At 45.2% G+C, this 122,117-nt stretch overlaps 4 protein-coding genes across 15 annotated transcripts; 3 read left to right on the plus strand and 1 right to left on the minus strand.

Annotated features, from left to right (window-relative positions):
* Nucleotides 1-50,157: 50,157 nt before the first annotated feature.
* On the minus strand, nt 50,158-59,355 carry SKA1 (spindle and kinetochore associated complex subunit 1). Its single transcript, XM_084888912.1, has 7 exons — nt 59,170-59,355; nt 58,458-58,556; nt 56,245-56,369; nt 54,883-54,980; nt 53,411-53,548; nt 51,335-51,504; nt 50,158-50,506 (listed from the first exon to the last, which is right to left on the minus strand). The coding sequence occupies exons 2-7, from the start codon at nt 58,543-58,545 to the stop codon at nt 50,358-50,360; spliced, it is 768 nt and encodes a 255-aa protein (XP_084745038.1). The 5' UTR covers nt 58,546-58,556; nt 59,170-59,355; the 3' UTR covers nt 50,158-50,357.
* An 11,343-nt stretch (nt 59,356-70,698) lies between these two features.
* CXXC1 (CXXC finger protein 1) lies at nt 70,699-77,602 on the plus strand. 2 transcript variants are annotated; one of them, XM_084888926.1, is made up of 15 exons: nt 70,699-70,941; nt 71,713-71,831; nt 71,931-72,031; nt 72,275-72,510; nt 72,602-72,778; nt 73,183-73,209; nt 73,287-73,532; nt 73,699-73,806; nt 73,933-74,117; nt 74,374-74,581; nt 74,660-74,770; nt 74,912-74,961; nt 75,108-75,204; nt 76,965-77,117; nt 77,199-77,602. In XM_084888926.1, the coding sequence occupies exons 1-15, from the start codon at nt 70,714-70,716 to the stop codon at nt 77,343-77,345; spliced, it is 2,193 nt and encodes a 730-aa protein (XP_084745052.1). In that variant the 5' UTR covers nt 70,699-70,713; the 3' UTR covers nt 77,346-77,602. The 2 variants fall into 2 exon arrangements, with proteins under 2 accessions (XP_084745052.1, XP_084745053.1); XM_084888927.1 differs by lacking the exon at nt 73,183-73,209.
* Nucleotides 77,603-78,810: 1,208 nt separating this feature from the next.
* LOC311625039 (methyl-CpG-binding domain protein 1-like) lies at nt 78,811-94,598 on the plus strand. 10 transcript variants are annotated; one of them, XM_084888918.1, is made up of 17 exons: nt 78,812-79,168; nt 81,173-81,307; nt 85,260-85,374; nt 85,469-85,635; nt 85,723-85,805; nt 85,973-86,013; nt 86,356-86,502; nt 86,597-86,725; nt 86,899-86,973; nt 87,113-87,229; nt 87,312-87,380; nt 87,957-88,124; nt 88,472-88,771; nt 88,910-89,002; nt 89,329-89,460; nt 89,547-89,608; nt 94,342-94,455. In XM_084888918.1, the coding sequence occupies exons 2-17, from the start codon at nt 81,198-81,200 to the stop codon at nt 94,412-94,414; spliced, it is 1,881 nt and encodes a 626-aa protein (XP_084745044.1). In that variant the 5' UTR covers nt 78,812-79,168; nt 81,173-81,197; the 3' UTR covers nt 94,415-94,455. The 10 variants fall into 10 exon arrangements, with proteins under 10 accessions (XP_084745043.1, XP_084745044.1, XP_084745050.1 ...); XM_084888920.1 differs by lacking the exon at nt 94,342-94,455 and adding an exon at nt 90,688-93,594 and having other exon boundaries at nt 78,814-79,168; XM_084888916.1 differs by lacking the exon at nt 94,342-94,455 and adding an exon at nt 92,684-93,594 and having other exon boundaries at nt 78,814-79,168.
* Nucleotides 94,491-118,939, plus strand: CFAP53 (cilia and flagella associated protein 53; the record flags this gene model as incomplete). 2 transcript variants are annotated; one of them, XM_084888937.1, is made up of 8 exons in its annotated part: nt 94,491-94,592; nt 98,579-98,808; nt 99,542-99,715; nt 103,127-103,430; nt 104,832-105,050; nt 108,456-108,672; nt 114,102-114,204; nt 118,612-118,939. In XM_084888937.1, the coding sequence occupies 8 exons, from the start codon at nt 94,491-94,493 to the stop codon at nt 118,838-118,840; spliced, it is 1,578 nt and encodes a 525-aa protein (XP_084745063.1). In that variant the 3' UTR covers nt 118,841-118,939. The 2 variants fall into 2 exon arrangements, with proteins under 2 accessions (XP_084745063.1, XP_084745064.1); XM_084888938.1 differs by lacking the exon at nt 94,491-94,592 and adding an exon at nt 95,576-95,947.
* Between the last annotated feature and the right edge of the window lie 3,178 nt (nt 118,940-122,117).

Below are 122,117 nucleotides of genomic sequence, written 5' to 3' on the forward strand. Positions count from 1 at the left end.
TATCAGAGCTTACCTTGAGTTTTTCTCCTCATCAGGGCTTATACTTTTAAAAGTGACCTAAGGTTAGATGAGTAGCTCACACCCATAAGTATGGTCAGAACTGAGGGAAGTCTGCACCAAGATAAACCACAGTAGCCTATTGATCATTTTCAATTAAATCCACTTTAGTGGAAGAAATAGAAGCATGAATATAGACAGTTCTTTTGAGAAGTTTTGCCTGTGTGTGAATCAAAAGCTTTCAAGTATTGCTCAGCTTTGACCTAGATTTTTCACTTCTGGAGATCTACCCAAAGGAAATAGTAATTAGAGATACTGACAAAGATTTAAGCACAGAATGATAACTGCAACTTTATCTCTAATAGAGAAATGTTGCCAACAATATAAGTACCAAATAATAGGGAAATTATTACATAAGTGATGGTATGTCTTCATGATGGGATATTGTTCCAGCCAATAAACATGATATTTTGAAAGATTTTTTTCATGGCATGGAATAATATTCATAATGAACCAAGTTAAAAATAACAGGCTATAAAAAATATGATTTATAATTTTGTTATAAGCACCCTAGCTGGTTTTGCTCAGTGGATAGAGTGTCGGCCTGTGGACTGAAGGGTCCCAGGTTTGATTCTCGTCAAAGGCTCATGCCCAGGTTGCATGCTCAGTCCCTATGGACAGTATAAGACTAGACCTTACAAATCCTAAAGAAGTTCCCGTAAATCCTAATGCTGGTCCTATTACAGCAACATATGTCCACCTCCCCTGCATGAATTCCTAACAATGTCATCTCAACGGCAAAATTACGCATTTCCTATGAGCACAGATGTAGTGTGCTCTTTCTTCCGACTCCTAACCAGTGCCCAGCATGGAATTCTTAACCATTAGAATTTATTAAGGTAGGCCGGGACCGGTTTGGCTCAGTGGATAGAGCGTCTGCCTGCAGACTGAAAGGTTCAATTCCCGGCAAAGGCAAGTACCTTGGTTGCGGGCACATCCCCAGTAGGGGGTGTGCAAGAGGCAGCTGATCGATGATTCTCTCTCATCAATGTTTCTAACTCTCTATCCCTCTCTCTTCCTCTCTGTGAAAAATCAATAAAATATATCTTTTTTAAAAAGAATTTATTAAGGTAGATGGTGTAAGGGAGAAGTAAAGGGCAATATTCAATCAAAGTGGGATCTTCCTATGTTCACCGTCTTCATCCCACCCATGGTGTCTGTACTCAGTGGATCTACTCTCCTGTCCTCGTCATACCACATGGACGTTGCTCGTCTAGAAGAAGCTACTGACAAACCTTAGCTTCTCTGTTTCTGTGTTTCTCGTCAAACATCACAGATTCAGCCAACACTCAACGCCTGTAATTCTTTTAGGCACAGATACACTGTTCAGAGGCCTGTGAGATGGCAGAGTAGGTAACTCCAAGAGACCATCCCTTCTACAAAAACAGGGAGTAAACTGGCAAAAATTGGCAAAATCTATGTTACTGAAACTCTGGAAACTGGTCAAAGGTTTATAGCAACCAGATGAATGCTGAATCAAGAAAACAATGCTGCATCTCTGTAGGAAACCTTTGTGGCATTTTAGCTTATCCTATCCCCGCCCCCCCAACACACACACACACACACACACACACACACAAACACACTACTCAACAGCAGCCTTAAAGATGGAATCTGTGTTGCTGGAGTGGGTTCTCGGTGCTAGAGGAAATGAGCAGACTTTGCTCTCAAAGAATTGTGGTTGTGCCCTACCCAACTTGGCTCAGTGGATAGAGCATTGGCCTGCGGACTAAAGGGTCTCAGGTTTGATTCCAGTCAAGGGCATGTATCTGGTTTGTGGGTTCCAGTGGGGAGTGTGCAGCCAATCAATGATTCTCTCCCATCATTGATGTTTCTATCTTTCTCTCCCTCTCTGAAATCAATAGAAATATATTAAAAAAAAAAAAAAAAAAAAAAAAAAAAAAAGAATTGTGGTTGTTTGATTTGACCTGTCTGGTGGCTCTCCGAACTGTCACAAAGAACTTGCTTCTACTTAGCTTAGTTTGGAAGTCTCCCAGAGTGGACAGACAGCTATTCTGGGCCAGGAAGTGGGGTGGTGAAGAGTATTTTTTACAAACCTTTAAATGCAAACAGGTTAGCCCACTGGTGTCAGGACAAGGGATAACAGGTAGGCACACATTGCACAAACAAAAGGCTAGGGAGGGCCCTAGCTGGTTTGGCTCAGTGGATAGAGCGTTGGCCTGTGGACTGAAGGGTCCCGGGTTCGATTCTGGTCAAGGGCACATGCCTGGGTTGTGGGCTTGATCCCCAGTAGGGGCCATGCAGGAGGCAGCCGATCAATGATTCTCTCTCATCATTGATATTTCTATCTCTCCTTTCCTCTATGAAATGAGTAAAAATATTTTTTTAAAGAAAGGCTTGGGAGGAAGGATGGGGAGTGAGGTGGTTTAGGAATAAGGGTTTTGAGAAGTTCCCGCATATTTCTGGGACTCTAAAGGACCACCCACATGCCCGGGGCAGGGTATCTGCTCAGAAAAGACCAGAGAGGCGCTAAGCTTTCACCTCCTGCTGACCTTCAGGCCGAAAAAGCGGGGCTCGAAGGTTAATGCAGAGTTATAAACTGCTCATCTGCAAAGACTTGAGTATTTTTATGGTTTGGGTTCCAGGCATTTCAGGAAATTTTTGTTAAATCATTAGCTGACTATTAAGTTAATAAAGTAGACACTTCAGTGGGCATGCGTGACGAAGAATGCACCTTTTAAAAAATAGTTCCAAACAAACAAACGGAACCACCAGCATCAACAGCAAATCCTGAGGAGGGAGGAGGGCCTGATTTCCAGAGTTGACGCTTTATGACATTCAAAATGTCAGGTTTCCAGTGACAACAAAAAAATAGGAAGCGTGAACCTTAACACGGGGAAGAGGAAATCGGGAGTGACTGCTTGGTGGGTACTGGATTCCTTTTAGGGGTGATAGAATGTTCTGGAATTAGATAGTGGTGATGGCTGCCCAACATTGTGGACATAGAGGAAACCTCTCTATGCTACATGGTTAAAATTTTATCTTATGTGAATCTTACCTAAAAAAATACAAAAAAAAAAAAAAAAAAAAAAAAAAAAAAAAAAAACCTACAAAATGGATGTTTAAGCCGCATGCTGGGACTTTGCTTCAATACAGTTTTAAAAAGTCATTTTGCAACTTTCCTCTTTTGCCTTCAGACACACACCTCAGTAATTCCAGATGGCCGCGCCCATTAATTATATGAGCTGCTTTGTCGTTGGAAGCCTGTTTCTGGGTGGCCTTTGCCGTGGGTCCGTTGGCAGGCTCAGATTGTCACATGACGCAAACTTTTTGTTCCAGTTCCCCCCAGACACAACATTTCCCAAGCACGACCCTGCTTCCTCCCTTGCTGTCTCCCTCCCCGCACTTGCATTAGCAAAGGGCATGCCCCATCCATTCTGGACAGCTCCCTTACGCTATATCTAATGAACCCCCACGTCTGGATATTTAACCTCCGAAACAGCTTTCGCCTCTATTCACTTTTTTTTTTTAAAATATGTTTATCTTTAATGATCCAAGAGTTTGCAAGACACACATATACCCAGAACTGGGTAGAAATACAACATTTTAGCAGTGCTGCTGCCATATTCACTTCTTAGTAGTCACTGCCCCCACCTCCGTTCAATGTGCCACCACTGCTGATCGGTACTGTTGCCAGACTCACAGCTGGTCTCACTCACCTCCTGCTCCTGACCCTTTTCAGTCTATTTTCCACATTCAGTCCATTTGCATTTTTAAAATGCAAATCTAATTCTTTCACTCCCCCATGTAAAGCCTTTAATTGGCTTCCCATTAATCTCAGAACAAAATCCTCAAGAGTTGAAGTGGTCTGCAAGGCCCCATGACCTGGCTCCTCTCCTCAGCCTCTTTGCTGACTTAGGACACTCTTATCATGGAAGCTTTTCTGTTTCCCTCTACCTTAGAGCAGTCCTATACCTGCTCATCTCTTTCTAGAACATTCTCTGTCCTCTCCTCTATGCTTACCCAGTCCCACTCATTTTTGGAGCTTAGGTGGAATGTCACTTACTGAAGGCAGTCTTCCTGGTCCTTCCAGGCTCACATACATTTCCCTGTCTGGGCTCAGTGCCCAGGGCTTAGATATATATATATATATATATAGTAATTTATTTCAGAGAGGAAGGAAGAGGGAGAGAGAGATAGAAACATCCATGATGAGAGAGATCATGGATTGGCTGCCTCCAGCAAGTCCCCCCCTGGGGATTAAGCCCACAACCCAGGCATGTACCCTTGACTGAAATCAAACCTGGGACCTTTTCGTTTGCAGGTCAATGCTCTATCCACTAAGCAAACCAGCTAAGGCCTCAGGGCTCTCTTTTATGTGCCTCTTCCTCTTAAAATCTCTGCAATCCATTGCTCAGTGTTTGACTCCCCAAATAAAATGAGACCCCTGAGGCAGGTCTGTCTGGTGTGGTGCTCTAGCCTCAGTACCAATCACAGTGCCATGGGCACGGCAGGCAGGTGGTTACTGCATGTTTGTGGACTTAATATTATGGAATGCAATCAGGTCTCCCAGACAGCACCTTGCTAATCACTTGGCACCTCAGTAATAACACGTTGACAGCCTGTCCGAGAAAGAATGCACCCAATGTGCTCTGAGCTCCATGCTCCTTATCACAGCAAGCAGGGTGGGGCCACGGGAGTGGGATGGTGCAGCCATCGCCAATGAGCCCTGTTCTGAGCCAGCCAAGTATATTCAGGATCCCAAAGAACTATGGGTGAGCAGGCCTTCATACACAGCAGTCCCAGGACAGTGAATGCAGGGAGTGAATTACTCATTCTGGTTCAGCTTGACCTTCCAGACTGTTCAATCAATTCAAGGTCTTTTTTCTAGACTGTCAGGTGCCCCAGGTGGCCACCCGCAGGACAGGTCCTGGAATCTTCCCTGTTTTTTTCTTACCTCCTTTCCCACAACCTCCGAGTCCTTTTAATTGCTTTGTTCCTTCCATAGTCCCCACCCACCCCCGTCCACCTCAGAGCCCCATATCTTCTTGTGGTAGGTTGCCAGTTGCCAGTTGTCAATCATGCTGCTTTGTCCAAGTTCAGCGTTCAGTGAGGTCTAGCAGTGGTAAGGGAGAGGGGCAGACCCTCACTGTGATCTGATCTCAGGGCAAGAGATGGGTAAACAATTAGATTTTTCATCCTGCCAATGTTAACCCCCTGCCAACTTGTTTTCTGGACATTATAAAGAAAACATCTGTTTTCTGCTCTGCCTCTAGTCCTACTACCAAAGACCTCCTCTGTTATTTTAGCTTCAGGGTGTGCCAGGCAGGATCCCCAAAGGGGAGATAGAAAACCCATGGAGACTGGGTACCAGCAGGAGCGGCAGCCGTGGGGCAAAGTGGAAGCTGTTATAGGAGATGGGGGGAGGCTCAAGACAACTTTTATTAACCTCACAGGCTTCCTGAGAATTTGACATCTTTCTGTTATTTCTTGAAGAAGAAAAAAAAAAAAAGTATCAGAGAGCCGAAACCAGTTTGGCTCAGTGGATAGAGCATCGACCTGTGGACTGAAAGGTCTCGGGTTCGATTCCGGTCAAGGGCATGTACCTTGGTTGCGGGCACATCCCCGGTAGGGGGTGTGCAAGAGGCAGCTGATCGATGATTCTCTCTCATCGATGTTTCTAACTCTCTTTCCCTCTCTCTTCCTCTCTGTAAAAAAAAAAGTATCAGAGAGAGATACTGCAAAATTTTTTCCAAAATTATTTCTGAAACTAAGAATGATGTGCTGGCAATGACAGTGAAAAATAGACTCCTAACTCCTTCCTCATGTGCTTCAGCTTTCTCCATCAGACTGCCAAGGGCCAAAAAAACCTGGGTCAGGCCACGTGGTCAGCAATGAGTGAAGAGCATGTCTTAAATGAGTTGGTCTGAGTGCCTGAGCCTCCCACCTACGTAGGCTGCATCCTGGGGGAATGAGAAGACCCGTGAATGAGATGCATCAATCCATACCTTCAGAGGACCTCGGAGAAGGGAAGAGGTGCCAGGCGACCAGAAGCAGGCTGACTTTGATATCTGTTAGGATGAGTAAGGTCATAGTTTGAGGGCATTGAATGTAAAGGAAAAGATGATCATGGGACCTGCAAGGAAACCCTAACCCCATTTCCTTCTGGGATGCTTGGATGGGAAAATGAATTGTACAGCAGGTAGTACAACTGGGTTTCTGCAAAGTATCAGACACTATGAACACCTAAGAGCATCCAAGTAAGAACATCTGCACCAGCACCTCCTGGACATGGAGATCCAGGGACATCCCTCCAGGCTCTCGCTTCAGCCTGCTCCTGTCCCCACACTGTCATCATTAAATCTGGTTGTCCGTGTACTGAGCCCATATTTTTTTAAATTTTCCAAAGGGAACATTAGTAAAATTACATAGTGATAAGTATAAGGTCCTGTACTTTGGTCTGAAAGTCGAAAGCTGCACATCGATGACAATAAAGGCATGGTTCAGCTAGCGTGGCACTCTGCATCGCTTCAGAGTTAATAATGATTTGCCTCATTCGGAAAGGATCTTTGTAGCCAGGGCCTGTTTGATGGCTATCTCCACGCCGCACCACCTCTGCTCCCCCTTTGATACGAGTCTATTAATTTAATCATTGGCTATCAAGGGATCTGCGCGCCCATCTCAGTTCTGGTACAGACTGTTCCCATGGAGCCTCAAAGTGAGTTGATTTCCTTTCCCAAGGCCAGGACAGGAGCACCTCTGTCTTGTGCATTTGTCATCCAATGACTGAGTCCAAGGGAGACAGCCAAGAATTCACACCACAGGGAACAATGGACAGAAGCCACATCTAAAGAAGCCCCTTGTGCTCCTGGCATTCCTAGGAGTTTAAAGGCACATTTCATCCCTCTCACTCGATCCTGTTCTGCACAATCCTCTGAGACAAGCCGGGCAGGTGTCTCCAGCGGACTGATGGGGAATCAAATAGCCCGACATTCTTCCCTTTGCCTACTTTCCTGCCAAGGCTCCCGGGCTTCTCAGTGTCAGAGCTGAGCCCCGAAGCCAAGTTGCAACTTCAAGTTCAGCTCACACTGCACATGAAACCACGGGGCATGCACGTGTGCACAAAATAAATGGTTAAAACCCAGATAGTCTTATGAAAAGGAGTGCCCCGTGTATCTGTTCAATTCAACAACTATTCGCTATGAATAGTTAATAACCGTTAACGGTGTAAGAGAGCTTATTACGTGTCAATCACTGCTCCCATGTGGGAGTGGGGCCCTCTGGTCCTCTCTCTGTCTGAGTTAGTTTGGGGTTTGAGTTTCTTGACCCCTTCCTCCCCTAGCACTGTCCTAGTTTGCGACCTTTCCTTATTCCCCTCCCTGGCCAATCCTAACTGTGGTCTTTCTGAGAACACCGATGTGCCAAGTTTGCAAAATAAACCTTCAAACTCTTCCTCCCCGCTGTTTTAGATCAGTGCTCCTCAGAATGTGGCCACCAGACCAGCGGCATTCTGGCTGTCGGGGAATGACCTATGAAGGCACATTCCCAAGCACCAGCCTAGATCTGCTAAATCAGAAAGTCTGCGGTGGGAGCCCAGAAACCTGTTGAAGTGGAGCAGGGTTTGCCCGTCCAAACTGCCTTTTGGGGGTGTTGATTACGTTACGCTGGTTATTTTTCAGAAACAAAAGGCTCGGGAAAAACCTTTAACCTTCCCCCTAAGAGAATTTAGATAGAGAAGCTCCTCTAGAGAGGGCAGTATCCTCACAGGTAACCACAGTGTAATAAGAAGGCGTGTGGGACAGGCAGCAAGGAAGTCTGGAGAAAGAGAGCCTGCCTCGCATTACGCTGCTGTAACCCTGCACGCCAATGCCGCTCCTCTCGAGCCTTCTGTGTTGGGAGTGCGTTACAATTCTCTATTCCTGACCTCCAGCGGCTCCCTGCAGGGAGTCACAGGCATGGTATTTGAGAGGCAGGGAGGAAACCAGAACTTCGTATTAAATTGCCTACCATGCTGATACCCCCAGAGGAGTTCATTCTAATTTCCATTTCCCTAACGTCCAGCTAAAAATTGAAATCTGCTTTTACTGCACTTTCCGCAGAGGTGAGGTGCTATTCTTGTTACCTGGGAGTCCACGGGGCGGCACTGACATTAGGGAACCATTTTCCTTTGTGTTTAGTGCCTTCCCTCCTGGGGCCACCTGCCTCTGCCCTCAGAGCATGGGCTCCTGGGGCTCCGTGACTGCGGGCAGGGCCACCCTAGCTGGCAGCGCTCTTCCTCCTTTGCTCTTTATTTATCGCCATGGATATTTTCCAATTAAGCTTCATCCATGGAATTACACTGTGGCCTCCCAAGTTTCCCAGAAAAAAAAAAACACACACACACACACACAAAAACAAAAAAAAAACCTGGCTCTTTCTTGGGAACGTATCTATTAGACCCCTCCATTGGAAGGTGTAATGTAATTTTTTATAGCATTTTCTGGTGGTTTTAGAATTAAGCCATGCCATTAGGTGCAAGGTCAAATAGCCATTGCATACATGCATTGATGGCTGCATGCGGAGCACGAAGGAAACAGCGACCATGGACCAGACCTTGCAGCCTAAATATATGTTTATATCCAAATTAGAAGCCCGGCGCTACAGTGGGGCAGGTTGAAGGAGGACAAGGATGAGAAGGGGAGATGGGAAAACTTGAGTTTGGTGGTTTTCGTTAGCAGCCCAGAGAGGTGTGAGAGTATGTTCATCGTTCAGGGACAGGATAGGAGGCCGCAGTGATGGGCGAGGAGGGAGAATGGGGAGCCAGAGGTTACGTTGAAGCCTCCAGCTTTCACAAGTGGAAATAGGGCACCCAGTTCCCACAAAAGGGATCAAACAAAGGCCTTCAACCTTTGCATCTTGCCCTTAATAACCTCAATAAAATGTCTCATTCGGCTGCAATTAGCCACATAATTGGGTGGCTAAGTTGGGAGTGGAGGAGGGTGGAATGGAATAAAAGGTATGAAATAGTCACAGGACATTCTGACCGCGGTGTATTTTCAAATTGTTCACATGGCTCCCCATTTCTGAAGCTAATTATTGTTCCTTATTTCCTCTTTTTCCTCCTAGCTAAATGTGTCTCATAATCATGCAATTCATTGCTGTAGTCCAGACTTTGCTCAACAAACTTATTTAGACTAATTTTGCCCAAAAAATAAAATGATGTCTTTCATAGCACAGAGGATAAGATTTTCTATAACTGACATGCAATACTACCCAACACAAGGATTTCTCTTTCTTGTTTCATCAAGGAACGCATGCAGAATAGGCCTGACTGCACCCACCAAGTGTGTGGTTCTCCAGTGTGGTTTTTGGACCAGCAGTGTCAGTATCACCACGGAACCTGGTGGGAATGCAAAGTCTGGAGCCCACCCAGTTGCCAGCATTAGGAGCTCTGGGGGTGGGACCCCGCAATCTGTGACACACTCCCAGTGATTCTGACGCACGCTGAAGTCCTAGACTCTGTTTTCAAGTATCTTCCAAGTATGCTCTGTTGCCCTAAGTTGTTTTGGCAACACGGAAAGCCCTCACTGTGATGCGGTAGCCGAGAACGGTGGGGAGGGGCAGTGACTGGATATGACACCCTCTCCTGAGAATTTCCTTCTTTGAAGATTCACAGATTGGATGTTGTGTATGTGTGTGTTTTTGTGTGTGTGTGTGTGGTGTTTTTTGTTTTTTTGTGTGTGGTTTTTTTTTTTTTTTTGTGTGTGTGTGTGTGTGTGTGTGTGTGTGTGTTTTAATGTCACATAATGTGAAGTGTTAGAAGGGGCTCTGAGAGTCATCCACTCTGAAGTCTAGTCTCAACTTGGTGACCCAACAGCACTGGAACATAGAGCAAGTCACAGCTTCCCTCTGCTTCTCAGTTTTCTCCTCTGTAAACATCAGGAAATAGAAATGGACCATCCTTTCTTATCCTAACACCCTTTCACTCTTATCTCTTTTGAATGTAGAGTTGCGAGGTTTAGCAAATAAAAATACTCCCAGTGTTTAAAAGTATACGCCCTGTGAAATTTGAACATTAGCAAAACAATTTTTAGTGTATATATATATATACTAAATATATGTTTATATGCTAATTAGAAGCCCGGTGCATGAAAATTCAAGCACTGGAAGGGGAGGGTCCCCTCATCCCAGCCTGCCCCTCTCACAGTCCAGGAGCCCTCAGGGGCAGGAGGGAGACCCTGCAGTCAGGGAGAGGTGATGCCCCCATCACACCTCTGCTGCTACTGCTGCCGGCAGCACAAGCCGTGGCCAGCCCTGGTTACCTGAGCCTCGGGTGGCCCTGGGCAACTGGGCAGCTGACATCCGAGGCTTGCCTTTACTCAGGCCGGCCCTGGGTGGCTGGGGGTCTGAGGGGACTAGTCACTGCCATCTTGTGGCTGTGGATGCCGCCATCTTTGAGGGCGCGGCAGTCAATTAGTATATTCCCTTCTTATTGTCTGTGGGCACCGCCATCTTTGCGATGGCAAGAGGGTCAATTAGCATATTCCCTCTTTATTAGATAGGATATATATGTTATCAACATATAGACAAATACATTTTAGCACTTATGTGTATGCACACACATATGCATAGAACATACTTATACTAAAACATTTTTGTTGTTTATCTGATATTCAAATATTACTGAGCATCCTGTGTTTGTATTGGCTAAACTGAGCAGCTCTGTTTGAGTGCCAATTGAGTAATCAGAGTTTACCTCAATTGAGAGAATCTAATCTAAATCTCTCCCAGGAAGGAAAGGACCCTGCAGCCTGGGATAAGGGGTGGAGGTAGCTGGGGAGGGGGTAGCAGAAGTCCTGGGTTGCAGGGATTAAAAGATACAAAATTTTGGCCCTGACCCATCTCGAATAAGTCACTTCCCTTTGCTGGGGCACAGTGTTATTCTCCACAATGAGAGACATGGACTAAATTACAGCTAAAGTCCTGTCCAGCTCCAAATGTTTGTGAGTATTCTTTCTGGCTTTTTCTTTGGATTTGTGAAAGCATTTCACTGTCTTTTTGCTGATGTTTTAATTGTGGGAAAAGTGGATTAATCATGTGAAATTTAGAAAAATAAGTATTCTGGTGAATACTTATGAGATGAGCTCTTTGAAAATGGCTTTGACGTCAGAAAATGGCTTCACGGGGGTGATGGACTCTAACTTAATATGTTAAAAGCCTTTACCAAATCTACTTTAAAAGCTTCATAATTTAGTTGTCAGAATTTATTTAACCCTTAGCACCCGGATTACTTTAAATATCATGAGTAATGCTGTAATGACCAGCCTTTAGAGCTAAAGCTATTCACACACCCCTGGTTCCTGATTATTTCCTTAGATTAGATAGACAGTCTGGAGAGGGGTCTTAGGGTCAAAGGTGAAGGTCTCTGGGGGAAGGATAACTCTCCCCTTATCTCCCCACCCCACCCTCCACTCTCCATACCCCATCCCATACTCCCTCATCCCACCCAAGAAGTTCAAGGGGGATCTGCAGCCATCAGATTTCAAGTCACTGAGGGGCCTTGTTTTCTGAGCCAGCACAAGTAGCTGGGGTGGGGGTGGGGAGAGGGTGGGAAGGGTGGTGCCCACCCAGTTCTCGCTTTCTTGAAACTGCTCTCTCCACCTGCAACTGGGCCCAAGGCTACTGCCCACCAAAAATGGCTAGCAGGAGGGTTAGGGGGCCCCGTTCTCCTCATCTTCTCCTCTGACTCCAAATAGGGACAGCAGTCAGTTCCTTGGCTCAGGATAGGGTTGAGGCCGCAGCTGCAGCAGCTGAGAGCCTGCTTTGGTTCAAGGCCATTCAAGCACAATTGATTTCAGCAAAGAAGGAGTGCTCCATGTGACCCAGCACAACATGGGAGTTCCAATGTTGGACTTGGATGCAAAGCCCTTCACATAGTAAGGAGTCACCTTTCCTTGCCGGGATTCCTTTGTGCATTTTCCTCCTGTGGGAGGTGAAAAGGAAGGTGTCTGGGCCAGGGCACATTCATCCACATCTGGGTCCTGGCCAAACGCACCATCAGACATCTCCAACAAAAATGGCTTCAAGGCTATTCCTATATTTCACCAAGTTCTATCTTGAACATTTATTATTTTATAAACAGGAAATGTCAATATCTTTAAAAGACTTGTGATTACTGTTCCTTTTCCCAGCTATACATTTTTGGGGTAACCAGAATGCAACCCATTACTCCTGGATTGGCTTGCTTTGTGTAACAGATGGAGTATCCTATATAATAAAAGGCTAATACACAAATTGTCCCCTCAACTGGGAGTTTGACCAGGGGGAGGGGCCAGCCAGCCAACCTCCCACAGCCCCTCCCCCCATCTAGCCCCTCCTCTAATTGGCCCAATCAGGGTGGGCCAATTGGAGATGGACCCCACCTGTGCACAAATTCATACACCAGTCCTCTAGTAAGATTAATAATTAGACTGAATGTATTCAGATTAAAAAATGTATAAAGAGGGCATAGCTGGTCTTAGGACCGGAACTAAGAGGAGAAAAGAGGCAAGCCTGAGGAGAGGACACATGCAGAACAGAATAGAGGAGGAACAAAGAGTAGACTCTGTCTCAGGGAGTGCATGGTCACAGCTGTGGCACAATCACTGCTGGATGTTCCAGAATAAAAGGCCGGGAATCCAGATGCATTTGGAGAATCCAAGATGGCTGCTCGGGTAGGCAACTAGCCGCAGCCGCACACAACAATTTTAATAAAATACAACTAAAATATAAAATGGACATTACCCAGAACTACAGGAAAGTCGACTGACTGGAAATCCTACAACAAGAAGCAAGGAGAAAACCAGAAGGAAGCACGGAGGAGCTGTAAAAGCCTAAGGTACGGAGACACGCAGCGCACGCGGAGAGGACGGAGCCGGAGAGGAGGGAGGCCGAGTGCCTGGCGGGCGTTCCCTAGCGGAAAGGAGATAAAACTCCGACTGTGCTGGGCCCCCAACTGCTCTGAACCCCAGTTCTGGGCCAGACCCCGGGGACTCAGGCTCAGCCATAGGGAGCTGGGCTGTAAGTCGGAACCCCGGGGTAGCGGAGAAAGGAGGTCCCGGAGGCGCGCACACTGCCCCCAGAGAAGGGACGGTCGGCTGTGCCGCGGGATTGCCCTGACGGGAAGGAGACTGGGGCTCCAGACTGCTGTGAACGCCACCTCCAACTCCACTTCCAACTGAACTGAACCCCAATACCGGGCTCATTGTGGGAGAGCATAGACTGTTTGGCAGCAGGCGAAAATCGAGGGCACCTTTCTCTCAGAGGCGCCGGCAGCGAGCACTGAAGGACCCGCATAGGGCGGGGCTGACGGAAGCCAAAGCTGCAGGCTCCACCCTGAAACCCCGTCCCATCTGTAACTGCGAAATGCGACAACAAAATAGATCACAAACGAAAGAAATGGAGGACAAAAAGCGCCTGGATATAGAGTTCAAATCTACGCTTATAAGGTTTTTCAAGAATTTCCTAGAAAAGATGGATAAGGCCTATGAGGATATGAAAAGAGATCAACTAGAATTAATAAGAAGTCAACAAGAAATGATAAGGGATCAACAAGAAATAAAGAATACATTGTCTGAAATAAAAAATATTCTACAGAGTCCTAAAAACAGAAGGGAAGATCGCAAGAATCAAGTCAAAGACTTGGAACATAAAGAGCCAGAAGACACTCCTCCACAGAAGCTAGAAGGCAAGAGAATCCAGAAAATTGAAGATAATGTAAGAAACCTCTGGGACAACTTCAAGCGAACCAACATCAGAATTATGGGGGTTCCAGAAGATGAGAGAGAGCAAGATATCGAAAACATACTGAAAGAAATAGTGACAGAAAACTTCCCCCACCTGGTGAAAGAATTAGACTTACAAGTCCAGGAAGCACACAGAACTCCAAACAAAAGGAATCCAAAGAGGACCACACCGAGACACATCATTATTAAAATTCCAAGAGCAAAAGATAAAGAGAGAATATTAAAAGAAGCAAGAGCAAAGAAGGTAGTAACTTATAAAGGAGCACCTATACGATTGTCAGCTGACTTCTCAACAGAAACCATGCAGGCCAGAAGGGAATGGCAAGAAATATTCAAGGTGATGAATAGCAAGAACCTACAGCCAAAAATAAGCTACCCAGCAAAGCTATCATTCAGAATCGAAGGCCAGATAAAGAGCTTCACTAATAAAAAAAAGCTAAAGGAGTTCATCACCACCAAACCAGAATTATATGAATTGCTGAAGGGGGTTCTTTCAGAAGAGAAAGTAAACAAAGATAAAAATTATGAACAACAAATACGTAATTATCAACAAGTGAATCTAAAAACCAAGGAAATTAAAAAAAATCTGATGAACAATATTAACTGTTGAATATAATAGAATCAGAGGTATGGAAGGGGAGTGAACTGACGATTCTTGGGGAAAAGGGGAGAGGGGGGCGTGGGAAGAGACTGAACATAAACTGTGCACCTATGGATGAGGACAATGGGGAGAGGGGAAAGGGCAGAGGGTGGGGTGGGAACCTGGTGGAGGAGAGCAATGGTGGGGGGGGGGGGAAAGGAACATTTGTAATAATATGAAAAATAAAAACTTATTAAAAAAAATAAATAAATAAAATAAAATAAAATAAAATGCAAAAAAAAAAAAAAAAAAAAAAAAAAAAAAAAAAAAAGGCCGGGAATCCAAAGTGGAGCCAAGAGCCAGCATGTGGCCCCCACACTCGGCCATTCCTCGGAACCAGGTAGTGCCTTAGAAAGTGGGTAAGAAGCTTGCTCTGAAATTACTTTGCATTTTTTGTATGGCATACCAAGGACTATAATTAAAGGCTAAAATTGGGAAAACATGTATACATACTATCTTTAAGAGTGTATTTGTTTAGATTATTGTAGTTTTGTTGGTTTTTTTGGTAAAGACCTTTAAAAGAGCAGTTTTAGGTTCACAGCAAAATTGAGAGGAAGGTACAGAGATTTCCCATATACCTCTTCCCTCCACACATGCACAGCCTCCCCCAATATTACCATCCCTCACCAGAGTGGACATTTGTTACAGCTGATGAGCCTACATGGACACATCATAATCCCCCAAAACCCAGATGTTACCTTAAGGTTCCCCATTGTATGGATTTGGACAAAGGTCTGGTGATATGAATCTTCATGATAGCATCATTCAGAGTATTTTCCCTGCTCTAATCACTTTACATTTTTACTGTGCCATAATAGAGTGACTTCCTCCACTCCAGTGTAAAAAGATCTGCCCTAGTCACCTCAGTCTAAAACACATGTGCATGGTTGAGGCCTGGAGGAAAATTCAACCAGAGTGCTGACAGCAGAAAGAGGTAACTGAAGGGTGTGAACCAGCAGGAGGGCTGGAAGATACTGGGGTAACCGCAGCCCTGCAGCCCTGGGGCTATTTAACTGAGATTAGCCCTCTCCAGAGTGCGATCCTTGGCTCACAGAGGAAGTCCTGTTAAATCAAGAGCCTCAGGGTAGTAACTATTGAAGTAAGTTTGGCTGAAAGTCTCGGTGCAGAGTTTGTTCATAGGATAGAAACTGGAAGTTCATGGGTTTGGGCCCCTTTGGATGCTTGAAGGAAAATTAACAACTAGGAATGTTTAAAGGGATTCCCAATGTTGTGTTTGTTTAGACATTGCCAGACCATCCATTGATAAAGGACATTCAGGGTTCAGTGATTCTTTTCTCAAGTACATTGCTAAATCAAATAAATGAAAATATTTATTCATTAACCAAATAAATATATTTCTTTATCTCTATTGTCTAAATATCATCACCCCAGTTATTGGCACTTGTTTGCATAATGCAGTACTCTGAATAAGACCATGGATATAAATTGTTTCTTTTAATCTTCTCAAAGGTCTTGAGGTGAGGTGAGAAAATACTAGTACTAAAGGGTTGTCATCCTCTTTGCACACAAGGAAGCTGAAGGTTCAAGGTTACACTGCAAGTTTAGTGGCTGAGACCCAAACGTGGAACCTCACACTCCTGGTCTGCAGTCCTCTGCATTGCTGAGATGACCTAATCCAGGGCACACTCAACTCTTATAGTGGTTAAAAGCACTGAAATTGAATAATATTTGTTTTAAACACAGCCTTACACAAGAAGTGTCATAACAGAAATGAATTAGAGAAGTTCAACTGAAATGCTTGTGGAGACTGAGCCACTTTCATACCAAGATAGACCGAAACGATTAGAACTACTTAGGCTCAAAGCGGACGGATTGAAAAGGACTAATGAAGGGAACTTGGCTTTCATTTCAACATTAGAAACTAGAAATGACCTCCTTGAAGTCTGGGCAATGTTGTTTTAGGACTAGCACAAATAGCAGGTTCATGTGATTCATAACTGGCCCAGGTAGCCCTGACTTTTAACAGCTACAGAAGGTTTTTCAAATGCTCACTCTACTCTGCACTGCATAGAAAGTCTAAGTTCTTACCCCAAATTTTTGCCTAAGGCTTGTGTCTTGATGTCTACCTCTGGCTCTCATTTCATGGATTGCTTGAATTTATGAACTTCACACTATTCCATGCTGGGTCCATCTTTGATTTCCTTCACCCTCCTCCTACCCAGAAAACAACAAGAAACAAACATAGTCTGAGTATAAAGGCCTTTATAGAGAAATTTCTGCAGAAACCAAAGACATTTTCATTGCAGTAACACAAACAAGTCTAAATGGTATATTAGAACCTCCCTCTTCCTAACGAACATTTTGACCACTGTGTCACCAGATTTTTCACTGACTGGGCTCCCTACACACAAGCCTTTGTGCCAGTTAGCTGGCTCCCTCTTTCCCCTTCAGTCTCTCTTTCTTACACCACCTCTCCAATACTGTTCCCAGGAAGTAAAAATTCTTGTTATTTACTGACTGGCACTTCAATTCTCTTCAGCTCCTATTGCCAGAACCAGGCCCACATCAAAACCCATCACGATGCTCAGTTGAAAAATAGGGCTCATTAGCATATTAGCCCAGTAGACAGGCAAAGACTCTGCTATGTCTGACTTCAAGGCATCTACATTCCTTGGCAGCAGTTGTGATTTTTGAAAAGCATTTCCCTCCTTTCTTACAATATTGTTTTCCCAAAATATTAAGGGGTACCAAAGGTCTCAGATGTAAAAAGTTGGGAGTTAATGATTACCGTGAGTACCTCTAAGGTTTGCAAGTCCACATATGGTCCTCAGGACATGGCCTACTAAAGCTATTTCCAGAGGCTGCATCTGAGATCCGTGGACCATAGGATTCTCTCAACATGGCTTCTTTATCCTGACCTTGTCATAGGACCTACATGTGAGGAGGAACAATACGGGGTGGTTTCTTTTTGTCTTGTTTGGCAAATGGTCCTCAAAATATAACGAACCCTCCCCACCTATTAGTGACTAGTCAGAAGTTAGTTGTACATTGAAAGAATAGGTGTGAAAGGAGCCCAAAATGTGTGTGTGTGGAGGAGGGGGTGGGGTGGGGATTAGACCTCATATCCATTTATCACACAAGACCCTTTGCTTTTTTTTTTTTTTTAATAAATCTTTATTATTCATATTATTACAAATGTTCCTCATTTCCCCCCCTCCATTGCTCCCCTCCACCAGGTTCCCACCCCACCCTCTGCCCTTTCCCCACACCCCATTATCCTCATCCATATGTGCACAGTTTATGTTCAGTCTCTTCCCACATCCCCACTCCCCTTTTCCCCAAGAATCGTCAGTCCACTCCCCTTCCATACCTCAGATTCTATTATATTCAACAGTTAATACTGTTCATCAGATTTTTTTTTAATTCCTTTGGTTTTTAGATTCACTTGTTGATAGTTACATATTTGTTGTTCATAATTTTTATCTTTATTTTCTTTCTCTTCTGAAAGAACCCCCTTCAGCAATTCATATAATTCTGGTTTGGCGGTGATGAATTCCTTTAGCTTCTTTTTATTAGTGAAGCTCTTTATCTGGCCTTCAATTCTGAGTATAACTTTGCTGGGTAGAGTATTTTTGGCTGTAGGTTCTTGCTATTCATCACCTTGAATATTTCTTGCCATTCCCATCTGGCCTGCATGGTTTCTGTTGAGAAATCAGCTGACAATCATATGAGTGCTCCTTTATAGGTAACTACCTGCTTTTCTCTTGCTGCTTTTAATATTCTCTCTTTGTCTTTTGCTCTTGGAATTTTAATTATGATGTGTCTTGGTGCGGTCCTCTTTGGGTTCCTTTTGTTTGGGGTTCTGTGCGCTTCCTGGACTTGTAAGTCTAATTCTTTCACCAGGTGGGGGAAGTTTTCTGTCACTATTTCTTTTAGTATGTTTTTGGTATCTTGCTCTCTCTCTTCTTTTGGGACCCCCATAATTCTGATGTTGATTCGCCTCTAGGACTTCCTTTTGCCGCTCCCCTGGGTTTCTGCCTTACAGCCCAGGCTCCCTCTGTATGAGCCTGGGTCCCCAGGGTCTGGCCTAGAACTGGTGTTCAGTGCTGTCGGATCTGAGGTTCAGCACAGTCTGGAGCTTTTATCTCCTTCCCGCTAGGGAACGCCAGCCAGGCACTCAGCCTCCCCCTCCTCTCTGGCTCCGTCCTCTCCACGTGCGCAATGTGTCTCCGTACCTTAGGCTTTTACAACTCCTCTGATTTTCCTTCTGGTTTTCTCTTTCCTTCTCGTTGTAGAATTTCCAGTCAGTTGACTTTCCTATAGTTCTGGGTAATGTCCATTTTGTATTTTAGTTGTATTTTATTGAAATTGTTGTGTGAGGCTGCAGTTAGGTGGTTACCTATGTTGCCATCTTGGATTCTCCTCCCCTTTGCTTTTTATTTCATGATAGTACTTGAAAAGAAAATCCCTGTTATTTCATTTTCTTTCTTTTCTTTTTTTTTGCTGAGTTTTAAAAGTGTTAGAATATTAATGAGAAAATGGAAGAATTTATTTAAGCAGGAAATGCCTGGAATAAACTGTCATCTAGAAATATTAAACCAAGGAAACTTAAACTGCTAATTTGAACATTTTATTTTTTAAGTTTCTTAGTCACAGTCCAGGAACTTATTTACATGCAATATTTGAGACATTAAGTAAACACGTTAAGTTGGGAGTCAGGGCCTTATTTAATCCAGTCTGTTTCTCCTAGTTAAGCTACACACTAGCAGAAATCATATCAATATTATCAACTTCAATGTATTTATTGACTTTGTCAGTAAAAATTAGTAGAATCTTTTTCTAATGTTCTGTGCTTCTGATTATTGTGATTATAGCTGACTGGTTTGAGTGCTTCCTAGGAGAAGAGGTGGATACTTTACATAGGCTGCTTTGTTTTTTAACTTTTCATTGCGGAAATTTTCAAACTCACACAAATATAGACCACCCCTTGTACAAAAACATCAAATTTCTGTTATTATTTTTTCATGCATTCCCCTTAACATTTGTAATGAATTATTTTAAAGTAGATCCCAGCCCTGACCAAATGACTCAGTTGGTTTAACCCAAAAGGTTGTGGGTTAAATTCCCAGTCAGAGACATATATCTCTCTCTTTCTCTCTCTCTCTCTCTCTCTCTCTCTCTCTCTCTCTCTTTCTCTTCCTTCCTCCCTCTCTCCCTCTCTTTCTCTCTCTTCCTTCCCCATACCCTCTCTCTAAAAATCAATAAAAACTTATCCTTGGGTGAGGATTGTTTTTCTGTATGCAATGATACCTTTATTTTTTTATTTACTTTATTGATTAAGGTATCACATATTTGTCATCATCCCCCCCATTCCCATCCCAAACCCCTCCTCACGCATGTCCCACCCCCCTGTTGTCCATGACCGCTGGTTTGGCTCATATGCATGCACAGAAGTCCTTTGGTTGATCTCTCTCCCTTATTCCCACCCTCCCCTATCCTTCCTCTGAGGTCTGACAGTCTGATCAATGCTGTTCTTGTTCATCAGTCTATGTTGTTCATCATTTCCCCTAGATGAGTGAGGGGTGAGGATTTATAAATAAATAAATAAATAAATAAATAAATAAATAAATAAATAAATAAATAAAGTATCCCAGACATTATATCATTTTATCTATAAACTAGAGGCCCAGTGCACAGATTCATGCACTGGTGGGGTCCCTTGGCATGGTCTGCGGGAACTGGGCTAAAATGGGCATCCAACATCCCTGAGGAATATAGTAGTACAGAAGGGGCAGGCAGCTGGGAAGGAGCCGCCTTGCTTGTTCTAGCCTGGTCACCTGAGTGGCTGCCAGGGGCAGTTCCTGCATTGACCGTTTGCCCCGTGGTAGTCAGTGTGCATCATAGCAACCAGTTGGATGGTTGTTTAAGCTTTTATATATGTAAATATTTCACTGTGCATCGGTGAGGTAATAACTTTTGAAAAAGCCACAAAACCATGTTACAACCAATGAAATTCATAATAATTTCTCAATACCATCTAATTCTCAGTCCATATTTCTGATTGTGGCAAAAATGTCTTTCACAAAGTTAGTGTGTTCAATACAGGATTCAAATTAAGCCCCCACATTACATTTTGCTATTATATCTTACATCTCTTTTTATCCACACTGGTTTCCTCCCTTTTGCGTGTGAGTGCCAATTAATTTTTAACAAAGTGGGAAATTTGGAGTAGAATTTAGAATTTCCCACTTTTGACCTTGATTGATTGTCCTTGCAGTGTTGCTGAACAGGTACCACTATCTCCAGTATTTCTCTGGCTGATCAACAACTAGACTGGAATCAGGCTCAGTTTGGAAGGAAGTGCTCTGTATTTCCTCTTATACCAAATTAGGAGACTCCTAATGACTGAATGCCCCCCTTTTAGTAATGCTAAGATTGGTGAGTGGGTTCAGGGGAAGCCAACCTGATTTCATCCTTTTGCACACTTAAATCTGGAACCCATCTGAAGATTATTTCACTGTAAAGAGTGAGGTAGGGATCTGGTTTTGAACCATCATTGGCTAAGTAATCCGTGTGATGTCTGAAGTGAAAGGCGATGGTAGCAATGAGGGTAAAGGACAAGCACAGAGGAGTTTTCTCTCTATCCTCCACCATCCAGGCCCACAAATAGAACACTGCCAGTTCCCAGAAGCCCCCGCATGCTCCTTCCTAATGAAAAGAACCAATAGAAAGAATTCAAAACATATCAGCAACTCCCCAAAATGTGAATGAGCTAAACTCGTTTATTAAATATATATATAATTTGAGGGAGACGTGACATCTTTCTAAGGCCGAGGCCTCCTGGGTAAGAGTTAGGTATTATTTCCCTTTCATCAAGTCTTCCCTGTGATCTCCAGCAGAGCTTGAAAGTTTCCTTCCTTCTCTCATGTCATTCTCATGGGATTCCTCATCCTGTATTGATTTCTGTTTGTTTGGTGTTTTTAAAAAATGTCTCAGTGGAATAGTTGGCATTTATTGCTGTTAAATTTCAGGCTCTTAATTTCATTCCAGTCTGTGCTTACTTCACATCCATCTCTTTCTTCACACCAATCACTGATATGAAAGTGGCAGCCGGGACAGAGCTTCAGCTCTGTGCACAATGCCAGAGATACCCTTCATGAGTGATATGACCTGTTCATCAGACATATTTAAGAATAGTTGTATATGCCCTGGCTGGTGTGGCTCAGTTGTTGAGCACTGATTGGAGGTCCTGGGTTCCATGCCTGGATTACAGGCTCGATCCCCAGTAGGGGGCATGCAAGAGGCAGCTAATCAGTGATTCTCTCTCATCCTTCATATTTCTATCTCTCTCCCTCCCCTTCCTCTCTGAAATTAACAAAAAAATTTTTTTAAAAAAAGAATAGTTGTATGAACATCTGTTGCTTTATCTAACCACACTCTCATGTGATCTGTATTTCTCCATTTTTGTCTTCAAGAATATCATGGGGAAAAATTAGTGTCATTCCAAAATCCAAAGAAAGTACAACTGCCATATCCCCCTGATTTAGTTCTAAAGTAAATCTAAGGGAGAAAAAAAAATCTAAAATTAGATTGATTTATTCTTAATGAAGTTGGACTGGCTCCTTATGGCCATCATTTTTTTCCCTACGTTCCCACGAACCATTCATTAAATAATCTCTTCTGGAATTTACTGGTGATCAACTCCCCTACATTTTCCATGATCAACTCTCTGTGGTAGGTTCGATTATTGTTACTAGTTCTCCACTTACCTGTATGAGAATAATATATCCTTTTCCTTTCTGTGTGATGGTGTAGGATTCCCACTGGAGCTGCCAGGTTCTGTTTCCCTGCAGCCCTGACATTGCACGAGGCCACATGGCTGCTCTGGCCAATGGGAAAAAGGCAGGAGGGAGAGAATGTGGTAGGTGCAAGCCCAATGCTTAAAGGGCATTTTATGTCCACTCACTCCACTGTACTGCCATTCACCATGAAAACCATCCATCCCAGGGATTGCTGGTCCAATAGAATGAGAGGCACATGGAGCCGCCTGAGCCCGGTCCACACAGCCTGAAGCAGAGCTGCCCCAGATGGCCTGCACATCTGGCAGAGAGAAAAATACAAGTTTGTTGTAAGCCACTGGGATTTTGAGGTTGTTTGCTATGCAGCAAAAATGAATACACTCTCTTTTTAGAAAACTGGACCTAACTAGTCCATCTACAGCCTTTCAGCATTTCCAGCGTTCTTCATGAATTCTTAAAGATTACAAATAGTATATGCATACAATGGAATATTACTCATCCTTAAAATGGAAGCAATTTCTTATTTATCATAGCCATCCTTATAGGTGTAAGGTGGTATCTCATTGTGATTTTGATTTGCATTGATTATTAGGGATGTTGAGCATCTTTTTATATACCTCTCATCATTTAAACATGATGGACTTTTTGAAGTGATGAAAATGTTCTATACCTTGATTTATGGTGGCAGTTCACAGCTGTGTTTATGGGTCAAAACTTCAAGTGGGTGAATGTTACTATATGCAAATGTACCTCAATTCATCTGAATTTTGTTTAAAAGGAATGCAATTCTGATACCTACCATGAATCTTAAAGATATATGGTGAGTGAAATAAGCCAGTCACACAAAAATATATATATTGTATGATCCCACTTACATGAGGTACTGGAATAGTCAAAGTCATAGAGACACTATGCAGAATGGTGATTGCCACGAGCTAGAAGGAGGAGGGTATGGGGAATTGCTTCCTGGGTAGAGAGTTTCAGTTTGAAAAGATAAAACATTCCGGAGATTGGTGGTGGTGATGTTTGCACAATTTGAATGTACCTAATACTACTGAATTATACACTTAAAGTGGTTAAAATAGTCAATGTTATATTGTGTATTTTTAAATCACATATTAATACATAATGAAGCCATTTGTTTGGGTTCTCAGAAAAGCAGATTTTTTGAGACAAGGACTTAGATTTAGGTCATTTATTTGGGAGGTGAAGCCAGTAGGAGTGTGGAAATGGGGAAAGTGAGTCAAGGAAAGCAAACCAGCAATGTGCGGGAGCGTTCCTGAGTGGCTCAATAGTGCGCAGCTGCTATCTGATCCTGAGCAACTGCGTGACCATGATCCCAGCATCACCCTGGAGGGCGGAAAGGTTGCCGCATCTATCACTGACTCCTGTTCTACAGTGGGGGAGACTTGCCTCTGGGAGCATGAATCCCCCTCCCACTTTCTGAGTTATTCCTGACATTCGTCAAGTGATGTCCAGCGGTGACAGAGAAAGCCATTACACAGAACAGATGAAGGGGTGGGTGCTTGAGGTGGGAGTTAGCTGCAGACTCAGATGGGTTCCTGGGATAAGAGTCAAGGCATCAACAACATCCTAAAATGGAATGGTGATCTTAGCTGCCTGGGCGTAATTCCCCTGGACAACTGGTAGCTCTAACTTCTCCTCATCTATCTTGGGCTTTCGGCACCAAGGCACTATTTATTCCATTTGTTCTCATTTGATCTTTCCTTCTCCTTGATGAGAATGGTGAAAAGGGGAAAGGGTTATGAATTATTCCCATCCTTTGTTCATGTGATGTCATCTACCTCGAGCAACTGGATCCTCTTCTCCCATTAACTTAGACTGAGAAGTTCAAAATGCTTCATGTTTTTGTGGTTTTTCTTTTTCCTCCCAGTTTCATCACCCCATCACTGCCACTCATCTCCATAAGCAAACGGGACCATTTAGAAAGTTCAAGTTGCTAATTCCAGTCTGTTTTGACAACAATGGTCAAAGCCTTGTGTGTGTGTGTGCACGCGCCAGAAAATACTAAAAGTTTCTGAGAATCCTCAGAGTCTGCCATTAGATAGACTTGGCTTCATGGAATTTCCAAGTTTTGAACTTGGGTTCGCTGATATTGTAGGTGAAGGGAAGGTGCTCACTCAGGAAGACTGTCCCTAGGTTGTACTCTCTTGTGGGGGTTCACTTAGCAGGTTGGTCACTAATGGGAAGGGGGTGGGACAAACATTTTTTAATGAACCTTCCACAAGAACAACTTGTTCTTTAAATTCAGAAGCCAAGAAACTTTGAATAGAATCAGTTTAGAGGAACTGGGTTGTTGTTTTTTTTAAATTCAAGTGGAGCAATTCTTATTCAGTCAGAACCAAAATCCTGTCTAACTTTATTTGCATCACACTTGTTGGCACAAATCGCCTGGTGATGAAAATAAAAGAGCCTGTGTAAAGATCTGGGAATAAAAACAACAGACAAAGGAGACAAGGAAAAAGAAGAGTGAAAGGAAACAGCCAGGGGAAAGAGAGGGCGAGAGGGGGAAACAGGAGGGGGTGGGGAGAGAGTACCCTCAGAGAATATGTGCATGGAAGTTGCCTTAAAGAAGAACTAATTTTAAGCCTTTATTTTAGTGGTGAGATCATTGGGACACAGAGAACCTATCTTGTATCATGTCACCTAATTAATGACAAAGCCTATATCCATGATCTCTCAACTGTTGTTCAGGCTGGGATTTTTTTTATACCCCCCACCCCACCCCATCCCCATGTAGGCTCATTCATTATTTTAACATCATTAATTTCTATTAATTGGGTTAACTCAGGAGAATACTGCCACTTAGAAAAGTCCAAGGGAAAGATTTGGATGCATTTAGAAGACAAGGAGGTGTGGGGGAGAGACAGGAAATTCTCAGTCAAGCATCTTACTGACATTGACTTATCCAAACATAGTTATTTGCCTACCTGAAAACTGAACTCTGAGTTTGCTTCCGGTTGGAAGCTGTTCTCCCAACATAGCCAATGTATCTAGCACAGAGACGCCTTCAGGGCAGATTCCAAAGCTCCACGCAGTTGCTCCGGAAACTGGTTACTGTCCTTAGCCATCTGCCATGATCCATCCCCAGCCTAAGCCCCGAGGTGAGGTGTACTGGGATTTTCAGAAGGGAAAGGAGTGAAGCTGACAGGTCTTCCGTTCTCATCTTCTAATCTTGCACTAAAGTATATGTGGGTCAACACAAAACACACACACACACACACACACACACACACACACACACAGTCAGACTCGCATAAAACACTTTGTTCAAGGAGGTTGGCCTTTTAGCCCTCTTCACTCATATCTACCTCTTGTACCAATTAACGTTTTGTAGGGCTGAAGGGGAGTGGGTGGGTACCATTCTAGCTAACAAAGAGTTGGAGATACCTGCCCTGAAGTGATGGTCCATTTCCCAGAATTACTCCAATGAGATGTTCTGGTGTCTCTGACACCCTATGACAGGTATTTAGAATCTGGGTGAATCTAATAAACTCTGGGCAGTGACACCCAGGTATCTTTTTGCACCAGTTGTTCTGCGTGAAGATAATGGTTAGTGTGTGGAGAAGTTGGAAGAATAAGTTTAAGGTGGGAAAAAAGTTCAAAGGGAGACAACCTTGGGGCGCTGTTTTCCATGAAGTTTGGGGCACAAGCTTTGTTGCTAAAGGGCCTAGGAGCCTGAGCCAGGGTAGATCTGGGTTGGAAGTTTCCACTTGGGATGCAGTGTGGCCCTCACGGTGCAGGAACTGAGAGGGAACCGCAGCATTGACATCTGAAGAGCTCTGCTGTCCTTTGCTCAGGAAGCAGCCACCCAAGATGGGGAGAGGGGGGTCAATGCTCTTAGAAAACAGGCCCAGCAGCAGCTGTGGTAAGACACTGCCCTCCAGTGGCTGGTGGGCTGGGGATCCCAATGAGGAGGCATTAGCCAACTCTGTCTGGTACATACCTGAGATCAGAATTAGCAGGCGACCCTGCTAGTGGTTCTCAACTGCAACCCACAGGTTGAGAACCGCTACTGTAGAGCCTAAGACCATTGGAAAACACAGATATTTGCATTATGATTCATAACAGGAGCAAAATTACAGTTAAGAAGTAACAACGAAAATAACTTTATGGTTGGGGGTCACCACAACATGAGGAACTGTATTAGAGGGTCGCGGCATTAGAAAGGTTGAGAACCACTAGAGCAAGCCTCCATTCCAGGTGTGGTAGCCCAAGAAATGCCCAGATTGATTGCCACGGAAGAGGACTCTCCTCCCCCTCCCCCCCCCCCCCCCCCAAAGGATTGAAGCTGAAATGGAGGATCTAATCATGTTAGGCTTTCTGATTTTATTACTTGGTTGTGTGGGCTAGGGAAAGTGTGAAGACAAAACTGCATGGATTCTTAGCAATTAACTGTCAAGTTATAAGATGATCTATAAAGACAAACTTGCCTCATTCAGGCACTAGTTCTGAACGGACAGCTCAAGGGCAGAATCTTTGTTCTATTCACCTTCTTGTGCAGACTCAACATTATACCCGTCACCTAGATGTTTGGTGAATTGCATATTGTTGAATCCTTCTTTCAATAAGGGTTATCGATAAGCACATCAATAGCAGACAAAGCTGAGCTTTATTGCCTTTCATCAGAATATAGTTCCAATAAGCAGGTGATGTATTTTAGAATTGTACACCTGAAACCTATATAATTTTATTAACCATGACACTCCAATAAATTCAACTTTTGAAAAAAGAATATAGTTCCAGAATGTAATGCAAGCAGTTGTGTCTTTCCTCTATGTCTCAGCTTGAGTGGGATTGGAAGACTGAGTAAAATAGAGGAACATGACAGGAAAAAAATTAGCATTTGTCAACTACCAACTGTGTATTGAATGCTCTACTCTCATGATCTCTGTTGAGGGTCTGGTGTACGATTTAGAAGTTCTAGTCTATCCTCCACTCTCATTCTCTCTCATGGTTATAAACAAGCACATTTACTCACACAGGACAATACCAAATGCTAAACAAACATTTCTGAAATCACAGCCTCCATCCTACATCAGTACTAAACAGGAGGTTGCAGAATTGAACTTCTTCCTCTCCTGAATGCAAGATGGTCAGTCCCCCAGAGCAGATTTAACCTGATTTACCACTCAGTCCCCAATAGAGATGCTAGAACACAGAGAGAATGGATGAGGTAAGCTAAAGTAGTATATGCCTTCAGCTTCCCTTGCAGCTAGATATGACCTGGCCAATTAGAGTTAAGCAGAGTGTGGTTTGGTAGTTCTGGAAAGTCTCCTTAAAAGGGAGAGCATGAGCCCTCCCTATTCCTCCTTCCTGCTTGCTAGGATTTGGACATTAGAGCTGGAGCTGGAGTAGCCATGTTAGACCCTGAGTTGCGATAGCAAGGACGGTAAATCACCAAGCTAAAAAGAGCCTGGATTGCTGATGACGATGGAGCTACCATATGAACTCTGGAGTGCTTACCTACGGACTCTATGCTTAATGCGTGAGAGAAATAAACTTCCATTTACTTAATCCACTATTTTCTTTCTGTTGCATGCAGCCAAACTTGATTGTAATACAATATTGAGTCATCCCCTTAGACATAGTAGAATTTCAACAAACATTTGTGGTAGGAAGGAAGAACGGAAGGGAGAAAGGAAGAAAGGCAGACATTAGTTGAGAATAAAAGTGCTGTATATGATAAACATGAAAGCAAAAACACAGAAAAATTGACCCCAGCCAAAGTAATCTGGAAAATTCTTGAATTTGGATATGGTGACTTGTTTCATTACTTCCATAACTCTCTGTATGTATCATTTTGGTGTGTTACCAAGAGCTGGGAGAGGCCCTGGGCCATGTCCAGGTTCAGTCTTCTGAACTGGAGACCAGATGAGGAACTGGAGACCAGAGAAGCTAAGTGATGGTTAAGGACAGAGCCAGATTAGGGTCCAATTCTCTCCCTTTCCAGGCCAGTGCTCTTTCCATTATAGGAAGCTGGAGATCCCTGCTCGTGCTGCCTCAGGCCCCAGTCTTCCTCCAGTTTTCTAAGCCAACCAATCAGCTCCCTTGAAGCCACTGAGAAACCTCACCAAGTGCATCAGCCTCCCCCACCCAGAAATGGCTCCCCTGCCTGCCGCCTCCCCGGGGATTTCAGGGCTCCGTGGGTGTAGATAAATTTAAGCTCAGATAGTGACAGGGAACTGCGCGAATGTTCCTGGTGATGGACACTTCTGCTGCTCACCCACCCCTGCCTGCCTCCCGCCGCGCAGCCACAGACAGTACCAGGAGGCATCACCACAGGCAGCCAGGGCGCCGCCACCTCCTGCCTGCTCACTCCACAGCACCTGGCTTTGCCTCCCCATCATCTGGCATTTGTGGGACCAATGCCAGTGACTGGGTGGTGAGTCAGGGGTGGAGTCCTCTTAGCTGTCTCTAAAAATATCTGCTTCTGTTTTGAATTCCTCTGGCATTTGTCATCCTCTCTGCTCATTTAGCCTTAAGTCCTGACGTTTTATTTTCATTTCACAACACCGCACCATGTCTCTCCAACTAGAAAGTAAACTCCTGGGGAAGTGAGCCTATGTCACGGGGGTCATTTTTCTCCTGCAGCGGTCTGTACCCAGAGGTCTGCACCACACATGGGCTGGTCAAAGGCATGACTGCGTCTCCAAAAATTTAAAAATTGCCAGAATCACAAACTGTCTCCATAACTCATATCTTAGAATTGTTGTGGCTCAGGCAGACTTGGCCTCAAGATGCCCAAGTCGAAGAGAGAAGAGAGAAGCCAGGAATAAGCAGGCCCATGGCCAGATGAGGTCCCAGGCATGCCAGCGACTCCAATAGAGGGCCCTGGTAAAGTGGAAATCATCCTGGCTAGTACTGAAGTCATCCAAGGGGTCGGATCTCTAACCAAGAACAACAGGTGACTTGGATCTTGATGGCCAATGCTAATCCTTGACAATGGCCACCTGGAGAACCATGTAGGAAAAGGTCCCAGGGCTGCAGCCAGGACAGTAGGAAAGATTGCCAGGTTCATTGACACTGTTGCTTGCAGCCAAACTTGATTGTAATACAATATTGAGTCATCCCCTTAGACATAGTAGAATTTCAGCAAACATTTGTGGTAGGAAGGAAGGACGAACGGAAGAGAGGAAGGAAGAAAGGCAGAGGAGGAAGAAAGCTTGTCTTGGCCATTCTCCTCCGGACAGTGCTGGGAGTTTAGAGTTGAGTGGGTGGCAGAACTTGTGGTTCCAGGGGCTCCTTCTGGGAGGAGCAGAGCCTGTCCAGAAGGGAAGGTGAAGAAGGATGGTCTGGATTTCATGCCAGAGCGTGCTGGCCTCGTCCCAGCAGCTGGTCACACAGCGGGCAGCTCCAGACAGCTCTCCTTCGGGACCCCTGGAGCACTTACCAGGGGACAGAGACAGTGTGTGCACCATCATGGAGACGAGTCCAAAGGAGACGGGCCAAGGGAAGCCTTGGGCCTCTGGGATCACCTCACATACCCCAGATGCTCAGCTCTTGGCAACCAGACCAGTTCCAGACCCCGCTCATTAGGGGAGCTGAACGTTTGAGTATAAGGGCAGCCTGTTCGGATTTGCATGTGAAGTCCGGGCCTCGGTGGGGAGCAGTGCTGCCAAGGGCAAGAATGAATAGGCACTGACATCCCGTTGGCATCTGTAACCGAGATAAGTACAATGGCCTCCCAGCCACTAGGTTTATCCCACTCCAAATCCTTATCACTAATGCTGCCAGCATGTTCTTTCTGAAGCACACCTTATTTTCTGGTCGCCCTTTGTTAAGATTCTTCAATGAATCTTCTCCAACTACAGAATCAAACCTAAGATTCCCAGAGTGGCATGATGGAACCTCCATAGCATATACCCCTCTGGCTATCTCTCTGGCCTGAGAAGCGTGTCCTTGTTTTCCTGGGGGCTGGGAACCACGCTGGATAGTCTTTGCTAACAGGGCGGTTTATGGTTGGGCGGCTTTTGGTCACACAGTGTGAGCTCATCCTCTACAGAGGCTGGAGGCTGAAGTCAGCCATGGAGGTGGTCAGCCACATCTATGTGATTAAGCACACACACACACACATACACACACACACACACACACAAAAAAAAAAAAAAAAAAAAACCTCTCTGGAGACCAAGTTCAGGTCCACTTCGCTGGTTGCCAATATTCGATGCATGTTGTCCCATTGTTGCCGGGAGACATTGGTGCTGTTTGCTGTCCACGGAGGAGACATCGGGAGAGAACATCTGGAAACGGGGCGTGGTGCCTCCTGGACTCTGCCCCGTGTGCCTCTCCCCTGGGCCGATGTGAAGCTGTAAAGAAATATAACTGTAAGTGTAACGGCTTTGCTGAGTTCTGCGAGTCCGCCCAGCAAATTATTAAAACTGAAGGTGGTTTGGACAGAGGATAGGACGGGAGAGTCTTGAATTTGCAATTTTGCACTTTAATAAACACTGCAGCAAGGAACAACCGTGTTCATCCGTGTTTGGACAGTGATGTGTTTCTTCAGAATAAATACCTAGAAGTTAGTCGCTGAATCGTTGTTTTTAACATTTTCAATTATGATAACACTACACTGCCCTGTGCCCCAAAATAGTCCATCCAATTGATATTACCTCCTGCAGGTTGAGAAAATATTTTTCTCATGTTTCCAATCCTTTTTCCCAATCTAGTGGGCGGTGGTTGTTTTTTTGTGTTTTTTTTTTTTTTTTTTCTGAAAAGATAATCCACAAAATAATATCTAATGTATTGATTTACATTTTTTAAATTATAAGTTAGGTTGAGTATCTTTTCATATCGTTTTTTGATCATTTATATTCCTTTGGTGAATTTTTTATTCTTGTTCTGTTTCTCTACTGCATTTCCATTTTTATCTCATTCACTGGCAAAAACTCTGCATACTTCAGAGATCTTAACCTTTTGACATGAAATGTTTAAAATCGGAAGTCAGCCGAAACCGGTTTGGCTCAGTGGATAGAGAGTCGGCCTGCAGACTGAAAGGTCCCGGGTTCGATTCCAGTCAAAGGCATGTACCTTGGTTGGGGGCACATCCCCAGTGGGGGGTGTGCAGGAGGCAGCTGATCGATGATTCTCTCTCATCGATGTTTCTAACTCTCTATCCCTCTCTTCCTCTCTGTAAAAAAATCAATAAAAATATATTTAAAATCGGAAGTCATGCTTGCCTTTTCAAATGGTAAAGGGGTGTTTCTGCGTGGGTAAAAGGAACACATTTCCCCAAAGTAAAACTGTATCCATGTTTTGTTGCCCAGTAGGGTTTAAATATACTGACAAGCCCGGCTAACGTGGCTCAGTGGTTGAGCATCAGCCCCTGAACCAGGAGGTCATGGTTCCATTCCGGTTGGCCTCATGCCTGGGGTTTCCATTCCCATCCCCAATAAGGGGTATACAAGAGACAGCCGATGGATGTTTCTCTCTCGTCACTGTTTCTATCTTTCCCTCCCTCCCCTATCCTCTATGAAATCAATAAAAACATATTTAAAAAAAAAAAAAACATTGGTTATACTGACAAGAAAAGTCTATTGTTCTGCCTGAGTTTAGGGATAATTTCATGTCATATGGTAATTGAACAACCGAATTATTACAGCAAAAATGAGGTCAAACCACAAAGCTTTCTTGTGGTTTCATCTAAATTCTTCGCATCAAACTCACAATAAGTTGTCTTTTATAAAGAGGATACTGTTTAAGTAGTGTTTTCTAGTCATAGAGTAAGATTTGTGCTAGACCATCGGCAGTGTCTGGAGGCCCGTACCGCCTGAGGCCTGAGGGTGTGGGGGAGCAGAGCCGCCTGGGCCTGAACTTTTGAGGGCCCACAGATCACACACACGATCAAAATTATGTGCCTCAGTCTCTCAACTTACAGTCATTTAAAACATGTAGCTTTACACATTCAGGAGTGGCGGTGAGGGGTGCGAACACCAAATGTGGGTGTTTTCAAACACCAACAGCCAATTCTCCAAGACCAAACAGACGCCCAACAATTCAATTCAATTAGACACTATCTATGCTGAGTTGGTGCAGGCCTCACAGGTTAAGGGCTCATCCCACAAAACTGCCCCCACTTCAGTCCCAAGTCCTAGGGGCCACCTGCCCTTCTGGCTGATGAGCTTCTCATTCAGGGGTTCCAACAACACCCTTCTCAGGATCCTAATTTGCTAGAGCGACTCATCACATTCAGAAAAGCCCTTGCCTTGCCAAAACCGGTTTGGCTCAGTGGATAGAGCATCGGCGTGCGGACTGAAAGGTCCCAGGTTCGATTCCAGTCAAGGGCTTGTACCTTGGTTGCAGACACATCCCCAGTGGGGGGCATGCAAAAGGCAGCTGATCGATGATTCTCTCTCATCGATGTTTCTAGCTCTCTATAAGATTATTAGGATTATGATTGAGGATACAACTCAGGAACAGCCCAATGGAAGAGACCCGTGGGACAAGGAAGCTCCGCCCCCCTGCCCTCTCCAGGCACATCACCCAACATCTCAATTTGTTCACCAACCCGGAAGCTTCTCGAACCCCACCGTTTAGCGGTTCTTATGGCGGTTTCATTACAGAGTCGTGGTTGATTAAGTCATTGGCCACTGGTGACTCATCTCAATCTGCTCCCTGGAAGTTGGGGGATGGAGCTAAAAGTTTCAGTGCTCTAATTATGGCCTGATCATTCTGGCAACCAGTCCCGATCCTGCAGAGTCTGGCACCCCATCCACACTCCCATCTCAGGAGCCATCTCATTAGTATACAAAAGACAGGGAATTCCGAGGCTTTTTGGAGTTCTGTGTCAGGAACTGGGGACAAAGGCCAAATATTTATTTTTAGTACATCACCCACATATTATTCAATTGCAGGATTATGAAGGTATTATTTGTCAAGGCAGAAACCGTACATATCTCATGTAACAATTTTTTCGCTGGGTTTATAACTAATACGTTTAGACATTTGGTCATGCGGGCCACCATTCCTAACCTGTCCTAGGGCTACAGATGTTAGGAGCGAGCCTGCCTGAGGCACTTGGTCTCAGCTGGCTGGTCAGGTTGAGCCTTTGGGTCTTTTCCAGTGACTTCCAAGGATGGCTGAAGCTTTAAATTGGAACATGGGGTCAGCAGAAAGTAGTGGCCAAGTGGCTTCAGAGTCAGAGAATCTGATTTCTGTCCTAGTTTTGCCGCTTGCATGTTCTATCACCTTGGTCAAATAGTTTTGCCTCTCTGAGCTTCAAGTTTCTCACCTGTAAAATGGAGATACTATCCACCTCACTGGGATGGTGCCATGTCCTCCAACCCAGTGTGTCCCTTCAGAGGGAAGAAGGTCCTGGTTTGGAGGCTTCCGTGGGGTCTGACAGGTCATAGGAACCAGAGGTGTCCTTTAATGATGACAACATCCACCTTTATCGATAAACTAGAGGCCCGGTGCATGAATTCATGTACAAGTGAGGTCTGGCCGGCCTGCCCCCGATGGGGGCCATCAGGGCCAGGCTGGAGGAGAAAAGGGACACAGGAGGTTGGCTGGCTGGCCCCATCCCTGATCAGGGTGAGAGGAGCTGATTGGAGGTGGGGCTGGCCTGGGGAAGGGGCTGGGGGAGGTTGGGTGGGGCCGATAAGAGCCCCCATTGGGCCGGTTGGCTGCCACAGTGAGTGTCTTAGCGACCAGTCATTCCGGTTGTTCTGCCGTTCTGGTTGATATATATATATATGTCTATCAAGAATGCTGTATAGAGCCAAAACCGGTAGAGCATTGGTCTGGGGACTAAAAGGTCCCAGGTTCGATTCTGGTCAAGGGCATGTACGTTGGTTGCAGGCACATCCCCGGTGGGGGGTGTGCAAGAGGCAGCTGGTTGATGTTTCTCTCTCATCGACGTTTCTAGCTCTCTATCTCTCTCCCTTCCTCTCTGTAAAAAATCAATAAAATATATTTAAAAAAAAAAAAAGAATGCTGTATAGAGAAGACTCTGGGAGGAAAAAAAAAGACATTATTCCTCATGATAGAAGACCATTTTATTATATATAAATGTTCAAAGCACCAAAAAGCTCAGGAAATATAATAAGCATATCAAAAATTTTCTGCACTTGAAAAATCTCCCCTTTTAAGGTTGGAAGAAGAAAAAAGCTGAGATGGGAGGCACTGACACTGCTTTGTAAGGTTTCTTAAAATGGTGCAGTGAGGGGCGTCTGGATGGAGGCAGGGAGAGCGGATGATGTCACTGCCTTCCCGGGCAGGATGTGGGCAGTTCCACACCTTCTTAGACTGCAGTTTCTTTTCTTGTAAAACAACCATTTCGAACTAAATCACTTCTGGGGAGTTCTATAACCATAGAACTTCCGTGCCAAGTTATTTCAACCACCAGTGTCTTCCAACCTTACGAGCACCTTGCTGATAATAACACTGGAGAGAGTGCAGGGAGCCTTTTTCCATTTCACTTAGCATCCTGGCCTGCCTGAAAATTACTTCTATCAAAGCCGGGGACCCAGAAGCCCAGGGAATTAACATGGATCGGCACTGTCCACATTCTTCAACAAATCCCATTTCATTTTTCCTTCTTGGAAACAAATATTTTTCAACTTCTTATTTTCGAGTTGTCTTTCATCTTTTGACATGCCTCTGGGTGAGCATACTGTGTGGTTTACACTCTTTTCCAGATCATTAAATGAAAAACATTTGGGCCAAAGGATAATTCTTCCAGCACGCTGTAGGATGCCACCAACCAAGCCACCACTTGGTCTTTTGCCATGAGTGTGGTCTTTCGGGCAGAGATTCTGTTTGGAGTTGACCGATTCTGAATATCAAGTCTCAGTGTATTGACCTTTGTGTTTTGTTTTTTTCTGACTGCTTTCCTGTTTTCTTTAGAAACTATAATTCATATCTTTTTAAAATATATATATATATATATATATATATATATATATATATATATATATATATTGATTTCAGAGAGGAAGGGAGAGGGGGAGAGCGATAAAAACATCAGTAATGAGAATCAATTGATTGGCTGCCTTCTGTATGCCCCTCACCAGGGATTTAGCCTGCAACCGGGCATGTGCCCTGACTGGGAATCGAACTGTGACCTTGTCGTTTATAGGTCAATGCTCAACCACTGTGCCACGCCAGCCAAGCCATAATTCATATCTTCAGCCTACATCCTAGGAACCCTTCTCACTTGTAGGTGAGTCAGCTTAAGCCTGAAAGATAGCGATGTTGGTAATGGTGACATAACATTTACTGAGGATTTATCACACACACGCCACCCTGTGCTAAGTGTGATTGTGGTATCTAAGAGATATGTTTGGTCTTTGTCCCCAGTCCCCGGCCCAGAGCTTCTAAAACCCTTGGCATTTCCTGAGTGTCTGTTGCTCTTCATAAGAAGCCCCTTTCATCACACCCGAGTTGATGCTCATGAGGTGACTTAAAGTGGGGTCCCCGATCGCCTCAGGCTGGGGCTTGTCACCAAAAAAACCCACTGATTAGCGAACAGGCACTTTCAGGCCCACTCACCAGCCTCTGAGAAGGGTGTGGGGGCTGGAGCTTGACCTCCATAACGACCCCTGAGCAGGATTCAGAGCGCTTCCAGGACAGGGAGCACATCCTGAAGCTGTAAGGACGCTGTACCCAGAGAGGACCTTCCATGCCCCTGCCCCATCCCACTTAGTTGTACCTTTTACAATAAACCAGTAAACATAAAGTATTTTCATGAATTCTGTGAGCCATGTTAAGACATTATTAAACCTGAAAGGGGGGTTGTGGGAACCCCTGATTTATAGCCGATGGTGAGAAGTAGAGTGGCCTGTGGCTTACAGCTGGTGTCTGAGGTGAAGGCAGTCTTGTGGGACCTGTGATAATTAGGGTCAGAACTGAATTGAATTGTGAAGCACCCATTCGGTGTCCTGGTGAACTGGCTGTCGGTGCTGTAGAATAACCCCCAGAACAACACGTATGTTATTCCACAGGGAACCCTCAGAATGACCTACCAGTCAGCTAAGTCCTATTATGATGCTCATTGTACAGATGTGGACCCTGAAGCTCTAAGAGGTCACGTCAGTTCCTCAAGGTCAGACCGTCATGGTGTAGGCAGGACTCACACTCCAGCCATCTGATTGCACACCAACCTATTTGATACCTTACAGACTGAAAGGAGGGCGGAATGGTCCCCTACCTGTGAGAGCCTGCTGTAGCGACAGCAGAAAGAAAAGAGAGAGAAAAAAAGACACAGTTGTTGAGTCGGTGAGTCTGTATTTTTTTTTTTTTGTGCATCAAGCATTCATGAAACATCTACATGGGCCTCACCAGGGGCAGCATTGTGAGAGCCTGTGCTGATTAAGGCAGAATCCCTGCAATCAGACAGCTTGCCGTCTAACATCAGGGGCCACTAACTATTACAAAGAAGGAGCAGAACGTGACACAGGCCATGGAAGATGCAAAGCACCGGAGTTCAGGCTGGCCAATCATTTCACGCGAGTGATCAACAAACCACCGTAGGCTCTGTAAACCACTTTTCTCCTGAGAAACGGACACCATCCTACCTCAGGGAGCCATTCCTTTGTTTTTGTCTGTGTGTTTGTGAATAAAAATGCCTGGGGAAAGTCAAATCTCATTGTCTGTTGTGGCTGAACCAGCTGCTTTATGAATTCTCCATTCGGGTGGAGTCCTGCAGGTTCTACCCACAGAGCGGGGCAGGGGGCTCTGTGTCTGGGGTGCAGCTGTCCCGCAACCATAGCATCTGACCAGATGACCTGGAGTTACAGCACCTCCTCCTCCCAGTGACAGAGGGGGCTTCCACTTAGCCCCGCTCACCAAGACGGAGCTCCTCACTGAATCGTAACAGGTGATCCTGAGTGCAGGCGCCACATCAGTGTCATGCAGCTGCGAGGCACCTTCCAGGGCAATGCAGGTTGGCATGTGTCCCGTTGTCCCAGGTGCCCTCCTGCTTGTCAGGCTCAGTCCTGGTTGTAATTTTATGAAAAGTGGTTGCTGGGGACTTGATGAAGGATACTCTGAAGTAGGAATCAGGAATCTTGGGGCCTAGACCCAGTTCTGGTACTAACCTAGATGATCTCAGGCAAAAGACTTCATTCATATCCTAGAGCCTCAGTTTACCTATCTGTAAACAGTATGACAGGATGTCTTATGCTCCAGAAACCCCTGGACTCGTAACTGCCAACTATACAGCCCCCTACCCTCCGTTATTGTGATCCTAGTTAATAAACATTAGGAGGAAGGCTTATCTCCAGGATTTTCCCCATGCCAAGTATTTGAGGTGCACTGGGTCAACAGGAGCTTGCAAGAGCTTTCTCACATCCAGTGCGCTCTATCCACTGAGCCAAAACCGGTTTTGCTCAGTGGATAGAGCGTCGGGCTGCGGACTGAAAGGTCCCAGGTTCCATTCTGGTCAAGGGCATGTACCTTGATTGGAAGCACATCCCCAGTAGGAGGTGTGCAAGAGGCAGCTGATCGATGATTCTCTCTCATCGATGTTTCTAACTCTCTATCCCTCTCTCTTCCTCTCTGTGAAAAATCAATAAAATATATATTTTTTTAAATAAATAAATAAATAAAAAGAAAGGCCTCCTTGGTGGCCAGGTGTGCTGGAGTGGTCCGTGTTTTAAGGTTGGTCCTTGGTTCCACCCTAATGCCCGTAGCTGTGGAGAGCATGACGGAAGCCGTTTAGGCCCCGGGTAAAAGGCTCTCGGTGACAGCCAGCCCTTCCTTCCGGCCTGACTGAACACCCACTCAGGAGACAACGAGCTGGCTGCTGCCTCGCCTAGCTCGGCATGCCTGCCGATTCCTAATCTGTATCTCTTCTTCGCTGTCAGGTCAAGTTCAGAGACTGAGATTTTGGGGTGTCTTGCCACAGATGACTACAAATTATGGAAAATTTAGAAATGGCCAACATGTCTTCCCTGGGGCTCAGGAGGCCAGCATTTCCTGTATCCACATCGGTCACTATGGCTTTGGCCTTGACAGCTAACGGCCTCCGTGCAGGAGCTCTCCCAGCCGCCAGCAGCTGTCCGGATTTGGGCTGCTTAATTAAAGGAAGTGGCATGCTGTGTTTAAGGGACTTGAATGCCTGTGTCTGCTGATGAAGCATGAATAAGCTAAGGCTCTCTAAGAATCTCCTTGGAAAGCAGCTGCTCTGTGCCCTGGGCCTGGCCCTCAGCAAAGTGGCTGCTCCTGGCCCGTGGCTGTGCTTAATCCACACCTGGGATGTGCAGGCGCTGGCTCCATCTTTTAAAATCCCTTCTAGTTCGGGCTTCAGAACGCATCCTATCACAGGAAATGCTTGTCACGTTTGACCTTATGACCCTTCCCTCTGAGGACCCGGTGGCTGGAATTATCCTGCACTGATGGGGAGCTAAACCCGGTGTGCAAGGAGAGGGGAGTTTAAATCGGCTCCACTGTGTGTGGGGTCCCCTTTGCTCAGTCTGCAGCCCCAAGGGTTTTCTCCATGAAGGTGACGGACAAGATGAGCCCACCCAGAGGCGAGTGACAGGAAGCTGGCTGGAGCGGGAACCAGGACCTCAGCCGCTCCCCAGGCTGCGGGGCCCAGGCCAGGCCCAGGGGCACGGACTGAGCTAAGGCACCTGGGAAAGCAGCACCATTGGCTGCTCTTGACAGTCTTACCACTCACATGGAACATTCAATACTCGGCCCTGGAGAATCGATCTGAAAGCACCTACCCCGAGAGGGTCTGCTGTGTGGGAAACGAAGCGGTTTTTGTTTTCACTCTCTCTCATTTTTATTATTATTTTTTTTCTCTTTTTTTTAAATTAAGATATATGTGTAGATAGTCTCTTCAGCTGTTGCAATGTCACCACGTTCTGTTCTTATTTCTTCAGAAAGTTGCCAGTCTCGTCTTTCTTTTCCCAGCACAGAGCACCGCCCTGGACCAAACCCTCACTGACACGCACTTCCATTACTGGTGTAAACGCTGGGATCAAAACCAAATAAAGAGGGGGAGGAAGTGCTCCTCAAAACTCAAGCCCCCAACAAAGAGCATTTCGTTAGCTGGTCGCTGCTGTAGAACAAGTCAAAAGCTCTGGTTGTTGCCCTGGCCTGAGGGTTCGGTTGGATGGGCGTGTTCCCCTACACCAGTGGTGGGCAAACCGTGGCTCGCGAGCCACATGCGGCTCTTTGGCCCCTTGAGTGTGGCTCTTCCACAAAATACCACGGCCGGGGCAAGTCTATTTTGAAGAAGTGGCATTAGAAGAAGTTTAAGTTTAAAAAATTTGGCTCAAATAAATTTCAATCGTTGTACTGTTGCTATTTGGCTCTGTTGACTAACGAGTTTGTAGACCACTGCCCTACACCTAAAAGGTTACAGTTTCTAACAGGTCAGGGCACACACCTAGGTTGCAGTTCAATCCCCAGTCAGGGCATGTGTGGGAGGCAACAGATCAGTGTTTTACTCTCACATAGATGTTTCTCTCTCTAAAAAAAAAAAAAAAAAAAAAAATTAAAAAAAAATCAGTGACTGTATCCTCTGGTAAGAATTTAAACATAAAAATAATAACAGAAAATACACCCAGGAGGGAGATGTACACACCAAAATACATGCAAGAAATTGCTAGTTTTTATTTCCAAAAACTTGCAGAGTATGGGTCTAGATTAAGGAGAGAGGCAAATATGTTAGACCAGGCTGACCTGGCTGCTGCTTGTGTGTGCCGGAAACTCTGAATCCAGCGTGCCAGGCTGAGCAGCTGGACGCGATTTTAGCTGTGCTTTCCATTAGTGGACTGATACCTGGCTCAGGGGTGGCCTAACTGCACGATGTTGAGGTGCCAGAAATTCGCTGGCATAACAGTAAGCTAGTGCGGCTCAAAGTTTAATGTGCCTGTGCATAGCGTGGAGGTCTTGTTAAAATGCTGACTCGATAAGCTCTGGGGTAGAGTCCAAGATTGTGAATTTCTAACAAGCTCCCAGATGATGCCAGTGTTCTTGATTCCCACACTTTGAACAGGAAGGATGGAGAGGGTCCAACGCCGTGGGGGTAGAGGAACAATGAAGTGGACTCATCATGGGCATCCCTCTCTGCCATGGCCTGTGTATCCCAGAGAGAACTCAGAGGCACTCTCTCCACCACGCTCTTGGGAATGACATTGGTGATGGAGGCGCCATCATCTTCAAAAGGAATGGCAGGGCCTGTTCTCTACAGCAACCATGTCAAACTCGTGGCCCGTGGGCCACATGCAGCCCACAACGAATTCTTTTGCGGCCCAGCCAGTATAACAGTAAGCAAGCAACGTTTTAATAAACATTTTGTAACTTGATTTGTATAATATCCTGTTACACAGCATTATTAATAACGAACTATAACGTTCGCTAATGACTGATTACTATAATCGTGTCGCATTCATTTCCCTTATGCACCTCTCGTGCAGGTGCACCATCTCTTTCCACTAATACCAGAAGCAAATATTTTCGCAGCCAATTGCCCTGCCATTAGTCTTGGACTGACTTTTTGGTGTGTGCAACAAGAAATATTTTGCTTTCGGAGAACAAGAAAAATAGAGAAGTAGATCAGTAGGAAGTCATTCCATGGCTCCTAGCTTTTCTTTCTCCATTTCCCCAACTCATCTGCAATCTTCTGCTCTAGGGTTTTTTATAAATCCTCAAGACACAGTGGGTGCCATATCCTAAAGCAATGAAACTGTGGAAAACATGAGTTATTCTGCATCTTCTATAATCAAAACTAAATTGAAAAAGACTTCTCAATTTCGTTCTTCCTGCCGGCTCAGCTCATCCTGCCCCTGATACCTCCACACAAAGCACATGACCGCGGCGCGGGCTCCCTCAGCTAAGAAGTGCCTTTGGGCCCCAACTGGTTTGGCTCAGTGGATAGAGCGTCGGCCTGCGGACTGAGGGGGTCCCAGGTTCAATTCCAGTCAAGGACATGTACTTGGCTGCTGATCAGTGTTTCTAACTCTCTATCCCTCTCCCTTCCTCTCTGTAAAAAAATCAATATATATATATTTATATTTTAAAAGTGCCTTTGTGTTTGAGGCTCCTTCATTTCATGTAGGCTTGGACCTTTACCTTCCCCTCACCAATACATGTATTCGGTTTCCCTCCTTGCTCTGTGCTGGAAGTGCCAATTAGGAGCATATGTGGCTGGGTATAAATAGTTACAGGAGGATTTACAAGGGAAGGCGGTCCCTGCGGAGTGCGTGAGCACACACAGGGTGAACCTGCGTGTTGGCACAGTCCCATCCGCCCACACACTGCTTCCCGGAGAGGTTGCCATGGCATCTGTTCTACAATGAGGTGGTCTCCCCGCCTGGACCTATTGTTCTTCGCCAGCACCTTCAAGGTCTGTTGAAACCCCAGGGCCCTTCACGTGTGCCCTACCCACACACGGTGCCACCCGATGAGAGCCAGGGCTCCTCAGAGGCTGCAGGGGGAGACACTTTCCAATCAGAGGATGTTAATGGCTCAATTGGATTCATTCACTGAATCCCCTTTGTTGACTCAAAAATGGCAGAAAGCTTTAAAAAAAAAAAAAAAAATCTGCTAATTTCCAGCTCTCCATCCTGTTTCATTCTGAACGCTGAGATCAGGCAGAAAGCCTAAGTTACCTTTGCAAGAAGGCAGCTGAGTCCAAATTGCATTTTAGGTAACTCACCCTAATCAGACTGCACAGGCGCCCAGCACGGAACCCAGCCTCTTGGCGGCAGTGAGCACTGAAGTCTTCTCTCCCTCGGCGGCTGAAATTAGCGATGTCACTCATTTCCTGTCGCAAAAACCAGACATTCTGCAAATTATTTTTCCTCCTAGTGTAGGAGGAAAATGTAACCAAAGGGAGTCGTTTTGTGCGGTGAAGAGCACCCTAGCAGCACTGAGCTCTCACTCGTCTAAGTCCATGGTCGGCAAACTGCGGCTCATGAGCCACATGCCGCTCTTTGGCCCCTTGAGTGTGGCTCTTCCACAAAATACCACAGCCTGGGCGAGTCTATTTTGAAGAAGCGGCGTTAGAAGAAGTTTAAGTTTAAAAAATGTTGCTCTCCAAAGAAATTTCAATCGTTGTCCTGTCGCTATTTGGCTCTGTTGACTAATGAGTTTGCCGACCATTGGTCTAGGCTAATCCTGACTCCGTCTCTCTCTCTCTCTCAGGGAGCCCACGTGGGCCTACCGCCACCCTTACAGATCCAGGGAGCTCCTGGCAAAAAACTGAGGATGCATCCCAACGATGGCATCATAGATGGTTGGGTTTCAGCTTCTCCGAGAGGCTGTGCTGGAGTTTTGTGTGTGTGTGTGTGGGGCGGGGGGGGGTGGGGGGGGGTGTTCTTTTTATATCCACTTCATCTGTGATATTTATTTGCTGCTGTAGGTCAAGCCAGGACCTTAACTGAACTGAGACCTAAAAGGGCAGTTTAATCAGTCCTGCTTCCAGGAACACACACACACTTTTCTTTTTTTTTGGGGGGGGGGGGGAGGAGAATTTATTTTCGTGAGACAGAGGAGTGTATTGACTTTGAGCTGGTACACTGAGTTCTAGTCACGACTGCATCCACTTCCCAGCTGGGTACTTTAGCCGATTTACTTTCTTTCTCGTATGCAAAATTAGAGTTGGATTAGGTAGTCTCTAATGAGTGGAAATCAGAATGGAATTCTGTGAGGCCAAACCTAGTGAACGTATTAATCAAAGATACGACTTCAGGAAAAGAGTAAATAATAGAGCTGACAGGATGTCCTTTGCCAAACAGCAGGTCAGACATTTTTAGTGAAGACCTGCTTTGTGCCAGACACCTGCCTACGTGGTTTGGGTTCGGCTTGTTTTCCCGGTGGCCCCAGGGAAAGGACTCTGAGGACCCACACTCTGCCAAGGGCACTTATTCCTGTGAAGCTGTGCAGGCCTGGCCTCTCCGGGAAGTCTTAGTGTGGATGTGCTCTAAGTCTAGGATGTGCTTTATGAGCAGGAGTCTCTGGGTTCAAGTGCCTCCCCCTTTAGAAGGACTAATGTTGTCCCAGCCCATATCCCTGTGATGTCACCCACCTGGTTCTGTGAACATGTGCATGTGCAACCATCAATAATGGTAATATGAGTTATGTATTTCTTTTTTTTTAACATATTTTTATTGATTTCAGGGAGGAAAGGAGAGATAGAAATATCAGAGATGAGAGCTGAAACCTGTTTGGCTCAATGAATAGAGCGTTGGCCTGAGGACTGAAGAGTCCTGGGTTCGATTCCGGTCAAGGGCATGTACCTTGGTTGAGGGCACATCCCCAGTGGAGGGTGTGCAAGAGGCAGCTGATCATTGATTCTCTCTCATCGATGTTTCTAACTCTCTATCCCTCTCTTTCTCTCTGTAAAAAATCAATAAAATATATTTTTTTTTAAAAAAGAAAGAAAGAAAGAAATATCAGTGATGAGAGAGACTCATTGATTGACTGCTTCCTGCATGCACCTTATCGGGGATCAAACCCGGGCATCTGCCCCAACCTCCTGGTTCATAGGTCAAAGCTCAACCACTGAGCCACACCAGCTGGACTGATTCATGTATTTCTGATTGGCAGTTAATAAACAGCTGCTTTTCCTTTTTGGGTTGCTCGCATTAAAATTTTGTGGCCACTAGAGGGCAATACAGATTCAATTTTTTTTTAAACACAGTTATTTTAAAAACATTACACATACTTAAAAATATGTGAATAGTTTCCATAACTACATATTATATGTGCAACCATATACAGAGAGAAGCCTTTTCAAAATGAGGACAAGGCTGATCTATACCATGCCACTTCTCTCGTTAGTGTGGTCAAGTGTAAAGAATAGCCCTAGTGGGTCTGGCACAGTGGATAAAGCCTTGGCCTGTGGACTGAAGGGTGCCAGGTTCGATTCTGATCAAGTGTACATTACCTGGGTTGCAGGCTTAATCCTGCAATATAGATAGATATAGATATAGATATAGATATAGATATAGATATAGATATAGATATAGATATAGATATAGATATAGATATAGATATATAGATATAGATTTAGATTTAGATTTAGATATAGATACATTTTTTTAAGAATAGATGAGCCTTGACCGGTTTGGCTCATTGGATAGAGCGTCAGCCTATGGACTCGAGGGTCCCAGGATTGATTCCAGTCAAGGGCACACCCTTGGCACATACCCAGTAGGGGGTGTGCAGGAGGCAGCTGATCGATGTTTCTCTCTCATTGATGTTTCTAACTCTCTACCCCTCTCCCTTCCTCTCTGTAAAAAATCAGTAAAATATGTTTTTTTAAAAAATAGAGGAGACTCCATCGAGTACTGGCCTCAGAGTAATTCACCACCTCCCATTAGAGCAGTGGTTCTCAACCTTTCTAATGCCGCGACCCTTTAATACAGTTCCTCATGTTGCGGTGATCCCCAACCATAAAATTATTTGCTACTTCATAACTGTGATTTTGCTACTGTTATGAATCGTAATGTAAATATCTGTGTTTTCTGATGGTCAAGGTAAATAACGCCCTCTGCTTAATGATTTTATTTCTGAGCTTGTGTTTTGTAAGTGAAATGTGATGGGACAATGAAGTATATAAGGGGTCGTGAAGCCTCAGCCCACACATGGCCTCCCGCTGCGCCCCAGGCTGGGTCCTGGGCTGCCTGCTCTCTGGCTGGTTCCCCTAGGCCTAGGGCAATGCCAACAGTGAGATAAGGGGGGTAAACCACCCCAGCATTCTGGCAGAGTTCTAAATAGCACTCAGGGAGGCACAACAGGGCTGGAGACCAGAGAGAGTGAGGAGTGCTGGAAAATTTGTCCAGAGAGGAAAGCAGGGGCCAGCATAGAACCAAAGAGTTCTCCTAACTCTGGCAAGGAAGACTGTGGACACCGATGGAATTATAAAAGGTTCAGCACATCCCTCAAGATTTAGCATGTTTGTGGTCCATGGCTTCTTGGTGGATGCTTCCAGATGATCAAGCACCTGTGCAGTAAGAAATTACCTTTGATCTAACTACTAATGAGCTCAAGGTAGCATGAACCATATCAGCTCTTGGAGAAATAGAGATTTTAAGAGAAATGCAGAATCAGATGGACATTTGCGAGATAATAAAAATTCAGCTTTCTTTTTCATTAATAATTTAAAAGATTCATAAACTCCTATGACTCAACTGAGAATTCTCCAACGCCTATAAATTGGTGTTATTGTTGATCGTATTATAAAAAAGAAAGCAGTAGTAAGTTTATATAGCTTAACATATTTTAAATAACTAACTTGAACTGGGAAGGAATCCACCTTCCCCTGAATTTACACGAAGTACCCGTTTTCTACCAAAATTCAATTAAATTATGAAAGTAATCTTTTAAAATTTCCTTGTATGTTTGTGATGGTAAACATTATGAGAAAACATTTTGATTTGAGTTGTGTAGCTAAATCTAATATCCAGGCTTTTCATTTTATTTCTCAAAATTCTAGAGAACCTAGGGAAATACCAACAAATGATAAAGTTACCATGGAAGCATAAATTGAAAAGCTTACCTAGAATTACAGAAAAGAAATTCATAATGCTTCTACCTACCTCTGCTGTTTTCACAACCGTTTTTCTTGAACAAATATTAAAAACTCCTTTTTTTTGTATCAAGTAACCAATGTCTGAGGAGTAAATCTCAAATTCAACTTAAGAAGAAAAGAGCTACTGTATAGAAGCTTTCCAAAGCCAGAAAGACTTAACTACATATTGACATATAATGGTGTTTATAAATTTTGGAAGCACCCAAAGTGCCTAAAAATAAAAAAATAAAAATTATTAAATAAATCATCATATAAAAATATGCAGTTATTTAAATTATATTGTGAAATAGTACTTCATGGCATGAGACAATGTTTGTGATTTATTAAATAAAAAGAATCAATTATACATATGTTGCATAAGACCACTGTTATAAAGTCAGTTTTGGCCTGGCCAGCATGGCTCTGTGGTTGAGTGTCAACCTATGAACCAGGAGGTCATGGTTCAATTCCTGGCCAGGGCACATGCCTGGGTTGCAGGCTCAATCCCCAGTGTGGGGCATGCAGGAGGCAGCCTATCAATGGTTTTCTCTCATCATTAATGTTTCTATCTCTCTCTCCCTCTCCCTTCCTCTCTGAAATCAATATATTTTTTTTTAAATAAAGGGATGGAGAAAGATGTACCTTTCTAATATAATCAAAACAAATCTGGAACAGCTAGTTAATTCCAGACAAAGCCAACTTCAGAACAAGGAAAAATATCAGGGATAAGGAAGGGTGTTAATGATCAAAAGGTCAATTCTCCAAGACGACATAGCAATCCTTAACCTGTCTGCACCCAACAACAGAGCATCAAAATACAGGAGGCAAAAACTGATGGAACTGCCAGGAGAAAGGGCAAAGAGACTATTATAGTTGGAGACTTCTAAATGACAGATGCAGCAGGCAGAAAATCAGTAAGGACAAGGTGAGCTGAACAGCACCATCAATCAACTGGATTTAACTGATCCTTGTAGAATCCTTCATCCAACACCAGAAAATACATTCTTCTCAGACTCACATGGAATAATCACCAAGATAGACCACCTCCTAGCTCATAAATCACACCTTAGCAAATAGAAAATAGAAATCACACAAAGTATGCTCTCCAACAACATGAACTTAAATTAAAAATTAATAATGGAAAGATAGCTGGAAAATTCCCAAGTAGTTGGAGGCTAAATGACACACTTATAAATAATACATGAGTAAAATGGGAGTCTCGAGAGCAATTTTAAAATGTTTTTAAGGAAGAAACATCGAAATACAACTTATCAAAATTTGCAGGGTACCGTGAAAGCAGTACTCAAAGGGAAGTGTAAAATGGGACAGCCACTCTACTCTGGGAAGGAATTTGGCGATTTAAAACAAACACCGAAGTATGCCACTCCCACTGGATCCAGCAACTGCACTCCTGGGAATTGCATCCCGAACAGATGAAAATTTACATCCACACAAAATCCTGCCCTCAAATGTTTATCGCAGCTTAACGTATGACAGCCACAACCTGGAAATGACGCAGCTGTACTTCCGGTGGAATGGTTAAACAACCGATGGTACAGCCAAACACCCACACCACGGAAAACTACTCAACAATAAAAAGAAACACTTGATATGTGCGACACCCTGGATGCATCTCCGGAGACGTACGCTGAGTGAAATGCCGATCTCAAAAGGTCACATAAAGTATCGTTCCACTTATAGAACGTTCTTGAAATGACACAATTATAGAAATGGAGGACAGGTGATTTGTCAGGGGCTCAGGAGGGGGTGGTGGTGGGAGGGAAGTGGGTGTGGCTATAAAAAGGCACATTCGGTATCTGTGGTGATGAAAATGTTTCGTATCTTGATTGTATCCAGGTTGTGATGTAGAGGCAAAGAGTCAAAGGTACAAGGGCTCTATTTGCATTATTTCTTACAACTGCATGGAAACCTGTAATTATTTCAAAATTGGAAGTTTAGCTTAAATGATAGGACCGTGGGTCACATTGGGTATACACATTGATCTGTAGCCTTAAGATCTGTGCATTTTGTTGGATGTAAATTTCATCTCAATTTTTAAAAAAAATGATGTAGCCTCTTTCCCGCTAACTGACTGCTTTTCAATAAACCAGGGCAAAAGATGATCATAAGAATTTGAGGTAAAACTTGCACATTATACTGTAATTTCTCATAAATTCTTCTTTTGTGTGCTTCTTAGAGACTTCCTTGAGTCAGCCTAACTTTAATAGAGCTCAATTGATATTATTTCTACTTTCTAACCATTTATAGTCTTGCCTCCAATTTGGGTAACATTGTTTAAAGTATATCCAGGCTGGTCCGAGTGCAGTGGTGTCTTACAACTAATTGATCACAGCCAGTCACAGATTTCTTTGTTCCCTCTCCACTCCCACTGCTTCACTTGACTAGCCTCAAATAAATAAATACATACATTTAAAAAAATTTAAAAAATAATAAAGTATATCCAGGAAGATTCCTTAACATATTGAGTAAGCTTTCTTTTATTTTTGTCACTTGTATTATTAGATGTATTTATGGAACAATGGCAATGGCTTATTAGGAGGTGGAAAGTTTCATAAAGAAATCATTTAATATTATGAAACAAAACTTCAAGGTATCCCACAAAGTTCTATATAATGCACCATAGTAATTTAATTACAACATTTACAAATTGTTAAACTTAAAACTTTAATAAGCAAAATAAATTAGAAAACTAAAGATGATGGCTGAAAACAATTTTTATAAATGGTCCCTAATCATTTTACAAAAAGCTTCATTTTATTACCTAACTAGTAACTTAAATTTCATTTTTTTTGAAACTTAGTTCTTTACAGAATATTTACTTAAAAGATATTTCCAGAGCATTTGAGATCTTGCTCCATAGGATGTCCTCCGTTTGGCTCAAATAAACTCTTAGATGTGATTGTCAAAATTTCTTTTTATTCAGTCTCCATAGAGATTGTCAAAAATTGCCAATGCCAACTATGTTTCAAGTCATCATGGCAAGGTATCGAGAAAAGTTTTCAATTAGCAATAATCATGGCTCAGATTAACCTTATTGGTTATGATACTACCACTATGTAAAGCTTATCAGAATATTTTTTACGACTTTTTATAATCTAGCCAGAGGAAATATTTATATTTAACATGAATATATTTCCCATAAGTATCTGGGAGTGTTAGAATCATAGAATATTGAAACTATAAGGTCCTGAAAAAAATTTTGTTCAACCATCTCAATATATATAGGAGGAAACTCTTACCCAAGGACACAAACTTCCAGTTAATGTGCACTCAGTAAATATTTATTTAGCGCCCTCTACTGGAAAGTCCTGTTAGATTGGCCAGGGACACAGCAGTGAATGAAAGGAGGGGAAAACTCCTAATCTCAGTCTATATATTATAATCTAGTGAGGGGAGAAAGACAAATAAATATATGAAATACATAACCCAACAGCTGGACAAATATGCTATGAAGGACAATGAAGCAGAAAAGGGGAAGTGTTGCAGAAGGAAACTAATTTTGAACATACGGTGGTCTGAGGTCTCAATGACCCAGGAGGAAAGGGGAGGGTCACATGAGTAGATGAGGAGTTTTCTGGGCAGAGGCAACAGCCAGCCAAAGGTCTGAGGGAGACGCATACTCGGCCTGTTCCAGAGACAGCATGGAGGCTGGAGTGGCTGGAGCAGAGCTGGGAAATGGAGATGATAGCCCGCTAGAGTTGAGAAGGGACTTGCAGGCCTTTGTAAGGACTTGATTTTCATCATATAAGAAATGGGAAGCTCTTGAAGGTTTTTGAGTAGCGGAGTGACCTACCTTAACTTTGGTTCACGTGGAGAGAAGACAGGGAGACAAGAACAAACAGAGACCAGTTAAGAAGCTATAAATTAACCCAGAGGAGAGGCGACACTGTGGGACCAGGATGGTAGATATGGAGCTTGTGAGAAAGGGTTACATTTTTAAAGGAAGAACCCGGAGGGAGTAAATGGCAGAGGTAGGGCAGGACCCAGGTTTCTGGAGCCTTTTTTTTTTTTTTTTTTTACACACCATGTTGCTGAGTTAACTTCCAAGAGAATATTTCCAAGAAACAATTTGATTTCTGCGTTACAATTAAGGACGAGAGTTGCAGTGTTTAGTATGCAGCTAAGCACAGCTCACACGCTTGGTGAGACTCTTTCTCTGCTACGAGGATCAGCTGGCCGAGCAGATGCACAGTCATAGATGATGGGTAACTGTAAGTGCCAACCTGATGGGCCACAGGGTGCCCAGATGCAACATTATTTCTGGGTGTGTCTTGGAGGGTGTTTTCAGGTGAGGTTAGGATTTGAATCGGCAGGCTTTGTAAAGTGACTGTCCTCCCCAGTGGGAGTGGGCCTCAGCCAATCCGCCTCCGGCCAGACTAGAACAAAAGGTGAGGAAGGAGGAATCTGATCCTTTTTCTCCTGCACAGGACAATGCTCCAACCAACTGTGCCACACCAGCCAGGATTATTTATTTACTTTTTAATATATTTTTTGTTGTTGATAGTATTACAGATATCTCCCATTTTCCTAAATGCTTTATTTTAAAGAAATTTTATTTGTATAAGAAACAAGATAAATTACATATTTTTAAAAATTACATATAAGGACACTACCGGAATAGCCTCTAGACACTACTGTTGGCTGGTTCCAAAGCTCAAAGGGCCTCAGGTAATAACGTATCGGGTGAGTCCTCCCCCTCGGACCTCGGACAGCCGCCGGCAGTGTCGTAAGATATTCAGCATAACATGAAACCTCTTGTCAACTTTCAAAGCTGTGAACTCCTTTATGTCAGCTTCCACTACAAAATAATGACCTGCAAATAAAGATATTTGTGCTAATTTTTATAAGGACAACTTTAAGATGAGTCTTTGTGATTATGAATGGCACTAATCATGTTTACTATCATTATCCAACTAAAGTGAGAAACGGTATTCTTGCTAAAATAACAATTATTCTTTCAACTGAAGTTGCATAATGTTTACTGTAGCATTTCAGTAACGTAGCCCTGCTTATTGTATCACTAGCTATCTGTTGCTGTCTTTTGAACAATTCACTTTTTAAGAGCTAATTTGAGATGGAGGATAAGAGAACGAGACCCTCAGCAGCTCTATCACTTGAGTGGCTGAACTTGGACAAGTAACTTGGGCTCTCCTTTGCCTGGTCTGCAAATGGAGTAGTGGTGGCCGGTACCTCCTGAGAGCGTGATGAGGACTGAAGCTCCCTTGGTATACCATCTGGCACACAGGAAGTGCTATATAAGCATGACCAACTGTTATGGTTACTATTCTAATTCTGGACACACTGGTTATAGTTCCATAAAAACTCTAAAGCAGTGTTTCTCAGCCTCAGCACTACTGACATTCTGGGTGACATAATTCTTTTTTGTGGGAGCTGTCCTGTGTATTGGCGGGGACTTTAGCAGCATCCCTGGTCTCTATCCACCAAATGCCAACTCAACCCCAGTTGTAGCAACCAAAAATGTCTCCAGAGATAGCCAAATGTCCTGTGGTGGGAAAATCACCCCCAGTGGAGAATGAACTCTCTAAATTTAAAATGTTCTAGAATTAGTTTTGTTTCTCATGATTTATTTACACTCCATACAGATGGCAAGTATACATATACGTATATGCTGTCATCTTACCTTTGGTATCCTTTGTTTCTTCATCCATGAATCTGTGATAGAGATTTCTGGCCACAGAACTCATAGACTTTTTTGGTTGATGTAGGATCTTATATTTACTAACTACTGCCTTGTTGATTTCTTTAATAACATCATTAATTTGACAATAGGTTAAGCGGGATTTCATGTACCTGTAAATAAGTAGATGATTAATGTTTTTGTTAATTATTTTGCACAAAATGTTTTCTTTGAAAAATATTTATGATGTTATACTTAATCTTCTTATTTCTCTTATTCATCAAATAACCCCTTAGTTTAAAAATTAATACTCTACCATTTAATTTCCTTCTTTTATTTCTTTATGAAAGCATTTTCTAAAAACCCTTCTACTCCACAGTTCTTCCCTATAGTTCAGCCAATGAGCAACAACAATTTAAAAAAACTGAACAGCTCAAACAGAATTTCATGAAAACAAAGTTGTCAATAAAGGAAAAGACTGAGTGACCAACTCCCCGAAGATTAGAGAGAAATGTCAGCCTCCTTATTCGTCCCAGAATTATCCAACAGCCAGTATTTTTCAAGTCGCCATTAAGCATGTGGAAAGATGCTCAACATCATATGTCATTAGGAAACTGAAAATTAAAACAAGATACCACTGCACACCTATGAGAATTGCTAGTTGCTAAAACAGAAAAAATTGACCAAGCTGATGCAGGTAAGGATGTGACGCGCTGGTAAAGCTCACTCATTGCTGGTGGGAATGCACAATGGCCCAGCTGCTTTGGAAGTCAGTTCGGCAGTTTCCCACAAAGCGAAACACACTCCTCCCGTAGGATCTAGCAACCTCACCCTTAGAAATAACGGTTCAGTGAAATTTCTCTTAGGCAAGTCTATTCTGTAATTCCCCGCTTCCTTGAGCTAGAGGTCTAGGAGGAAAATATCTGGGACACAGAGCGTGATTATTTTACTTTCCTGAGAGCTGTCTATATCAGTTGTAGTTGTTTTCGTAATAATAAAAAGACAACCAATTATATATGTGAAATTAAATAAAATCTATAAGGAAATACTCTATCAGAGTAGAATTATAATCATTTTCGACAACAAATATTTTCTAACTACATCTATATTATAAAAACTCAGTGGCCCTAACACCGTAACAACCAAAGACCAGCACGGGTGGGTGGGACTGTGCACGTGGTGAAGGGTGCACAGGTGGACGGGGCTGCAAGTGTGGCAGGGCAAGCACAGGTGGGCCAGGCTGCACGATTTCGCATGCTGGGCTTCTAGTGTGTTATAAAATAATAATGAAAAATGTAATGATATAAAGCCAAGAAGCGAAGTGAAGCCCTGGAATTATGAGAGTTTAAAAACACAATTCCCATAACTCAATGGTCAGCAAACTCATTAGTCAACAGAGCCAAATATCAACAGTACAACAATTGAAATTTCTTTGGAGAGCCAAATTTTTTAAACTTAAACTTCTTCTAACGCCACTTCTTCAAAATAGACTCGCTCAGGCCATGGTATTTTGTGGAAGAGCCACACTCAAGGGGCCAAAGAGCTGCATGTGGCTCGTGAGCCGCAGTTTGCCGGCCACAGCCATAAGTGGTTTCCCACAGCTATCAAAGTGCAAAGGAGACCTGCCTCTAGGCAAGGCATGTTGTGTTATTCACCCATTTTCTCCCAGAGACCCAGGCCCAGAATAGAGCCCAGACTCAAATTTAAGCGTGTGACGTAAGTTAAGGGACAAATGGAAAGACAAACACAACACTCTCCATTCTAACCTCAAATCTAAACAACACAGTTGCTTTACAAATCACAGCAAAACTGAGGCTACGTCTAAAATGTACGGGGATGAGTCTAAATCACAAAATGATCCTGGAGAGGATGCGGCAACAAACTGACCCTTCTCTGAATCTCTACGTGATTTTAAGCATTTCAACAAGAGCTTCCCTGCATTTTCATAGTCCAATACAAAGCTGTTTTAGAAAAGATCATTTGAACACAGCATATGATGATGAATATAATCAAGCCTTGTGACTTAAACAGTTATGTATGTTGATTATTAAAGAGTTGAATATTAACATAAATACTTACACAGGAATGCTATTAAACTCCTCAGAGGTTATAAATGGCATCTCTTTAATATTCCTTTGCTCTTTAGAGGGCTTCTTTGTGACTGCAGGTTCCTCAACTTTGACAGGTTCTTCAGAGTCAAGATCTGATACATTTCCACTACAGAAGACATGCACAGCATATAGGCAATCGTCAGAACTGTACGCATACTGGGAAGAAATCAGTATCCAACACATGGTGCAGGTCACAGAACTCCAAAAACAAGAAGATGGACAACAAAATAAACCTGATAGGAAGAATCAGGGCTGAAGAGGGATTCTGACCTCTTTATAACCTCCAACAACCAGTTTCTGAAGCGTGGTAGAAGCCAGATGTTAACTGCTCTGGGAAGAGGAGGTACAAACATACATTGGCAGTAAACAGAAACAGGACAGTAGTTTGAGGGGGAGCAGAGCTAAGTATCGATATTTTGTTCTTTTGGATGTTTTTAACATGGGAAGTGCATTAAGGTTATTTCTACCCTAAGACAGGGCCTCTGAAAAGTCAGGGGGGATTCTGCCCCTCAGAGGACATATGACAAAGTCTGAAGACACTTTTCATGGTCACCACTGGTGGGGATGGGGGTGTGGAGGGGAACTGAGGTGCTACTGGTAGAGTAAGGGATGCAACTAAACACCCTATTCTCACAACAAAGAATGATCTGGCCTAAAATGACAAAATCTGCTCTAAGGGAAAGAAATGAGAAAAAGTTGAGGAAGAGATCCTAGAGGAGACTCACTCTTGGGAAAGAGGGGCAACCTTTCCTTCAGAAAGAGCAGGAAAGAAAGCTGGTGAAAACGGGGGAAATAAGACTTCCGGTGTAAGTGACCAAAAACAAAACAAAACGGACAGCCACTAGCAAAACTGCAAGCACACAAAAAGGCAAAAAGACTTGAGGTGTTCGTTATAATACTCTCTAATAAAGAGGGAATATGCTAATTGACCCTCACGCTATCACAAAGATGGCAGTGCCCATAGCCAATAAGGAGGAAATGTGCTAATTGACTGTCCCACCTCAAAGATGGCAGCACCCATAGCCACAAGATGGTGGCACCCAGTCCCCTCAGCCCCACCAGAGCAGCAGGGGTGTAGCAAGGCCAGGCCCACCCACGCACCTGCCTCCGGAGTCCCCAGTCCCCTCAGCCTCCCCAGCCTCCCAGGGCTGGCCTGAGGCGCAGACAAGCCTCAATGGCAGCTGCCTGAGGCTCAGGTAACCAGGGCCGGCCGAGGCTTGAGCTGCCGAGGCTTGAGCTGCCGGCAGTGATAGCAGAGAGGTGAGGTGTGGCATCGCCTTCCCCTGATCGCCAGGTCGCCTCCCACCACTGAGGGCTCCCAGACTGTGAGACAGGGCAGGCTGGGCTGAGGGACCCCCCTCCAGTGCATGAGTTTTCATGCACCAGGCCTCTAGTAGTTTTATAAATACAGATGGCAAGAATAATTATGAAAACACTTACGAGTTCTGGGTCACTGTTACTTGAGGCAAATGGGGAGGAATGTTTTCTTTGAGATGCTCCACATCTTTATAATCTTCTTCAAGAGATGCACAGAGTTCCTAAAATTCAAAAAATGCTCATGAATAAGGGTCTGTCCTGCCTGTGTATTAAGATGTCATAGAGAACATGAAAGGCCATGGTGCCCAATCACATGAATTGTGAGTTTTCAGAACACAGAAGGGGTGAAAAAGTACTGAATGCAAGCAATATTTTAAAAAGAGCCACCCTAAGGTGCCTCGTTAGCGCAGTAGGTAGCGCGTCAGTCTCATAAAAAGAGCCACCCTAGTCGGTGTGGTTCAGTGGACAGAGTATTGGCCTGTGGACTGAAGGGTTCTAGGTTTGATTCTGATCAAGGGCACATGCCAGGGTTGTGAGCTCGATCCCCAATTGGGGGTGTGCAAGGAAGAGCCAATCAATGATTCTCTTTCATCATTGATGTTTTTTTCTCTCTCCCTCTCTCCAAAATCAATAAAAATATTTTTTTTTTTTTTTTAAAAAGAGTTGCCCTGGTTGGTGCGTCTCAGTTGGTTGGGTGTCATCTAATGCACCAAGAGGTTGCCAGTTCCATTCCTGGTCAAGGGCACATGCCCGGGTTGCGGGCTTGACCCCTAGTAGGGGGCATGCAGGAGACAGCCCGTCAATATTTCTCTACCTTTCTCTCTCCTAAAATATCTCTAAAATCAATAAAAAACACATTTAAAAAAAAAGAAAAGAAAAGAAAGAGTTCAACATGGCCCATTATTTTCCAAATGAGGACCCAGAGATCCCAAGAGGTGAACTGGCTTCCTCAGGGTGGCAGGAGGTGCTAAGGGCAGGCTAAGAATCCACATCTCTTCCCAGGGCAGGTACTCCTTCCATCTCAGCCTACCAGGACATCATTTGTTTAAATTAAACCTACCAAGAATTAGTACGTAGGAAACATTCCTTTTTAGTAAGGTTCAATTCCATTGGTACCAACGTGAAAAAAGGAATACCTGTGAAGCTCTGCAGTGCTTTATACTGCGAAAATAAAACACAAAAGAAACTGCACCAGTAATAATTTGCAAAGCCAAGGACATTACAAACTTACAGAACCCTTAAGAATTCCCGGTGACTAAGAAATTTGTACTTATTGCCTTTTTATTCTGTTGCTTCGCTAGAACTTGTATGCATATATGCATAACCCATGGGCACAGACAACAGGGTGGTGAAGGCCTGGGGTGGGAGTGTGTGTGTGTGGGGGCGGGGGGTGCCCTAGAAGAGGTCAATGGGGATGAGGGGGCAGGAGACAAATGTAATACTTTCAACAATAAAGATTTTTTTAAAAATTAGGAAAAACGTTACCTTGAGTGAACTGGTAGTTTGTTCTTGAAATTGAATTTCTATTTCCAATTTATTCAGAAGTTCATTTATTACCATGATCTCATCTCCTATTTTACTTAATATAGTCTTCGAGTTAGGGACTTGACCTATTAATAAACAAAGGCAACAAAGGTAAAACAGACAATAAAGTGTGCAGAAAAAACAACAGTGCACACATACCAACCCAACTCTGGGAACTGAGCTTTACCTTGGAGACACTTGGGGGTGCAGGAAGAGCTGTTTCAGGCCCTAGCACCTGTCTCCATGGATAATCTTAAAACCTAATTTCTAAGTACTGGTATGGAAAAAGAGAGAGAGGTAAGTACAGTGTCCCGAGTCTTTTGTTTCTGGCAAGTTCCTCCACTATAAAAAAACAACTAGAGCAGAAACCAGTTTGGCTCAATGGATAAAGCGCTGGCTTGGGGACGGAAAGGTCCCGGGTTCGATTCCGGTCAAGGGCATGTACCTTGGTTGCAGGCATATCCCCAGTAGGGGGTGTGCAAGAGGCAGCTGATTGATGACTCTCATAGATGTTTCTAGCTCTCTGTCTCTCTCCCTTCCTCTCTGTACAAAATCAATAAAATAAAAAAATAAAAAAAAAACATATTCATTGTTTAAAAAACAAACAAACAAACAAAAAAAAACCACAACTAGAGCCCTGGCTGGTTTTGCTCATTGTCCCAAGAACCAAAGGGTCACAGGTTCGATCCCCCACCCCAGTCAGGCTGGGAGGCGACAGGTGCATGTCTTTCTCTCCAGTCAATGTTTTGCTCTCTCTCCCCACTCCTCCCACACTTCCACACTCTCAAAAAAATCGATGAAAACAATATTCTTGGGTGGGGGTTAGAAAAAAAACAAACCCACACAACTAGAAATGCTAGATAAAATAAGGGCCCTCTACAGGCATAACTGACCTTCATGAGAATAAGGTAAATGCTCTCAAACCAGGGAATGTATGTGAGATGCTACAGCAGCAGCCCTAATCTGGGGGGAAACGGGGGTGCAGAGGGAAGCTGGAGAGAGTCTGTCAGTCTCAGCAAGCAAATATACTTAGTTTTAATGGGGATCAAGCCAACATTTTGGATTTTCAAAGCACAGGGTGTTGGAAGTGAGAATCCCAAAGAAAGCCAGGACCCTTCTTCATGGGATGTATCTTCAGTGAAAGTGTAACCTAAAAAATTCTAATCACTGGCTGGGGAGAAATAAGCTTGTGTCTTGGTCAGCGTTCAGGTGTGTGGGGGAGGTTAGGGAGAGTTTCCCTTCAGAATGTGTAGTAGAGGGTTGGGATTCATATTTACACCAGCCACATGATTAATGACCCCAAGTGGAGAAAGTGACATAAAAAGTCCCATGCTGGTGGCGGCCCTGGGGGCCAGCCAGCCAGAGAGGCCTGAGTTTGTCGAGCAGCCGGCTCCCTTACTTCCAACTCCACCTCGCTAGCATCATAGGTTTGAGGATGGGAAAACCGGAGTCTCCCCCTCTCTAGAAATAAAACAAGTAACAAAAACCGTGTGTTGTTTTCCCCCCTTATAATCAGATCTTTACACCTTCACTTCTAACAACCAAACACACATAAATAAAAGCACAATTTGACGATATCTGTAAGTTATGGAGGCAGGAGAGTGAAATGGCTAGAGCTCCAGGCCTGAAGTCCGAGAACTCAGTGCCTACCTCAAGATTATTGTCACGATAAGTGAGAAAAAGCATACAACATGGGCTTAGCATTGTGTCTGGAACCCAGTAAAGCAGTCAGTAGGAGCTCACTCCTTCTCCTCCTCCTCCTCACAAGATGCACTATTAATATATTATTCTACCTAATAGGGCAATGCTAATTGCATTTGACCCTAGGTCTGTAACAACTAAATCAAATGAATAAAGGAGATTATTGAGGTCTTTACTGAGATTAATTTCAGGGGATTAAATAGCTAGTTGGGTACACAGGTATTTAAAATGACTTTTAGTCACCTAAATTTTAAGGCCTTGTTTACTGACTTGTAGTAATGGTAATAGTTGAGTAAATTCACTATTTTTGATAACAGTGATCAGTAAATTACAGCAGCTGAAGTGCTTTCAAATCGCCATTTGAAACTTGACATCACCTTTGTATTCATTCACTTAACCAGGCATAAGATATCAAAGGGGAACAGCAATCAAAATGCATTGTGTACAAAGTCAGTGAAATCTATTCTACTTACCACAGTTCCTTAATGACAGAGATTTTTTAATATTGCCAATCTTTTCATTAATATGAGAGCATAATTGGTCCAGATCTGAAGAGGCCATCCTTTAAGCCTCTGAAGGAAATGCAAACACAATTTCAAAAAACAAAAGTCAGGCAAATTCCTGCTCACTTTCAAAATCCAAGAATGGTTCATATCCAGTAGGTCACATCCACTTGAAAATAAATTCGAGAGAGGTCAAAAACAATTTTTTTCAATTCTACAAAATTCAGTTTCTAATCAAGTCCAGTATTGACTGGTCTTAGAGCCTCCTGTAGTCTACACATCCCAAACCAAGGTACAGGAAATAAGCCTGCATCATCTCTTTAAGGATTTAGGGGGGCAAATATAGAGAGACAACATTGCCATTTTCTTTAAAAAACGCAAAATAAACACGACTTTTGCGAAATAACAGCAAATGCAAAGAAACGGGTGCAGGTAAACATTTCTCCCATGCTGGGGGCCAGGGAGGCTGGTGGGACTGGGGCTTTCCTGTGTGGGGTCGGTAAAAAGGAGGAGGAGATGATGAGGAGGAAGGGACTTGGCTACTGCCACTCTGAGGTGGGCGAGGGCGTCGCAAGCACCCCCTCCAGGTTGCCCAGCCAGCGGAGGAAGGTCAAGCCCTGCTCCTCCGCCCCCGCACCCCCTCCCGCGCGATCCCGCCCCCCCACACCCGTCCAAGCAATGCCTTCTGCCTGCTTCCGATGTCCGGATCCCCAGTTTCACGCGGGTCCGGGAGCAAAGGGCCCACTCGGGGCCGAAAGACGGGCCACTCAAACTCTGATCTTCGCCAGAAGCCAGGGATCGCGAGACCGGACTCTGGGAGAGAAACAAATTGCCCGCCAGACCCGGAGCCGCGCAGGCGCACAACGGGCGCTCGCGGACCGCCCTGCACATCAGGGGCGTTGGGCCGGGCCAAAGTGGGGGGGCATTGGGCGGGGCCAAAGCTGGGGCGTTGGGCGGGGCCACGCTAGAGCACGGGGCGGGGCCAAAGCTGGGGCAGGGGGCGGGGCGTGGTTGGGCGGGTAGGAGGCGGGCCTTTGTCGGCTTTGTTGCTAAAGGCTACCAGGACCTTTGCTCCGCCCACGCCACGGCACCACCGGTGCTCACAGCCAGTCCACTAAGCCTGGTCGCCATCCAGCCATGAGCCAAGCTCTCCGAGGGTCCCATGGCGAGCTGGAACAGTAGGTCTCCCAATTAGAATCACCAGGGGCAGCTTCTGCAAACTCCAATGCCTAGGCCAGGTGTCGGCAACCTGCGGCTCCGAAGCCGCATGCGGCTCTTTTGAAGCATTGCTGCGGCTCCCAGCAGCTTGGCAGATAGCAGGGGCGGGGCGGGGCGGGGCGGGGAGGGGCGGGGAGCTGTATCACTTACCTCCACCGCCTCCGGCGCTCCCGGTGCTCTGTGTGGCAGGTTGCAGGCGACTTAGCGTCGCTAGGCAACCACAGGGTCCCTGTCCTGGCCCAGCCTCCTCCCTCACATCACAGCATGAGGGGAAAGAGAGGTACTGACAGAGGGGACACTGAAAAATAATAATAATAATAATAAAGCAATAAAGAGAAAAAAGGGAGAAGGAAAAAGAAGACAGAGAGCACAGAGAGGACTGGAGAAAGAGAAAGAGAGGGCTTGCAGTGTGACTGTCACTGGGAGTCGGGCCTGTACAGTGAGTGGAAAGCATATATTCTGACCTCCTGCTCCACAACAAGGTCCGGTGGCTGTTCAGAGGCGAGGTGCTAAAACGTTTTGTCGTATGTTTGGAAGAAGTGAAAACTTTCCTGTCCAGCAAAGAGCTCACCTTTGCTGAGCTGGAACAACCAGAGTGGCTGGAAAAATTACATTTTATGGTAGACATGACAGCTCATCTAAACACACTAAATACAACCCTTCAGGGGAAAGGAGGCACAGCCCTGCACATGCTGGAGGAGGTTTTGGCATTCAAGCACAAGTTGACAGTGTTTGTCAAAGATTTACAGAGAGGTACACTTCTCACTTTCCCTCTTTGAGAGAGTTCAAACAAAGTCATGATACGATAAATTTGGAATATTTGAAGTCTGCAATCACCACAATGCAAAGTTCATTTGGGAAACGATTCTGTGAGTTCAGAGAGGAAAAAACCACATTATCCTTTCCTGTCACTCCCCTGGCGATCGATCCATTCCTTTTGAATATGACTGCATTTGCAGGTGTAAGTCAACCTGATCTTGAGATGGAACTGGCCGATATAGCCGACAAAGATATAATATATGGGTGTCCAAGTTCAAATGCTTGACCGCTACTCTTGAGGATGTTGCCTGTCAGAAGGCCATTCTGGCTCAGAATCATAAATGGAGTGATATTGAAAACCTTTCCAAATAGGACAAACTTGTATTCGAAACATGGAATGCCATCCCCAACACTAATATAAACATGAAAAAGTATGCATTTGGAGTCCTGTCGATCTTCAGCTCCACATATGTATGTGAGCAGGTCTTCTCCAACATGAACTATATTAAAAACAAACATCGGTCATGCCTCACAGATGACAACTTGCAAGCCTGTGTGAAAATGAAGGTAACATCTTACAGCCCTGATGTGCAGACACTGTGCACTGAGGTTCAGGAGTAAAAATCCCATTAACCAGGTAAATTAAATATTTTAATTAGCTATTAATTTGCAAAAATATATTTTACATTGTTAAGTGAAAAAGTCTTTTTTTTTCTTCAGATTGACAGCTAACTGCACGATCTGGTATATAGCATTAAAGTAAGAAACAATATATGCAGTGTTATACAATATTTGTTTTAAATGTCGCAATGGTTTTGCGGCTCCCAGGTTTTTTTTTCCCTTCGGAAATGGGTCCAAGTGGCTCTTTATGTCTTAAAGGTTGTCGACCCCTGGCCTAGGCTGTACCCCATGGCAATGAAATGAGACACCCTGGAAGTGGGGCTCAAGTCTTCATATATTTAAAACACCCCAGGTAATCCCAGGAAGCAGCCAGGTTTGTGAGCTCAAGACCTGTCTTCAGGGGAGTGTACAGCCTCTGTAAGGGCAAATGCACATTTACAATAAGAAGACGTTTAATTCTCCCAGTTGACAAAGGCAGAAAGCATCCCAGAGCAGGTGTGACACCTCCACAGTCAGGAAATATCCAGGTTCCTTTCATCTTCTGGCGCCACTGTTCCGAGGCATCAATGGATTCTGGCCTTCAGGTTGCCTGTGGTGCAGGCGACCCTGCGGTTCCTCTCTCGGGTGTTAGTACCAGGCAGCAGAAAAGAGGAAGAGACAGGGTAAAAAGCTCACCTTTAAAGCTTTTTCCTGGAAGCCACAGCCAGTGGTTTCTATCTGCTTTTCACTGGGCACTCACATCTACAAAAGAGAGCGAAAAAATCATTTTTAAAAATTAATTTGGACAGTTAAAAGCATCCTCAACAATACAGGGGTTCCGTTTGTAAGGGAAAATGAGAGTAGATTCCAGATGGGAAATAGCAGCCTCAGCCATTTCTACTTATTCCTTTTTTAATTTTTTTAATCCTCACCCAACGATATTTTTTCCATTGATTTCTAGAGAGTGAAAGGGAAGGAGTGGTGGGGGGAGAAAGAGAAAAGCATCGATTTGAGAGAGGTATATCAATTGGTTGTGCCCCTGTCGAACCTGCAACCCAGATATATGCTCTTTTTTAAAATATATATATATTTTTTATTGATTTTTTTACAGAGAGGAAGAGAGAGGGACAGAGAGTTAGAAACATCGATGAGAGAGAGAGACATCGATCAGCTGCCTCCTGCACACCTCCCACTGGGGATGTGCCCGCAACCAAGGTACATGCCCTTGACCGGAATCGAACCTGGGACCCTTCAGTCCGCAGATCAACGCTCTATCCACTGAGCCAAACTGGTTTTGGCCAGATACATGCTCTTGATAGGGAATCGCACCCATGACCCTGCAGTGCTCCGGCTGATGCTCTAACCACTGGATACACCAACGAAGACTCTACTTTCTATTTAAAAAAAAAATCTTTTTAAAAAATCTTTTATTATGAAAATCAAACAGTAGAAAGGGTATAATCAACCCTCCATGCCCAACCCGTCAACCAGTTTCAGTGATTTAATTATTGCAAATCTTGCTTCATCTACACTTTCTTTTTTCCCATTCCTTGCCTACTGGAATATTTTGAAGCAAATCTTTAACACTTTTTTATCTAAAAACGTTCCCATAATTATATCCTAAAATAGACACTTTAAAATTACCATATTGGTATTTTTACAGGTAAATATTTTATTAATTATTCCTGAATAGCAAATATCCAGTCAATGTTCAATTTCCCCTACTTGTATTAAGAGTGTTTCTTTTAAAAACTGTTTGTTTGTTTTTTGTTTTTTTTAATATATTTTATTGATTTTTTACAGAGAGGAAGGAAGAGAGATAGAGAGCTAGAAACGTCGATGAGAGAGAAACATCGACCAGCTGTCTCTTGCACACACCCCACCGGGGATGTGCCCGCAACCAATGTATTATACATGCCCTTGACCGGAATCGAACCTGGGACCTTTCAATCCGCAGACCGCTCTACCGCAGAACCAAACTGGTTACGGCTGTTTTTTTGTGTGTTTTTTTAATTAGAACCCAAACAAGATTTAAACTTTGTTATTTGGTTAATACATTTTTAAATCTCTTAATCTCCTTACACATACTTATTTAAGCTTTTTTTTTTTTTTTTTTTTTTTTTTGTCCTTTTGCAGGACAAAGCCTTTCATTTTAGGAGCAGAAATTCACTGTGTTGGGTCAATATCCACTATAAGATTATTTCCCATAAGAAAATAAACAGAAAAGCCAAAACAGGTTTGGCTCAGTGGTAGAGCGTCGGCCTGCGGACTGAAAGGTCCCGGGTTCAATTCTGGTCAGGGGCATGTATGTTGGTTGCGGGCACATCCCCGGTAGGGGGTGTGCAAGAGGCAGCTGGTTGATGTTTCTCTCTCATCGACATTTCTAGCTCTCTCTCTCTCTCCCTTCCTCTCAGTAAAAAATCAATAAAATATATATTTTTTAAAAAAATAATAAAATAAACAGGAAGAAGAAAGTATCAAGGCACTAAGTACAACGTCACCCCAATAAACTCAATTAAAAATATGTGAGGCAAAACCTGATACAAATGAAAGAAAAATGACCAATCCAATATAACAGTTTGAGACTATAACCAAATCAAAGATGTACCTAGAACACTGTATACTTCAAACTTGATAAGACAAATATTTACTTCATGGAAATGCTGGTTGGACGTCTCCCTTGCCAGCAGGCGCTAGATGGCAGGGCAGCACCATTCTTGAGAGCACCAGCAAAACAAATTGCAAATTCAGGGATATGTGGCCACAGGTGGGAAGGAAGTCCACTTACTCTAAAGGTTGTGAAGCAAAATTTCATTATCGTCTTTGTTAGCACTTGCTTTTTATGGTTATTAAAGGAGAACATGTTTTTAATTGAATCTTTGAACAACACAGAAAAGTTATAAAGAAAAAAACAGAAACTCTCATTATTCCACCTGCCATATACAAACACAGGATCCAGGTCCTGCTTCTGAAAATAAAAATGGCTCAGTGCAGACGTTCCCAACATTCTCTGTAAACAGCCTCTGCTCAGCGTTTCCTCCCCTCCCTGAGTGTCACCCAATGCTAACCTTAATCCCACTCCAATCCAGCCTTAACCCACAACCCTCCCCCTTCCAACATGTATGAAATGCTGCTTCATTTGTCACAGATTTGGTATTCATGGTGGGCACTGTGGGTGGTAAACTTATCATTTCAACCATGGTGCAACACATTTCAAAAAATAGCCATGATACATGTTTTAATTTTAATGAATTCGAGTTTATCAATTTTTAATCAATAAAGAAATATATTTTAAAAATCAATTGACCATATGTGAATGAGTCTATTTCTGGGCTTCCTATTCTTTTACATTAATGGATATGTCTATCCCTTTACTAATACCATACTGTCTTGCTTACTGTAGTTTTACGCTCTAGCATAAACCTTATTCTTCGAATATGTTGATTCAAATAAATTGATTTCAGAGAGAGAAAGGGAGAGGGAGAGATAGAAACATCAATGATGAGAGAGAATCATTGATCAGCTGCCTTCTGCAAGCCACCTACTGAGGATCAAGCCCACAACCTGGGTATGTGCCCTGACCTGGAATTGAACCATGACCTCCTGGTTCATAGGTCAATGTTCAACCACTGAGCAACACTGGCTTGGCAAGCCCTATTCTTTTAGCCATAGATTGTACACTGGAACCTTAGAAACTTTTAATTTTAGATACTAGCAATAGAATCTTTCCGTCACCTTGAAAACACAAGATGGATATCCAAGCCCTCCTCTCCTGGGGCTGTAGCCTGTAAAATTTACGGTATATAATTCTCATGGGGCTTAGTCACTTCGCATTCTAACTCCCATGGGACCCAGTCCTTTGGTACATGCCTTCTGCCTCCACCCATCCTAGCATTGCCCTACCTTATTCAAACCAAATCTAGGCATGTGTAAGTGCTCCTGAGCCCGGATCGCACACCAACTTCTGGTGCTGACTTGCGGACTATCACAATGTAAGTTAATGGATATAATACTCAATAGATTCTTAGATTTTAAAATAAACAAGTAAACCACAGTTCAACTATACGCAGTTTCAGACACAACCAAATATATAAAAAGATAAAGGACAGGTGGCTTATGGACGTTATCCTCTCAGTCTCAACTCCAGCAGAAATCTACCTCCTGTAGGTCCAGAAATTGTCTTGGGCTTTGATTGCAAAGATAATATAGATATATTTAGAAATGGACATCTTCAGACTTCCAGGGGCAAACCTAGAAATGCTGAACCCCCTTTTATCCTGCCTCCTACTCTTAGAGAGCAGGCAGTTATCCTCCCCTTAAAAACTAACCTCCCCACTTTGTCCAGTGTTGGGAGCCGAGTCCCCTGCCGACCTGAGATTCAGGGGATGGAGCAAGGGTAGGTAGCCCTGCCTGCTCTCCCGCAGGAGTCGGGTCACTTGGGGACGTGGCAGGCAACAGTGTCCTTCGTTCTGCTGTGCGTGCAAAATTGGAATCTGCAATCACGTCCTTGAATTAACATAGCAGAGTACAGCTGGATGAACTTTCCCAGGCAGATATCTTCCTGCGTAGGTCTTAAGGAACTGGCACGTAGCTATCATGCCCTGAGAGAAGGCCATTTGGAGGAATGCCCAGCTTCAGGGTATAAAAGAGTTTGCGCCTTTTTTTTTTTTTTTTTTTAATTGATTTTTTACAGAGTGGAAGAGAGAGGAATAGAGAGTTAGAAACATCAATGAGAGAGAATCATCGATCAGCTGCCTCTTGCACACCCCCTACTGGGGATGTGCCCGCAACCAAGGTACATGCCCTTGACCGGAATCGAACCTGGGACTTTTCAGTCCGCAGACTGACACTCTACCACTGAGCCAAACCGGTTTCGGCAGAGTTTGCACCTTTAATAAACTTGCTGCAGTGCCATGGAGCATTCCAGCCCTCCTGAAGCCCTTCTGTCTCTTGTCTTTTATTTCTAAGCCTCCTAGCCCGATCTTCAGGACCTGCAGTACCGGCTGGATCCGGTAGTCCAGGACTTTGGTCCTTAAATTCTGCCCTTTGTTTACTGTGTGATTAACTTCTTCTCCCCCAGACTTAAAAAAAAAATAAACCTTACAGCTCTGACCAGCCAGTTGATAAGTAATATAATACAACAAACATCTCTGACTTTAATCCACTTGCTCCTAGCACTGTTTCCAGTGGACATTTTTTCTAGTGTCTGCTTTTGGTTCTCAATAAAGCCTCTTGGTGAATTTCCTAGCAACACTGCCTGCAGCTGGGAGAATATGCCCCTCAGAGGGACCAGGATGGTGCAATCCAGCAGCCACTACATCTGCACCTTTCATGGACAAGCTATTTACCCTCCACAATGACATGTCTGGATTGTCTGGTCCACTATCTGTTGTGCTCTTTAAGCTTCGCCCATCTCCTTCCCGCTCCTGCACTTCCACCTGGCTGAGCAGGGCTCAAGGCTTCTGTGACAAAAGGGTATTCATGGTTCCCTGGCACCTTCTAAGGAAAGCCCAGGTTCCTTGGAATGACATCCCAGTCCACCGTTGTCCTGGCTCCTGCCTACCTCACCGGTCTCAGCAACCAGCCCCTCACCTGGCAGTTAACCCTCAGCAACACAGCTGTTAGCAGTGGCTGCCAGTACATCCTGCAGCTCACGAAGTTGTTCTGTCCAGAATATCCTTCAGCTCACACGCTTTTGGTCCTCTCTGAATAATTCCAAATCTTCATTCAAAATTTAGCTCAACGATTCCCTCTGCAGGCAACTTTCCTCGATCCCTTTTGACCGGGTCAGATTTGTGTGAAATTTATATTCCTCTGTCATTTAACGGTACTTCTTTAAATTACTGAAATTGTTTGATTTTATGTCATGGCGCCAACTACATTGTGAGTTTCCCATGGGAAAGGATGTGGTATCCACCAAAATCAATTTTCTGAGTCTCCACCTTTCTATCCAAACCTGAGAGTAGCGAGCAACACAGACTGGGGGCTTGACCAAAAGTTAGGGGAGGACTGCGCAGATGCAACAATTCTACCCCAGAGGCGTCCTCGGTTCCCATGGTGACAAAGTCCACTTCCTGTTCTTTTACTTGAAGGAATCTCCTTACTGAGGGGCTTGAAAGGCCAGTCTTTTGAGACTTGTGTAGCAGCAGGAGGTGAAGGGCCCCATTCCCAACATGGTGATCCTGGTAAAACGGGGGAATCGGAAGTGTGCAAGACGCAGAGATTTCTGAACTACAGCCAAGCTCCAGTTAAGAGCCAAGTGTGCCCTGGTACGTAAGGAGATTTGACAGATGACTTCACCACCTACTCTACCTCTGAGAAATAGCAGCCACGAGTCAGCTTTAATGTATAAATTGTGTCTCTGGAAAATCAGAATTGGGGTCTTGAAGACACCCCAAGAGGGCTATCCCCTTGCCATGGGATGTGTATGTCCCAGAGAGACACAGGCTGGGCATTAGGAGATCTGGGCTCTGAGCTGGCCGTTGACCTGCTTGAGATATGGAGCTAGCACTGCATCTCTCCGAGCGCAGTCTGTGGACTGTGATGGAGCAGTGGGTGTCATGCCCGTGCCTCTCAGCCTTTCCCCAGGCTGTGTGATCAGTTCAAACCTGAGAGCTGCTGGGCTGAACTGGCGCTGAAGACCTGGAAACTGGAGGAAGGATGGCTGATTGGAAAGACTGTTGTTATGAAGGAGACCAAAGGAACGCGGCTTGTCATGGAATATTGACGGCTTCTGCATAGCAGCATGCCCTATAGTTCTCCCAGGACGAGCAGAAGAGATTGTGTTTGGACGTCCTCCTACCAGGAGCCAGCTACATTGTCCCTACTCCTATGAACCAGGCGGCCACAGGTCCATTCCCCCTCAGGGCACATGCTTGGGTTGTGGGCTCAATCCCCAGTAGGGGCGCGCAGGAGGCAGCCCATCAAGGATTCTCTCTCATCACTGATGTTCCTATCTTTCTCCCTCTTCCTTTCTCTCTGAAATCAACAAAATAAATAAGTTAAAAAAAAATAAATAACACAGCCTGACTAGTGTGATTCAATTAGTTGAGGGTTCTCCCATGAACCAAGAGGTCATGGTTTCATTCCTGGTCAGGGCACAAGCCTGGGTTTCTGACTTGATTCCCAGTAGGAGTCATGCAGGAGGCAGCCAAATGATGATGTTTCTCATTGATATTTCTATTCCTCTCCCTCTCTCTAAAATCAATTAAAATATTTTTCTAAAAATAAAGTGACTTATCCTTTAAGAAGTCAAAACGAACAAAAATTGTTTAAAAATAATGGTTGTTACAACTGCAAGCACACTATTGCAAATTTAGGCAACTGCTCTAAAATACTAGTATTGACCATATTGCTCACAATACTCATATCCACAAACACCCCAAATAAAATAAAATCTCACTTAAGAAAATATTTTATGAAGCAATAAAATTTATGAATTTTATTAAATCTCGACTCTTGAAAAGACATCTATAATTTTAATATTATGTCATGCAATGAGAAGCATAAAGCACTACTACATATCCCAGTGCAATTGTCTTGAGGAAAAGTACTCCAATAATAGTTTGTGTTGTGAGCTAAACTAGCCACTTTTTTTTTTTTTCATGGAACACCATTTTTATCTTAAAGAACAACTCTACTACCCTGTTTCCCCGAAAATAAGACAGTGTCTTATATTAATATATTTTTTCTCCCAAAGTTGCGCTAGGTCTTATTTTCAGGGGATGTCTTATCTTTCCATGTGCTAGGTCTTATTTTCGGAGGACGTTTTATTTTCGGGGAAACACAGGTAGTAGTTACTCTGAATGTGGACATTTACTCTGGGTGTGCAGTGTTACGGAGCGAGTCTCCAAGAGATGGACCACCGAAGCCAATTTGATTAAGCCAGCAAGAATTTATTAGATTCGAATCTGGGCTCAAACCTTGGCTGATGCAGCAGCTGGCAAACACTCAGGTAAGAGCCCGGATGGAGGGGCAGTCCCTCCTCTTATACCTCTTTTTCCCATCCCATCCCACTGTTGGTCTGTCACTCCCTGATTGGCCCCTCAGGACAAAGAACTGGCCGTCCTTAGCTGTTCCTAGGCGGTTTGCACAACCTTGCCTGTTCTGCCTCAAGCAGAAGGTCTGTTCTGACTCCAAACGGGAGTGCAGGATGTTGCAGTTTTGCTGACACCAATCTCCTAGCTAGATCTAGAGGGAGGTTTGCATGTTTCACTGTAGAGGAATTCCAGGCACTGAGTTTCAACTGTATCTTTTAAAATTTTCTACTCTGGTCTGGTCTGTCTCCAGAGTCCTTATCTCTTGGGCCGGCTAGGCGGACTGTCACATGCAGGAGACAGCCAATTGATGTTTCTCTCTCAGCCATACTTCCATCTCTCTCTTCCTCTTCCTTCCTCTCTCTCTCAAATCAATAAAAACATATTTAAAAGCTGAAAAATTAAAATAATGGTGACATATTATATCTCATTTAACCTCCATTGCTGCCAGGCTAGAGCATTGCCAAGGGGATGCCTAGCTCTGACCTGCACAGATTTTATTGTACATAATTTAAATGTAAAAAGTTACTTTTATTGGAGAGATGGCTGGATATGTATGAAATGCTTTCACCAAAGTAGACATCACCAGGAACCAGGAAAAATAGATCTACATTGCGATGATGGTGGTGACGTGTGTGTGTGTGTGTGTGTGTGTGTGTGTGTGTGTGTGTGGCGGGGGGGGGGGGGGCGGCGGAGGGAGGTGTTGGTCAGGGGAGGAGGACCTGGTGAAGCCGGCTGTCAGGGTAGATTTCAAACCTACTTTGGTCCGGCACCCTCTCCATTGCTTACGGGCACTCTCGTCCTGCAGAGTCAGTCCTCTTGCAAAGGCCCAGAGGCCGCCCCGGCCGGCCTGAGCGAGAAACCGCAGGGAAAGGGAGCGGGGAAGCGCGCCGCCGGCTTCCCTCGGAGCACCCACACCTTTCATCGGAGCGGCAGCGCAGTGAGCCAGTCAGAGAAAGGCGGTATCACGTGATCGCGCTCAAACGTGGAATTAAGGAACAAAACAAACTTGAGCAAAACAGACCGAGACACAGAAGCGTCAAACCGACCGAAGGCGGTGGAGGTGGGAAGCGATCAAAGTCCTTGTATGCACATAAGCATAACCCACGGGTACGGACTACAGGGGGGTGGCGGCCTGGGAGGGCTAGAAGGGGTCCGTGTCATACTTTCAACAATAAAGATTTAAAGAGCCACGCGGGAGGGAGGCGTGAAGAGTGATTCAAGCCCTGACCGACCGGTTTGGCTCAGTGGCTAGAGCGTCGGCCTGAGGACTGAGGGGTCCCAGGTTCTATTCCGGCCAAGGGCATGTACCTTGGTTACGGCCACATCTCCAGTAAGAGAGTGTGCAGGAGGCGGCTGATCCATGTTTCTAACTCTCTATTCCTCTCTGTAAACAATCAATAAAAAGTATGTTTTTAAAAAGTGGTTGTAGAAGTGAGTGCAACTTCAGCTTTCCCTGGGAACTTCTCTGCAGCCCCAGCTCCCGCGCCTCCCGGGGACCGACCCTCAAGACAGCCTCGCCCTCCGGGAGGCGCCCGAGGGCCGCTGGCCGCGCAGCCCTACCGCCTCCACCTGCGAGCGCGAGCTCAAGGCTGTACGGCCCGGCGGCCAAGATGGCGGCGCGGGGAGCCCGGCGCGGCGGCGCGGGCGGGGCCGGCGCGGAGCTGACGCGCCGCGCCTGCGCACTGGGAGTACGGCGCCCGGGAGGGAGGCGCGCCAGAAGCGGAAGTAGTTGTGGACACCTTTACAACCGCCGCGGGCGCCGAGGAGTTGTCCGGGCTGGTTGTCGGGGGGCCGGCGGAGTCTCGAAGGGGTGCGCCATCGCCAGGCGTGGAGAGATGGTGAGTGCCGGGTCCCGGGAGGGCGTGGGCGGCTGCGGCTCGTGGGGGTGCTCCCGGTGGGGTCCGTGTGCAGACGCGCGCGGGGTCTGTGGGAAACTACCCGGAGTCCGTGGGCAAAACTGGGGGAGCCAGGGGGGGCGCCCTCCCGGGGCCCCGTGGGCAGAGCGGCCGGGGTGGGATGGTCCGATGGCCCTCTGATGCACGAGCCGCCGGGGAGCTGCGGGGGAACCTCGGTGGGAGTCTGTCGTGGAAGTTTCGCGCGGGTCCCCGGCGGCAGTTCCGCGGGGGTCCGCCGGAGGGCTCCCTAGGCAGCGCGACGAGGGGCGCCTTACAGAGGCTTGCGGCCCGCCGGCCGCGAGTTTGACAAGCTGGCGAGTGTGCCGTGGCTACTTTGTATCCAGGGACCTGTGGGGAGCCGGGGGAGGGGCGCGGGGAGGTCGGGGGAGGCGTGAGAGCAAGTCCGTGGGTGACCGAGGCGGTGTTGGTGAGAACTTGGCAGTGGGGGCAGTACGGGGAGAGGTGGGTGTTTGTCATGAGCCTTTATGAGTGTGGGTAGAGTGATGGGGTGTCAGTGGGGTGAGTATGGGAGGTCTGCGGAGAGTGATGGGGTAATGTCAGGGGTGAGTGATGGGGGGCGGGGCGCTTCTGTGGGGACAATAATGGAGATATTTATGAGGAGCCGCGATGGGAAGTCTTAGTGGCGGGGTGTTGGGGTCTGTGATGAGCCACGATGGGGGTTCTCTAAGGGGCCATATGTGGGGAATCCTGCAGGACGGGGATGGCTCAGACCCAGAGCCTCCAGATGCGGGGGAGGACAGCAAGTCGGAGAATGGGGAGAACGCACCCATCTACTGCATCTGCCGCAAACCAGACATCAATTGCTTCATGATGTGAGCCAGGGAAAGGGGGCGGGGCTGCACCTGTCAAGGTTGGGTGGGGCCATCATGGTCCAGCCTCTCACATCTCCACCACTCGCCCATCCTCTGCAGCGGGTGTGACAACTGCAATGAGTGGTTCCATGGGGACTGCATCCGGATCACGGAGAAGATGGCCAAAGCCATCCGGGAGTGGTACTGCCTGGAGTGCCGAGGTGAGGGGTGGAATGGACACGTAGGCAGGTGGGGCTTAGAGGGAGGAGGAGAAGCCCTAGTGGGGTGCTGGGTCATGGAGAGTAGTGATACGTTGCTGTGGGCAGGGTGATTGTTCTGTGGAGGGGACCACTCTGCCCTGGAGTAGGGGGAAAGAGCAATTGGGTGGGCGGGAAAAGGAGAGAAGGGGAAGAAAGTTCTGAGACCAGCCAAATCCCCCAATGCCAACTCACCCTGGCCCACAGAGAAAGACCCCAAGCTGGAGATCCGCTATCGGCACAAGAAGTCACGGGATCGGGACAGCAATGAGCGAGACGGCAGTGAGCCCCGGGATGAGGGTGGAGGGCGCAAGAGGCCTGCCCCGGATCCAGACCCGCAACGTCGGGCGGGGTCAGGCACAGGGGTTGGGGCCATGCTTGCTCGGGGCTCTGCTTCGCCCCACAAATCCTCTCCACAGCCCTTGATGGCCACACCCAGCCAGGTGAGTGGCTGTGGTGGCTGGGATAGGTAAGGTGATTCCAGCTCAGGCCCTACTTGTGTTCTTGATTTGTGTTCTGCGCCCCTTCCCTCAGCATTTCCAGCAGCAGCAGCAGATCAAACGGTCAGCCCGAATGTGTGGCGAGTGTGAGGCCTGCCGGCGCACTGAGGACTGTGGCCACTGTGACTTCTGCCGGGACATGAAGAAGTTTGGGGGCCCCAACAAGATCCGGCAGAAATGCCGGCTGCGACAGTGCCAGCTGCGGGCCCGGGTGAGCATGGGCAGAGCTGGGCAGGGTCAGGTTAGGGGGCCAGTGTGTTCAGGAAGAGGTGATTGAGGGGAGAATTGTGCACTAGGTGGGTGGGGCCTAGTTGCATATAAATAGGTGGGAAGGAGCCTGGCCTATCCAGATGAATGGGGCATAACCGAAGTGCTGGTCTAGCAGGGGAGCCCCACAGCCCCAGGTGGGCAGGGTAGGGCTAAGTGTCTCTAGGTAGTCAGGCATGCCAGGGCAGGTAGGGCAGGGATGAGCATGTCCTTGCTATCAGGTCGGGGTGCAGTTGTGCCTGGGGAGGCAAGGTAGCCTAGTTGGTGGGCTGGGCACTTGGAGGGACTAGGGAAGAGCCACCCTCCGTCCACCTGGGGCTGAACTGGGCCTTCCTCCTGCCGGCACAGGAATCGTACAAGTACTTCCCTTCCTCGGTGAGTCCAGCCTCCCAGGGCGGGGCGGGGCATGCGGGCAGATTGTTCAGGGCCAGTCCTGAGATTCTGCCCTGCAGCTCTCGCCAGTGACATCGTCAGAGTCCCTGCCAAGGCCTCGCCGGCCCCTGCCCACCCAGCAGCAGCCACAGCCATCGCAGAAGCTGGGACGCATCCGTGAGGACGAGGGGGCAGTGGTGTCATCAGTAGTCAAGGAGCCACCTGAGGCTACAGCCACACCTGAGCCACTCTCAGATGAGGACCTGCCACTGGACCCTGACCTGTACCAGGATTTATGTTCAGAGGCCTTTGATGACCACGGCCTGGTGAGCAGGCAGAGCATCCCATGGTGGAAGGGTGGAGGTTACAGAAGCAGAGTATCCATAATGAAAAGAGAGGAGGCAGAGGGTATGGAAGGCTGATTTGGGAACTGAGTAGGTGGTGGGGTAATCATGAGTGGGGCAAAGGGGTCAGTGTATGCCTCCCTTGCAGCCCTGGATGAGTGACACAGAGGAGTCCCCATTCTTGGACCCTGCGCTGCGGAAGAGGGCAGTGAAAGTGAAGCATGTAAAGCGTCGAGAGAAGAAGTCTGAGAAGAAGGTGATGGAGAGGGTGAAACGCGTGTGCGAAGGCAGAGGGCAGGGGCCAGGAAGGGGTGGGACTCAAGGGAGACGGGTATGGGGCTGACTTCAACTCTACCCTGTCCTGACCTGTGTTGTCCTATAGAAGGAGGAGAGATATAAGCGGCATCGGCAGAAGCAGAAGCACAAAGACAAATGGAAACACCCAGAGAGAGCCGATGTCAAGGATCCTGCATCGCTACCGCAGTGCCTGGGGCCTGGCTGTGTGCGTGCTGCACAGCCCACCTCCAAGTATTGCTCAGATGACTGTGGCATGAAGCTGGCAGCCAAGTGAGTCATTCTCGGAGGACTCAAGGGAGTGCAGATGTATAGGATAGGGCTTGATAAGATCCCACTGTATGTCTGCCAGTTACCTGTCTACCCATTCAATCAACCAAGCACCCACCTATCTGTCTACCCATCCATCCACATTCGGTCACTTGTTTACTTATCTTCACCATTTAGTCACCATCCATTTTGTCATCTTTGGCTCACCCCACTTACTTGTTGCTTGCCACATTTCTACCTGCACCACTGTTCCCTGCAGTCGCATCTACGAGATCCTCCCCCAACGCATCCAGCAGTGGCAGCAGAGCCCCTGCATTGCTGAAGAGCATGGCAAGAAGCTCCTTGAACGCATCCGCCGTGAGCAGCAGAATGCCCGCACCCGCCTTCAGGAAATGGAGCGCCGATTCCATGAGCTTGAGGCCATCATTGCGCGTGCCAAGCAGCAGGCTGTGCGAGAGGATGAGGAGGTGAGCAAGCGTGGCACGGCAGTGCAGGGCCCAGTACCTGGGCCTGTCTGGCCTCATCATTCCTTCCATTCCATGCAGAGCAATGAGGGTGACAGTGACGACACAGACCTGCAGATCTTCTGCGTCTCCTGCGGGCACCCCATCAACCCCCGTGTTGCCTTGCGCCACATGGAGCGCTGCTATGCCAAGGTCAGGGTGTCAGCCTGAGAGGGCAGACAGTGTGGGAACATGAGTGGGTCCTTGGGGGGACAGATGTGTTGTCTGAGTGCTGTATTGGGAGGGCAGGCAGCACCCATCCACAGTTTTTTCCATTTGTGCTCATCCTTCCAGTATGAGAGCCAGACGTCCTTTGGGTCCATGTACCCCACACGCATTGAAGGGTGAGTGTGGGTGCTATGCAGCGTTTGAGCAAGTAGGTTAATGCTGGGGTCAGAAGTAAAACGTTGGGGCAGGATATCAAGATGGGCATGATAGGTGGTTCCCCCTTCTGTCCTTTTACTATTCTCTCTCTACTCCAAATCCCCAGGGCCACACGACTCTTCTGTGATGTTTACAATCCTCAGAGCAAGACATACTGTAAGCGGCTCCAGGTCTTGTGTCCAGAGCACTCAAGGGACCCCAAAGTAAGATTTCCCCTCAATTCCTCACATTCTGTCAATCTTCCCTTCCGCACTATCTGACATTCACCCATTTCCCCCTCTCCTCCTTCCGTTCCTGCCTGACCACTTTAATGATTTCCACCATCCTTTATTCATCTGGCTCTTCACCCCCTATTCCTCCTCCTTTCCCTGCCTCTTTATTCTCTACTAGAAGCTCAGTGCATGACATTTGTGCACTCTGGGGAGGGGGCTGTCCTTCAGCCCAGCCTATGCCCTCTTGCAGTCCAGGGAGCAGGCCTAAGCTGGCAGTTGGACAACCTTAACGCTGTTATAGAGGCAGGAGAGGCTCCTGCCACTGCTGCTTGCTCACCAGCTGTCAGCCAGTTTCTGGCTAAGTGGCACTCCCCCTTGTGGGACAGCTTCTGCATTGAGCATCTGTCCCCTGGTGGTCAGTGCATGCCATAGCGACTGGTCATTCCACCTTTCAGTTGATTTGCATATTAGCCTTTTATTATATAGGACTAGAGGCCCAGAGTACAAAATTCGTGCAGGGGGGCGGGGAGGGTGTCCCTCAGCCCAGCTTGCACCCTCTGCAATCTGGAACCCGTTGGGATCAGGCCTAAATGGGCAGTTGGACATCCCTCTCACAATCCAGGACTGCTGGCTCCCAAGTGCTCGCCTGCCTGCCTGCCTGCCTGCCTGATTGCCCCTATCCGCTTTTGCCAGCCAGCCTGATCACCCCTAAACACTCCCATGCCAACCTGATTGATGTCTAACTGCTCCCCTGCCAGCCTGTTTGCCCCCAACTGCCCTCCTTTGCAGGCCTGGTCCCTTCCAACTGCCCTCCCCTGCAGGCTTGATTACCCCCCAACTGCCCTCCCTTGCAGGCCTGGTGCCTCCCAACTGTCCTCCCCTACTGTCCATATGGGGGCAGCCATCTTGTGTGTTGGAGTGATGGTCAATCTGCATAGTACTCTTATTAAATAGGATAGAGGCATGGTACATGGGTGGGGACAGCTGGTTTGCCCTGAAGGGTGTCCCAGATCAGGGTGGGGCAGCCTGGGCGAGGGGCCTGTGGTTGTTTGCAGGCCAGCCATGCCCCCCAGTGACCCAAGCGGGGGCCCCAATATCTGGAATTTATCTTCTACAATTGAAACTTTTTAGCCTGGAGCAGAGCCAAGCCTCCTCACTCCGTGGTGTGGCGGCAGCCATTTCTGTTGGAATTTATGTATCTTCTATAATTGGAACTTTGTATCCTTGAGTGGAGGCCTAGGCTAGCCAGAGCAGGTGGAAAGCTTTGCTTCCTCCATTGCCAGAGGCAACCCTAGCCTGTTCTCTCCAGCTCTGTGGCTGCCGCCATTTTTCTTGGGATTTATCTTCTATAATTAAAACTTTGTTTTTTGTTGTTGTTTGTTTTTTATAATTGAAACTTTGTACCCTTGAGTGGAGGCCTGGACCCGTCAGGGTGTGTGGAAAGCTTGGCTTCCTCTATTACCAGGGAAACGCAAGCCACCCTCCTGCTCTCTCTGACCGCAGTCATCTTAGTTGGGGTTAATTTGCATACTTGCTCTGATTGGCTGGTGGGCGTGGCTTGTGGGTGTAGTGGACTGATGGTTAATTTGCATATTACTCTTTTATTACATAGGATTCCTCCCTTTTCCATTCCTCTCACTTTCCTTTGAACTCTCCATTCCTTCCCTCCTCCTTTCCTGACCTTTTCCCATTCTCATCCTCCTTCTTGCCTTACCACACCCCATTCATCCTCATGCCCTGTCTTCCTGCAGGTGCCAGCTGACGAGGTATGTGGGTGCCCCCTTGTTCGTGATGTCTTTGAGCTCACAGGTGAATTCTGCCGCCTGCCCAAGCGACAGTGCAACCGCCATTACTGCTGGGAGAAGTTGCGGCGTGCTGAAGTGGACCTCGAGCGTGTGCGCGTGGTAGGTTTTGGTGCTGGATGTGGCCAGGGTGAGGCGAGTCTTCCAGAGCTCCATGTCAGGCTCCTTCTGTTCCTCTGGCAGTGGTACAAGCTGGATGAGCTGTTTGAGCAGGAGCGCAATGTACGCACAGCCATGACTAACCGGGCAGGATTACTGGCCTTGATGCTGCATCAAACCATCCAGCATGACCCACTCACTACCGACCTTCGCTCCAGTGCTGACCGTTGAGCCTCTCTGGCTCAGATGTCCTCACAGTCTTCACCCCAGGCAGGGGAGCTGCCTGGAATCTCCCACTTGTCTTTCTTCAGCGGTCTCTCTGTTTCTCCATCCATCATTTGACCACCCATTTGCCCTTACCAGACTCACTTTCTTCCTTTCTGTATCCTTCTGTTTCTTCATTCTTTATCCGTGGGTGGAACAGTGCAGTCTGCTCACCCTTGCTTCCTTTCTTCCTGGTTTTGTTAATAAAATTTTGAAGAACCAAATTTTTGTCGCCAAACTTGACTCAGTTGCATCTGAATTCTCAAATTCATGAAGTAGATAAGCCAGTACATGTGTAGGTTGTGAGTATACACAGGCAGCATCCACTATGTGCAAGTTACCCCCTTGGGCTGTGGGGATATGACCTGCTGAGGGAGAGCCCAATTACAGTCTCAGTTCTCATTTTGAGACAGTGAGTATACAGGCAGCACTAATTCAGTGTTTGGCTGATTTCCCACTGTTTAAGCATTAATATTCTCCAGACCAGTTCTGGCCAGATAGCTCAAATTGGTTTGAGTTATCCCAAAACACCAAGGTTGTGGGTTCCATCCCCGGACAGAGCACATAGAAGAAATCAATGAGCCCTGGCCAATTGCTCTGTGGTTAAGAGTATCAGCCTGCACACCAAAGAAGCAGGGGTTCCATTCCCAGTCAAGGGCACATACCTGGGCTGCAGGTTCCATCCGGAATGTGAGGCACCCAATTGATGTGTGTCTCTCACACTGATGTTTCTCTCCCTCCTCTTTCCACTCCAAAAATTAATGGGAAAATATCCTCGGGTGAGGATTAACAAAAAAAGATCCAATGAATGCATAAATAAGTAGAACAACAAATAGATGTTTCTCTGTGTCTCTTAAATCAATTTTTAAGAAATCTATTTAAAAATAGACCAGAGGTGTATTCAATGATGGACACAAGCCTCCCTCTTTTCTTACAACCCCCTTCTTGGGATATGTATGCAGCAGGACCCCACTAACTTTGTGCCAGGAACTTCATCGGCCTTCTCCGGTTGTCCAGTAAGTGGGCCGCACAGCTCGCCCTTCCTGGGATGGACCAGATCTCATCAATCCTTTGCCTGACCCAGCTTCTTTACTTCTGGGGCGGCACCGCCTCCTTCCCCAATTCCCGCGTAACTGTCTCAGCGAGCTGTTCAGAGGGGAGGAGAGAGCGGGACGCTGTAGTCCGGGGCGGAGATTTTGCAGAGCTAGGGGAGACCTAGGCGAGAGAGGGGAGAGGAGGGCTTGGGCTCTCACCCCAGCCGGCGCCACCTCTCTCTACTGGTTACTCCTAGAGGAGATCGCCTAGGCAACGGGAGCCCAGGCCCGACCCCAATCCTCCATGCCCCCTTCGGTTGGACTGGACAGCGCAGGCGCAGCTGAGGTGGGCGGAGTGGGGAGAGCGCGCCGGTTGGCGAAGCATGAAGCGCCGGACTGCGGGTCTCCCGTAGGGAGGCCAGTGGACTTGGATTGCATCGCGCAAGCGCAGCAGATCTGGGCGAGGGGCGCGCGCCGCAGCGGGACTCAGCACGCAGGCGCGCAGTGCTGCCCACTAAGGGCAAGCGCTGGCCGGGCATTAGTGCGCAGGCGCCTCTCGGGGAGCGGAACGCTGGGGGTGGGCCCCGGATTTCCGGTCTCGGGTGCAGCGAACGGCCGCGGCGGCGACAGCTACCCCCGGAGCGGCTGCAGAGGAGGAAGAAGAGGAGCTGGGCAAGGCCGGAGTCCTTGGCGGGAGCCCTCGTTATGGGTTCGCGGACCTAGACCTGTGAAAGCTCCCGGCCCGGTGCAGAGCGGGTGAGAGTCGCGGGTGGCAGTGGAGAGCGCCCAGGCGGAGTGGGGAGCCGTGAGGCTCGCTGCGTGGATGGAGGAGGCCCGCAGGCCGAGGAGCGGGAGGAATGGCGGCTTCGGAACAGTGAGGGGCTGGAATAGGGAGGTTTAGGCGGAAGACGGAGCGGGCTGGGGCTCAGGACGCGGACAGTGGACAGTGGCGGTGCCGGGATTCTGGACGAGGACTTAGAGGAGTGAGAGGAGGTATGGGGGCCTCTCGGGTTGAGGAGAGAGAAACGGGTGTTGAGCGCCGAGGGGATTGACGAGGACCTCTCAGGAAGATGACTGGGGGCGTTGGATCTGGAAAGGGAGGGCCAGGATAGCCAACGGAGGACGAGGAGAGGGAGGGGGTCAGGACGCTGACAGTTAGAGACGGCATGGTCCTGGGACAATGAGAGAGGAGCGGGGCGTTCGAACTGTGGGGAGAACCGGGGTCTCTGGGGCTGCTGAGTGGGAGAGAAGAGGAGGACGCTACTGGGAAGGAGTGAGGGAACTTTTAACTACAGAGGAGAGGAGTGGGAGATCTCAGAGAGGATTGTGGCTCAGAACACCGACAGAGAGGGAACCTTCAGGCTGAGAACAGAAGGAATGAGGGGCTGTTCAGGGTGAGGATGTGGAGGAATTTGGGACTCTGGTAGAGAACACAGGAAATCGAGTAAACACTGAGGAAGCAGGATAAGCGGACATCCGACAGGGAAGGAAAGAGAGAGAACGGGAACTCCTGGGTCAAGAACGGGAGCGAATGGGAATCGGAGCACTGACGTCTAGTGCTGGGAAAGCAGCCTGGGGGCTCAATGAATGGGGCCTCTTGAGCTGATGATGGCGAGGACGGAGGTGACAAAGGGAGGGATAGGGAGCCAGTAGATCAAAGAGAGAATGGCTCTTGGACCAAAGACGGGGAGAAGTAAGGAGGAAGAGTGAAAGGTTCCGAGGTGGGCAGTGGGCAGAAATGACAGGCTCTCGGGTGAAGGATGGATGGGGAGGAAGGAATGGGATCAGGGCACTGGAAGTGAGGCAGGAGAAGCCTTGGGTTGAGGATGGGGCTTCCAGGTCAAGAGGATGACAAATGTCAAGCTCCTGGGCCAGGACAGGGAAGAATTGGTGGGAATGGGGATTTCTCTTCCTTATATCAGCCAGTTGCTTGTGGCAGGTGTCCGAGTAGAGTAAATGGGGCATTATCCAAGGCGCCCCTTGAAATAAACTTAACCGCGCAGGTGTTCAGACCTTAAGTAGTTGCTAGCAAAGAGACTATACTCTAAGCAAGCAGGACTGAGGGTAGGCATTATCATCTGACCTTATATTAATACAGTTAAGACTGCCGGAGGAATTACGCCACACAAGAATATGCAGTTGCGAATCACACAGCACACTTGATTACTCACAAGGTTCCTGGTGCCGTGGGCTCAGACTTAACGCGGTCCCCAGGGGAGAGTGGCGTCCTCTGCAGGCAGCGGCAGATCTGTCTTTGGGTGGCTGGTTGTCTGGCTGGGTCGAGTCAGCAGGAGGAGGGCGACCAAAGTCTCGCGGTCGGAGGTTTGGTGTGGGGCAAGGCAGCGTGGAGCGTGGGGCAAGAGGATGATCGATATGTGAAGTCGGGGACCCATTTTTTAAGCCTGTTCTGGCCCACGGCAGTTCAGGTGGCTATCAGTAACATAGGTCATCACACAAGTGTTATCAGTAATGTGTCATCCCTATGGGTGGAGTACAGGAGGAATATGGGGTAAGTTTTATCTACGTCTCACACACACACACACGGAGGTAGCTACCTAAGTGGTCAAGTCTGACCCTTAATATGTCACTCTAAGAGTTCACCCTAAAATTACAAACTTATAAACTAGGAAATTATTACTGTTATAGCAGGTCCCTGGTTTTACACAAGTATTAATAGATACCAGTGGTTTATGTGGCCTGGGGCACAACATGTCACCTCCGACAGGCTCAGTTTCTCCTGTTGCCTCCTCCATATTGCAGGCCCCTGCTCCTTCCTGTGGCTCCCATGGCTGAGGAGTGGCTGGACTGCCCAGCCCTGGGCCCCGGCTGGAAGCGTCGTGAGGTTTTTCGAAAGTCAGGTGCCACCTGTGGACGTTCGGACACCTATTACCAGAGGTACTGGTTGGGTTGTGGGCAGTCAGGGGTAGGACTTAGCCTGGTTAGGCATTGTAAAATTGGGGTGTGGTTAAATTTATGGGTGGGGCTAAAATGCATATACATTTGATCATTATTTGCAGATTCCATATTTGTAAATTCACCTACTCACTACACTTTGTACCCCCAAAGTCATTACTCAGCTATGTTTTCATGGTCATCATGGACATGCAAAAAGCAACAAAAACAATTTAACCAGCCTGGTGCACCTATTCCCAGGTTGAACAAAGCCCTCTTATCCCAGCACTTGTACTATAAGCAAGTCCTTTTCATGGTCTACTTAGTGCTGAGTTTTTCAAATTTTTGTGCTGTTTGCAATGGCCCTCAAGCATATTGCTTAAGTGTTATCTAGTGTTCTACTAATAAGTACAAGAAATCTGTGATGTGCAGTAGGAGAAAATACATCCTATATAATAAAAGGGTAATATGCAAATCGACGGAACTGCAGAATGACTGGTTGCTATGATGTGCACTGACCACTAGGGGGCAGGTGCTCAATGCAGTAGCCTCTAGCTCCGGTGACTTGACAGTGGCAGTTCTTGGATGACGCACCCTGATACCAGAGAGGAGGGAGCCCGATTTCTGGGTGTGTCACCTAAGAACTGCCCTCTCGCAATCCGGGACTCCTCAGGATTTTGGAGAACCAATTTTGGGCCGATCCCCACAGGACAGAGCAAGGGACCCCACCTGCTAGAGGGACCTGCTCATTCCGCAGACACCCTTTAAGCCTAGGTAGCGCCCCAGGTTCGGCCTGCAGGAGAGGGACCAAGGGAGGTAGCTGTCGCCGCCGCGGCCCTTCTCACCCAGTCCGCCACACCCCGCCAGCCACCTTCTAATTAATTTCCTTTCAATATGCACGAATCTGTGCAACAGGGCACTAGTGTTAAATGAACTTCATTCAGGTGTGAGCTTCAGTATTGTCAGCTCTGAGTTCATTATAGTGAATCAAAAGTGTGGTACATCTAGAAAAAGAAGAGGAAATTTGCCAATTTGTACACGAGGCTGCTTCAGAAAGTATCTATAATACATGATGAAGCTAAGGAAAAGGTGGAAGACTGGCTAATTGTGTGGATCTATGCGATGCTGACCAATAAAGTGTAGTGGGCAGCATTATGAGGCTTGAAAGCCCAGAAGTGACAGTCATGTTGCTCAGGTTTAGAAAAATGTTAAACCTGTTGTCACTAGTGCTGGCTATCTCAAACGTTTCAAAGGTGATATATTGTGAAAAATGTTAAATTTGCATGTAAGGCAGATTAGAAGTCTGCGGAAGATTTTTAAAAATACCTGCCAGTGTTATGTGGGAAAGCAGCTATGTAGAAGAGTAGATTTTCAATGCTGATGAGACTGGATTATTTTACAAGGACATTGGCAAAGAAACCTATCTGATGGAGATAGACTTCAAAGCTCCTGGCTTTACATCGTTCAAAGACCACACAGTTAGTTATTTATAAGAAGAATATATTAAACTAGAGGCCTGTTGCAGGAAGATTCCTACAATAGGGCTTCCTGCTGCGGTTGCTGCCCTGCCTACTTCCCTCTCTTCTCCCCCAGCCTGCCTGCTTCCCTTCCTTCTCCCCTGCCCGGTTGCTTGCTTTTCCTCAGCTTCGCTCCCTTCTGCAGTATTTAGCTTCTTTCTACGGTGTCTTCAGTCTTCACTCTGGACTGGATATGCAAATTAACTGCCATCTTGGTTGGATTAATTTGCATACTCACCCTGATTGGCTGGTGGGCATGGCTTGTGGGCATAGCGAAGGTGCAGTCACTTTTCATGTTTCTCTTTTATTAGGTAGGATAGAGTATTTTGACATAGAAACACATAAAACAAGGTTACATAGGATTAGTTTACAAAAATTTTGTGACTACAGGCTCATAGGAACCAACCTGTAGTTCCAGGAGCAGTGGTTCTATATTCACTAATGCAGTATTCAAGCTGACTTTAGAACATAACTACCAAAGATAATTAAATTTGACTATAATTCATAAACATACATACTAATAAACAATTTATGCATAAGGATTTAAGATATATTTGTGATATATTCGTTATTAAATTTTCTACTCTCTTCTGAACTTTGTCTAAGTTGCTGGTTTTCTGTAAGAATAATAAAATTATAAATATATTTACATTTGCTTATATTTAATTTTACATTCACATATTTTTAGCATATAAAACTTCCAACATTTATAAATGTCAGTGCAATTATCAAGAACTGTCAAGGATCAGAGATTTTACTCTAATTAGATCAAGACAGCTATTGAGTTTAATATCAGTGAATCAAAGTTCAAGATCAGTGAATGTCATAGTTTTGTGGGTGCTGTTGGAAGATATGAGATTCCTGGGTCAGAGATGAAAGAGCTTATTACTCTTAGCAATAGCAGTATCCAGAATGAGTCCCTGAAATCCACTTTGAACAAGGTGAAATGAAGAAGGCTAACTAGCACTGCACAGGCACTGGCTTATGTTGTAGGTAAGGAACCCTGACCTTAAGGACTCAGTCTTTTATAATGTTTAGGACAGTAAGGATATCTTCCCTTTGCGCTAGAAGGAGACCCTTCCTCTTACCTTCCAAGGTTACGTATTTACTGTACAAACAACCTTGAAAAGACAGTTAATAGCAAAGGACAGTTTGTGCCTTTCTTGCAAAGCATACAGAAATGCAAGAGACCTGTGGAGTATTGTGTCCTAACATCAGTTACTTAAACTTTATTTTGTATGTAGTTGCATTTATTTGTTTACACATCTATTTGTATATATATTTATGTATATATTTTTATATGTATGTATATTGACTGATTTTAGAAGAAGAGAAAGGGGGAGAGAGAAACAGATTTGTTCTACTTATTTATGCATTCATTGGTTGCTTCCTATATACATACATGCATACATACATACATACATACACACGCTAAAGGCCTGAAAATCGTGTACCCAGGGGGTCCCTCATCCTGGCCTGCACCCTCTTGCAGTTCAGGAACCCTCAGAGGATGTCTGACTGATGGCTTAAGCTGGCAATCGGACACCCTTAGTGCTGCCGCCACTGCCACTGCACTCTCCAGCCATGAGCCTAGCTCAGGGCTTCTGGCTGATGGAAGTTCCCCCTGTGGGAGCGCCCTGACCACCAGGGGGCAACTCCTGCATTGAGCATCTGCCCCCCTGGTGGTCAGTGCATGTCATAGCAACTGGTTGTTCTGCTGTCAGTCAATTCGCATATTAGCCTTTTATTTCATAAGATTATTTTTATTGCTTTCAGAAAGGAAGAGATAGAAACATCAGTGATGAGAATCATTGATTGGCTCCCTCCTATACACTCCACACTGGGGATTGAGCTACCAACCTGGGCATGCTCTGACCAGGAATTGAACCGTGATATAATGGTTCATAGGTCAATGCTCAACCACTGAGCCATGCCCCCTGAGCCATTGGTTGCTTCTTGTATGTGCCCTGACTGGAGATTGAACCTGCAACCTTGGCATATCAGGACAATACTAACCAAATGAGCTACCTGGCCAGGGCTGTATATGTAGATTTTTAAACATTTTTTCCTTACATAAATTTGTTTGTCTGTGTAGTTAATATATACTGCTAACACATTTCCATTTTACTTAATGTATTTGTGTTCCTATTTGTGTTTATTTTAACTTATATAGAATACCTCTAGTATTATACGTTATAGTAGTAAATACATGCACATTCATTTGCATTTATGTTATTAATTAATGTTTTTATATCTGCTGGTATTTATACACCAATATTCTTGCTACTAGGGTTAGTTGGGATAGGGCCTGGCCAAGCAGATTCAGACTACTTCTGTATTCCACCAACCCTGCAGGCCTGCCCACCTCTCAGGGGAATTGAGTGGGTGGAGGGGCAATGGCTCCACCTGCGTACTTATCGCTTCTGGCCCACCCCCAGCCCCACAGGAGACAGGATCCGAAGCAAAGTTGAGCTGATCCGATACCTTGGCCCTTCGTGCGACCTCAGCCTCTTCGACTTCAAACAAGGCATCCTGTGCTATCCAGCCCCCAAGGTGCTGCACAGTGTGGGGTACCCAGATGCCAGGGGGGCTGAGCCACCTAAAATCCACCCACTGACCTGCATTCTTCCTGCCCTTGCTCTTCCAGGTCCAAAACTTGGCTCTCCCCGGAAAGAAGCGGAAGAAGCCTTCGAAGCCAGTTAAAGCTCGAAAATGTCAGGTTGGACCCAAGAGGGTTGAGGTTAGAAAGGAGGCCCCAGGGGCTAAAACCAAGGCTGATGCTGACACGGCCCCAGCGTCGCTCCCTGCACCTGGGTGAGTGTTGGCCTAAAGTGAGCCAAGGGGGTGAGGGTTGTGGTTGGGGGTGTGCTCAGGGCCCCACACTCATGATTCCTATCCCAGGCACTGTGAGAACTGTGGAATCAGCTTCTCAGGGGATGGGACCGGAAGGCAGCGGCTCAAGACATTGTGCAAGGACTGCAGAGGTGAGTGGGTCCTGGTACCGGAGGAGATAGGAGCTGGAATAGTTCTGGTGTCAATCTAGTCACCAGTGTCAGGCTGGACATTGAATGGTGAATAGCAGGGCAGAGGCACTGGATGAGATCAAATATCTAATGCTCCCTTTCCTCATCTTTTCTTATCTTCCCCCCAGCACAGAGAATTGCTTTCAACCGGGAGCAGAGGATGTTTAAGGTAAGCATAACCTACCTCCTCCTCACAAGTGGGTGGTGGGAGCAAGATGTAATGGGAGCTAGTGGAGGTCTGAAGGAATGGTGATGGATCCATGTAGTACAGCCAGCAGACTGTAATGGGCATTAATAGGGTGTTAGTGGATGAGGTTAATGGGAATGGTAGACATTGTGAAGGCCTCAATGATGTTGGCTAATCAGTAGTTATCAGATACAGTGATAAAGCAAATGGGGGACTAGCAGACATGGTGATGGGAGCTAATGTAGGATCAGCAGACTCTTGAGGACAGTGCTCCTGGAGTCACTCTGCCTCAGTCTGTGACCTTGCCCCACCCATTCCGTGCAGCGTGTGGGCTGTGGAGAGTGTGCAGCCTGTCGGGTAACCGAGGACTGCGGGGCCTGTTCCACCTGCCTTCTGCAGCTGCCCCATGATGTGGCCTCGGGGCTATTCTGCAAGTGTGAGCGGAGACGGTGCCTCAAGATTGTGGAAAAGGTGAGCTGGGCAGGTGGGGTGGGCCCAAGGCTAGCCCTAGCCCCTGGCCCTCCTAGCTCTAGCCCCGTGCATCATGCCTCTGGCCCCCCAACAGAGCCGAGGGTGTGGAGTGTGCCGGGGCTGTCAGACCCGAGAGGACTGTGGCCGTTGCCGAGTCTGCCTTCGCCCTCCCCGCCCTGGTCTCAGGCGCCAGTGGAGGTGCATCCAGCGGCGCTGTCTACGAGTGAGTCAGGCTGGAGGGGCCGGTGCTGGTGGGGCCAGGGCTGGGGCAGAGCTCATTCTGCTATTAAACTTGCTGCTGCTTCCTCCCAACCTGGCCTTGCCCACCTCATGTCTTCTTTTCTCCTTTCCCCTTCTCTCACCTTCCTGGCCCTACCTACCTGCCCTGTCTGCCAGCATCTTGCCCATCGCCTGCGTCGCCGCCATCAACGATGTCAACGACGCCCTCCCCTAGCTGTGGCTCCCCCTGCTGTGAGTGCCCCATCCCACAATGTCTGTCTGTCCCACGCATGCTTTTTGCATTCGTTGGGGGCGGGGGGTGGGGAGGGAGGGTCCTGTCTGTCTGGTGCCACCATGCCTAAACTAATCTACTTTTTTGGCTTTCTCCTAGGGTAAGCGTAGCCGCCGCAGGGGAGGCTGTGACTCCAAGATGGCTGCCCGACGGCGTTCCAGAACCCAGCCACTACCTCCACTTCCCCCACCTCAGCCTCCAAAGACCCCAGCGCTGGTGAGGCCCTAGAGGGCGGGGGAAGGCACAACCCTAATCTTACCCAGTACTTAACATGACCCCACCCCATTTGCCTCTGCAGCACCCCAGAGCCCTGGGCCCCTCATCACCTGCTGAGTTCATCTATTACTGTGTAGACGAGGACGAGCTAGTGAGTGGCCCCAACTTACCTGGGCAGGTCTAGACTCTCCTAAGGCACTTGGTTAAGCCCAAAGAAGCACATGCTGCAATGGGCCTAACAGGGGAAGAGCAAGGCACAGTAATGGGTACCAGTATGGGATAAGCAGACAATGGGGAGAGACTAATATGGGATCAACAGGTGCAGTGATAGTACCTAATGCCACGTGAAGTAACATTCTGGTGGGGCTAAAAGAGAAAAAGCTGCCACGATGACCGAGTTCACATAGGGTGAGTAGACGCAGCAGGTGTGGTAGGTACTAATAGAGGGTCAGCAGAATCCTACTAGAGGTGGGGAGGTCAAAGACCTTGTCTTGGTAGCTAGTGGGGACTAGCAGATGGAGTAATGGACACTGTGTTGGAGCAGCCACAATGCTAATAGTATCGAGAGGTATTTGGTACAGTGACAGTGCCTGATGTGTGAGAAATGGGAGTCAGGCTAAACTACTGTGTGTCTAGGTCCCTCCCACAGGGCTAGTGGAAGAACAACAGGAACTGTACTAGTATTGTACTAGTCTTAACGACAGTACCCTTTTTCCCCTGTCCCCAGCAACCTTACACAAACCGCCGGCAGAACCGAAAGTGTGGGGCCTGTGCAGCCTGCCAGCGGCGGATGGACTGCGGCCACTGTGACTTCTGCTGCGACAAGCCCAAATTCGGAGGCAGTAACCAGAAGCGCCAGAAGTGTCGTTGGCGCCAGTGCTTGCAGTTTGCCATGGTGGGTAAGGCAGGAAGGGTCAGGTGGGCACGTTAGGTTAGGCTGGGTCCCCCAGTGCCTGGGGGTGGTGGGTGGGACGGGCCAGATGGGTCTTGCAGCTTCAGAGGGGTGAGTGGGGCAATGGGTTTGGTCCAGGATTAGTTAGACATCGAGCCAATGTAAATGAGTAATTTGGGTAGCATTGGCACTGGTAACAGGAGACAAGCAGGCTCAGTGATAAGGGGCTCATATATAAGCAGATTTTCTGCTGGTACTGTTCGGGGGATCAGCAGGCTTGTTGGCCAGGGCAGGGTAGTGTGGTCAGGTCACTGCGTCAGGTGACCATAACACCCCACCTCTTCTCACAGAAGCGCCTGCTGCCAAATGTCTGGGCAGGGTCTGAGGATGGGGCAGCGTCACCCCCACCTATCCCTCGTCGAAAGAGGCCAGGATCTACTCGACGGCCCCGTGTAGGCCATTCCTTGAAGACCCCCTCGGTTACGCCCACAGTCCGAACAAACCAAGCCCAGACGCCAGTGAAACAGGAAACAGGCAATGGCTTTGTGTTGCCCCCGCCTGGCACTGACCTTGTGTTCTTACGGGAGGGTGCAAGCAGTCCTGTGCAGGTACCTGGCCCTGCCCCAGCTTCCACAGAACCCCTGTTGCAGGTGAGGGCCCCACCTCAACCTACCCTTCCCAACCCTGTCCAGCCTTGTTCCAGGAAGCTGGGACCAAGTCTGCTGCAATCCTCCTTCACACAGCGGGCCCAGTGCCCTGGCCTGAGTTGGGTTGTGGTCTTATCCCAGGTGAAGCAAGAGAAAGTGGATGCTCAGGAAGACTGGACACCAGGCAGAGCCATCCTGACTTCTCCCGTATCGCTGCGTGGCTGCCCCAGCAAGGTGGGGCTCAGTGATGGGTGATCTGTGAGCTGAGTGATGGTGAGCCGTGATGGTGGTTCTTTGAGCAGAGCAACGGGTATGCTGATTGCAGCCTTTCCACAGAATTACTCTGCCTTCCCCAGGCAGCTAGCTTTGCCTGCCTTGCTGCCCAGCTAATAGAAAAATGGAAATCTGAGGGGAATGGGAAACATTTTAGACAGATGGTTTCCCTGTGCTGAAGTGTGACAGAAAGGTTTATGAGCACGGTGACAGGTTGGCTGATAAGAGACTCTTTCCTTAGGCCAACCTTGCTTTTCTGACTGTTGCCTATTTCCCACCTCTCCCAGGCAGTAGACTCAGGCCTGCCAGTTGTGAAGCAAGAGCCACCTGACTCTGAGGAGGAAAAAGAGAAGAGCAAGGATGACTCCGCCTCTGATTCAGCCCCAAAGGAGCAGGCACGAGGGGCTGGCACGCCAGTGGTCAGTGCTCAGGGACACCGCACCCTGCCCTGACTTACCTTTAACCTAGCCAGCCATGTTGACCCATGATGTTAATTCTTCCCCAGATCACGGAGATTTTCAGCCTGGGTGGAACCCGTCTTCGGGACACAGCAGTCTGGTTGCCAAGGTGTGCCCCGTATAGTGATGGGTGGGGATGGGGTGGGTTCCGGTCAGATGTGGGCCTTGAGTTTGGAGCCTTGAGTATTTTGGCATGGTGCAGTAGGAGGTAAAGGCCCCACACTGTATTGATCATGATCAGTGAGGAGGTATGTGTAGGCCTAGAGATTTCCTGAGGTCCAGGTCAGGGCTCCTCTTGGGGAGGGTCGGAGGGGGGGAGGGGGGTTAAGGGAGAGGATTTGTTGTCCTGTGATGAGATTAGAAAGAAAAAAGGAAGTAAAGCCTGGTCCCTAAGAAAAAACCAGCAAGAGTCAGACTTTAAATTTGTACTCAGAGAGTCATCATTTGGGGTCTTCAATGCCTTTAGAGTCTCCAAGAAATGTCCAGGTGGGCTGGATAGCGGTGGATGAGCAGGAGATCTGGGTCGACACACAAGAGTGTGATTTGGACTAGACCTGAACCTTCTAGAGGGGGTTAGGCCATGTTTCTTGAGCCTTTCCAGGGCCTGGGCCTGAGTCTGTTGAGTTTATTAACAGTTTCATCTGCTATTCAGAACTCTCCCTGCAGGCCTGGCAACAGGATGAAGGCTAGGTGCCTGTAAGGACTGAGATAGTGAGAGGACAGGGAATGCTGCTTTCTGCAGAAAGATGACAGGCCCCACATAGAGCCCCAGACATAGACAATGTCAACTATTGACCTCAGCACCTGGATTCTTTGGTTCCTACAAACTAGTTTCTGCAGGCCAGAAGTCCCTCCATCTGCACTTGGGCAATTACAGAGCTACTGATTAAGTCCCTGCTGGATACACTGCAGTGTGGGTGGTAACAGCAGTGAATACAATGACCATGGAACGTTCGTCTTTCAGGAGTATTCCTGCCTTCAGGGAGCTTATAATCTGACTGGGGAAACAGTTTCCCTGTGCATGAAACCATTACATATAACACAGAAGGGAGTGATGTGCTGTTTGTAATGGAAGATTTTAGGAGAGAGGAATAATTAAGGGAAGAAGAGTAGGAAATGGTTTTGTGATGCTCCATTTTGTACATAGCAAACAACCTTCAACATGCAGACCTGCTCCCTCTTCTCTAGGTCCAAGGACCTTAAAAAACCTGGAACTAGAAAGCAGTAGACTGGAGGCTTCTGCAGACTGTAGGATTCAAGGTGAAATTTACAGACCGGCTTTATGAGAGACAACACTGACCTACTCAGAGGCTGGACCGTAAAGCGATTGCCAGGGCTTGTGTAGGAGTCAGTGGGAACTGGAAACACCACCAAACCAGAGGAGCAGGCCTGTTCAGTCCTTTGAGCTTATAGAGGAAGGAAGGAAGAAAGGAAGGAAGGAAGGAAGGAAGGAAGAAAGGAAGAGAAACTAGAAAGTTGGTGCATCTGCTCCAAATGGTGCAAATCCCAGAAGCCTGAACATGACAAGAAGTTTGAGGAGTTGCGATTGGGGCTGGGGGTAGAAGTAGAGCCACCATAAACAAGCTAAACAATCCATCTTCATAAACATGACGTGGCTTCTGGGTGAGACCTGGCAGTGTCTCTAAACATTTCCTCAGGGAGACAGCAATTGAAAATGTAATGTGAATAAATAAGGAAAGGAACTGCAATCTGGTGATTCTTCCTTAGGGACCCAGTTTATTTCTCAGAATGGTCTTTTCAGAAAGACTGATTTTGTCCATTTTTGCAGATGGAAAGACACACTCAGAAATTAACTTGTCCAATGTCAAACAGCTAGTATTGATAGAGTCTAGAATTAAACCATTAATTAATGTAAAAGCCTTGTTCTTTAAGCCATTAACCTATAAACTGTAATCCTGAGTTCAGCAATGTGTAATAATTTAGTAACAAGTTTTCAGCAACTCCAAAAACAAGGTGGATTAATTTTAAGCATTATAGCAAATCCTTTACACTGATGTCTCTAGCGTGGTCTAGGGCCATGGTCGGCAAACTGCGGCTCACGAGCCACATACGGCTCTTTGGCCCATTGAGTGTGGCTCTTCCACAAAATACACGGCCTGGGCCAGTCTATTTTGAAGAAGTGGCATTAGAAGAAGTTGAAGTTTAAAAATTTTGGCTCTCAAATTTCAATCGTTGTACTGTTGATATTTGGCTGTGTTGACTAATAAGTTTGCCGACCCCTGGTCTAGGGAGTGCCAAGGCTGAGTGCTTGGGTCTCCTTGTTAGAGCACCTGTGCATCCAGAGACTGGGTTCTTTCCAGGTCTCTGGTGTTGCATAAGATTCTTCAAATCCTAAAAGGTGTCTTTCCACACTGGCTGCTGTCCATTTTGCGTTTTCCTCCTTCTCTTCAGCCAAAGCAGTCTTCGAAGTAGAGCTGTCAGCTTGGCTCATCTTTCTTGACCACCTGTGCCCCCTGCCCCTTGACATTTGTGCTTGGTTTCTGCTCTTAGCCCATCTACAAGGAGTATGAGTTTCTGCTTCAAGTCCTGTCGAAGGGCCAGTCTTGGCTCAGCTTGCCTCACTGTCTAATATTTTGCATAGTGCTAAAAGTGATTAGACATGGGGTCATCACTTAGCCAGCTTTACAAGGTCAGGACTGAGTGTGTGCCCCCTTACATTTTGTAGCTTTTGTGCATCCCTTGCCTTACTCTAGTTCCAGCCTTGCAGCTTTGGATGATTCAGAGGTAGATTAGCTATTTCCCTATTGTAACTCATGATACAGCCCTCTTCCACCCCTTTCTTAGCCTTGTCCCACCTACTTCAGCCAGAGTCGACTGGATAATTTTCTGCTATTGTTTTGCTCCTCCCAGGATCCAGCCACCCTAGTATTCTGGTAATTTTGACAATGATGTCCTATGTGAAATTGATTTGATTGGTATTCTGACTGATGAAATAAGAATCTGGTTATTGTGTGTATCAGGGTACAATTAGAAAAGCAGCACCACTGATAAAAAGATTTTATATATATATGTATGTATGTATATTTATATATATGTATATATGTATATATATGTATATTAAGGGGTTTATAGGCATTTAACCATACGTAATTGTGGGAGCTGGTTAAACAGTCTCTTTAAGGCTGTTGTCTTTGCATCTAATGCTGGAGCTTGAAGTCTGCAGGGCAGGCAATCAGGAAGGGAAGATGGATGTAAATGTGGGAGACCGAGGACACATTGGCGCCCACAAGCACAAGCTGGACCCCCCCTGCAGATGGCCTGGAACCCATGTCACTCACCACCTCCAACTTCGATGATGTGGGTGTCCTGCAGAAGAAACTGGTGCCCTTCACCGCAGAGTTAAATACGCATCTCCCTAGGAATTTGAGAAGCTGAAGGAGGATCCTGGGGAGGTGGAGCGGCTGCAGACCTGTCCCTCCACACCTAGGAGGCGAGCCAGCAGATAAATGACAGCGTGTGAACTGCAACAGTGCCTGGTGCTCCTGCACCAACTTTCAAAGCATAAAAACAACATGCTGCTGTTTCACTTCTCCCTGCAGTTAGCACATAAAATGTTTCTTGTAGCCCATTCTAACCGGAAGCATATGGGGAAGGGAGTTCTGGGAAATCTAGGCTAGTCAAGGTGATGCATCACAAAACCAGCCTGTCATGAATCCGCTCCAAAGGGTCTCACTACTTACCTGAGGATAACTCCATAAAGCTACATTGCTGGAAATGCAAAGTGGTGGAAGGAAGACCATGGATTTCATGGTGACCCAGCAATACAGAAATTCTGTCAAACCCACCCAGTAGAAATGTGGGTCTCCGCTCTGTCACTATTGAGAACCTGGCCTGTGGTAGGCACTGAACTTAATATTGGGTACAGGAATGAAAAAGATAGAGTACACGCAATTTTATTAAATACATCAATATGTATTGCAAATGGTGAATGGATTTCCAGCTATCATGGAATTTGTAGAATTCAGAAAACTATCAAGATAGCCCTTGTATGAACCTTGTTGGGGCCCAATAGAAATTGGAAATAATATAGTTTTTGTCTCTAAGCTGTTCTATTTTAAAATTATTTTTAAACGATTTTTGTTGTCCCATTTACTGATTCATATACTTAGTGTGTCTTCTGGGAATGTCATGTTGATGGTAACAGCGTTGACTGCCTCTGAGAAAGTGGGATAGTGGGTGGCAAGATAAAGGTCAGGTTCTGACCAAGGACCTTGGGCAAGTAATTCCTATTAGGCCTCTCTGGGGGTTTGGCTGAATGCCCAGTCTCACCGCGCCAAGCCCAGCCCCTCCACCCTTGGAATAGGCCCGCCTGAGTGGTGGGACCACCACCATCCTACCTGAGCCCCAGGATCTCTGCCCCTCACCCCTACAGGACCTGGAGGACTAGGGGCGTGGCCTCCGCCCGAATGGGGGAATTGATTCAAATTGTGGTAAAACAGGCAAAACCGAACTGGAGTTAAATTACGGGGCTTGCCTCTGATGAGGGTATGGCACAACAAGCTCGGGACCAACGCTTGGGACGTTCCAGGGCAGTTGGGTGTCACCCAGGGGTAGCTTCCCCCTGTCACCAAAACTCATTTCGACCGGATCCTCCAGGCTCTACGACCTTGGGGGGTGCCTCAGGCTGCTTTTCCCAAATGCCCACGCCTGGCCGAGGGTGTTTTCATTCCCTCCTTTCCTCCCCAAGGATTTGGTGTCCGGAGACCAGCGGGTGACCAGACACCCGTGGGACTGAAAGGTCAAGGAACTAGCTGTCCCTCAGGACTCGGTCCAGGGATCCGAGACGACCATCTAACTTCTTTCTTTCTCTGTTTGTTTCAGGCTACATAAACTCTTAGCAGTAAATGAAAATGAGTATTTTACTGAACTGCAATTGAAAGAAGAAGCATTATAGGAAAAAAAATATTTTAAAAGATTATTAAAAGAGAAGAAAAATTTGTGGCTGTAAAGCTGAACCAGCAATTCAGGAAATGGAATCCAAATCTAGAAAAGTACCATATACAAAATCTGAAGTGGGTGGATTACAAGTGATTAAGGAATGTAAATTTACAGTAAATTGCAGCCTTAAAATGGTATGCACAATAATTGTGCTTTGGTTATTGTTACAACACGGCAGTAACCTGCTAGGTACTGGCTTTTTTTCTGTAGTCTATATATTCTAGTGTTCTGTGTCTACCCCACTTTAGAGTGAGAGCAGCGAAGTGTCATTCTTAGTTGGTTTTAAGTATTGACTACATTGCTCCTGGCTGGAAATACAACAGTGGTCCCTACCTGTGCTGAGGGCCCCTTCCAGGTTCCCTGGGGTCCGGATACTCAGAGCCTGATTTCCTTGCACATTTAACCACACATCCTGACTTTGGTCCAATGTGACCCTTGACTCAGCCATTCCTATCACTGCACTCCCAGCCCGTCGGGTCTGCCCCCCATCTTAGAGTACCCCGAGTCTAACTCTTAATTTGTGCTCAGAATAATAAGATTTTATTAGTAACAGATTTATCATCACTGGTTGGGCAGGGTGACAAGGCAGTTTAGCTCTCAGCCGTTATTGTAAAATGAGGATAATACCTGCTGCTCCATTAACACAGTGGTCGGCAAACTCATTAGTCAACAGAACCAAGTATCAACAGTACAACGATTGAAATTTCTTTTGAGAGCCAAATTTTTTAAACTTAAACTTCTAATGCCACTTCTTCAAAATAGACTCTCCCAGGCTGTGGTATTTTGTGGAAGAGCCACACTCAAGGGGCCAAAGAGCTGCATGTGGCTCGCTAGTCGCAGTTTGCTGACCACGGCGTTAACCTGTAAGATATTTGTGAGGCTCAAACATCATATGTGTAAAAATATCTTGCAAATTACTGTAAAAAACTGCAAAAATATACAAGGAGGTTTTGTGATGATTTACGTTACCAGATTATCCTAGGATGGCCACAAAATTTAACCTTCCCACCAAATGTCCACTAACCTTTCTCGTGCTTTTAGACCGACTGTTTATAGGATATAAATAACAAAGCCAATTGGAATATTACTAGCTCTTCAGGAGGCTTTTTTTCTACTATTCTGATGAACCCTAGGAAAAAGGCGAGGTCCGCGGGAGACCTAATCAAGGGCGTGCTGAGGGCCCCTTTCCCTTCCCTGACCGGCCCCCCCACCCCTCCCCGCGCAGCTTCTCCGCTTCCAGAGGAAGTCCCAAGTCCCGCGTCTATGGTCACCAGGGTGACAAGATCAACTTCCGCCCTTCCCACCTGCCCCGCGAGGCTCACCATGGCAACCTGACATCTGCGTCGCGGAAGCTGGTTCCGCTGGTCGCCACCGTTAGGGGACTGCGACCGCAGGCGCCCCATCCCGAGGGGCCTCGAAAATGTACAGCCAGCGGTTTGGCATCGTGCAGCGGGAGGTTAAGGGCCCCACTCCCAAAGTGGTGATGGTGGTAAGAGGGCGTGGGTGCGGGTCCCTGCTGCATTCTGCATCCTCCAGCACTCCAGACCCAGCGGAGCCCAGTCTGGTCTCCAGCGGGGGCTCTCGGGAAAACTGGTGCTGACACAATGGGATTGAGTTTCGAAAAAACATAATTTCGCTTCGTGTTCCATCCCTCTTCCCCCTCCCCTGCGTCAGTTACAATATTTAGATTCTGTATTTGGAGAATTACTACTTGGGATCTTGAGGAGTTTCAGTCTCCAAGACACCCAAAGGCTGTCCTCGTTCCTTGCGATTTGCGGTGTGTGTGTGTCCTGGGAAAGGCAGTGGGTCAGGCAGCAGGAAACCGGGTCTGGGCTGGAGGTGATTCGGCTGCCTGTGGAAGGGGTGTTGGGCTGTGAGCGGTTGCCAGGGGTTATAGAGCCCCTCTGTGCAAACTCTCCTGTAACAGAGTGTCCCTGCAGGCCTGGATGGAAAAAGGAGGGTTTGTTGCTTGGAAAGCTGGCTTGGTCTTAGGTCCATGCACTTGTGTTTCCAAAGGCTAGAAAACTTCCACGTGTAATTAGGCTATTATGGAGGCATTCCTTGAATTCCTCCTGCATGCACGGCAAAGTGAGAGATACAATGACCCTAGGAGGTTTACCCTCCCATAGAAGTCTGATCCCTGCCTTTAAATTGCTTATTATCTAATGCAGAAACAACTTGCTCATGCAGGAAACCATAAAAGGTTAACAATAGAACGTGATATGCTATCAGATAATGAAGGATACAATTTTATTAAATGTATCAATATGTGTTCAAAATGGTGTATGCATTTCCAACTTTTTAGTGGATGTTTGTATAAAATGAATATATTTACAGAAATACAAGTTACCCAAAATGTCAGGAGCATAGCCTTGCATTAAATTCCTGGCACAATAGAAATAGAAATAAAGTTCTACCATCAGTTTTGCTTTTCTTTTATACCTTTCCTTAGCTCTCTCCTGTCTCCCACCCTTTCTTCCTTCTCACAACTCATTTCATATACATTCTATATATAATTGACCTTGAACAACATAGGTTTGAATTGCATGATATTCACTCATACATGGATTTTTTTCAATAAATACCTGTGCTATTTTTTAAAATGTTTTCATTGATTTTAGAGAGAAAGGAAGGGAGAGAGAGAAATATCCATTGCTGCCTCCTGCATGCCCCCACTGGAGATTGAGCCAGCAACCTGGGCTTGTACCCTAACTGGGAATCAAACTGGTGACTTCTTGGTGCATAGGTAAATGCTCAACCAATGAGCCAAACCTGGGCCCTGTTCTATCTATCTATCTATCTTTTTTTTTTTTTTTTTTTTTACAGAGAGAAAGGGAGAGGGATAGAGAGTTAGAAACATCGATGAGAGAGGAACATCGATCAGCCGCCTCCTGCATAGTCCTCACTGGGGATATGCCTGCACCAAGGTACATGCCCCTGATTGGAACTGAACCAGGGACCCTTAGGTCCACAGGCTGATGCTCTACCCACTGAGACAAACCAGTCAGGGCTGTACTATTTTTGATTGACAGTTGGAGTCCAGAGATGCAGAGAGCTGACTATGCATTGATCTATTTTTTAAAATATTTTTATAGTGGACTAACATTCACAGATTTTGGTAGGGGGGTGGTGGTGGTGGTGGTGGTGGTGGTCCTGGAATCATTCACCTGTGGATACCAAGGAACAACTTAAGTTTTGGGGAAGTCAAAAGTTATAGGTGCCGAAACCGGTTTGGCTCGGTGGATAGAGCGTTGGCCTGTGGACTGAACGGTCCCAGGTTCGATTCCAGTCAAGGGCATGTACCTTGGTTGCGGGCACATCCCCAATAGGGGGTGTGCAAGAGGCAGCTAATCGATGATTCTTTCTCATCAATGTTTCTAACTCTCTATCCCTCTCCCTTCCTCTCTGTAAAAAATCAACAAAAAATAAATTTTTTTTAAAGTTATAGGTGAATTTTTTGACTTTGTATGCTCCTAGCTCCTTTTTTGTTCAAGGGTCACCTGTACTTAGGTAGCAGCCTCTTATAAATTTTTTAAATTGATTTTTGAGAGAGAGAGATTTGTTGGTAACTTATTTATACATTCATTAGTTTCTTCTGTGTACCATGGCTAGAGATCAAACCTGCAGTCTTAGCATATGGGGACCATGCTCTAACCATAAGGTACTTGGTCATAGCCACATGGTAGCCTCTTTTAACTGAAAGTGTTTTGATGGTGGTAACTATGTTGTCTGCCCAGAGAAACAGTAGAATACTGAGTGGCAAGATCAAGGTAAAAAGTCGGAATACCTCTAATTCTTGTTCTATCCAGGTCTGCTCTATTTTAAGCACCTTGAGCACATCACTTGATGTCTCTGATTTGACTAGATAATCTCAGGCATCCCATTCACATTTTTTACTTTATAATTCTATGAACTTTTACTCAAATGGCACTTGAGAAATATTTGAGACGGATTTGATCTTAAGTACAGGCTCAAAGAATCAAACAAGTTACACCTTAGCCACTTAAACTTATATAGTACCAAGTTTTATTTAGTCTGAGTATTTGTGGAGATCATGATTAATTGAAAATATGCTGTTGATTTTGGATCTATCAAAAGTGATAGTTGTTCTTTGTTTTAGAGAGCCAAGCCTCCCGAAGGCCAAAAGGCTGACCAACAGCTGGAGAGAATCCTACGCAGCTATCAGAAGCATCATGCTATTTTGAATTCCGTTAAGTCCTTAGAGCGGCATCGCTTGAAAGTTGACTGGTTCCAGCACAATGACCGCAGATTTGTGGACAGTCTTGTGAAAACAAGAATAAAGGATGCCATGCAAGGATTTCTCATCAACACTGAAGAAAGACGAAACAAGTAAGGCTCACAAGCCTGATGACCCAGACGATGAAATAATCCTGAAACTACTTGAGATTGAGCAGTCAAAAAAATCAAGTAAATGTTATAGTAAGAATCATGGCTGAGATATTCATATTCCTGCCAAATCAATAACTAAGTATTTTTACTTATAATCACCGGTATTATCATGATAGCAAAATAATTGTTTTATATTTTGTTACTTTAATTAAAATCTCATTTTTCCTTTTGTTAAAGATATATATTACATAACACATCTATATGTGATCAAATAAAATATGGCACAGATAAGTGCTTTATTTTTTAGTAAGTTTTTGTTGATTTCAGAGAGGAAGGGCAAGGGAGAAAGGAGAGAGAGAGAGATATCAACTATGAGAGAGTACCACCAATCAGCTGCCTCCTGCAAGCCCCCATCAGGAATAGAGTACAGAACTCAGGCATGTGCCCTGACCAGGAATTGAACCGTGACATCCTTGTTCATAGGTTGACGCTCAACCACTGAGCAACACTGGCTCATAGGTTGACGCTCAACCACTGAGCTCTCTTTGTTGCTTTAAATGACAACTTGCTTTATTTTATGGAAGAATGCAATGATCTTTCCCTTCTCGTGAAATGTATGATTAAACATGAACTTCTGAAATAAAATTTAACAAAATAAAAATAAATTTGTAAAATGATGTATGTGGCATCACAGTTTTAATTTAAATTTTTTATTTTTGTCATTTTGTTTCAGGCTCCGTGAACTTTTAGCAGCAGAAGAAAATGAGTATTTTACTGAAATGCAATTGAAAGAAGAAACAATTGAAGAGAGAAAAGAAAAAATGAAAGCGAAAACCAGATATTTAAAGGAGAAGAAAGAAAAAGAGAGGCAAGATTTTGTGGCTGAAAAGCTAGACCAGCAATTCAGGTAATGATCTCAGAAAAACACACACAAAATATGTGTATTAAAAAAGGTTTAAGATTGCTAATGTACAGTAGAGTATAGCTTTAAGAGGTTATAGACAGTAGTTGTACCTTTAAGTCTTGGTAATTATATACACATCATTGCAAAATGCAGGCACTAAGGGATTTTTTTGTTTTGTGTTAAGTACTCTTAAGTTACTCTCAACAAATTTCAAGTATAATATACGGCATTATTGCTTATAGCCCAAGATAAAGTAAAAAGCAAACTCTGAGTTTAAAGTATGGTAGAATACAGAAGGAATATATGAGTTCTTTTTTCACAGCGCAAGAAATCTGAATAGATGAGATATCCAAAGGTCAACAGATGTGAGAAAGAAGCAAAACCAAGCATGTGGAGGGATCAAGACATGGTTCTTTTTGTTGTTTATCCTCACCCGAGGACATTTTTCCATTGATTTTTAGAGCTAATGGAAGGGACGGGGAGAGACAGAGATAGAAACATCGTCGATGTGGGAGACACACATCAATTTGTGGCCTCCTGCCTACACCCTGACTAGGGCTGGGGATTGATCCTGCAACTGAAGTACGTACCCTTGACCAGGAATCAAATCTGAGACCCTTCAGTCCATGGGCCAATACTCTATCCACTGAGCCAAACCAGCTAAGGCAAGACCTGGTTCAGAGATAAAGCTTTTGCCATCTCTTCTCTTTTTGCCATGAAGTTGCTATTAACCATATAGACTGTCTTGCATCTTCCCAGTAGAGGCCCAAAAGAGAAGTCAGCTATTGCAGTGACTAGTGCCTACAGATTGCAGATAGAGCTGCTAACAAAGTAAATTAAACTGCTAAGACTAGAGGGAATGGGAAGTTTCAGGGTTTGGAGCTGCTAAAGAAGGGCAGTGAGGAAAACCAGAGCAGTTATGCATATCACCAGAAGGAACTTGCTACTCCCCATCTTGAAGATGGGTAACTTGAGTTTCACAGATAGTCATTTTATTAGATTTTCAAGCTTGTAGTAACCAAGACAGAATTAGACTTGGATTATCTGGCCTTTCTGAAGTTTAGCCTCATCTCCTGTCCTTGGTTGGATTTGGACACTTCCTGCTGGCTGCTGAGAAGATGCTGTGCGGGACAAGGGGACACTAATAAGTGAATTTCAATGGGCCATTCATATATTTCCCTAAAGGCTGGTAATTTCCCTAACAGTTGTTCGTGTGCTTATTTGCCATCTGTAGATCATCCTCTTTGTCAAATGTCTCTTCATTTCTTTTGCCCATTTTCTAATTGGATTAGCTATTAAGTTTTTAGAGCACTTTATTTATTCTGGATATGAGTCCATTGTGCAGGATATATGGTTTGGAAATATTTTTTTCCTAGTCTGTAGCTTGTTTTGTTTTATTCTGTTTCACAGAGAAAAAGATTTTAATTTTGATGAAACCCAGCTTATCAATACTTCTTTTATGGAGCATGCTCTTGGTACATTGTGATTTTCTTTTAGGTGTTCTGTATTTATACACAATGAACGATTGAACCCCAGATTAAAGTAGAAAGTTTTGAGCTTTGTTTTGCTTTGGGTGTTTTTGTTAAACACCCTAGGATGCATGGTTAGAACACTTGTCTCTGTCAATGACTGGTCAGGCATTGTTTTAAGCACTTTACATGTATGTACTCTTACAATGAGGTACCAAAGAACCTAAACTCTAGGGCTAGCCTGCCAGGTTTTCACTCCCAGCTCTACCACATATGAAATGTATGAATGCTTTACCTATGATGCTTAACTGCTCTGTGCCTCCTCTTTCTCATCTGTAAATGGGGGCTGATCATAATGATGAAAATGAACTTGCAGTAATGCTCACTGTAACATTGGTGGTTATGAAGATGATAAAAGTCCATACCTGTAATGTGCTTAGAACAATGCCTGCAAATTAAAAATCAGTAAGTGCTGCCAATATTATTACTGCTCCTGGAAAGACACTTAGGCTCCCTGAGTTAACTCTCACATGGAGGGAATTCTTGCTCCTACATTTGAGTTACAAGATACGAGGATGATACAAGATTTTATGTGTGAAAGTAAAGCACTCACAAACAAAAAGGTTTCCCTTTTTATCAGTGATTATTTTTATTAAAATAGAGGTATTGACCACTCTTGCAATAAGAGTTTAGACTTCATCCTTCCTTTCAGTCTTAGCTAGTAAAATGTCATCAGAAGTTCTATATTGAGCCCATTCTCAAACTTCAGCTTCTTGGTGCTGAATTTTATTTTGAAACCAGGAAGACTTGATGTTTGTAAGCATTGCCTTCAGTCAGAGGGCCTCCTCGCTTGGCTGGATGCCAGAACCTCCTGGATGCTCTGACAAGCTGCAGAGGCCTGTGTCCACCCCAGGTGTTCTGATTTGCCTAGTCTGGTCTGGGAGGAGGGACAAAAGAAGTGGGGAGTAGGATTTTGAAAATATCCGGAGTAATTCTGAAGTGTAGACATTGATGCACATCACAGGGCTCACTTAAGAACCTTTGAAGAAATTTGAGCCGAAACCGGTTTGGCTCAATGGATAGAGCGTCGGCTTGGGAAGTGAAGGGTCCCGGGTTCGATTCTGGTCAAGGGCATGTACCTTGGTTGCGGGCACATCCCCAGTAGAGGGTGGGCAAGAGGCAGCTAATCGATGACTCTCTCTCATTGATGTTTCTGGCTCTCTCTCTCCCTTCCTCTCTGTACAAAATCAATAAAATATATTTTATAAAAAAAAAAAATTAAAAAAAAAGAACTTTTGAAGAAATTTGAATAACCAAGACTGAAAGAAAGGGCATTTATGGTGAGAGCGTGTTTTCTCGAATGGTGACATAGCCTGGGTGACAAAGGCAGCTCGGGCGAAACCCCTTCAGTGGACGGGTGCCCGGAGCCCAGGGAGATGGGGAAGCCTTCATCTATGCGGTCACAGATGACCTTTCCTTGAAAGTGCATGTGGGGTCTCTTCCTACCAAAGCCTCATCCACTTGTAATATTGTAGGGGCCCATCTCTCTTGTATTTCCTCTGTAGTAATAATCATAGTTACCAGTTATTGCACTCTTATTAGTTACCAGGCATTTACATCTGTTACCTCTGTTCCTTACCAAAACCTTAAAAGTGTTTAAAAAAAAAAAAAAAAAAAAAAAAAAAAGCTCAGATAGGTCAAGTTTCCAACCCAAGGTCACACAGGAAATGTCAAAACTGGACTCAAAGCCTGCTCTGTCTGACCCAGTGCCCATATTTTGTCTGTGACATCATGATGCCTATCTCCCTGCCACTCATCACACGTTTGCTCATAGGGCCTACATCCAGATCTTCGACTTTTTCTACTTCAGGATCTGACTGTACAGATAGGTGCCTAAATAGAGCCATGTCTCATGAAGGTTTTGTCTTTAAAATTCTCCCTTCAGGGAACGCTGCGAGGAGTTCCGCGCTCAGTTGCAGTCTCTCCACGAGAAGAGGGTGTGTGAGGAGCGGAAAGCACAGGTTGCATTTAATGAGGAGCTGAAAAGGCAAAAACTGGTGGAAGAGCAGATGTTCTGTAAGCTCTGGGAGGAAGACCGATTAGCCAAGGAAAGGCGGGAAGCTGAAGAGGCGGAGAGACAGAAAGAGCTAGAAGAGAACACACGGCTGGGGCTGAATGCCCAGATCACGGAAATCAACGCACGAAGGCGGGCGGCGCAGCTGCTGAAGGAAGAGGAGGGTCGCCTCGTGGTGAGCCTTCTAGCATGCCCGTCACGGGCTGGTCACTCCGTGGTTACAGGACCGGTCTGCAGGCCTGTGACTGCACAGGTTGCCCAATGCCCTTGGCCGGTTCACGGGGCAACATGATCAGAGCTTTGGATTTCCAGGCCCAGCAGAGAGCAAGTTACTGCACTACGGTGGCTCAATTTCTTTATCTTCGAAAGGAGGAAAAATGCACCTGCCTTTTTTGAGAGGGTGAAATGGGATAATCATTGGCAGTGCAATGGAGGGCTAGTGGCAATTTGGTAACATCCCCTGTACTTTGCTATATGATATGTAAATTGACAGTTTCCAAATCCTATGAAGAAATGCTGTGGAACAGCTATGACCAGTATCAATAATTTAGTTCCAACAAGATTGCTGCCTCTACTGCAGCATTTTCAACTAGTGTGCGGTTGAAACATGTAGCACCTCTTTGGCCGAGGCACTGCCCTCTTTTTCCTTAGGCTGTCTAATAAAACAATGACAGCAGCCAACACAGCAATAACCATCTGCTGTGAATGAATCAGCATTACACCATCATTGTCTAACTTATTTGATAGTTAAATCAGAACCCAAATACGGTTGTTATAAGTCTTTTTTAGAAAGAAGGACTACATATTTATTATTCACTTGAGATTGAAAGATCGAAAGGGGTGCAATAAATTCATTACATTGCACAGCAGGTAAGATTAAAACTATCCTGGTGAAGCCAAAACATGGCAAACTACTTTCAGGTCTCTCAATCTTTAACAGTCCGTCCCGTCGTCCCTCCTTCCCCCCTACTGATTACTACGTCATCTACTATCCCAGCTGGACAAATACTTATCCCTTCAGGAGAGTTCAGCTGCCTCTGGCAGGAGGACTAATGTCACACATATTCTACTAAACTCACAATGCCCAATAGCATTGGTGCCCAGTTAAAACTGCCTGTTTGGCCAGGCAATCAAGCCAGCCAAAAGCTAAGAAAATGAGAGGAATGGGGGAATACTTTAAAGAACATAATGCTTAAAATTTGGTTTTGTGTATCTAGCTGATAGGTACATTTACATTTTGGACTCTTATTGCTGTTTAATAAAGCACCCACATCTAGATGTGCAGATGGCAAAGAAGAGTAAAGTGTAGAAGGCCAATCCACTGAAATGTTGAGAGTGGTGCTGAGTGATGGGTACTAGGTTTAAAGGTGATTTATCTTTATACATTTCTGCATTTTGAACTTGACAACTATTACTTTACAATTACACAGCAATTTCACAAAGCCTTACTGCTGGCTCAGCATGAGAAGGCAAGTTTTATTTCTTATAGTCCTTCTAATTCCAGGTGTGTATATGAAACGCATTTATTTGTTTTGTCCAACTGTACTGAATTATCTTCTATATTGTTCTGCTTTAGGAAAATGACAGAGCTCAGGTGAAATTTGAGGATGAGCAGGATAAGCTAAAGAAACAGAGGTCAAAACAGAAACTTAGGAACACTTTGCAAAAAGCCCTCCAAGAGAAGATGGATCGTCTTCAGCAGGAGTACAAAGAAGAAACGGACTTTCGCATGAAACTCACTCAAATGGCCCAGAAAGACTTACAGGATGAGGCTGATAAAAACAAGCAAAAAAGAGTAAGACAAGCATTAAGTGTCTAATATGTGCTGGATGACATTCCTTGTTGAGCTCTCCGTCTTACAGGAGCCAGGCACATGCAGAATGAACCATAACAGTGCCATTCTAAGTATGGTGTCAGCATCAGCTGGGAGAATGTGAGAGAGAGAAATTCATAGGCTCCAGAATCAGAATCTAGAAATCCTGGCAGGGGCAAGAAATCTGTGTTTTAACAAGCTCCCCCAGGTTTATTCAGTTGCTCACTGAATCCTGAGAACTCCTACCCTGTCTCTTGGTGATGGGATCGCAGGAGGAGAAGGGATTATGCCTGCCTGCATGTTGGGAAAGTGATGTGAAAGTGTTGGCAGGCAAGGAGAGTAGAGAAAAGCATTTCAGTATTCATTCAGCTGTCTGTTCCTTTGACATTTTATTGAACTCTGAAGGGTGTCATGCTTTTCCTATAGTACTATTTTTAAAGGCTATTTCTAAGAGCAGTTTAGGTTCATAGCAAAGTTGAACAGAAGATACAGAAATTTCCTATAGCCTCCTACCCCCACAAATGCAAAGCCTCTTCCCATTATTAACATTCCCCAATAGAGTGGAACATTTGTTACAATTGATTAACCTACACTATTATCATTATCACCCAAGGTCCATAATTTACATTAAGCTTCACTTTTGGTTGTGTGTGTGTGTGTGTGTGTGTGTGTGTGTGTGTGTGTGTTTGTGTGTTTTATTTTGTTAATCCTCACCCAAGGGTATTTTTCCATTGCTTTTTTATTTATTTATTTATTTATTATTTATTTATTTATTTATTTAATATATTTTATTAATTTTTCACAGAGAGGAAGAGAGAGGGATAGAGAGTTAGAAACATCGATGAGAGAGAATCATCGACCAGCTGCCTCTTGCACACCCCCTACTGGGGATGTGCCCGCAACCAAGGTACATGCCCTTGACCGGAATCGAACCGGGGACCTTTCAGTCCGCAGGCCAACGCTCTATCCACTGAGCCAAACCGGGGCTGGCTCCATTGCTTTTTAGAGAGAGTGGTTGCGAGGGGGGAAACAGAGAGAGAAAACATTGCTGTGAGAGAGACATATCAATTGGTTGGTGCTCCCTTCAAGCCTGCATTAAGATTCACTCGTGGTGTTTGGACAAATGTATAATGACACAAATCTACCAGGACAGTACCATACAGAGTAGTTTCACTGGCCTAAAACTGTCTCCATGGTTTTGCCTTTTCCCAGAATGTCATATAGTTGGAATCATAAAGTATGTAGCCTTTTTAGATTGGTTTATTTCACTAAGTAATATGCATTTAAGTCTTTTCAACCTGTCAAAAATCAAGGGAGAGTAAATGTGAGGGTTTATTTCTGGACTTTTAGTTCTAGTATACCATTAATTTATATGTCCATCCTTATGCTGCATCTCATGTTTATGCATCTTTTTTTAAAATATATTTTATTGATTTTGTACAGAGAGGAAGGGAGAGAGATAGAGTTAGAAACATTGATGAGAGAGAGTCATCCATCAGCTGCCTCTTGCACACCCCCTACTGGGGATCTGCCCGCAACCAAGGTACATGCCCTTGACCGGAATCGAACCCGGGACCCTTCAGTCCCCAAGCCGACGCTTTATCCATTTAGCCAAACTGGTCCCGGCTGTTTATGCATCTTGATCACTAGCTTTATAGTGAGTTTGAAATCAGGACATGTAAATTCTCCAACTTTGTTCTTCTTTTTCAAATTGTTTTGATTATTCGGTCTCCCTTCAATTTCCATGTGAATTTAGGATCATTTTATTGATTTCTGCAAAGAAGACAATGAAATTTTGTTAGGGTTTATTTTGAACCTCTATCTAGACCAATTTGGGCACAATTGCCATTTTTTTTTAATATATATATTTTATTGATTTTGTACAGAGAGGAACGGAGAGAGATAGAGAGTTAGAAACATTGATGAGAGAGAGTCATCGATCAGCTGCCTCTTGCACACCCCCTACTGGGGATATGCCTGCAACCAAGGTACATGCCCTCGACCGGAATCGAACCCGGGTCCCTTCAGTCCCCAAGCCGACGCTCTATCCATTGAGCCAAATCAGTCTCGGCCACAATTGCCATTTTAACAATATTGTTTACTGATCCATAAACACAGGATTCTTTTCATTTATTTAGGTCTTCTTTAATTACTTCAATAATATTTCTTAGTTTTAAGAGTATAAGTTTTGCCCTTCTCTTATTAAATTTATTCCCAAATAAGAATGAGACTATGTATACAAGCCATTCTGATAGTGCAGCTATAGCCCTCAAACCTTGCCAGTTCTACCTCAGGTCTATGATTTTCTCAAAAGAGATCAGATCAGAGATTGGATGGAACAGCACAAATATAAAACCATGAAAGATGGAGAAGTAAACTGAAATGTCATTGTTATAAAGTCCAGTTCACAACCTTAGCTGCACGTTCAAATCACTTGGGAACTTAAAAACTATCCATTAGATAAGAATCTCTTGAGGTGAGACTAGGCCCTTAATACTTTTTAAGCTCCCCAAATGGGCATAGTTCGTGTCTCTCTCTCTCTCTCTCTCTCTCTCTCTCTCTCTCTCTCTCTCTCTCTCTCTCTCTCTCTCTCTCTCTCTCTCCTCATCTTCCTCATCTTCCTCCTCCTCTTCTCCCCAGCACATTTTCCTTGTCTCTCTCTCCTAAGCTCCAAGGGCCCCTTTTCGGCCTTGGTAACTTGTTTCCTGAGCCTATTTCTTCTACAGCTCACTTCTACCTCTGTGGCTTTCTAAATAAACTTTTGCTTGTATTTAGAGTCTTGGCTCTGAATTTTTTCTTAGCCAGAACTCAAGTAAGGAATAAAAACAAAGAAAGAAAAGCTCTCCAGGTTATTCCAAAGTGTAACTAAGATTGATAATTTCTGTTATAAAATATCCAGTGACTGACTCATCTTCTAGTCAGAGACAGTGCCATAATATCAGTAGTGATTTATTTTGTTTATCAGGTTAAGATTTCATCTAGCCAAATTAAAATAAATGAAAATAAAGCTGTACCATTGCAAATTATTTGGGAACTGCTTTGAGACACACTTTTTGGAATAGTGTTTGAATTAACTTACTCAAAATGTACTTTAAGACATTTCAAACAGATACAAAGAATAGTTCAAAGAACCCTAATGTGTCCCTTACCTAGCTTCAACAACCATCAGCTAGTGATCATTCTTGTTTCATCTATAGCACCATCCAATACCCCCATCACCCCTAAATATTTGGAAGTAAACCCTCAACATAATATTTCATCTATAAAGTTTCAGTGGTAGTTCTGAAACATTGAGATTGTAATTCAAAAATTGTTTTTAAATATCCTCAATATCATTATCATACCTAAGAATGTTTTAACAACATTTGGTAAATTTATGTTATGTAGGAAGATATGATAAGAGAACAGAAGATATATCGTGAATATTTGGCACAGCAGCGTGAGGAAGAAAATGCTCAGGAGAAAGAATTGGACAGAATATTAGAAGAAGAGAAGGCAAAGAAGTGGGCAGAAAAGGACAAACAGCTGAAACTTGAAAAGGAGGCAAGGAAACAACTTATGAATGAGGTCATGTGTACAAGAAAACTTCAAGTTCAAGAAAAGTGTAAGGAAATGAATTATATTTTAGTTGGGCTTTTATTCAATTTAAGTAGCATCCAAAATATGTATTAAATAGGTATTCTGTATAAATTACTATGAGGGATGTAAAAAGGATTAAGGCAAGATCCCTGCTTTGCAGGTCTTACCTAAATGTGGCCACCGCATATGGAGAGGGTTATGTCCCAGCAGACTCTGAGCAGTCTGGGGAGACGTTCTGAAGGGTAAAGGAACAGCATGACTAGTCTGTGAGCCTTAGTGATTATGAAGGAGAGTGAGAAGGTAGGGCAAGAAACACATGTCCCCGTCCTCCCTTTTATCTGTCCCTCTATGCTTTCTGCAGGTGTCTCCATACCTCTCTACCTACAGACCTTTGCGTGGGTAGTTTTCTCTATGATGCTTTTGATCTAGAGGAATTCTGGACAACTTTCAGGCAGCTCAAATGTCTCATTTCTCAAGAGGCCCTCTGTGTCACCCTGTTCCTACACCTTCCGGGGCTCTCACTATGTCCTACTCATGTCTTAGCACACCGTTGTGTTTCCTGAGCTTCAAACAGTACCTGGGGCTCTCACTGAGTCCTGCTCATGTCTTAGCACGCCATTGTACTCCCTGAGCTCCAAACCATGCTTATAAAAGGAAGTATCTGTAGAGAGGAGAAACCGCCGTCTCCTGATTCCCATCATTCCAAGTCCAGCCCAGTAGCTGGATGATTCATAGTTAGGGTGCCATTAGTTGTCTTTGCAAGAGAAAGCTCATCTTGGCTTCTTTGGTTAATTCTCCACTCCATGTTAAAATTTAAGTCTATAACAGCAGTTAAAAATTAAGTCAGTCCAGCCTTTGTTGCTCAGTTGTTGAGCGTCGACCTATAAACCAGGAGGTTATGGTTCAGTTGCCATTCAGGGCACATACCTGGATTACTGCTTGATCTTGGTAGGGGGCATGCACGAGGCAGCAGATAAATGATTCTCTCATCATTGATGCTTCTATCTCTCTTTCCCTCTCCCTTCCTCTCTGCAATAAAAAAAAAAAAAACTTAAAAAATTATTAAGTATTAGAAGAAAGCTTATAAATGAAAAAGATTCTGTGTTCATCCATGATAAATAATTCAGAACAGAATGAGAAAACAAAGAAGGTAAGCATTTGGGACCATTTATAAAGAAGGATACAAAATCAGCTATAATTCCATTAACCCAGGAATAGCTACTATTCACAACTTCCTGTAATTCCCTCCAGTATTTTTATTTTTATTTTTTAAAAATAAATCTTCATTGTTCATATTATTACAAAAGTTTCTCATTTTCCCCCCCTCCACCAGGTTCCCACCCCACCCTCTGCCCTTTCCCCACACTCCATTGTCCTCATCCATAGGTGTACAGTTTATGTTCAGTCTCTTCCCGCACCCCCCACTCCCCTTTTCCCCGAGAATCATCAGTCCACTCCCCTTCCATACCTCTGATTCTATTATATTCAACAGTTAATACTGTTCATCAGATTTTTTTTTTAAATTCCTTTGGTTTTTAGATTCACTTGTTGATAGTTACGTATTTGTTGTTCATAATTTTTATCTTTATTTTCTTTCTCTTCTGAAAGAATCCCCTTCAGCAATTCATATAATTAAGGTTTGGCGGTGATGAACTCCTTTAGCTTTTTTTTTTTTATTAGTGAAGCTCTTTATCTGGCCTTTGATTTTGAGTATAGCTTTGCTGGGTAGAGTATTTTTGGCTGTAGGTTCTTGCTATTCATCACCTTGAATATTTCTTGCCATTCCCGTCTGGCCTGCATGGTTTCTATTGAGAAATCAGCTGACAATCATATGGGTGCTCCTTTGTAGGCAACTACCTGTTTTTCTTTTGCTGCTTTTAATATTCTCTCTGTCTTTTGCTCTTGAAATTTTAATTATGATGTGTCTTGGTGTGGTCCTCTTTGGGTTCCTTTTGTTTGGGGTTCTGTGTGCTTCCTGGACTTGTAAGTCTATTTCTTTCACTATTTCTTTCAATATGTTTTCGTTATCTTGCGCTCTCTCATCTTCTGGGACTCCCATAATTCTGATGTTGGTTCGCTTGAAGTTGTCCCAGAGGTTTCTTACACTATCTTCAACTTTCTGGATTCTCTTGTCTTCTTGCTTCTGCTGAGGAGTGTCCTCTGGCTCTTTATGTTCCAAATCTTTGACTTGATTCTTGCGATCTTCCATTCTGTTTTTAGGATTCTGTATAATATTTTTTATTTCAGACAATGTATTCTTTATTTCTAGTTGATCCCTTTTCATATCCTCATAGGTCTCGTTTATTTTATCAGCCTTTTCTAGGAAATACTTGAAAAACCTTATAACCGTGGTTTTGAACTTTATATCCAGTCACTTTTTGTCCTCCATTTCTTTCGTTTGTGATCTGTTTCCTTGTCTAGGCATTTTTGCTGCTTCCCTGAGTTGGTAGGGTGGCTTTGTGTGTTAAGGTGTCCTATATGGTTCAGTGGGTCAGCCTCCCAGTTATCTGAGGTGGACACTCTTGGTGCACCCCTTTGTGGACTGTGTGTACAGCCTTTTGTAGTTAAGTCTTTTTTTTTTAAAATATATTTTTATTGATTTTTTTGCAGAAAGGAAGGGAGAGAGAGAGCTAGAGATGTCGATGAGAGAGAAACATCGACCAGCTGCCTCCTGCACACCCCCTACCGGGGATGTGCCCGCAACCAATGTACATGCCCTTGACCGGAATCGAGCTCAGGACCCTTCAGTCCGCAGACCGAAGCTCTACCACTGAGCCAAACCGGTTTCGGCTGTAGTTAAGTCTTAATTGTTGTTGGTATCACTGGGAGGAACTGACCTCCAGTCCAATTGGCTGTGAGGATCACCTGTGTCTATGCCAGGAGACAGTCTTATTCAAAAGCCTCTGTGCTCAGCTTGGATAGGGGGGAGTTTCAGGGTAGAGCCTACAGCCTTGGCTTACTGTCAACCCCGCCCTATGAGGTTCCTGAGTCTCTGTGTTCCTCAGTGTCCTTTGGTACTCGCTGCAAGCACCTCTGAGAGAAAGGTGCCCTCGAGTTTCGCCCACTACCAGACAGTCTAGTCTTTCCCCCAATGAGCCTGGAACTGGGGTTCAGTGCAGTTGGAAGTGGGGTTCAGTGCAGTCAGGAGCTTTTGTCTCCTTCCCACTAGGGCAATCCAGCGGCACAGTCAACAGTCAGTCCTTTGTGTGCAATGTGCGCGACTCCTGGGCTCTGCCTTTCGCCACTCCCCTGAGTTTCAGCCTTACAGTCCAGATTCCCTCAGTATGAGTGTGGGTCTCCAGGGTCTGGTCTAGAACTGGTGTTCAGTGCAGTTGGAACTGGGGCTCAGCACAGTCCAGAGCTTTTATCTCCTTCCTGCTAGGGCAATCTAGCTGCACAGTCAACAGTTCGTCCTCTGCATGCAATGTGCGCGACTCCGGGGCTCTGCCTTTCGCTGCTCCCCTGAGTTTCTGCCTTACAGCCTAGAATCCCTCTGTATGAGCCTGGAACTCCAGGGTCTCACCCAGAACTGGGGTTCAGTGCAGTTGGAACTGGAGTTCAGCACAGTCCGGAGCTTTTTATCTCCTTCCCGCTAGGGAATGCCAACCAGGCACTCAGCCTCCCCTCCTCTCTGGCTCCGTCCTCTCCCCACGAGGGCACCGTGTCTCTGTACCTTAGGCTTTTACAGCTCCTCTGATTTTCCTTCTGGTTTTCTCTTTCCTTCTAGTTGTAGAATTTCCAGTCAGTCTACTTTTCTGTAGTTCTGGATAATGTCCACTTTATATTTTAGTTGTATTTTTTTGAAATTGTTGTGTGAGGCTGCAGTTAGGCGTTTACCTATGCTGCCATCTTCAAGTATTTTTATTATGTATATAATTTTCCCCTACAAATAAGGGTCATTTTGTATATATCGTTTTATAGCCTGGATTCTGCACTTATTATAAACATTTCCCAGGTCATTTTTCTTCAGTTATAAGATTTGTAATGCTGCCTAGAAATCCATTATAAAAATGGACCATAATTTATTTTTCCAAAGCACACCCAATGGACCTTTAGATTGTTTTGAATCTTCTTACCAGTACTTTAGTATTGCAGGTTATCATGAGTAAGTGGCAGGTGAATGTGTTACATTTGTCCTAAAAGCTCTGTAAATAGTTTATGTTGGCTTATATATGATTGTTTAAGATAAATTTCTATAAGTGGATTTTGGGAAGATATGTACATTTCAGATGTGTATTGCCTGGTTGTGTTTATTCTTTTGTGAACTCTGTTTTCTTTGTCATTTTTCCCCCCATAGGGGTGCTTCAGTTTTTATTATTTAATTTTTATTTATTTATTCTTTTTTATTTTTTTATTAATTTCTTTATTGACTAAGGTATCACATATTTGTCCTCAACACCCATTCCAATCCCCACGCTCCCCCACTCTTGCCCTAACTCCCTTATTGTCCTTGACCACTGGTTAGGCTCATATGTGTGCACATAAGTCCTTTGGTTGAGCTCTCTCTTTTATCCCCACCCTTCCTTTGAGGTTCAACAGTCTGACCCATGGCTCCTTATCTCTGGGTCTGTTCTTGTTCATCAGTCTATATTTTCACCATTTTCCTTAGATGAGTGAGATCATGTCCTACTGGAAATATAAGAATAAAAAATGAGACAAGCAATAATCGTTATGCTGAAAGGCATATGAATCGGTATGTAGTGAGCTTCTTTCTGGGCCACCAGTTCTTTTGAGACCCAATTTCAATGTCAAACAGTTCCTTATGTGTACATGTCAGCAATGATATTTCAGTTCTGGATGGTGGGCAAATGGTGGTAATGCAGGTCCAACCCTATTATTTAATTTTTAAAAACCTTTTATACAAGACTTTTTAACCTTTTGCACTCCGAACTATTCTGGACATTGGCTACCAGCTACTCCGAACCATTCTGGACATTGGCTACCAGCTACTCGACGCTACTTTGCGAAACGTGCGTTGAATTAACTCAATTCCCCGTAATCACTAATAAACTGCAATGTCCCCTGAGAGGGGACATCCGAGTGATATGCTAGAATTCCAATGTCCCCTGAGAGGGGACAGCGGAGTGCAAAGAGTTAAATTTATATTTTGTAATAAATAAAAGCTCTCATTAACATTAATGATAATAGAACTAACTATTTGTCCTCAAGAGGAGAACGTTCTATGGTAATTGCTTTGAAAAAGGCTGAGCAAAGTGTCTCAACAAAAAATGATTAAGAGAAAATCTGTGCAGATCACATAGCACATATGAACCAACCTAAACCCTGCGCTTTCCTCAATGGAGATAACTACTTCTATCTTATTGGCTTAAGATCCAGCCCTGTGATTCTAACCTCTGCCTTTCTAAAAATAATATGCCGTTGATGCCCAGAAAGATGTTAGCAAGTCTTGTCTGAAAAGAGTCAATTGGCAAGTATTGCTGTTGTCTTTCTTAGTGCAACGAAAAGCGAAAGAACTGGAAGAACGTGCTCTGGAAGAGCAGCACATACTGGAAGGTCTTAAAGAATTTGACCGTAGAGAGGAGGAGAATTTTGTAAGGTATGCTTTTGTTTTCTTAATTACCATCTAAATAAAAAAATGGAGATTTTTAACACAGAGGACCATGTGCCATAATTCTTGCATTACTGACATTATTTTACATCAGTACAGTCAGGTGTTACGTAGCGTTTCTACCCACGGACTGCAGATACAATGATGGTCCCCTGGGATGATAACAGAGTCGAACCATTCCTATCACCTAGTGCTGTCGCCGCTCTAATAATGCTGTAGTACAGCTCATTACTCCCATGGTTATGGCGATGCTGGTGTAAACAAACCTACCGTGCTGCCAGTAGGATAAAAGTATTGTATTCTGTGTTTTTGTTTGGGTGCCCTGACCGGGAATCGAACCAGTGACTTTGCAGTGCCTGGGACAACGCTCAACCAACTGAGCCACACAGGCAGGGCCTATTCTGTTTCTACTGTACCTTTGGATATGTTTGGATACACAAACAGCAGGCTTGAGGCCTAGGTGTATAATAGGCTATCCCATCTAGGTTTGTATAAATGCACTCTGCAATGTTCAACACAATGAAATCACCTGACATATTTCTCATGTATCCCTCTTTCCTTTAGGACAAATATCCTTTTATTTGTCCTAAAGGCTCAAATCACTCTACAGAATTTCATATTAAAATAAGTATCAAGGTGCCTGGCTAGCTCAGTCAGTAGAGCATGAGACTCTTAAAATAAGTATCAACCATCTTGGTAAAATTAAATTCTCTTGCTATTGTATGCATTCTGATTATACTAATTGGGTATTGACATGAATGATCATCTTTATTTTATTTATTTTTTGTTAATTCTCACCTTCTAGATTTTTTTCCATCGCTTTCAGAAAGAGTAGAAGGGAGGGAGGAAGGAGGAGAGAGAGAGAGAGAGAGAAAGACACTGATGTGAGAGAGACATATTGATTGGTTGCTTCCTGCATTCACCACAACAGGGGGCCGGGAGTGAACCCACAACCCAAATGTGTGTCCTTGACTGGGAATTGAGCCCAAGACTCTTTGGTATGCAGTTCGATGCTCTAGCTACTGAGCCACATTGGCTAGGGCAGATGAACATCTTGAAAAAATAATATAAATTAGAAAAAACTTTTTTAAAGAGGCACCAATCCTATATCCTAATGAAATAACTTGATGACTGCCCCCCCCCCCAAGAAAACAAACTGTGAAAATAGAATCTGCCACAGAAGCATATATATGCTATAATCTTTATTTCTAATGAAACCTGATATTAAAAATGTGGCTTATCTATGGATTATAAAATGGTGCAACTGCTAAAGATAACAGTCTGAAATTTCCTCAAAAATGAATAATAGAGCCAAAGCCAGTTTGGCTCAGTGGATGGAGCTTCCGCCTGTGGACTGAAGGGTCCCAGGTTCGATTCCGGTCAAGGGCATGTGCCTTGGTTGTGGGCACATCCCTCGTGGGGGGTGTGCAGGAGGCAGCTGATATATGTTTCTCTCTCATAGATGTTTCTGGCTCTCTGTCCCTCTCTCTTCCTCTCTGTGAAAAATCAATAAAATATATTAAAAAAAAAATAAATAAATAAATAAAAATTTTTAAAAAAAAGTAATAATAGAACTGTCATATTGTTGATGTAAGAAATGTCCAAACCTGTAGAGAACGTGTTTGAGCCAACACTGATGACAGTTGCCAGGAAGCAAGATCTCAAATGCTCTGAGAATGGCTGTTTCACGGTTTCTCCTAAGCATTTGGAATAAAGGAGGGAAGGAAAGAAAGATTACCTAAGCTTGGGAGAAAGTAAGGATTACAGCATAGTTAACAAGATTATATGCTTTTTTGAGTGGTTATGCTTATTTCAAGATGTGTTATATGCTTGGTGCATGACTACCCACCATGACCTGCCCAGTTAGGGATTTATGATCAGATCACCCTGTGAGGTTACTTTCCGTAGAACTCCTGCTTAGTCCACAAAATGGTCTGGCAATTTCACTTCTGCGTATGTATCCAAAATAATTAAAAGCAGGACCTTGAAGAGAGATTTGCATGGCCATGTTCATAGCAGCACTAGTCACAATAGCCAAGAGGTGGAAATAATCCAAATGTCCATTAGCAGATGAATAAACAAAATATGGAATCTGTATACAATGGACTATTACACAGCCTTTAAAAGGAAGGAAATTCTGACACATGTTACAACATGGATGAATCTTGAGGTCATTATGGTAAGTGAAATAAGCCAGACACCAAAACACAAGCATTATATGATTCTACTTATATGAGATACCTAGAATAGTCAAATTCATAGAGACAGCAAATAGGATGGTGGTCACCAGGGGCTGGGGAGAAGGGGAAAAGGTGAGTTTTCAGTTTTTGATGGGTATAGAATTTCAGATTTGCAAGATGAAAAAATCATAGATTTATTTTACAACAATGTGAATATACTTAACACTTAAAAATGGTTAAGATGGTAAATTTTACATTATGTGTTTTTTACCACAATAAAAAAATCACACTATAAATTAAAAAAAAATTTTTTAATCCTCACCCAAGGATATATTTTTATTGATATTTAGAGAGAGAGAAAGAGTAAGGGAGAGGGAGAGGGAGAGAGAGAAACATTGATGTGAGAGAGAAGCATCGATCCGTTGCCTCCCAGTATGTGCCTGATCAAGGACTGAGGATTGAACCAGCAGTCTGAGTATGTGCCCTGACCAGGAATCAAACCTGCGACCTTTCAATATATGGGATGACACTCCAACCAACAGAGCCACACCAGCCAGGGCTCACAGTATACATTTAAAATGTGGCTTATATATATAAAATGTTGCTTATCTATGGAAGAAATTGTCCAGTTAATACTGAACAGAATGAGGCAAACTTACCCACCTAGTCACCACAATATGAGACCACTGCAGGCTTTCCCTGTAGTGGCCTGGCCCTTTGATAGACAGTTTTGGAGAGGAGAGGGAGAGGGGATGGAAAAAGACCAAAACTCTCTCCATATAACAGTGAATATTTTGAAAAATTCCTTCCCTAAAAATTAGTATTTGTTTTAAGATTATCTTAATTATTACATACTAGAGGCTCAGTGCATGAAATTCGAGCATGAGGGCGGTGGGGGGTGTCCATCAGCCCAGCCTGCACCCTCTCCAATCTGGGACCCCTCAAGGGATGACATCCCTCTCACAATCCAGGACTGCTGACTCACATCTGCTCTCCTGCCTGCCTTCCTGATTGCCCCTAACTACTTCTGCCTGCCAGCCTGATCACCCCTAACCACTCCCATGCCAGCCTGATTGATGTCTAACTGCTCCCCTGCCAGCCTGTTTACCCCCAACTTCCCTCCTCTGCTGGCCTGGTCACCCCTAACTGCCCTCCCCTGAAGGCTTGATTGCCCCCAACTGCCCTCCCTTGCAGGCCTGGTCCCTCTCAACTGCCCTCCCTTGCAGGCTTGGTGCCTCCCAACTGCCCTCCCCTGCTTGCCTTATTGCCCACAATTTCCCTCCCTTGCAGGCCTGGTCCCTCCCAAAACTGCCCTCTCCTGATGACCATCTTGTGTCCACATAGGGGCAGGATCTTTGACCACATGGGGGCAGCTATCTTGAGCTTGTGTGTAGAAGTGATGGTCAATCTTCATATTACTCTTTTATTAGATAGGATAGAGGCCTGGTGCACGGGTGGGGGCCAGCTAGTTTGCCCTCAAGGGTGTCTCAGATCAGGGTGGGGGTTCCCTTGGGGTGTAGGGTGGCCTGAGTGAGGGGCCTGTGGTGGTTTGCAGGCTGGCCATGCCCCTTGGGACCCCAGCAGAGGTCCTGCTATCTGGAATTTATTTACCTTCTACAATTGAAACTTTGTAGCCTGGAGCAAAGCCAGCCTCCTGCTGTCTCTGTGATTGGCAGTCATTTCTATTGGGACTTATGTACCTTCTATAATTGAAACTTTGTAGCCTTAAGCAGAGGCCTGGGCCCGCCAGAATATGCAGAAAGCTTTGCTTCCTAAGTTGCTGGGGGCAACCCTAACCTACTCTCTCCAGCTCTGTGGCTGCTGCCATTTGTTTGGATTTGTTTACCTTCTATAATTGAAACTTTGTCACCTTGAGTGGAGGCCTAGGCTGGCAAGAGCAGGAGGAAAGCTTGGCTTCTTTTGAAACCCAAGCCTTCCTCCTGCTCTCTGTGGCTGTAGCCATCTTGGTTAGGTTTATTTGCATACTTGCTCTGATTGGCTGGTGGGTGTGGCTTGTTGGTGTAGTGAAGTGATGGTTAATTTGCATATTACGCTTTTATTATGTAGGATTGAATACATTATTGGATTTGCCGTTTGTTTCTTCCCCACTCACCCTGATTGCATTTTCACTCCAATTACATTTTAATTATAATGCCCTAAATAAATCCAATGCTTACTTCTATAATTTTCTACTTTGACGTTTCTAATACTGCAGACGCTCCGGTTTAGCCCAGGAGTACCGGAAGCAGCTTAAGATGCAAATGTCCTACCAGCAGCAGGCCCGGGAGGCACAGAAGGAGGAGGAGCGCCGGGAGCTGGAAGTGGGGAGAGCAGATGACAAGATGTGCCAGGACAGGATCCAGGAGCTCCTGTGCCACCCTCGGGTGCAGCTCAATAATGTCCATCCCATGCGGAGGGCATGCCATGCGAAGCTCCCACCATAGCTTCGTAAACATCGATATTTATTCAGTCTTTTAAAAAATTTAACTAAAACACACTTATATGTTCCTTTGAGCTCATAGATAAACTTCCTTTTTCTCTGAGTTTGCATAATGATACATAATTTTGTTCCCTTTTTTGGATTTCATGGACTTATAAACCTGAATGATATTTCATATCACAGTTATTTTCCTCACCTAGCTGACTTTTATCTCATCTACCGGCTAAAATGCTAACCCTGTTTTGTGGGGGGGTTTAGGCTGAGAATCTTGGGCACTGTGTAAAATATGTTTTACTGGTTAAGTTTTTAAAAAGGTAGACATGAACACGTTCATATTCCTAACATTCAACATTAAAATTATCTTCACTTTGAATTTCCTCCCAGGAAAAACTCTCAGGGATGTTCATATGGAAACTCAGTTTTACATTATAAACACTGTCACGTTGCTTTACATATCATATTTCTAAAGTATAATGGCTACACAGTAATCTACTGAGTTAGTGTACTATAATTTATTTAACACTGGCCTTTGTTTAAAATTTGTCACTACTACAAATTACACTGTAATAACAATATTTATTTGAATTATTTCCTTAGGATCAATTAATTCCCTGGAGTGGGATTTTTGGGTCAAAGAGGATAAACAATTTCATATTTTGCTTTCAACTGCCACATTTGCAAAGGCAGATTTTAGAGAGGTAGGCTTTTTATGAGAAATGTTTTCAAGTTCAATTGGTATTCTCTCTGTATATTTAAAATTTATTTAAGCAAATTATATGCTAGACTCTCGAGAGTTTTGGTTTTGAGTTTTTATCTACTAATAAGGTATATTACATGAACTTATTTGCAGGTCCTAAATAACTTTGCATATGTAGGATAAATGCCATTTGGTCATGTTATACATTTTTTATATACACACCATATATATGCACCATGTTGATCTTGGTCTATTATATATCTTGGATCTAGGCCTATTGCGATGTCTTTGTCTGGGTTTGTTATCAGTATATTGTTGGCCATGTAAAGGTATAAGTATGGGGCCCTAATCAGATAGGGCTGGTGTCCTTATTTATTTTACTTTATTTTTTCCATCACATTTATTTTCTCTGTGCCCTCCTCCTCCACCCCCTCTCCCCACTGTGTCCTTATAAGAAGAGGAAAAGACATCAGAAATTGCTCTCTCCCTGCATGCAGAGAAGACAGGTGAGGATGCAGTGAGAAGGTGACCATCTTCAGGACGGAAAGGGAGTGAGTCCTCACCAGAACCAACCTGTTGGCAGCTTGATCTCCCAGCCTCCAGAACTGTCAGAAAATAAATGCCTGCTGCTTAATCCCCCCCCCCCCCCCCCCCCCCCCCCGCCAGCCCCAGGTGCCTGCGCGCCCCTCCATCCCCCCCATTTCCTGAGATTTGTTATAGCAGCCTGAGCCCACTAACACAGAGCCCTATCTCACTCCCCTTAAAGACTCTCACAGTGCCTGGCGCATAGACACCACCTTAACAAATGTTTGGTGAATTGAACTGTAATCCCCAACTGAACGAGTGCCGCATGGTGCTGGTGGAGCCAGGGTCTGGGATCTCTGACAAACCCAGTGGCCAGCTCTATTGCAGTGCACCTCAGAAGTCAGACACAGGCCACCAGCCCTTACCTATAAAAGGAAAACCCAAAATCTACGAAACCAGAAAGTTTGATGCTAAACCTCATTCATCAGCAAAGCCTGACATGAACAAATGGGGGAGCAACTTAACATCATCTATGTTAAAAAAAAAAAAAAAAAAGAAAGAAAAGATCTATGTTTTACTATAGAATTAGTAATGTTTTAAATTACTGGGCTCCACCCTTGCTCTGGCTGAGACTGTTACAAAACCAAAGCCTTGGGCATCTGCTATCTTCTCACTTTTCTAAAATCCCCGAAGTTCAGACTTCAAAACATACCTGGCCCCAAGGGTTTTAGGAAAGAATTGTGGGCCTGTGGTACAAAGGGGTTAATACCAACCCCACAGTGTCTGTCAACCGGAGGAAGATGATGGGACACATGAAGTATCCAGTGTGGACATAAACCGCAGCTGCTATTTGAACAGAATAAGCAATAACCTAACCCTAAACTGGGAAGACGTGTGATGGGAATGAAAACATGTTCATTGATGTGCGTGCCGCAGAGGTCAGTGCTGTTTCTGAGCAGCTCATCTCCACCGCCTACGAAATGTGCTGAGCGCACGTTTGAAGGGTGTGATGAAAAAGTACAGTGTTACCTTGGGAAACAGCAGCAGTGCAGTTAAAGTCCGACTGGCTTCTTACAAATTGTACTTAACAACTGGAGAAATCAATAAGAATGCAATTAAAATGCCAACCATTATTCATTAAGCCTGTCCACATTAATACTATAAATGATAGGAATAAAAAGAATTTGCTGAGTTTACCAAGCTCAGTGTATTTTCAGCAAAGCATCTCCAAGTCTTCAGTGACCAGTGCTCTCTGCCTGGCTATGACAGCCCTCTGCTGGACCCTATGGAGCACAGGGAATGAGACTGAGGAGGTCACCGCCTTGTTGAAGATCAAGACCTACAAGCAAGAAATAATTGACAACAGTCCCAGGCAGCATACAATCAAGAGAGTAGAACAGACATGGTTGTGCCTAACTTAAAGGCTCGGGAACATCTGTGTCGCTGAGCCGAAGGGAGACTCCTGGCTGGAACACAGGCAGAGAGCATGTCTGAGGCTGCCTTTGAAGAGCACTCTTCTTTTTTGTTTTAAAATTTATTTTTATTGATTTCAGAGAGGAAAGGAGAGGGAGGGAGAAATAGAAACATCAATGATGAGAGAGAATCATTGATGGATTGCCTCCCACACCTGAATTGCCTCCCGCACACCCCACACGGGACCAAGCCCTCAACCAGGACTTGTACCTGACCGGGAATTGAACTGTGGCCTCTTGGTTCATAGATCTATGCTCAACCACTGAACCATGCCCAACCGGGCAGCACCCCATGGCTTTTGTGTAGGTTTTATGTGTATTTGGAGTAGCTTCTCGGGGGAGCTTTCAGAGACTTGGAAGAGGGCGGTACTATGCAATCCCACTGTGGAGCCACACCACGGCTGCTCTGGGGTTTGGGAAAGGGAGCGGTTAGTTTGGGAAAGGGTGGGGCCATCCAGGAAGGCTTCTGGGGAAAGGTGGCACTTGAACTGGCCTTACAGGTAGTGTGACATGTAAGTGGCCTAGACAAGGAAGAGAGTATTTGGAGGTGAGTCTGCTGGCGGGGAGAGAGGGTGACTCTTACATAG

Source organism: Pipistrellus hanaki, assembly GCF_964339955.1.
Source record: "Pipistrellus hanaki genome assembly, chromosome: 6".
NCBI lineage: Eukaryota > Metazoa > Chordata > Mammalia > Chiroptera > Vespertilionidae > Pipistrellus > Pipistrellus hanaki.

Excerpts from the sequence above, each read along its gene's own strand:
- SKA1 (XM_084888912.1), bottom strand. The coding sequence starts at position 58,545 with ATGGCCTCTTCAGATCTGGACCAATTATGCTCTCATATTAATGAAAAG. Across the intron at positions 56,370-58,457 it reads TCTGTCATTAAGGAACTGTG|GTCAAGTCCCTAACTCGAAG; the intron begins GTAAGTAGAATA and ends GTTTATTAATAG. Across the intron at positions 51,505-53,410 it reads GAGTTTAATAGCATTCCTGT|GTACATGAAATCCCGCTTAA; the intron begins GTAAGTATTTAT and ends ACTTATTTACAG.
- CXXC1 (XM_084888926.1), top strand. The coding sequence starts at position 70,714 with ATGGCGGCGCGGGGAGCCCGGCGCGGCGGCGCGGGCGGGGCCGGCGCG. Across the intron at positions 72,779-73,182 it reads AGTGCCAGCTGCGGGCCCGG|GAATCGTACAAGTACTTCCC; the intron begins GTGAGCATGGGC and ends CTGCCGGCACAG. Across the intron at positions 74,962-75,107 it reads TACCCCACACGCATTGAAGG|GGCCACACGACTCTTCTGTG; the intron begins GTGAGTGTGGGT and ends CCAAATCCCCAG.
- LOC311625039 (XM_084888916.1), top strand. The coding sequence starts at position 81,198 with ATGGCTGAGGAGTGGCTGGACTGCCCAGCCCTGGGCCCCGGCTGGAAG. Across the intron at positions 86,974-87,112 it reads TAGCTGTGGCTCCCCCTGCT|GGTAAGCGTAGCCGCCGCAG; the intron begins GTGAGTGCCCCA and ends GCTTTCTCCTAG. Across the intron at positions 87,381-87,956 it reads GTGTAGACGAGGACGAGCTA|CAACCTTACACAAACCGCCG; the intron begins GTGAGTGGCCCC and ends CCCTGTCCCCAG.